We start from the raw sequence: 144,179 nt of genomic DNA, 5'->3' as shown, positions 1-144,179 counted from the left end.
TAGGATAAGTGGTACAGAAAATGGATGGATGGATGGATTATCCATCCATTTTCTATACCACTTATCCTACAGGGTCATGGGGAACCTGGAGCCTATCCCACGGATCATGGGGCACAAATCAAGGGACACACTGGACAGGGTGCCAATCCATCGCAGGGCACAATCACATACACATTCACACACCCATTCATACACTACGGACACTTTGGACATGCCAATCAGCCTACCATGCATGTCTTTGGACTGGGGGAGGAAACCGGAGTACCCGGAGGAAACCTCAGCAGCACAGGGAGAACATGCAAACTCCTCACACACAGGCAGTGGCGGGAATCGAACCCCAAACCCTGGAGGTGTGAGGAGAACATGTTAACCACTAAGCCCCCATAGTAGTAATAAGAAGAAGAAGAAGAAGAAGAAGAAGAAGAAGAATAGCAAGTGCAACCTCTAGATCATCTGTCCTCATCCTACTTGACCTCTCTGCTGCTTTCAACACTGTGAACCATCAGATCCTCCTGTCAACTCTCTCCAGCCTGGGCATCACTGGAACAATTCTGCGCTGGGTGGAATCCTATCTCTCTGACAGGTCCTTCAAGGTATCATGGAGGGGAAATATTTCTGAAACTCGGCAACTCACAACTGGCGTTCCACAGGGGTCAGTTCAGGGTCCCCTCCTCTTTTCTATCCACACTACATCTCTAGGGGAGGTGTTTGTCTCAGGGCTTCTCATATCATTTCTATGCTGACGACACCCAGCTCTATTTGTCCTTCCAGCCTGACAATCCATCTGTCTCTGCACGCATCTCTGCTTGCCTGTCAGACATCTCAGTCTGGATGAGGGAACACCATCTTAAGCTCAACCTGGAAAAATCTGACCTTCTCGTCATCCCAGCCTGTCACTCAATCAACCACAACCTCACTGTACAGCTCTGCTCAACCATACTCAAGCCAACCAGGACGGCCAGGAACCTTGGGGGTGATCCTTGATGACAGCTTGACCTTTACAGGCCACATCTCAACAACTGCACGGTCCTGTAGGTTCATCCTGTACAACATCAAGAAAATCAGACCCTACCTCACCGAACAGGCTACACAGATACTAGTCCAGGCTCTTGTTATCTCAAAACTGGACTAGTGCAATGCACTACTCTCGGGTCTCCCAGCCAGCTCCATCAAACCCCTTCAGATGATTCAGAATGCTGCAGCACGCCTTGTCTTCAACCAGCCCAAGCGAACCCATGTCACACCCCTCTTCATCTCCCTCCACTGGCTTCCTGTAGCTGCCCACATCAAATTCAAGGCCTTGTGCTCACCTACAAGACCTTGTCTGGATCAGCACCCTCCTACCTCAACTCTCTCCTGAAGGCTTACGTTCCCTCACGCAATCTGTGATCGATTAGCGACTGACGCTTAGTAGTTCCTACTCAGCATGGATCAAGGTCCCTTTCCAGAACCTTCAAACTAACTGTTCCTCAGAGGTGGAATGAACTTCCAACCTCAATCCGGACCGCAGAATCTCTCACCATGTTAAAAAAAACAGCTAAAGAACCACCTCTTCCGTGAACACCTAACCAACTCATAAAAAAAACCCTGAATAAATAAATAAAAATAAATAATAATAATAATAATAATAATAATAATAATAATAAAATTGCACTTACACCTCTACTCTGCACACTTTGCTTCTTCTGGAACTCAATTAATGGATCTTGTATGGTAGCACTATTTGTATTGTTCTCTGCTTGATATGTCGCTTTGCTTGTATTTTCTCATTTGTAAGTCTCTTTGGATAAAAGCGTCTGCTGAATGAATAAATGTAAATGTAAGAATAAGAATAAGAATTAGAATAAGAATACATAATTTAGGTCAAATTCTAACCATTTTAATTCACTATATATGTATGAGCATTACAGCAAAAACATTAAACATCTCTTTAATAAGTCATAAGAAACAAAAGAAGGCAAACTTATGCAATTTTGTTGTTAATCCGAACTGAAAACAGTTACTGAGCTGCTGTTTAGGAATCTTCTGAATTCACCAAGAAGGCACTATCAGATTGCCTTAACACAAACATTTCCAAAGACCTTTCACCTTTCTAGGCCTAGAATTTCTGCATTTTCAACACAACATGACATGCTGTGAATTGCATTAATCAAATCAAACAAAAAATGGTCATTTTTTGGAAATTGTATGGAGAGTTAAGGTCAGTGCACCGAACCACTGAAATAAGATCGGTGGGAATAAAGGTAGAAAGCCACATACACTCATTTAAATGCATGTATATGGTCCACAAAAAAAGGAATATACTCAGATTAGTTGGTGTATTGTTTTTTTGTGTGGTATGTGGTATCTTGCTACCTACATCTGTTAACATGTCCTCTGAATGAAGAACATCCGACAGACCACTTTTACACTCAGGTCAATGTTTTAACATTGTTGTACACACTGAAGACTTTTAACTGGTTTCCCCTACATACCACTTCATTTTGAGAGAACAAATATTTTGAGAGTAGTATCCAGGTTTACGTTTTTATGTCAAATAATACAAATGTTTTTTTTTAATACACTGTAAATTATAATTATTTCATATACAGCCATGTTTTTTCCTCTGAGAACCCAGAATAAACACACACAGATTTTAAACGATCTGTATACTTTAAGTCACATATAACAGATTTTTAAATAAGCATGGAAAACATGACCAATTCATAACAGCATTATTTAGATGCAAGGTTTGTTCCCACTCCAAATGTTTAGAGCTGCTAAACATGCTGAAACACTGAAACAGCTGAGCTCATGCCTGTGGTCCGCATTAAGAATCGTGATGTAGAAGAGAAAATATTTATATGCTCGTTTGTCTCTCATGTGAGTTAAAGCTTCCAGTGAGTGGGTGCAGACAGATGGTGTAGAAGCCTTGATAGAGCTGTGAAGTTAAAGCATGTGTCCCAACTGTTTCCACAATAGTGTTTCACAATATGATCTGCTGAAATTGTAGTGTTCTTGGACATGGGTATTTATGATAACGGATCATACTGAAGTTTGTGCTGGAAATCTTCATTTAATAACATTTAGTTTATGAGCTTAGTAGAACGTTATAGTTTGTTAGATTTATGTAATCATGATATATTATTATCAAGTACTGAAAGGTAAAATGAGATCTTGATCACTGTCTCATATTCTCGTCTGTCCACTAGCACAACTTGACTCAACCAGTCATCCCTCAAAACAGATGGAAGACGATAAACCCAAACTGTTTTTATAGCTCTTCTCACGTCCATACAAACTCAGCTTAATTGTATTAATCTGCATGGACTAGCACGTGGATATGTTTTTACAAAGTACTTCTATAAATCGCCCTGAGGCTGTGCTACATGCTGTAAATGTAAACGTGGCCTTTCTGTGTCAGAAAAGGTTGAACTGAGTGCTTTAACCCAACCCAGCTTTTCTACCTTTATCTTCTGCTTCACACGCCTTGGATGTGTTTGTACATATCTGATTTAATCTAGTGTCTTGACGCAAGTCCCAATCTGGTCCTGAATGTCCTGAGTTCAGCACTGTCTCAGACTAGTGAGAATGAAACAGCTAATAGCTTTTAAGCAAACAACGAAAGCTGTCTCACATATGAGTCTTTATTTTCTTTCTTGTAAATGTAGGCAGTATAGTTACTCTGGCTGTGTAATGAAATCAAAATACTTCCGTTAAAAAAACACTACATCTGAGCTGTTTGTTAGCATGAATGGTGAGACGTCTGTATGTGTATGTGACTCAGATGTGTGTATTAGATATACGCTGTGTGTAATCAAGTGTAATATAGAAGGAGATCAGTTGCAATTGTTTAGATATAGGCTATTTATAGAATGTAAAGAAAAGTAATGTTATATATATTTTTATTTTAACCATAAGAGAAGAACAACGTCACAGATTATCACACGTCAAAATATTGCAATCTTTGTCCAGTTTAGAAAAAAATACATCTGTGATCTTAAACAACTCTTTATTTCCTGTTTTTGTTAACATTTTTTCAACTTCAGCTGGCTGATGTTGTGTTCATGACAACTGGGAACTCAAGCTTTCCGGACGACAACGTACATGCGAACACAGCCATCTGTAGTTGGAAAAAACAAAACAAAAAACAAACGCTCACTGTAAGCTGTCTACAAAAACTGGAATTCAAGAGTTGCTTGTTTTGTGCTTAAAGTCCCCATGAAGTGTTTTAGCATTATTCAATGTGTTGTCGTAATTTTCACTTTAGCAGGAAGTCAGGGCAGAACAGATCGAATGGCTACTCGCCCTTTTGAAATAAATGGGCTAAGCCATACCTGACAGTTAGTGCCATGGATTTTTATGATGTCGGGGATGGGACACTTCAGATTCTAGAGAGCATTTGATTGGACAGAAAATCTGATGAGACTCTGAAGTGCAGAATGATGTCATGAAAAACGTTGATCCATGTCGGTGGTAGACTGTACATTTTTAATTACTATATCTTCTGAATGCAAATTTTGTCATCGTTTTGGAGCACTTTAGCTTATAGATAACCTTAAGGCTGCTATATTCATACTAAAAGACACAAAACTTGGATTTTGATTTCACGGGGACTTTAAAGTGGATTTTTGATAGTAAAGAAAATGACACGACAGACAAAAGAGCAGTTTGATAAAAATAAAATAAAAAAACTTTCAGAAAGCGAATTAACATTTCAATGATCGAAGTACCACCCAGCGATTTCAGACACAACAATAAACTCAAAAGTGCTTAAAAACAAATCACGCTGTTATTCCTTGTTTTCACGACGAGCACCGCCATATTGAAGTGACGTCACAAGGGACTCGCAACTCGGAGAAGTCGGAGCTAGCGGGAAAAAAAACTCCGACTTTCCGATCAGGAATTACGAGTTGGAAAAGTCGTTCTGGGAAGTCGGACATTTCCCATTTCCCACTTGATCATCACTATGAGCGCACATTGAGTTCGTGTGAACGCTCTACTGCGGGGAAAGAAGCTCACAAGCAGAAGATTCCGACTTCCTAGTTGTCGTGAACGCAGCAAGTGGTTCAGTGTGGATTTTCCCCTCCTGTCCAGTCGGTGCGCCCTCTGCAGGCAGAGCAGAAGAAGTGCAACCCAGAGAAGCGGAGCTGTCAACTTGCAACTTGACCCGGAGGAGAAGCAGCAGCTCGATCGGCCATTTTGGGAAAGAAGGGGCTTTTCTATCACCACGTGAGGGGTGGAGGGGTGTCCGAAAAGGGCAACAGAGCCGAGCAGAGCTGAGTAAGGGGGGGCAAAACTCGATCAGGGAGACGCGATTCGCTTCCGAGCCCGACACTCATTTCACATGTGCTAAACCTGAGGAAATACTGTTCAACGATGCCGAGTGTAACCTTACCGCCGAAAGAAAACGCTCTCTTCAAGAGAATTTTGGTGAGTAAAAGCGGGCATGCAGAGCCGATTTGTGCAGCTCTGTTCTGGAGGATGGACCCCGGCACAATGTGCTGTCAAATGGAGGTTAGCTGTGAAGCTAGCTCGATTAGTTTACATGCAAAGCTCGGTGTGTGCATGGCCTAGCCTGGTGCAAATGTAAACGTTTTAACAACAGAATCATCCACCTAGTTAAATATCATAAAACGATCCCCACATCTCTTTCTCTCAGCCATTTATCATGCACACGACTGAAGTTGCTTATCTATGCTAGCTTTCATAAGCAAGCCCAGTTTAGCATTAACAGGTTTAGCTAGCAAGCTGAGTTTTAATTCGCTAATCTAATCTAAACTAAAATAAATGCGAACTCCACATATTTCCTCAATATCTCACCACCTACAGACGTTTGCATGTCGCGTATTCTTATTTAGCAGTCGGTAAATAAGCTCGTGCGGTAGGGAACTATTAACTAGCTAGCTAGCAGTACTAAGTTAGCTAATACGCTAGTTAGCATAAGTCACTCACGTATTTTTGCTCATAATGTCGCGTAGTTTCACTTAAACAAATGTTCCCACTTGTAACTTCGGTTATTCGCGTGTGTTTCTCCTTACATTTGTGTTTGCGTGGGATTTTACTTAGTTTTATTGCCCCCCATGACGTATTATTATTATTAAACGAATTAGTTAGCTAGCATTAGGCTAGGCTACTGAAAGGCTACTGTGTCTGGGCCTGCTAGTCACAACATGATTACTGGAGTTAGTTAGCTAACCTTCTTACATGACGTGTGTGTTCATAAACAAGACTCTTTCCAAAAGAGTGTCTAGTAATTTAGTTTCTTTAACGAAATATGTTGCACGTTTAGCTTCCAGGCTATGTTTTGCATAAGTTTCTGCCCCCGTCTGACAGACACATGGACATTATAATGAAACTCAGGGATGTGAAAGTCTTATTGTGATTTAATTACTTGTTGCTTTTTAGATAAAGTTCTTCTTTGGGTGTTACTAGGCTTTAAAACATCTTGACAGTAGTTAGTGTGAGGGATAACAATAAGAACCGTGTAATTGCACTAATGAGCATGCATTATACTTCATATATAATGCATGTGTTTTAGTTCATTAGGAGTTCTAGGTTAGGGATGGGCGACATGGACTTAAAACGGTATCACGATATTTTCTGGTATTTATTGCGTTAACGTTATCAGTGACGATATAAATATAGTGCCATTTCACCACAGATTTGGCTACAAGTGACAGGTGTAGGCAGTATTGAGAGCCTCAGAAACACAAACATTGATCTGAAAATAAAATTGATTTTCTATAACCAAACCAGATCCAGATTGTAGAGGTACAGTAGCTCCTTGTTTAGCGATAAACTCCTCCTCGCAAACGATAAGATCTCGCCCATCCCTACAATAGATGTGCTTGATTGATTGCTGAGAAGTTTTTTAGAAAGGATTACTTATGCTTTTCCACCTGTAGATGCATCGGGGCTGATATTTAAACACAGAATTGATGTCGGATCATGTTTTACATTATTTTCAATCCGCTCCAATCCACTGATGTGTGTGTTATCGAGTGAATGTGTCTGATGTTGACGTGACAATTTTTTCACATGTACACAGGACGCAGCTTGTCTTAAGGCCTGTTACCATTGCGTCTCTGGTGTTTTATATAACACAGCGACAGAAGGTCTCGGAGAGTCTCCTCTGCTGTTGTCAGGATGTCAGTGTTGGCCTAGTGTTGGGTATCAGCTCATGCATGGATAGTGTTGGATCACATACCTGCTTTACAATTTTTCTCTAAACCACTTGGTTGAAGTGAGAGCGTTACGTTACATTTAGTTCCTGCCTTTTCACCTCACCAGCTACGTTTACATCCTTGTAGTTTTTATGAGAATTTTGGGATATCGCGTAGAAAAGAAAAAAAAATCACTAGATCTACAAAATGTGCATAAAAAAAACGTGCGTGCTCAATTAAGGTGGATAATTTATTTTTTATTTGATAAGATGTGCATAAACTGCGATGGAAAGATGTTTACTGAAGAAATTCCTCGATGTTTGTTAAAAACGTCATGTGACTTTGCCTCAGCAAATCAGAAAAATAAAAACGATGTAGTGGCAATGCGTTTTTGTTTTTTGTGGGAACTGGAGCGCGGTGGGTTGGCGTAATGACTAACCAGTGGACCACAGCGTCTTGTCGCACAGTTGAGCAAATATCAGGCATCCACCTCTGATCACAAGATAACATGAGGTTTTTGATGGCGTTTCATCCGCGTGCTCTGAAGTGCAGGTCATTTATTATATTGCAAAAAAAAAAAGTCACAGTGACTTCCATTTGTATTGATACGTTATGCCAGTTTCTCCAGAAGTGACGGTTTTGTTCTCTTGAACAGATGGGATGCAAACTGTGCATTATTTGCACTTTTATTATTATGCGATGTTCCAATTTTTCTGCATAAGTTAAATTCGCAACTTGGATGGAAACGTGTAGGGCTGGGTGATATGGCAACACGGGCTTATATACAACCTGAGGGGGTGCTCCGACCGATCGCTTGCTCACGGGAGAACCTCGAAATGTGGAGTCATGTGGGACGGGAATCGAACCACCAACCCTACGATTAGTGGACAACCCACTCTACCACCTGAGCCACAACCGCCCTAAAGGTACAATAAGGGCTAAATATAATAATGACTCAAAAAGCTTATCATCAATATCGTGAAGATTTTTTTTAATCACGATAAATATCGATATGGTTTTATCGCCCAGCCCTAGAAACATAGCTAGAGTTCTCCACTGCTAGGCTGTCCGATAAACGCTGCGCTATAACAGCAGACACAAAACGTAGCTGCTTTTTGTACATTCTTATCAGACCACATGATCAAAACGTTCGAAACAGCCCGTACAGGTACGTGAGAGATGATTCGCAATGTTTGGAGGAGCGTGCAAATTTTCAAAATGACCACAGATTTAGGCCGAGACGCTTCACGTGATGTCACAATGCACGTTCAGCCAAAAACCCTCTTCGATTCATGTACTTCGAACATGAGTACTGCTAAAAGGTATAATAAATGTGTTTGACAGCCTTCCTCAAACGAAAGTGACGTATAAAATCCGTTCTCAGGCAGTCACTGGAGACGTGTTCGTAATGCCGAGTGTAAACGGCTTTACGTTTTGGCTGTTCATTCGTGATCGAGACTGACGATAATACCAAGTGCGAACAGGGCCGGAGTAACCGAGCCGACTCCCTGTGCTCCTCAGAGGTGTGTGGCAGTGTGCTTTAAGGCAATTTTGTGTCCTGTGTTCAAGTCCAAAACCTGTATTGTCAGTCAACATCCTACACAGCGTTACATACATCAGCGTGTCAGATATGAACCTGTGTGGCGGTCTGGGAAAACCTGTCAGATGTCTTGATGAATGAATTCTGGCGAACAACCAAAATGCTAAAACAAAATGTTTTTTTCTGCCTAGAGCACACATTAACAACTGAAAATATATTCAACCGATTTTTTTTTTTAAAGGTTTCCCAAAAATCATGTTTGGTGAGGAGCTAGATTTTTCCTCGAACACTGAATATCACACTTTGATCAAGTTTGAGGAAGCTTGTTAGCAAACCTTTATATCATTGTTTATTTTTTGATGTATCATAGATATGTATTCATAGGTTCTAATGTATATCGGTCATCTCGCCCAAATGTGTACTATTGTTCCAAATTGTAAGCCCATATATGAAGTAAGAAATTGTAGTGTATTATTTTGAGCATATGTTTAGTACACTAGTGTGATTTGGGTCATCCTTGGCTTTAGTCTGTTTCGTAATTGGCGTTTGTCTGACTTAAGTGACGATTGCGGCTTCGAGCACCGTTATCACCGTTACACCTCTTGTAGCTGGTATCGTGTTGTATTAAAACGCTGGCATGTCCCTGATTTAAACATGCATTATGATCACTTAGAGTCTACCACCAAGGAACATGAAATTTTCTGGCTTTCAGCTTGAAAGTGGTTAGGAGGTAAAGTTCTCAACATACACTTAGCGGTTCATTACGCTTCATATTACTGTGGGAAATTCTCTGAACTCTTCGCTGCTATCTGGTTACTGTATGCTGAAAAAATGGACCTGACCTTCACTTAAGACTTATTTAACAAACACACACTTGCAGCACTTAAGTAGTTTGACCAGACAGAGGAACCTCGGCGAGGCTTCATGCTGCACCTTGAGGTTAACGCTCCATGAAAGCGTTTTTCGTTTTTCGTTCGAAGTAATACGATTATTTGTCGAGTTTGACCGTTTATTCAACCGATCGATTAAATTGTGTTAGTGGATTTCAAGAGGGCGCACGGTGGCTTAGTGGTTAGCACGTTCACCTCACACCTCCAGGGTCGGGGGTTCGATTCCCACCGGGGCCCGGTGTGGAGTTTGCATGTTCTCCTCCGGGTACTCCGGTTTCCTCCCCCAGTCCAAAGACATGCATGGTAGGCTGATTGGCGTGTCCATTGTGTCAATGGTGTATGAAAGGGTGTGTGAATGTATGTGATTGTGCCCACTGTCCAGGGTGTACCCCGCCTTTGTCCAGGGTGTACCCCGCCTTGTGCCCCATGCTCCCTGGGATAGGCTCCAGGTTTCCCCGTGACCCTGAAGGAAGGATAAGCGGTATAGGGGATGGATGGATAGATTTCAAGAAACGTGCTGAATTTGAACAGAATGATCGGGATCTATAGAGGCGTGTGTATTCTGCAACTGTACTTAATCTGGAGTAAATATATTTAAAACGAACCTATTTTGTTTATTTGCTTGCTGTACAGTTATTGTGTTAGTTACTTTGGAGTTATATATTTTGAACGCACTGTTTTGTGTACAGCCCCATTACTCCATATGAATTTTTCAGTTATCAGGTTTTATACCTCGAGACGTACTAAGTGTTTAGTTGCAGCACTAAGATGCATCCTTTATCTGGCGTGGACGCCAGTCGTGTTGTGGAACATTAACGACCGCACCATGTTTTTGGAGAGCAGTGGTTTCCTCTGTGGATGAGTTTGGAGAATGTGTTTGGTTGTTAACTTCAGTACATCCATCCATCCATGCACTCGTTCTCCGTCGAGTGTGAGAAACACACTCGTCTGCAGAAACGTCTGCAGGTCTTTAGTGGTCATGTTCTGGGTTACTCTGCCACTCAGTTCAGCATGAGTCACGCTCCAGACTGTAGGGAGAGTGTTAACAGGGCTGAATTTCCGGGGTGTGTTTTTTGAAGGACATCCTGAAGTGGTCTTTGGCTTGTTTAGAGGAAACGCTTAAAGGTTCGAGGGCCTTTCTTTCAGAGAGGGTTCCAGGCGTAACCATGTCACCATCTTAGGAGCTTCTGGGACTTTTCTTCGGTGCTTATCAGAGGTCTTTTTGTTTCAAGTTGTGTTGCTGTTGATCCAAGTGTGCTCCACAAGTCCTGATGAGTGAAGGAAGAAGGGGCGTTTCGATCGCCCCCAGGTGGCTGGATCATAAACCCCGCCCTATCCATGTGGGACAGGGCGTGAGACAAAATAAACAATCAAATTATGCTTCAAATATATTTTTTCCGAAGAAGGTTTCTGTCATTTTATTTTTCTGTCATTCATTGTTTTTAATCACGCTCATGGAAGTTCAAGTGTTTGTTATTGAAATAAGTTTGATTTCGATAAGTTTGATTTGATAAGTTTGAATAAGTTTGAGCGAAGGAGTCACTGAGGCACTAATAGACATTTTTCAGGATCTTCGGGATGAGATTGGAGCTTTAACTTTAATTTCTACGTGTGAACTGTTTATTTCACACTGACATAATGAGTTGAAAAAGTTCTGGGGCGTGTGCTTGCGCTTGATTCTGCGGGAGTGTGGGTGGGGCCTTGATACCGCGGCTCCACTTCACTTTCATTACTGTGTGGTTGCGAGCCCGGAGCCGCGCGGTAGTGAAAGTGAAGTGGAGCCCCGGGCTCCAAGATGTCAGCGCCATATTGGAACATTGGCGGTTTCAAAAGAACGTGAAGGTTCTTCGTCCTTTTTTTAATTTTTATTTTTAACAGTCTAGGTGTTGAATGGAATTCGGTAGTGAAAATAAATGGCAGAGCACAACGCCACCAGCCGTACTCTTTTGATTCACGATTTTTGTCTGTGACTGCAAAATCAGGCCCGAAAGTACAGTGTGAAGATTGCTTAGTCATTGCAGCCTTGCATTACATAGACAAAGTAAGAACTAACCAGAACTAGTGGTACTATTTGCAAAGGGTGCTTGGCCCCCACAGATCTCTGCTTGTGGCTGTACGATTTATCTATCTATTTATTTATTTATTTAAAAAAAAAATTTTCTTTCACAACGAAATAAAACCTGTCGTACTCGGCTGAAATGTCCTTTAAGTTCTCGTCATTCATAGAGGACGTTATGGTTGAAGTTTACACACTTTCCTTCGGTGACCTGGATTTGTTGAAACCATTTGATAAACAAAGATGTGGTCCTGTAAAACATGTCATGGTTTAGCATTTGACTCTGAAGAGTCACATTTAATAGTAGTAATAAATAATATTGATGATGACGACGTTGATGATGAGTTGTTAATAATTGTTACGTCTTTATTAAAATGCAGCTCAGAGTGCCTTATGGTGGGAGGTAAAGAAAGTGCAAACGTTATCGTAAAATAAATTAAAAAACGTAAGTGAAGAAAATTAGTCAAATAGGATGATCATCATCAGCATAATAATAATAGCAGTGACTGAAATAAGACAGCACACTATGTAAGATAGTATAAAAGTATAATAATTAAAATAATATAAAAGTAGTAAGCTGTTCCAGACCGTTAAAGCCTTCACAATATTTGCCCGTGATTTTCGTCACGTGTTCGTCTTTGACCGTCATTTTTCACTGGCTGTGTCATTACTTTCTCTGTTAAAGTCACAGTTTAAGGAGATGTGTGTGATGTGTTCACTTTTAGACTTCACGTATCGGTGTAGCAGTTAGACACTTGCCGTGTGGTGTGTGTGTGAGAGAGAGTGTTTCTGTTAGACACTTCATGGGTGTTCAGTGTCGATACGTGTAGCGTACACACATAGTTGGTCCTGATGAGTCAGTACATGAGTGCAACTTCCTGTACTAACCTCCTGTTCTTGACGGTAAACAAAGAACGGCACTTTTAAATAATGACTTAAGAACTTTGGACATTTATAGCGCTGGTTTTGAACTTTCCATGTCTTTGTCTACACAGTGTTAAATCAGTAGTCTACATGGAACCGTATCGTTCATCTGAACAAGCCAGACGAAATGATTACGAAGTCTTCCTGCTAGTATTTCATGTAGTTTAGCACTTTACTGCTACTAGGATCATAAAAATATCAATCTCTCCATGATTGTGATACAAACAACATTATTAGCTTAATATATGAAACTAGAGAAAACGAGGGAAGGTTTCCTCCGTTAGCGTGACAGATCATAACATCAGCAGTGTACAAAGCAGCACTTTTTCACTTTTAAATGTGCGTTATACTCTATAAATTAGTTTCGACTGTAGATCAATCAATGAACATAGAAGGGGAAGATGGTGGCTTAGTGGGTAGCACATTTGCCTCGTACCTCCGGTGTTGGGGCTTCGATGCCCGTCTCCGCGTCCTGTGTGTGCGGAGTTTGCATGTTCTCTCCGTGCTTTTTTGTGAGTTTCCTCCGGATACTCTGGTTTCCTCCCCAGTACAAAAACATGCGTTGTTGGCTGATTGAGTGTGCACTTGTGCCCTGCACCTTCTGGCACCCTGTCTACGGTGTCTCCCGCCTTGTGCCCCGAGTCCCTTGGGCTAGGCTCCAGGCTCCCTTTGACCCTGTGTTGGATAAAGCGCTACTGAAACTGGATGGATGGGATGAACTTACAGACGCTATCTTAGCTTCGTAGTAGCCATCACTTTCTGAGATTTTAATCAAAATTTAAAAAAATAAAGTTTTGTTATTTGCTGCTAGTGAGCATATCTTGTAATACCTTCTAAGACCACCAATTTTTGCAATTGCGGTTTTTATCTGTGACTGCAAAATCAGGCCAAAAATTATACAGTGTAAAGATTGCTTAGTCATTGCAGACTTGCATTACATAGACAAGTAAGAACTCGCCACTAGTGGTGCTATTTGCAAAGGATGCTTGGCCCCCACAGATTGCTGCTTGCAGCTGTATGAATGTTTTTCTTTGTTTTGTTTTGTCCCCCCGCCCCAGTTATTTAAAATCCCAGGGAACTAAACCGGTGATTGCTTTCTAATTATGTTGGTCTTGTCTACAATATATAGCCTCAATTGGAAACACTGTGACCTTCCAACTTGTATCTGTATTTCACCGGAGTGATTTCCCCTGTTGATATAAAATCGACAGGGGGTAAAGATTGTGTATATTGTTCTCTTGCAAATCACAAACCATGAATCATGAATCACAAACCATGGCAACCAAGCAAGCAAAAGGAAACGGTTCTCAAATCATCAGATCAGATCAGATCAGCAGATTCAGGTGATGTTCAATTCAGCTGATTTATGTTTTACAACATTAAATGTCTTGTTTTATTTAAATGGTACTTGATGTTTAATGTGGTGCTCAAGTTTCAGTTGCATCTCAAGATGAAAAATATACAAGATTTGCATTTATTTATTTATTTTTTAAAAGAAATAATTACTCTTTTTCCTTCTTTGTAGAGATGCTATGAGCACAAGCAGTACAGAAATGGGCTGAAGTTCTGCAAGCAGATTTTGTCCAACCCCAAGTTTTCTGAGCATGGAGGTAAGACACACACACACACACACACATACATACATACATAACCCACCTCCTCTATGTCAAGAGTTTATTCATGTGCATCGTGACCACACTGGAGACAGTAATAGTGGTTTGGCGATTCATTATACTTCCATTATTATATATTATTATCCCCGATCATCAGTGCGCTCATGTGCACACAGCTCACCTCCGTTATATAAGGAAGGGGAATTTCTTTTCGGGTTCAGTGCTGTTAGAGCTACGTTGTATTAGTCATGTACCAAGCCTGTTGAGCTGTATTGTAATATTTCTCATCTGTTTTGCTGAAGAAACGAGGCACCTTTTTCCTAACTGTTCATAACTAGCAAGAGAAAAAAAATTGTGAGGCTTGTAATGTCCACTACTGTAATCCTGCACTGAGTGAATTAGGAGATACTAGCTTCATACACTCACCGGAGGCACAAATGGTCTTCGCTACCTTTTTTTCTAAGCTTTCTTCCTAATGCCTCGATACACAATTAATGAGCGGGCGTATATGACGAGATACAACGAAGCCATGGTTATCGTTCTTTCGACTATATTTGCAAGTCAAGCAGTAAACGGGAACTAACCACAGGTTGGAAATAAAGTTGTGAACGGCAGCAGAAGAACTGCCGTGACACAGGATTGGTCCGATGAATCATTTGGATAGATATAAAATTTTTTTTTTTTTGCTATAGCATGTCGTACCTAATTTGCATAGAATCGAGAAAATCCCAATTTCGATGTCGCTTTTATTGCCGTAACTGAAATTGCAGCTCTTTGTCGTAGAAGTTCGTAAATGAATGGGTTCTGTTATTTTCTTGCATGCTAGTGTGAACATAGTGTTATTGTTGTGCAACCGGGAGCTTTAATCTTTCATGCATTTGGCAGATGCTTTTATTCAAAGTGATTTAGGCCTGAGGCAGAATTCAGAGCTGTTCAGCTGAGGGATCTGGGCCTAACAGTGGCTCCATGACACGGTCCTGGATTTGGACTCAGAAGCTAATCTTTACTATCTTTTTCTAGCACTGGTGGAAGTGCTCGAAGTGGGCATGTACCCACCGTTATGCCGTACCGGCACTTCTACATTTCACTCTTTGGAGTACTGTGACTTTTTCTTGCATAGTGGCACTTCTCACAAACCGCTGGTACTCTTTTACTCTTCTCCATATCAGGTTCTGCGAGATTCATAATTACCCTACATAAACTACATTACCCAGGGGACACTACGTGTTCCTGTTCCCATTCTTTTGACAAGTTTAAAGATTACAAAAAGTCTCAAGATAAATAAGGTTAATGCTAGTCTGTCTTTGCGTTACGTAACGTTAAGGCTAGTCTGTCTTTACGTAATGTTACGTTAATGCCATTAATGTTGGCCTGGCTCCAAAAGGGCACAAAGAGAATGCGTGAGTCAGACAAAGGTCTATATTCGGGTTGCAGACATATTCCGAATACGGTGTTTATATGCGTACAGGTATCGGAATATTCCTGTATACCTGTTTGTTGTGAGTATGCCTGAGTTGCCATTCCTAAATACCGGACCTACAGCTAAACATCTGTTCCCACACACAATTCCCTGCTAACTGCGAATGCGCATACATCTCCTTTCAGTGGATTTTCTGAATAAGGTATTTACATGCAACAAATTTCCGATTAACACACACGCGTACGTAATAATAAAACTAATAGTATGCAGTATTCTATTATCATACAGGTATTGCATTATTACATTATTATGGTAAAATAGCTATTACATTATTAAATTGTTTATTATTATTATTATTATTATTATTATTATATTCTAAAAATCGTAATTTGGCAAATGGTTGTCTCTTTGAGTAAATAAATGTGTGTTGTGAATATCGGCAATGTCTCCTAGTATCAGAAATTCAGAATGTAATTCTTAATGATACACATGCCAACGTGTGCATAAGGGGAGTACTGGCACTTTGTTTTCCCCACTTCGAGCACTGACTGGTGGTGTTTTAAATCATAAATTCTGCCGTGTGAAATTTGTTTGAACTTGGCCGTTTTTGCAGAGACGTTGGCGATGAAGGGGCTGACACTCAACTGCTTGGGGAAGAAAGAAGAGGCGTACGAACTTGTCCGCCGAGGACTACGAAACGACCTCAAGAGCCATGTCTGTATCCTTAACACAAGCAGAGGCACATTTTCAATCATGCACAGGTGATAAAATTGACAGTTGAGGTGTCGGAAGAGAGAAACCTGCCACGGGTGCTACTGCTGCTGAGAAGGGTGGACCTGGGCCAACATTCCTGCCCTGAGCCTGACCGCGGCCTGAACTGACTCTGCTAACTGATACACACACACACACACACATACAAAATGCAGACCACATTTTCCTCATTATATACGTCCCCTGTGTACAGCCTATGAAGTCACTACTAAGTGTTTCTAATTTTAGTGACGTTAAATATAGGCCTGTGTAGTTTGTTTTCTGGGGATAGTTGATCCAAGTGAGTATAAGTAGAGCCTCATTAAGGGTCAGGTTTATGAATAAAGAATCTTCTCAGCCGTGTTTAGTTTTGCCTTAACACCATTCTTTAGGCTGGCACGTGTACGGTTTGCTTCAGCGCTCTGATAAGAAATACGACGAGGCCATTAAGTGCTACAGGAACGCTCTGAAATGGGACAAAGACAACCTGCAGATCCTGAGAGACCTTTCCCTGCTGCAGATCCAAATGAGGGACCTAGAGGGCTACAGGGTAGGTGTGTGTGTGAGAGAGAAAGAGAGAGAGAGAGAGAGCGCGAGAGAGACTTATAATAGTATGCCAAGCCATTGAAGATGCCATGAATCAGGAAAAAGCACAAAATTACATTTAAAATATGCACAAAAATTAAATGTTCTGAATGGGTTTTCATTGAAGATGGGCTGCGAAAGGTCTTTTATGATGACACGGGTAAGTCATTTTAGAATAACCCCGAGAACTACAAAACCTTTATAGACCCATGAGATAAATAAAGGATACGCCTCTCTGCTGCAAATCCTCATTACACAGCTTTAGGCTGTAAAGCCGGACATGTTTATACAGAATTTATTTAAAGTATGGCGCTATGGATAAGCACCTAAATGGGCTAGATTTAATCCACGATCTGTGGGGGGGGGATACACCCTTTGCAAATAGCATTACTACTGGTTAGTTCTTATTTGTTAAAGAATGTCATACACTAACAGCACCCACCTTCAGGTTTCCAGTCATAACCTGAAATTAAAGGAATTAACCTAATCCAAGACTAGCATTTTTCCAAGTCCTGTTCCCTTTACGCTGAAACTCGCCAGCCACTTAAATATACTTTGATTAATGTTCACATCAAACAGCAGAATGGGGGGAGACCTTATCTCCGTCTTTGACTGTGGCATGTAAGAGAATGGGCAAATTGATAGGAAGGCTTCAGTAACGCAAATAACCACTTTGTGCACCTGTGGTGCGCAGAAAAGCATCTCAGAATGCACAACATTAGTTGTAGTCCCTGACTACATTTACATGGACAGCAGTAATCTAATTATGGACCTTATGCTGAGTAAGACAATTTTCTGATTAAGGTGTTTACATGAGTACCAAACCACGTACTTACCTACTATATAGTAGCTGAAATACATGTATCTCGCCTACTATACAGCAGGTAAGTACGTGGTTTCGGACGCAGCCGTGCTCTCTTGTTTGCCGTCAAACAGTTGAGCGCTGCCGTGTGTGATCGTGTCCTGTCGCAAAATGCGGTGAAAAATCCCACACACGTTAATAGTGTGATCAAGGCTTGTACATGTCTGTAATACACTTCCATAATGCGATTAGAACAGGAATACTCCACACGTCTTAATTTGATTTGTGTTTACTTCGAGTATGACTTCAGTCAGATTAAGGTCATCAATAATCACTGTTTACGTGGTAGTTTCTTAATCAGAGTCCCGTTTTAATCGGGTTAATATCAGATTATTGTTGTCCATGTAAACATACGGACTGACTACATTTCCCCGCCATCATCCCATTTCCATGCAACACTTTGCATTTTTTCCTCTCTTCTTATTAATAGTCTCCAATGGAAAAGGAAGAGCTTTTCTCAAATCTTTTTTTTGTGTGTGTGTAGGAGACCCGGTACCAGCTGCTGCAGTTACGACCAGCCCAGCGGGCATCATGGATTGGTTACGCCATTGCATACCACCTGCTGGAGGACTACGAGATGGCCGCCAAGATTATCGAAGAGTTCCGGAAAACACAGCAGGTAATGCTATAAAACAAACGAACACAAACAGCAAGGTGAAGTGAGTGGATACAGCAGGGGAGCTTTCAGCGGTGGCGGTGATTAAATGATTCTGAACACTGATTAGGTTTGAATGGACGCCTGAACAGTGGAATATCACTGACCGAGGTCAGGAGTGAGGTAGAATACATATCGTCTGCTTTATAACCTGTACGTCACTGTGGCGAGTTGCCTGGCAGCGCAACACTCTCAGGCACTCCTATTTCCTGACTTTGTCCCAGCATGCATCTCTATTTTCACAGGAAGCTGTGTGCTGGTAAATAAGAAAGTTTAAAAAAAAATGTGAATGTGGTGAAGGTTTTATTTTATTGATTTTTTTTTTTTTTTTTAATGCACACACTTTTTAAGAAATCAGTCAACTACTATAAAAGGAAAAGATGCATGTTGATGCTAAAAGTGCAGATTTTGAATTAGAAGTGTCATTTTGTCACAAGTGTTTTTCATTGCTTTAAATTTAGCTTGTGAATATGCATTATCCAGCATTACTCAAAGAATCCCAAGTTAGTTAGCAATTATTTTTTCTGCATTATGTTCCCCATCCTTTATCTAACCATGATGATGGTAGCCTTTGTACTACAGCCGCTTCATCTACAGCCATGAACTAGTATTACTGTTAAATAGAATTACATTCAACATGTATTAACATTACGACGGTATAGTGGTCAACGTGTTCGCATCACACCTACAGGTTTGGGGGTTCAAATCCCGCCTCTGCCCTGTGTGTGCCGAGTTTGCATATTCTCCCCGTGCTTTGGGAGTTTCCTCCGTGTACTCCAGTTTCCTCCGGCTATCTAAAGGCATGCGTTTTAGGTTGATTTGGCGGTTCTATATTGTCTGTAGCGTGTGAACGTGTGTGAGTGTGCCCTGCGATAGGTTGGCACCCTTGTCCAGGGTGTAGCTTGCCTTGTGCCCAAAGTCCCCTGGGATAGACTCCAGGCTCCCTGCGACCCTGTGTAGGATAAACGGTACAGAAAATGGATGGATGGATGTATTATCTATCATTACTCACAGAATCCCTTGCCAAGTTAGCTAGCAAATATTTTTCTGCATTCCCCCCCTCCCCCTCCTTTATCTAACCATGAGGGTGGTAGCCTTTGTATTACAGCCACTTCATCTACAGCCATGAAGTAGTATTATTGTTAAAAAAAATTAGAATTACATTCAACATGTGTTAACATTCTCTTTGTCTTTTTCTCTCCCTCGCTACCTGATTGTATGTGTACATAAGCAGACTTCTCCAGATAAAGTGGATTATGAGTACAGTGAGCTGCTGCTCTACCAGAATCAAGTGCTGAGGGAGGCTGGACTCCTCAAAGAGGCTCTGGAGCACCTCACTACCTACGAGAAACAGATCTGTGACAAACTGGCGGTGGAAGAGACCAGAGGTACACACACGTTCACATTTTGAGATTCAGTATCCATTCGCAGTTTTTCCTAATTGCCAAGCAAGGAGTTTGAGGCAGTGGTTTATCCCTCTTGCCCATACATGTCCGTAAATGCCGAGGGTGACCGTCAGAGTTGAGGGTGTGGGGTGTTTTTGTCGATGATTGATTAACGCTACACTTACAGGCTGCCAGATGATCTGCCAGAGGAGTGGAAAACTGGAAAACCGTAATCCTGCTTCTCTGTCCTAAGAGAAAATAAATAAAGGAAATATGTGTCTTATTGCATTTCAGTCGTGAGGACTTTGTCCGCTTTTTTGCTTCTGTGCATGAGTAATGCTGTGAATATTCAACTTTGTCAGAGATGTCCACCTTGACTGTCTCGGTTTGCTTACTGACTCTGTGAAATTATGCTGTTCGAAGACAAGCGAGAATTCGTATTTGCTCTCTGTAATGGTAGCATGTGTACATAGGGGAGCTGCTGCTGAGCCTGGGCCGCTTCGAGGAGGCAGCAGATGTGTATAGAAGACTACAGGAGAGAAACCCAGAGAACTGGTCTTATTACCTTGGCCTGGAAAAAGCCCTCAAACCTGGTACTTACATCTCATACAGTGATAAATGGGAGGCATGATGAAAACTGTAAACATACAACCTGTGTCTCAGTTTTTGTGTGTGTGTATTACAGCCACTACAGAGGAGAAGCTGAAGATCTATGAGGAGGCCTGGGTGAAGTTCCCGAAAGGCTTGGTGCCTCGCAGGCTACCGCTCAACTTCCTGTCTGGTAAGTAACGCCAGCTGTAAAACATCCGGCTGTTGTTGTGCCCGTTTTATTTTGTCGCCTTGGGTTCTCTGAAAAACAGGGACTCTGTTTGCTTCTGAGAACGTTTTTATTAAGAAGTATCTTTTCTTATTTAGGTGAGAAGTTGCGTGAGTGTCTGGATAAGTATTTAAGAATGAACTTTAGCAAAGGCTGCCCTCCGGTCTTCACTACACTCAAACCCCTTTACCAAGACAAAGACAAGGTGAGAAAATGTTTCACACATTCAAGAACCGCTTGTTCGTCGCTTTGTCTTCAGCCATTTGACACATGCCGTTATCCTGGGTAACTCGCGAAAAGTGCAAACGGACGAAGGTGCCGAAAATCTGTGAGGAAGTGTAACGTAAACAATTCCGAACTAAAAGTCTATTCACACTGAGCATGTTCTGTCCCCATGAGATTTTAGAATGTAATGTAAGTTATGGTAAGGTCACTAGGTCAGTGTATTAATATGTAAATAAATAAGATAAATTGCACATAAAAGATATTATTTGAGTCTGGCTATTGTCTTTATTTTTTATCAGTATGTTTAATTGCCAGGTGACTATGAAGAGAGTTATATGACAGCTTTGTGTCAAAATTTTGTTTAATTAACGTTTAATTACAATTCTGCATATCGGCATGTAAAGACCGTTTTATAATATCATGCGTTCAAATTAATCAAACCAGTAAAAACTGTTCCACCAACAACCGGATCACGCATCGACCGATGTCTGTAGTGCAGTAGGTGGCGGGATTCGTAATGCACCACCATGAAGTTTAAACATACCTATGAATTCAATTTTGAAAACGAAATAATATATTTTCCTAGTTGTTAAATCTACTTGGTTACCATGCAACTATGAATAAAAAACTGGAAGCCTGGACAGGAAATTTGCTTGCTTGTGTGATACATAACTTTATTTTATTAGTATATAACATTTTCTCTACATCTGAAAAACTAAAAGACTTGCGATCGATGGCTCACATGATGTTAACCAGTCAACATTTCAGCCAAGCAGCTGATTGATGTGTCTCAAAGCACAGCATCTATAGAAAAACAACATGGTGGCTACACAAACATGCATTACAGGGCCAAGCCTAACAGAGGCAAATAGTGGAGATAAGCAAGTATGGTTTTAGAATGCTCATGATTTTATGACAAACTGGTCAGAAGTTATAAGCAAAATATGATTTTTCATATCTCGTGAACACTAGGTGGTGCTGTTCCGAAAGTCTCAAGGGATGACTGTGAATTATACTAAGTTTGGTCTGAGTACACTAAAGTGTTATGGAGATATAGCCTCACATCCATTTTGGCATGCTCGCCATCAAATTCATCTGCGCGTTGTTCAAGAACAGTTTGACTAATCAAATTGTATTCCATAATTTTATGTCTGCATGATGTGAAGAAGATAATTTAGCTGAAAATTGTATCAAGTGTTCAGTCCCCAATAACAAATATAAATCTCAATTTTGATCTAAATCACACAGTGCAAACCTAAGATATGAGCTCTTCCTCTATCTAATTTTTACGCTGTAAGTTTATCGACTTGCCATGGCAACACCGTTCAATATATGTTCAATATATCAAAAATCTGTTTGTAATTTAGCAACTTCAGTGTCTTGGCGTGATGTTGGCCATGTTTGGGGTCACATAAATCCCCTAGGAGGAATAATTAAAAATCCAGGGCATGTGTTGTGTGTGTGTGTGTGTGGTTTTTTTTTTTTTTTTTTTTTTTTTTTTTTTTTTTTTTTTTTTTCTTTTCTTTTCCCCCCAAACAAACCAAAATGGCTGACTTCCTGTTGGGCGGAGCTAATTCAAGCCAGTGGGAAAAATGTCATGGTGAGATCAATGTCCCCAGCTTAATTTGTGATAATCGGGCAAACTGTGGCAACCACAGTGATAAACTTATTCAGAAATGTTACGGGGGCGCTCTGGAGTCCACTGGCCACACCCAGGACAAATGGCGAAAGAATTATAGAATATTGATGATCTTTGATGGGTGTGTCAAGTTTCAAGAGTCTTTGAGTATTCTAAAGGCATGCAATAATATGCATTTTGAACTTGGTGGTGCTGTAGAGCCGATGAGGCACGGCTATGCTGAATTGCGATAACAAATCAAAAGATATCCTAAGACAAACGTATGTGTAAAGCATAAGTTTTCAGCCATTGTAAGTCCCTCAAAACACTGTGGGGAAAATGTCAAAATCCTACATTCCATCCAACGTGGATGACATCCTGTTGGCTGGAGTCTGATAAAACCAAGTGAACTTTGTCTTGAGATCAATAACCATACCAAATCTTGTGCACCTCTGAGCAACTTCATTTCAACCATTGACTGTGTTTGGTTAAACCTCGACCACACCAAAGCCTAAACACTACATAACTTTTTGATTTTATGCAGGTCTGATGTGTGTGCCAAGTTTCATTTCATGCATGACAAATGCCTAAAAAAAACGGGTGAATGTGTTTAAAAATAATAAGAATTGTGAGAAAACATTCCAAAAACAATGGGGCTTTAGCACCTCTGGTACTCGGGCCCTAATAATAGGAACACAATACAATAGGAGCCATCGCCCATTCTGGGCTTGTCCCCTAATAATGATTTACTGAGCAGCCTAAAGGAGCAAATGGTACCTAGATGGCAAAACCCAATGCAGGGTAGGAATTAATTTGGTTTAGCTCTGGCTTTTGTTGACCGTTTAAAAATAGACATCAGACTAAATTTTGCTCTGGGTCAGTCAGCACTCAGGAGTGAGTTTGTTGTTTTTCAGGGATGGTACAGCACTTAGAGTAGCACTTCCAACTAGTTCAGTCATTCAGTTGGATGAACTGGTCACTAAACTCTTTGAGCTCCCGTATTTTTTTTTATTTTTTATTTTTTGAAGAACTGGAGGTTTTCTTTTGTTTGGGAGAAGTGACAACCTCCTTGCTATTGCTGTTGTGAACATTTTTCTGACTATGACATTATGCGTCAGACTCGATACAAAGGGCAATTGGGGGGGTGTGTGTGTGTGTGGGGGGGGGGGGGGGGGGGGGTAGTGGGGTTGGGTGTAAATAGGTTTTAATAGATAGTGTTATGTATTTTACTGATCCTAAGTGGAGGTCGACCGATAGTGGGTTTTACTGATACCAATATTTAAGTTGGACAGTACCTGCCAATAACCAATTTGAACAGTAATAAAAACTGATACCGAATGAAAACACCCAAAGTAAAATATTGCTGAACTTTATTACAAAAATAAACAGTACTGACTGTAGCATGGAAATGTACTGTACTTTTTAAAATGAATTTTATTTGTATGTGAATTAATTACTTAATTACTTTAATATTAAAGTAAATAAGATATACATCCAAACCGAACCGAAAAGTAACACTCACTCCAAATAATAAATAAAAATAAGAAAATACTTCAAATAACACAACAAAATTGTGTGTGAGTGGCCCATACTGTCTTTTTTTTATATATATATATATATATATATATATATATATATATATATATATATATATATATATGTATGTATGTATGTATATGTCTTTTATGTATGTATGTATATGTCTTTTATATATATATATATATATATATATATATATATATATATATATATATATATATATATATATATATATATACACATACTGTATAATGACAGTGGACCCTTCTTAGACCCTGGGAAAAACTCACTGTGGATTTTTGCTGATAACCAATTGCTGGAACTGTCTGTTATCAGTGCCGATTAATCAGTAAAACCGATCAATCAGTCGACCTCTAATCCCAAGGGTGCATTTACTGAAGAACACAGTAAAATGAGTTAAATGAATGAATGAAATCTGAACTGTCTCTTATTTCCTTTACTTTCAGGTGGCAATAATTGAAGAATTAGTAGTCGGTTTTGAAACGTCTTTAAATAGCTGCCGAATGTTTAATCAAAATGGTAAGTTTAACAAAACCTAAAACACAATATGTTACAGCTTATTGAATCAGTTTCCTTACTTGCTGCTGTGCATGTTTCCTGGTGTCTGATTTGGTTGATTGGTTATCCCTCAGATGATGGGAAAGAGGAGCCACCTACCACGTTACTCTGGGTGCAGTACTTCCTGGCACAGCACTACAATCAGATTGGGCAGCAGACGCTTGCACTAGAGTACATCAATGCCGCAATAGAGAGCACGCCAACACTCATTGAGCTCTTCCTAGTCAAAGCCAAGATATATAAGGTTTGCACAAATACATTTTCTGTGCTAATAGTGATTTGATTAATTCTGTAAAATTCTTAAGTTGTCGCTATGTACAAATTGTGAATACATTTCTGATATAGTTTAATCTGGGAGGTAAAAGGATGAAGACTTATGGAATTTAACATGGGTCTTTTCCACCCGTAGCATGCTGGGAACATCCGGGAAGCAGCTCGCTGGATGGATGAGGCTCAAGCTCTGGACACTGCTGACCGATTCATTAACTCCAAATGCGCCAAGTACTTGCTCAAAGCAGGCCTGGTCAAAGAAGCAGAGGAGATGTGCTCAAAGTTCACACGGGTAAAAAAAAACAAACAAAAAAACAACCAAAACAGAATTTTTCATTTAAAAAAACAAAAATCATATACAGTACTGTGCAAAAGTTTTAGGCACATGCAAAGAAATGCTGTAGAGCAAAGATGCCTTCAAAATACAGAAATGAAATGTTTTTACATTTAAAAAATGCCCTAAAAAGAGCAATAAACATTAGTAAATGATACAAAGTCAATATTTGGTGTGACAAAAAAAAATAATAATGCAGTTTTAAAGGAAATGAGCTGTAAGTTTTATTGAGCATCTTGCAGAACCAGACACGGTTCTTCTGGAGACTTTGACTGTCGCACTCGCTTCTTATTTTTGCAGCAATATCCAGCAGCCTTCATTGTGTGTTTTTTAAATATATTTATTTATTTATTTATTTATTTATTTATTTATTATTTTTTGTCTGAAAATTGGTCTCTTATGTAATATGCTGCTTTTATTACTGACTTAAAAACACATTTCTGTAACATTTTAATTGTGTGCTGGAAAACTAATGTTTGGGATTCTAAAATGTTTTTTGTACTGACTCCATACTGTAGAAATCATAAAATAAGTACAAAAAAAATCTATTACAAAATTTGTACTAAAATAAATCGGTTGCCTAAAACTTTTGCACAGTACTATGTGTGTATATATTTGATATAATTAAATATATAATATATATAAAATGTACACACACCCACACATTTAATACTGCAAATGTTTATTTGGAAATTTAACATTTCTCGTTCCTCTCTTCTCCAGGAGGGGGCGTCAGCAGTAGAGAACCTGAACGAGATGCAGTGTATGTGGTTTCAGACAGAGTGTGCGCTGGCGTATAAATCTATGAAGAAATATGGAGATGCACTCAAAAAATGCCACGAGATCGAGAGGGTGAGTTACTGTATTTCTTCATACTCCTTCAGGAGCCATGTGTTATTAATAGTCTGTTTTAATTGTACAGCCATTTTCATGCTTCAGCCATTTCATCTACACTAGCTGATTTGTAAACGGCATGCTAGCAAATAAAATATTGCTGATTTCTTGCAGACACATACCACTATTATTGTGAATTGCACTGTCCAACAAATTTAACAGGATGTGTTTTGTAATATTTTGAGCCCTCTTCTGCCTGCAAGATGAATTGCGATTCCAATGAAAAGCTTGACAAGCCTTCCTCTTCTCCTCCAACTGATCCCAGTCATTTAATTAGAATTATATATGCTTCCTGAGCTGCTTTTTAAAGAAAAGGGGCAGTGCTTTCTTCTTTCGTACCAGCTGAGTGCTCAGACTAATTTCCGGGCAGGATGTAAATGTGAACACAAGCCTGAATTGAAGAAACAAGTCAGACGCGTTACATGCGAATGCTTTGAAACATTATGAACTGCACCTTGAAGTTCTGTCTAATGTCATTATGTGCTGCCAGTTTGGATTTTACTGATATGACAAACTTGCCTAAAATTTAGAAAATGTTGGAGTGGCAGCTGTGTGCTGTGAAGTTGAAATGAAAAAAAGTGGTGGCCTGACACTTTTTTGATTGCCATGTGTAAACTCGGGGTCAGTCAGTGCAGGTACAGGAATCACATTGACAACTGCAAGGTTTGAGAGGTCTCACTATTTTAGCTTATTAATGCTGTTAAAGGATTTTTTTGCGTTCGTATTATTTCAAATTAATCACGTGCAGTAGGTAAAAATATCCTCGTTTTTTTTAAACACAATTTTCACATAGATTAACAATCTGAATTAGAGCTCGACCGATCGGTTTTGCCGATTAATCGATAACGAATTGTTCCAGCAAAAATCCACACCTCTAGCTTTTAATGGTTGTGTTCGTTGCCTGTATTGTCTGTGAAGGGTCAGCTGTCATTTACACAGCACAAGAGCAGCCTCTAGAGGGGAAATAAAAACTATCGCTGACTAATTCTGTTGTTGTTGTGTTATTTGAAGTGTTTTTTTTTTAAATTCATTTTGGATGTCAATAAAATGTCTAAAAGCAATATTTGGATGTCTAAAAGCAGTATTTTACTTTGAGTGTTCTGTTTTTCATTCTGGATCAGTTTTAAAAACTATCTGTTGATAAATCGGTTATCAGCAGGTACTGCCCAAATTGGTTATCGGTACCTGTAAAATCCACTATTGGTAGACCCATATGCAATTTTTGGAAAAAATGTAATGCCGTCCGCACCATACAGTATATTATATCAGCTGTTATAACTGCACCGATGTTGTTTTTTTGCCGGGGGGTTTGTGGCTAAGATGATCATATTAATGTTGTCTTTTTTTTTGCTGTAGCACTTTGTGGAGATAACGGACGATCAGTTTGACTTCCATACGTACTGTATGCGGAAGATGACGCTTCGCTCGTATGTGGACCTGTTAAAGCTGGAGGACGTGCTGCGCATGCACCCGTTCTACTACAAAGCTGCAAGCACCGCCATCCAAATCTACCTCAACCTGCATGATAACCCTCTCACCGACGATAGCAAGGAGCTACAGGCTGATACCGGTAACAAAACACATACACACAAACATTTTTGGAGATTTTTTGGCCACTCGAGTCATTCTCTTCAGTGCGTTGAGACGATATAGATACACGTCCAATTCCAGGTTGATTCATAACATTTCCAGTTGACTGGAACTTCTTAATTATTGCCCTGATGGTGGAAATGGGCATTTTCTATGCTTGTGCTATTTTCTTATAGCCACTTCCCATTTTGTGAAGCTCAACAACCTTTTGCTGCACATCACAGCTATATTCGTTGGTCTTACCCATTGTTATGAATGACTAAGGGAATTTGGCATGTGTGTTACCTCATAGTTATACCCCTGTGAAACAGGAAGTCATGGTTGAACAATTTCCTGTTCCTAGTCACCCAGGTGTAAATTAAAATTTAATTTTTTTTATTTATTATTATTTTTTTTAAATATCAATGGGAATATACTTCAAATATATTTTTCCCATTATGAAGTCATAGGGGTGCCAACAATTGTTGCACATATGTGATATGTGATTGCACATATATGATGATTTTTTTTTTTTTTTTTTTTTTTTGGCAGTTGTTTGATATCCATGAGAGGAGAGTATTTTTGTGAATTATTTTAACAAAAGATCAAAAGGTTGAACAGTAATGGCAATTTTTCACAGCCTTCTTTGCTCATATTTACCAAGGGTGCCAATATTAGTGGAGGGCACTGTAATTCCAACACACATTTCAACAAGAGCTAATACAGCGGATGCGCTCTGTGTTTTCTTGTAGGGAACCTTACGGACAAAGAGCTGAAGAAGCTGCGGAACAAGCAGCGGCGAGCGCAGAAGAAGGCTCAGCTGGAGGAAGAGAAGAAGAATGCTGAGAAAGAGAAGCAGCTCAAGAACCAGAAGAAGAAGAAAGAGGATGATGACGAGGAAATCGGAGGCCCCAAAGAGGAACTTATACCAGAAAAGCTGGCTAAGGTGTGTGTGTGTGTGTGTGTGTGTGTGTGTTGTGGTTTTAGTAGAGATCTGTGTGGAATTGGAAAAACTCTAGGGCCTGTGTGTGCATGCGGTTTAGGAAAAAAACAAAGAGGAACTCGGACTGGAATTTTTTTTTTTTTTTTTTATTTTTTTTTTTTTATAAATAAACTGAATACACATCTTTCTTCTGCTTTTTCTGTCTAGGTGGAAAACCCGTTAGATGAGGCTGTGAAGTTCCTGATACCTTTAAAAACCCTGGTGAAGAACAAGATTGAGACTCACCTCCTGGCCTTTGAGATCTACTTCAGAAAAGGTAGAGAAAATGCTTTTAGTAAAGCGATTTATGTCTATGTTAAACAGATTGCAGATAAAAGAGAACTCGCACTTCATTAGAATAGATTTTTTTTTTATAAAACGGAGCACCTCACACTTAGTGGGTTTTTTTTATTTTTTTTTTGTTGAAATTTTGTATTTGATAGACATTAGGTTAAATCACAAATCTCAAGGGAAACGGCTGTGCGTACTGCACCTTGTATTAGTTTGAGCCTTATAAGTACAACCAAGATGCAAAAATATAAACTGGATGGTTCTACAAACTCTCCCTCCTTCATTATTTTGGCATGCAGCGTATCTATATGGCTGTTTATTTATTCATTCACTAAGTCATGCAATCATTCTATCTCTCATTCTTTCATTCATTCACTTACACATTGATTTATCCATTCGTTAATTTGTACACATTCACTTACTCATACATTCACTCTTTTCCTCCCACATTCATTCACGTTTTCTCACTCGTACATTCATTCGCTCATTCAATCATTCATTTATTAATTCACTTATTTATTCCCTCAATCATTCACTCGCTCACACATTCATTCACTTACATTTATTCCCTCATTCACTTACTTTTACTTATCATTTACTCACTCAAGGCTTTTGGTTTGTGTATTGTATTGGATGACTGATAGTCATCAAGACTTTTCTGTTATTAAAAACCAATAACAATATAGCAGTCTTTGGATCAGTCTGAATTTAGATCAGAAGATTATGCGTTTAGCCTCTCTCACCACCAGATCATTTCCAGATCACCACCAACTCCTGATTTGGACAGTTTGTCCTTATTTGTGAATGTGGAATAGACAAAGCAGGGATAAAACTGGTCTGCACAGACTGTAGTCTGCTTTAAAACAAGTCATTTGTAGACTGGGATGTTTTTGCTTTCCCCAAATGTTCTTTGCTGGTTCATGACATCAACGGAGATGATTTTGATGTTTACATCTGCTGTTTGTTTTTCAGACAAGTTCTTGTTGATGCTGCAGTCAGTGAAGAGGGCTTATGCTATAGATCCAGATCACCCCTGGCTTCACCAGTGTCTAGTGCGCTTCTTCAAAAGAGGTAAAGCCATTAATGCTGGCACGCTTGAAGCCGCTTGTTTTAGTCTTCCTATGTTTTCTCCGATTGATTGTTTTTGATGTCATGTCATCGTCTCTTTTATTGACAGTATCGGAGGCAAAAGACGTGGCAGATCCAGTCCGCACAGTTCTCAAGCAAGAAATCTCTCGGTTGTTCGGTGACAGCAATGCCAAGAGCTTCAACCAGGCCTTCCTCAGCAAGCACTCGAACTCAATCCCTCACCGATTAGCAGGTGCATAAACGCTAACAACAATCAGGTTCAGATCACATACACACACTAAACGTAATGTGTAACGTGCAGGACTGACCTGTGTTTCTCTGTATGTGCCCTCGATCTTCATATGAAGCTGCCAAGGGCATGTTCTACTTAGACCCTTCGACACAGAAGAAGGCGGTGGAGCTTGCTGCAGCACTGGATGAATCACTTAATAACAGAAGCATTCAGGTAAAGCCAATTCAAGTCACGGGGGCTTCCTTCCAGCCCTAGTGCCGAATTTACAGAAAACATAGCTTAAATTCCAGGTGCTCATCCAAATATTAACTATCTCAAATATACACTTACTTTTTGTTTACAATTGTTAGATTGTTAGCTTTATTTAACGGTTTAATTTCTTACAAACATACACACATGTAGATATATACATACATACACACACTTCCAGTCCGAATATTGGACTGAAATGTTTCTCAAAAAACCAACATTTTATTTATAAATAAATAATTTTTTTTAATATATCAAGAAATCGGTTGAGAAAATGCCAAGAATACATTTCTGGAATGTAAAAGGGGGTCTACTTTGAAGATGCTAAAATACTTTAAAAAATCCAAAATAAATCAAAATAATTTATCACAACATAATTCCCATAGTTCCATTTGTGTTACTCCAGATTTTTGATTTTGATGACTTTATTATTATTCTGAAATGTGGAAAAAAAAAAAGTGTGTATGTGTGTATATATATATATATATATATATATATATATATATATATATATATATATATATATATATATATATATATATATATATATATATATGTATGTATATGTATATGTATATATGAATATGAAGAATGAGTGTCTAAACTTTTGACTGTGTTTGTGTGTGTAAAGTATATAATTATGACTAAATAATCATGAGCTGTAATAAGTACATCAGTAACACAGACAGCAATAAGTATATACCATATTTAGCTAATGTAAAAAACAACTACGCTGCAGATTACTTTAATATTCTACTAAAGTACTCAACTTCAGCATGTGCCTGGTTTACTACCTTTTTTTTTTTTTTGGACTACTTATTTATAAGTGTTGTTTTTAATGCCCATTTTATTCTGCCTTGAATGCACTACTTTCATGTTTCAGATTGCTTTAAAATACAAAATAGCCTGCTCCTTTCTCTCGGCTTTGAACACTATGACGTCATCTTTGAAATTTGATAGATGACGTCATAGAACTAATTTGCTTCTTAATTTATTCATCATGATCTTTGGAATATCAAATTATAAATTAGGGTACACAAAGAAAGATGGTTTTCACTTGGAACATAATAAATTTGAGTAGAGTTATTGTTTTCTCTTATAGAAAGAAATCATCTCTGGTCACGGCACCACAAACTACATTTTCCACATTTATAGAATAATATAGTTACTAAATAAAAAATGCAGACAAAAAGATGCAGTGACGTTGAGTAGTTGTGAAAGGTTAATAGTCATGAAGGAAATGGTTACTTGCTTTTATTGCTTGTAAATATCTCCAGGAAGAGAGTTTATATGAAGAAATTTGAAGGTGGGGCCAACAGTGGTGATCAGTGATTGGTCATTGGGAACAGCGGTGGTCAATGATTGGTTGCAAGTACAACGCAGTCAGGCTTTACACACAGCCTATGAATTTCTTAACAGGGCAGATAGCCAATGCTCTTTTAGCAGTACTGAATATGTGGACTTAGGATATGATTTTGCCAAAATGTGATCTTTTGTAGCTTGATCGATTGATTTGAGTTGAGTTGATTTTCAGCATCGAGAAACCTTTGCTTTTAACATCATGACAGCATCTTCTGGAACATTCTAGGATGATTAGTTATCATAATCATTGTATTGAATTAATACAAGAATACAGAAGTTTATTTTCCAATTTCCAACCAAAATGTTTATGGAATGAGGTTGTTTTTTTGGGTATTTTTCCCCCCAGGGGAAGTTCAGGGTTAGTTCACTTCATTCAAAAGTAAAAATCCCCATAGTTACTTGCAAAAACATACAAATTCAGTGTTTAAACTTGTGACTAAGTGCACTGTATGTGCCTTTTGCAATCCCAAAATTGCTCCAACATGAGGCGTTGCACAACATTATTTCCTGTAAATGTAGTCATGCACACAACACTACCGAGCATAGAAATTGAACTTCACAAATTATAAGGTCAGTAAGAAATTCAATTTATTTCATTTTATTTAATTAATGCCTGTTTGACATTACCTGATTTTTTTATTTTATAGGCAGCACTCAGGCAGTGGGAAAAAGTCCTAATATGATCACACAAAAGAAGCCTTATAATAATAATAATAATAATAATAATAATAATAACAATAATTATTATTATTATTATTAGTAGTAGTAGTAGTAGTAGTAGTAGTAGTAGACATTCATGCATCACTCAGACATTGATATTTAAAATTGCTGAGATGTGTTAAAGGATTCATGAGCCTCTTGCACTTAAGTGGAATTGATAGGAGTGTGACTGATAGTGAGCTCCAATTTTGACTGCGACTTGAATAATCATAACGGGCCCTGAGTAATCCCAGCATGCTTTTTCTCTTCCTCTGTAGACCTGTACAGATGTGTTGCAGAGCCTGCGTGATGGCAACCTTGGAGAAGCCACGGAGACTGCCGAGTCGTACCGGGCAGAGTGTCACAAGATCTACCCGTACACGCTGGCCTTCATGCCTCCCGGCTACGAGGAAAACACGAAGATTGCCGTGAACGGGGACCTCTCCACGGAAACCGAGGAGCTAGCCAATGACATGTGAACACCTGAAAGGGGGTGGGGCTAAGGGATGAGGGGGTCTGGGGCGGAGAAGAAGGAGGGGTGACTGCGCCATTTTTCAAACACCCAAGATGACATGTTGCTGAACTTCGCACGTCCTCTCCACCCCCTGAAATCGAGATCAGGACAGAGAGGCCACGAGGGCGTCTGTGGAGAGGAGGACGAGAGGGGAGGGAGGGGGGAGGAGAAAAGGAGGAGGAAGAATAAAATGGCCATTTTACTTTTTTTAACCTTGCTGATGACTACTCTCTAACTGAAAACTAGACGACACGCAAAACGCTCTGTTGTGAATCGTGTCTGAAGGCAGCGAGCTACAAAGTGTGGGTTAAATTAACTGCAAAAACAAAAGGTGAATCCCGTAGTCAACCAACCGAGCTCACTCAAACCCATCTTTCCCCCTCTGTTTTAAAGAGTAATTTATATGAAAAAATAAAAACAGCATAAAACGAGTTTTGGAGCGCGGAGTTGGTTTTGTGTTGGCGTGATGATGATGATGGCACTGAGAAGTCTGTTGTTGTAATGAGGAACGGGTTTGGCATGTGGGGGTGGGTTAGAACCAAGGGGGCGGAGTCTGAGAGTATGCTGCTTCTTTTTTTTTCCCTTTTTCTTTTTTTTTTTTAAATGCTGATGTGACTCATATGTCATCTTTTATACTTCGTTATCAGTGAGGTTTGGCTGAAGGGAGCTAATTTGAAGGTAGTTTCTATGACCTTAAAATCAGAATCTCAATCAGCAAGTGTTCCGTTATTCATTTAAAGTGATTAGAACAGCAGCGGTGATAGAGCATAATCAGCAACCTTGTGAAATCTTAAAGGTAAATCTGCTTTCTTCTCTCTTGCTTTGATTGCTCTCCTTAAAGGGATACTCCAGCATTTTCGACCCATCAGCCACATCAGTAGGGCATGTTCGATTGCCATGGACAAGAAGTTCAACGTTTATATGCAGAATGGAAAACCTGTTGACTCAAAACTCAAGCATTTGAGCAGTTGTTAAATTCACTCAGTAATTCAGAGGTGCCCGCGTTTGTGGTTTAGCCATAGATTTTTAACTCCTTGCTATGGTGATACTGGAGATTATTCACTGAAATCTGTGGGGGGGGGCAGTTAAAGCAGCAGTCAGACAAAAGCAGATAAAATTCATCCATCGATAAAGACAATTCACTGAGGGGAAAGGACTCAAAAAAATGCATGGTTGCGGTTAATTTGCGCCATCTCTGTCGGTGAACTTTGACCTGTGAATTCATGAGCCTCAGTCTTGAAGCCGACAGAAACGAGTACGCAGGACTGTAGTATCTTCATTCGGTTAAAATAAATAAATAAATAAATAAAGGAGGAGCTGCTTGTTATTAAGTAGCTAGCACACTATTTTGCCTTGCTGTTGTCTTCTGGTTGCTTTGTGTACATTTAAAAAAAAAAAAAAATATTAGCCCCCTCATCCCCTGACTGCTGTTTACCATGTGACCTGAGAAAAGTTCATTCAAAACAACAACCTTTACACTTGAGACAGACATGAGAATATATTTCCAACATTGGAGCAATACAATAAAATGTCATTTTGGTTATTTTATTATTTTTTTCCCCCTGAAGGTTTTGTGTGATCAGAACCACTAACGTGTGGCTGTGGTAACAACTATGACGTTTTTCTCTGACAGGACAATTCTACAACATTCTAGCTTTATTAACAAACTAATTTGAACTCATGATAGCACTCCACTCAAATTCTTAACTGAGTTCAGCAACTGCTTAGTCTTTCATTGCAAGTGAGTTTCAAGTAAATACGTTCAGAGAAACGTGCTGAAATTCTTGTTGGTGATAATCGCACATAGTACTGGAGTATTCCTTTAACACACTCTCTCTTGCCCCTACATCCTTTTCAATGTGGAATGATGAGTTTGTTGTATGATAATGATTTTTTGTAATAAAAAAAAAAAACAACTCAAAGAATGAATAACCATAAATTTGGTACTCGTCTATGTACATTTTAGTTTGTACACTTTTTGCCTTTTTCAGTGTATAGTCAGAGGGGTGAGGGCACATTTCTAGTATCGAGGTTCTTACATAGACACCATGAAAAATTGGCAATGTGAAACTCGTTAGGGACATAAGATGTACTACGTAAAACTTTGTATGAATTTATAAAAAGTTTACAGTTATGATGAATCCAGAATCACTGAATTGACTCTGCTTTCCATGAAACAAAGATGGGCTCTTTTTTTCTTTTCTTTTTTTTTTTTTGTGGATCTATCACAGTTTTATAAACCTTCTTAAGTTTGTAATCATGAAGTTTTAGGTAGTATTTCCCCCAAGACCATCCCATCCAAAAACAGACTACGTGTTTTTGATCTAGCATATCCTTAAGCATGTCTGTTTTTCCCAGCTGTCCATATCTGTCCTCTGGTCACAGAAGGGATACCAAAAAAAGCAATACAATAAATGGTCTCAAACTTGTGAGGTGTCTAAACTTTGTGCCTTTAAATCTTTGACATCCACAGTGCAGTGGTTTGGGAACAGCCTTGTGTCGTTGATGAGCCCATGTGTAAAGTGCGGTTTAACCGTAACGTCTCAGCAAATTCAGTACTTATTAAACTGAACATTATTGAAATGCAGCAAACATTTAATCAGTGCAAATGTCAACAAAGATACCACAGAGTATTTTGTTATTATATTAAATTCAGACCAAATCACTGTTTTTGGGGATAAAGTGAAGTCACAAGCCAGCTCGATGTATGATCTACAACCAACACACCTGATTCAGCTCATTAAAAGTGCTTCCTGAGTTGAAATGTGTGTTCCAGCGTCCCAGTGCACCATATAGGGTGTAGATACCATTGAAAACATATTTTTCAAAGAACGTCTTGCTGCAGCAACACAGACTGAGTCTTAGCTTGGCCAGAATCATGATCTAGACATTTATTTATTTATTTTTTTAAATACCACGGAGTTTGACCAATCCCGCAGGCATTCTTTTTGTTTCTAATCAGCTTAATTGTATCTATGTCTTAAATTCTATTCAAATGAGCTATTTAAACCACAGCGACCCTGACCATGATAAAGAAATTACAGATGATGAATGAGTTATTGCAGTAAATGTACCATGCATGCCTCTCAAGCAACCTCTTGAGTCCAGTATGCTCAAATGTGCTTTCTTTGTCCTGCAAGTTTTATAACCCACAGCCGGGTTCTGCCTGCATGAGAGTCTCCTGAGACTTTTTGGCTTTTCCTGCCACATCCCAGTTTCAGTGCCAACCTCCAGTCTAAGCTAACGTGTCAGTATCGATGCTAAACCACAGAATAATGGGAAAGGTTTCAGTGTTTATGTAAAAGATGTGGTGTAATCACTTCATTAGATTTTACATTCTAGACAATTACTGAAACATTAACTACATGTTGATGATTTGGTTAGTGTTGATTAGGAATCTAATGGTAGTTAAGTTAGTTAATTAAAATGGTGGTGAGGCAGCTGACAATGTTGGCTGAAAGTTTGTTAGGGAATATAAAGAGTTTTTTCATACAAGGTAACCTCAGTTTCTTTAGATTTCATACCAATTAAATTGCTGAAAATGAAGGGGGGGGGGGGGGGGGGGCTAACCATACCCTCAGTCCCTTTTAATCTTTTTGAAAGTACACTGTTACTGTTTTCAGATGAAAGCAATTAAAGATACAAAATACATACCTTTTCATTCATACCAGTCCAGTGTCAAGGAAAAGTACAATTTGATATATTAATTTCTGAGAGTGTGAATTTGATTAAGCTTAGGTACTTAGGCCAGTTTTAGCAATGGCAAGTGTATTATGGATCAAATGTGAGTTAAATATTAGCATGCACATTTAAATGTTTAGGGCTCACAGAGGCTTAGTGGTTATCACATTCACTTCACACCTCCAGTGTTGGAGGTTTGAATCCCACCACGGCCCTGTCTGTACGGAGTTTGCATGTTCTCCCCTAACTGTGGGGGTTTTCTCTGGGTACTCCGGTTTCCTCCCCGAGTCCAAAGACATGTATGGTAGGCTTATTGGCATGTCCAAAGTGTCCAGATTATGTGAATGTGTATATGATTGTGCCCTGCGATGGATTGGTGCCCTGTCCAGTGTGTCCCCTGCCTTGCTCCCCATGCTCCCTGGGATAGGCTCCAGGTTCCCTGTGACCCTGAAGGATAAGCGATATAGAAAATGGATTTAAATGTTTAATGGTATTTGGAATCTATGCCAAAAACAGTCCAAACTGCACATCAGATTCTGTTTAACAGTCTCTATTCGGGTTGCAGCCATATTCTGAATACAATGTTTATATACGTACAGGCATCGGAATATCGGTATATGTGGTTGTTGTAAGTATGCTGATCTACACATCCCTTTCCCGTTGTTATTTGCCAGGAGATTTCAAGATGATGCTATTGCTACCCACAATTCCCTGTGGACTGAGCATGTACATATATCTCCTTTCAGTGGATTTTCTGAATAAAGTGTTTGCATGCAACAAATTTCTGATTGAAACTGGCATCAGGCAATCAGATTGTGTCGTTTACATGACTCAAGCCAAATGTTTATTAATACCAGAATATTGATGTGCATGTAAACGTAGTCATGTGAAATCCATTTGAAATTTGCTTGGAGATGCCGTACACTGCAGTATATGGATCAGCATTATGTTATTCCTCATTTGCTACCTATGAAAAGTACCAGAAACTGTTTAAAGGCGTGGATAAAGCCCAACACCAAGAACTTCCTGTCGATGTCTCACAGTTCCAGGGTTCCCAGTTTGATTAGGAGCACCGGTTACTGTCTGTGTGGAGTTTCTGCCTATGTTCTCCCTGTGTCTCTGTGGGTTTCTCCAGGATTTCCAGTTTTCTCCTATAAAACATGCTGGTAGGTGTATTGGTTGTGTGTGTGATGAACTGGGCGTGTTCCTGCTTCACACACACTGTTCCCAGGATCGGCTCAGGATCCACCGCAATCTTAGTCCACAAAAATGAAGATGAATGAATAAGGAACTTTCCACATCAATGTTTATTATTCTTTATTTCTTTGTAGCACTAACAAAAATGCATAAAGAGCCATCTATAGAAAATACAGTGCTTTAGGGGACTACAGCTACTCTGTCTTGACCCAACATTCTCTAATATCTGTAGGTCAGTGGTTTTCCAAGTGGGGGCTGCCAGGGGGTGCCAGGGGGGCCTCAACAATTTGGTGTGTCCATCCCTCCCACTATTATGTTTTCTCTTTCTCACTCTCAGACACACACACACAATCAATTCCTAATGTGATGTAAAGATATAAGCTGTAATTATTAATAAAAAAAAAGGGGGGGATATATTCAGATGTCTGTATTTTTAATGTGTTTTAAAGACATCTTGCAAAAGGGGGGCCTCGGTCAAATGTTAATGCCATTTGGGGGGCCTTACTCTGGAAAAGTTTGGGAACCCCTGCTGTAGTCTATGGAAGTGTATCTAGTCTCGAACTCTCTCGCGAGAGTTCGTCAACTCGCTCCCTCTCGGGGCAGTTCCACCAACAGCGCGAGAAATAAAACCGTCACGGCACGCGCTGGTTAAAGAAGCAGGCGTAGATGCTCCGGATGAACGCTTTATAGATGTTTTGTTAGTAAAAGTTTAAAAGTCTGACTTGAGCAAAGCGAGATAAAGCTCTACCGATGGATTCGTGCGAGTTTTGGATCCCGGTTGTATGTCGCACCTGTAAAATAATCGTGCTCGGAGACGCCGGTGTGGGAAAGACGAGTCTGACTCAGCTCTACTGCACCGGACACTTCCCCGAAAAGACCGACTCCACCATCGGCGTGGACTTCCGAGAGAGAGTGCTGCACGTGGGGGGCGAGAAAATCAAGGTAAACAAGGGGGAGAGTGTGTTAGTGTTACATGGAAACTGGTCCTACTGGGGAAAAAACCCAACAATAGAATCCTTCATAGAATTTGTAATGGTTTTAATGGGAATTGTACTGATTCATGTGGGTCTCTACTGGTCATTTGTTGCCTTCTGTTGGTGGAATGTTATGTATGTCTAGTGGATAGCATTAAGGACTGATAGCATTAATGGTTTGTAATGGTATTTGTAGTGGTAACCATTAGAATTTCTGTGATGGTTTCTGTTGTTTTGGGGGGGGGGTTTCAGCAGGGGGATCAAACAGATTTCTCTAGGATGACATACAAAGTTGGAAGTGCAAGAAATGATACTGAAATGGAGATGCAAATTTAAATTAAAATAATAATAATAATAATAATAATGTGTGTGTGTGTATATATATATATATATATATATATATATATATATATATATATATATTTATTTATTTATTTATTTAAAAAAAAAACACTTGTTGCACTTGTACTGAAAAATAATTATGCAGAAATGTGGGGATTATTATATTTAATTTTACTTAGCTGTGTTATTTCATGCTTTATCATTTTATGTGAGTCAGTTCAAATAAAAAAGCCAAATAGAAATATAATACAGAAATAAAAATAAATGTAAAAGGAAAAAAAATGAAGTAATAATCATAATATTGATAGTGATACTATCTATAATTTACAAATAAATATAAGAAAAAATACAATGAAACGTGAAACGTTCATCACTTCACACATAAAAATTAGATTTTTTTTCAATGCATTTTTATTTCCATTTAATTTTTAAATATGGTATTATAATATTAAACAAATGGATTAGCATAAAATTAAATGGCTTGTAAAATATGAGGAGTAGAAAATGATACTGTGAAAAAAGAACTACAGCTAAAAAGTGAACATATTCTTTAGATTAATAGCAAAACTTGCAGATCCAACTACTTTCTTATTTTCCTAATATCTCTTTAACGTGACAGACAATAATCGGTTTGTGTTTTGGGGAGAATCCAGCATGTGGTCTGTTTTTCCCCAGTACTTTTTAAGCATGCCGTTACAGACAGAAGTTGACGTTAATAAAGGGGCTTTTGTGGCCTACAGAAAATAGGAAATGAAATTACTTTGTCCTAAAAAGCTGCCTGTTGCTACATACATGAATCATCTTCCCTAAACGTTAAAAAAGGCTTCACCTTAATTCAAACAATGTCTCTTTGTTTGACCCCTCCATCCCTCTGACCAACACACCCACACACCTTATGTGTTTAAGTGGAACTGAGAGTGTGTGTGGGGTTGATAAGATAGCAGTACGGTCTCTGTGACATTACAATTTAAATATTCACATGTAACCAAAAGAGTGGCAACCAAACACAGTGTTATGAAGCAACTGGGACACAAATGCTAGACTGAAAAACAACAACAAAAAAACCCCCACCTATTCTCATTATCAGTAACTGTGGCCATTTCTGGTCTTTTCATTTAAGGTTTTTTTTTATTTTTTTATTCTAAAGTTGCACAAGACTGGAAACTCCATGTCTGTTTTGCTTTTTCATCTCCGCCCAGGTGCAGCTGTGGGACACGGCGGGTCAGGAGCGTTTTCGCAAGTGCATGGTACAGCACTACTACCGCAATGTACACGCGGTCGTCTTTGTCTATGACGTCACTAATGTGGCTTCGTTCCGCAGTCTGCCCCTCTGGATGGAGGAATGTCAACAGCACTTGCTTGGACCAGATGTGCCCCGTGTCCTTGTGGCTAACAAAGCTGATTTGGTGACCTTGAACGTGGCGTCGACCATTGAGCAAGCACGACACTTAGCTGAGGTCCACTCGATGCCCTTCTACCTCTATTCAGCTAAAAGTGGCAACAGAGAGCAGGTGGACGCCATCTTCAGCAAACTGGTACTGCAGATAACTAGGCAACGAAGAAAAAAAACAGAGGTAGTCAGGAGTTTTAAACTGACTCCAAAGGTCAACGTCGAGGAAGAAAAAAAGGAGAAATGGACCTGCAACTGCTGATGGGAGGGATGCCGGGTGAAATGAGGACATACTGGAAGTCTGTGACAGTCTTATACTCCAGACTTCCCCTGCACTTTTTTTTCTTTACACATCCTTGTTGATTTCTCATCAAGACTCTGAAGTGCAAAACACCTGCATTCCATCAGAGGAAAGAGAATTGCACTAGCCCTGGGCAAAATGAACAGACTTCCTTTGCAATTTGCACAATAATATCAGATAAACAACCAGCATAATAGTTTAGCTGTAATGTGGAAATGAGTTGAGTTGGCTAAATAGAGCATTGCTGTTATTGGCTTTTGAGATTCTGATATCACTGAAGCCTCTTGTATGTTGTGTTTCTGTAAATCATGTCTCTTAACAGTATAAAATAACCTTTAACCTTGGCTCAAACAAGTGTTTAACAAGTGTTGTAGTTTGACCAAAGATGAAATCCTTTTTTTCCTTAACCCAAAGTCAATACAATGACTTCAGTCAATACATCTCTGAGGGTTTGAAGTTTGCTACAGAGTTTTTGAGATCACTCATCAGTATTTGGATCCTATTGTACCCAACAAAAAAATTTCATATGGGTGGGTGCGGGCGATGATGTCTGAAGCTTAGATCAGTGGTTTTCAAAGTGGGAGCCGCGGCTCCCTTGGGGGCCGCCAGGGGGCGCCTGGGGGGCCTCAACAATTTGGTGTGAAAAATAAATAAATACATGATTCTCTCTCTCTCAGGCAACCACACACACACACAGTCAATTCCTAATGTAATGTAATGTAAAGATGAAAGAGGTAATTATTAATAAAAAAGGGGGGGGGGGGGGGGTATATTCAGAAGTCTGTATTTTTAATGTGTTTTAAAGACATCTTGCAAAAGGGGGGCCTCGGTCAAATGTTAATGCCATTTGGGGGGCCTTGCTCTGAAAAATTTTGGGAACCCCTATCTTAGATGGCAAATAAAAACCACATTCATTAACACAGGAGGGTACTGGTTGCCAAACGTATTGATGTCAGATTAGATTCTAAATGTGCTTTCAGAAGGACACACTTTAAAAATGCACCACTGCTGCCATCTCTTCAAAATGTATGCCATATTTGTACTTTTGAAGGAATGTACACTGACATATTCAGCATTTATAGTCAGCATTTCCTCTTCAGTTAATTTGCCTTTTCAGCCCTAAAAATGTGTCTTGGATGATTGATTGATTGAAAATGGTATGGATTTAATTTTTGGCCAAATCATTGTTGTGATCTGCATTAATCAAAGAAATAAATGCCAGATATCTACAGATCATGCTGGTGTGGTGGACACATCATATAGTGTCAATGGCTACGTTTACACGCACATCAGATTCTGTTTAAGGTCTATATTCGGGTTGCAGCCATATTCTGAATACGATATTTATATGCGTACGGGCATCGGAATATTCCTGTATACATGGTTGTTGTAAGTATGCCTGAGTTGCTGTTCCTAAATACCGAGCCTACAGCTAAGCACCCACAATTCCATGTGAACTGAACATGAGCATATATCTCCTTTCAGTGGATTTTCTGAATAAGGTATTTACATGCAACAAATTTCTGATTAAAACAGGCATATTCCAGGGGAGGAATTAAACATTTGGGGGATCAGAATATTGTCTTAATCTGAATCACGACTCAGTACTATTTAGAATTTTGCCAAATTCAGATTAATATTGGAATATTGATGTGCGGGTAAAGAAGCCATTGATGTGTTAAACTCATTCAGATGGTTTCCTTGAAATTATTTAGTACCGCAGTATTGATGATGCTCCAGGTTGTTGCTCACCAATGTACTTGCATACTACTAATATATCAGATTTATAATTAATATATTAATGCATTTTATATATCAATGATGTATTCATGATATATTAATATACCTGTTTATTTTGCTGCACAGAATGTTTTGTCTCAGTCTCTAGCTAATTTATTCAGGCATTTCTCACTTAATCATTGCTTAAAAGTTGAGATTCTGGATCCCATTGTACCCATGTTCATTTCAAATCCAGCACCCACTATCACATTACAGCTTGAATAAACAGAAATAAACAAGTGTGTATTTCATTTCAACCTGCTGCATGATGTGTCTCTGTGTGTGGACATAGCATAAGTGTGTGTGTGTGTGTATCATTTGTTGTATGACGTGAGTTCCTATGAATGCTTCTCACCTTCTCTGAGTTCAAGAGTGTGAGAGTTTATTGGAAATTACACACACATATCAGCTTGATGTTACATTCAACACACTGCTGTGGCTAGAGACAGTCATGGTGAAAGAGCAAACTAAGCATTAAGCTGTGGTCACACTGGATGTTCGTATTTTTGGAGCAAAATCGTGTGATTATGAATGGTGTGATGTGTTTCTGGAGGGAAAGTCCTGGTTTAGTGAACAGTGAACCGTAGCTAGTTTATTGTTTGTGAGAGATATGAGACGTTGTCTAATGAGATGTTGTCTAATCTTTCCTCGCTGCTTTGTTCCACCAGCTTGTTTGTCTGATGATATATATATATATATATATATATATATATATATATATATATATATATTCCTGTTATGTAAAACAGGGTGTCCTGAAATGGTAATACTACGCAGCTCCTCTGTGTCTTCTTTGTGTCTTTTCATTGGCCCATGCTTCCAAGATTGGCAGATATTTTTATTTGATTCAAAAAAATTAAGAGGAAGTGGATGCAAATCCCCCTTTCACGCACCACTGCTTCTTCCTTTCCAGTGAATGGACTTTTTCTCCAGGTAGATTTTATTATTAGCATGTGGTGTTATTAGCAGGGCGGCTGTGGTTCAGGTGGTAGAGCGGGTTGTCCACTAATTGTAGGGTTGGCGGTTTGATTCCCGGCCCACATGACTCCACATGCCGAAGTGTCCTTGGGCAAGACGCTGAACCCCAAATTGCTCCAGATGGCAAGTTAGCGCCTTTCATGGCAGCTCTGCTACCATTGGTGTTTGAGTGTGTGTGTGAATGGGTGAATGAGAGGGAATTCAGTGAACAAATATATCATTTCACTATTTGCATGAGAGTAGCGCATGTGTGTTTGTGTATATTCTGCATATATCAGTCAAAATTTCACCATCCATCCCATTTTCTGTACTGCTTTTCCTACACATGGTTGCAGGGAGCCTGGAGCCTATCTCGGGATATGAGGTGGGGGACACCGTGGACGGGGTGCCAACCCATCGCAGGGCACAGTTGCACACACAAAAACACACACTATGGACAATTTGGAAATGCCAGTCAGCCTACAATGCATGTCTTTGGAAAGGGGGAGGAAACCCCTGAAGCAGGGGAGAACGTCCAACCTTATCACTAAGCAACTGTGCTCCCAGGATCAAACCAGAGGCACCATTTTTAATAAGTTGTTTCTTGGTATTAGAAACATACTACACATTATAAAATACTACTTCAGTATTCAGCATAGATTTTTTTAAACTCCTTTGCAATGACACATTTAGCGGTAAATTAAAACCATTCAGTGTATGAGTAATAGATACTAGATGGTGTAGCACAGTTTGTGTATGTGTGTGTGTGTGTGTGTGAGAGAGAGAGAGAGGGAGAGCGAGAGAGAGAGAGAGAGAGAGCGAGCGCTAGCTCACAACTTAAATATCTGAGCATTTGAAAAGGAGAGAAGAAACAGCTCAGCTTCTTTCACACAGTCTGCACATAGCATGAGCTCTGGTGTGTAACTGTGATTATGATTCAGCTTCAGTCATGACTCTCACTGACACCGTGTCTGTGCACGCGCTGATCTGGGGAAATGTGATTTATTCACGGACTTTTCACCGCATCATCTCAGTTCACTGCTCTAACCGCAGGATGCACATGTTGCTTTTCGCTGTGTCCGTGCTTTTCGCGCATGCCCTCGCAGGACCCGAGCCGCGCGCGCCTTGTTCATCCAAATGCGACATGACGAAGTGCCCGGCGCCGCGTGCTGCATGCCAGGGCCGGCGCGTGCTGGACCGGTGCGGCTGCTGCGCGGTGTGTGCTGCTGGGGAGCAGGGAGCAACCTGCGGGCGCAAGCGCGATCTTCCCTGCGCCGCTGGGCTGGAGTGTGTGCGTTCCGGGGGAAAGAGATCCTCAAAAGGGGTTTGCCGGTGTAAGAGCGGTCTCCCGGTGTGCGGCAGCGATGGTAAGACTTATGAAAACCCTTGCAGGCTGGAGGCGGCCAGTCGCAGAGCGCGGCAGCGTGGGAACGCTCCGGTTACGCACGTGCACAAAGATCGGTGCGCATCTGCAGCTCCAGGTAGGGCACAGCTGGCTAACATTACTATGCACCGTGCAAATCAACACACTTCTTAATGTTATTTATTAAATATATACAAACACAAATGCAGGTAATAAACAAATTAAAGTATTTTTTAAAATTGTAATGTTATACTTATTTGGGCTATATTAATTAATCTTCTGTATCCTATTACTTAAACTGTATATTGCACATTACTTATCTATATCTTATCTATACGTATTTATCCTCAATTTATCCCATGATGCTTGGGGTGAGACATTTCCAGCGAGATGTACACAAACATTATGTCGAATAATAATGTATTATCTAAAATGGGAGTAATTTTAGGACATACAAAAGCTGAAAATATGAACTGATCATCAAAATGCATACAGTCATTTTATGGAGAATGTTTCTCCATAAAAAGCCTATGTGTTAGTGCCAAGAAAGCCATTTCAAATTAATCCACAGAACAAACATGTCATGAAGAAACTTCAAGTCCCAGTTTGAAATGTTTCAAATTAAAATATTTAATTTGAAATATATTTTGATACACAAGTATATAATAGGTGAAAATAAAGAATTCTGCATTTCTTCAAAGCCATGATGTGCGTTTACTCATCTAAAAGTACAACATGGAATTGTAAACCTTTGAATGTGTATTTCTGTATTAAAGAAGTAAATAGGAATTGTGGATCTCTTTACATTGTAACATAGTGTCTTTCTTGATCGAGTTTTCTTTGTTTACAGCAATCTGTTCTCAGCCTCTTTTGTAGCTTTGCTCGGGTGTACTGGTTGCTGGAATCAGTGCATACCAGAACTCAGAAACATTTTACTGCAGACTAAACAACAGTTACAAACAAGCCAACTAACTGTCTCTGTCTGGGTTTAAAATCAACAGCTACACTTTTGTTTTCCATCCAGAGTTTCTTCATGTATCTTAAAATATACAGGAAAGGTAAAAACAATTTGGAACAGAATAAAATGTCACATTCGCATGAAAAGAGCAGAGGTTTACCTTGTATTTTCGGTTTCTTTACATTTAAATTACTTTGTCCAAGGATTAAAACTTCATACATCTTCATCAAATCAGCCAGAAGCATTCTAGCCACTGGACTTAATCAAAAAGGTACCATGTCTAAAATACCATCTGAGAAATCACATACAACATCTGGCAAATATGATGGAATCTCCACACTTAGAGGATGTTCATCTGGATTTTTTACTTCGTCGCCAATAAACAAATCACAGACATGACACAAAACAATTTTAGTTTAATAACTGTACATTCTGGCTTTGTGAAATATACCTCAAACAAGTTAAATGAAATTATTTTAATCAATGGTATATTTTTTCCTGATTAAGTAGAGGAAAAAAAATAGAATCACCTTGTAATTTACAGTTCTATAAATGCAAATTATTCCGCAGTTAAAAGAGTGCTTACAGACCATAAAGGAGAGCTTAAGGACCTTAACCTTAGACTTTTTGAAAGGAAACAAGTCCCCAACAAGAGAGTTGTCAACTGAAACAATGGAAAGGAAAAAAAAAGAAAGGATTATTAAACTCCTTCAAGAAGGGAATCCAACACGGATTGGATGTTGGTTGTTCCCAGTCAGCTGTGTCTAAAATTTGGTGCAAGTATAAACAAAATGGGAAGGTTATAAAAGGAAAGAATACAGGTAAACCAAGGAAGACAGCAAACATCAGGATAGAAAACGCGACGCAATATGCCTTGAATATAGAAACAACAAAACAAATGAAAAACAAATGGGTGGAAACAGGACTCAGTGTTTGTGACAGAACTGTAAGAAATTCCCTGAATGAAATGGAATTTCCATTTAGAAAAGCCAAATGAAAACCAGCACTAACACCTAAATAGAAGCAAACCTAGGTCCCGGGGAACCTGGAGCCTATCCCAGGGAGCATGGGGCACAAGGTGGGGTACACCCTGGACGGGGTGCTAGTCATTTGATACATATTTTATAAATGACCACTTCAGATTACTCTTATAATTTGCTGTTATATTTAGCTTTTTATTTTTACCATATGTTCTCCACATTTGCTTATTGCCACTAGCTAGTTCTTTGTTTATCACATGATAACTACTAAACTGAGAAGGTCAGGGATAGCACTTGCTTCCTGCGAGATGAATAAAGTCAGCCACTGCAGCTTTTCATACTGCTGCTCATGCTACAGTACATCATAGGGCAACTGAACACGATCAAAGGAAAGCATTGACTGCCCCCTTCCACATTCACACCGATGCCCATAATTCGTTAGCATCACCCTGATCGACAGGCAAGAGAGTATATCATCTCTCCCAATCAGAGAGCTGGGCCAGTTATGTTCTTGTGAAGTCACACATGACTGTAAGATCTTCATGATTAGATCTCATTCAGATGACATTCATCTTTTAGTATGTTTTTTAATATAGCGTGTAAATGTGAGACAGAAATCGCTATCTTTGGTGTCTGGTGTATATTATTAACATGCAAAATTCTTTCTGCTAGTATAGGTCCCACACATCACAACAGTCCTAGATACAAGTTTAACTTCATCGCTGATGTTGTGGAAAAAATCGCCCCTGCTGTGGTCCATATCGAGCTCTTCCTTAGGTAAATGCCCTGTTGTTTTGGTGATGTTGCAGTAAATGTTGCTTCATGTTTCATGGCTCACACAAGTACTACACGGTGTCCCAAAAGTCTCCTTTCATAGGGGACTACAGTATGTTTGCCAGCGCCATGTCGGTTGTGTCTTCGTCAGTGATCGTTCATGGACGTCCACTTCTCGGTTGGTCTGCAAAAGTCCATCGCAACCTTGCGACAGCTTCCTGATCCAGCCACGAGAATGATTTCAATACGTTCTTCCTTTGTCAAAGGCATTCTTAAAGCCTATCTGAAAAAAAAAACATATATAAACTAAGTATGAAAAATTTTTTCTAAGACATTTTTCTAAAAAGTGTTAATTTCCCCTATGTATGGAGACTTTTGGGATACCCTGTAGAATAAACCTAGGAAACAAGTTAGTTCCTGTGATGTCTTCCACTATAGGAGCTATAACAGTATAACACTTTCTCTTTCCCTCCTTTTTCTTTCTTTTGAAGTTAATCCTACAAAAAGAAATCACAGGTTAGGTTATTAAGAAACCAGAAAAAAAACTGTCCTAAAGCCTTTCCTGTAGTGGAAAACTTACTGGCCATTACAAAATACTAACGCTGGAGACTGAATAAATGTTAAATAGTTCCTGTGAATAGACTTCTTACTATAGAAACAATACTATGTTAGAATAAGTGCAATAATATAAACCTGTGATTTAAATTACAGTCAGCACTAATATCAGAGCTGCTTTTATAGAAAATTAATCAACACCTTCTGATCAATCAGAATTGAGAATTTAACAGGGCTGTGATATAAAATAAGTTAGTGCATCCACACAGACCTGTCTGTTCCCCTGCCCTAGTGTATATTACTAGTCTAAATGATGAATCCAGCCTGACTAGAAAATTGTTGAGGCATTGCTCAGTGAACATCTCGTGTGTAGTTCTTGGAAACAGCTGCTGATTTGGTTTCCAGTTTTGGTTCTAATTTGGTTTGATGGTTGAGCAAAGCAACTATTATAGGAATAAATGTGAAATATGTGAAAAATAGCCAAGCATGAAAAGTACAAAAAGTATAAATAGAACAAGATTGTTGTGATGATACAGTCATTGCCAAGTTTATGGTTGTGTGTTTAATTTCACATGATTGTTGCTCTGAGACTGTTTAGATTCTAAGCTAAAACAGAATCTAAATCATTTATTGTTTTAAAGCAGGTCAGTATTATTTATGTATCACAATGCCAACTTATTTTAATCCTCTTTTTTTCACTACATGTATACAATAGATAGAATAATTTCTCACTGACCTATTTTTTAATAACAATATGATTGTGACTTTCATTTTAAATACCCAATATGTCATATATTTACCTCAGGTGTTAGCAATATAAACATGTTTGTTAGCCTCAGATTAAAATAACCTGGATGTCATCTCTGGAGTATGACCATGATTGAAAAAAAAGAGCATGCCACACTTCATTTTATAAAAACATTTTTTTTTTTTTTAATTATTATTCCACTTTCAGTACAAATGAAAATTTAATTGGCCATTTTGCCCCAAACAGCATATTAGCTATTATGCAATGACTGGACATGCTGTTACAGGAAAATAATCAACAACTGGTTGGTGTGATCTATTACCCCAAAGTTGATTATTTTCCTCTAACAGCATGCTGCTGCCATGTTTTATTACTCTTATACCACAGCAGTTTAGCAATGATTAAAATTTTTATTCATTAAAAAAATGACACCTTTTGATCAGTTTTATGGTTACATTTAATGATGTACATCGATGAAACAAGTTAGTTTACATTACATGATAGCAGCTACAAGCTATATCCCCTCACATTTTCATGACGTTAATAAGACAGAGAAAGAAAAATGCAACTTGTCGTATTGCCCAGAAACTGTTAAGCACAAAATCCTAAAGACTAACTGTAATGAAAAGCTTAAATTTGACCACTTTACCTCAGTTACATTTACATAACACTAAAAGTAGCGACTCCTTCCAAAAATGCTGAAAATTTCCTTAAAGAAAACTTTACCATTTCAGCAAATATAAGATTTTTGTTGTTAAATATTAACACATTTTTAATCCCTTAAAATATTCTTAGATTATGTGGAGCGTCAATCCCTTTGAATGAGTTGTTACTATAGAAACAATAATGTATTAGAATGAGTGCATTAATGTGAACCTGTAATTTGAAATACAGCCAGCGCTGTTATAGAAAACTAATCAACATCTTCTGAACTATCAGATTTGGGAATTCAGCAGTGCTGTGGTACAAAGCATTTATCTAACATTCCTTACCTTTATGTTAAAATGTAATAAACTTATACTGTAATTTACATTGTACAATTCAGTCACTTCTTCAATGTTTGTGTCTAGCCATCCGCTGTTTGGCCACCATGTGCCGTTGTCCAGCGGTTCAGGGTTCATCGTGACAGAATCGGGTGTGATCGTGACCAACGCTCATGTGGTGAGCAGCAGCGCCACTACAGCAGGCCAACAGCAACTTCGGGTGCAGCTTCACGATGGCAAAACATATGAGGCCTCTATAACAGACATAGACAAGAAATCTGACATCGCCACCATCAAAGTCAACTCGCGGGTAAGAGAAAGCTGGATTTACAGTAGGGATCAAATGAACCTATGGATGGACGAAGCTTATTTGACTGACTAGCTGTCAAATCATCATACACAATCAAGTCAAACCTTTTAAATTGTGTCCAGCGAGGGGCATGTAAACAGGCATATAGAGTGGTGCTTGAATTTTGTGAATTTTCTGTACTTCTGCATAAATATGACCTAACATCATCAGATTTTCACAGAAGTCCTAAAAGTAAACAAAGAGAACCCAATTAAACAAATGAGACAAAAATATTGTACATGGTCATTTATTTATTGAGGAAAAGTATGTGAACTTTTGCTTTCAGTATCTGGTGTGACCTCCTTGTGCAGCAACTGTACATTTCAAGTAACTGTTGATCAGTCCTGCACATTGGCTTGGAGGAATTTTAGCCCATTCCTCAGTATAGAACAGCTTCAAGTCTGGGATGCTGGTGGGTTTCATCACATGAACTGCTTGCTTCAGGTCCTTCCACAACATTTCTATTGCATTAAGGTCAGGACTTTGACTTGGACATTCCAAAACATTAAGTTTAACCTTTCTTTGGTAGAATGACTCGTGTGCTTAGAGTCGTTGTCTTACTGCATGACCCACATTCTCTTGCGATTAGTTCACAGATGTCTTGACATTTTCCTTTAGAATTCACTGGTATAATTCAGAATTCATTATTCTATGAATGATGGCAAGCCGTTCTGGCCCAGATGCAGCAAAATAGGCCCAAACCATGATACTACCACCATCATGTTTCACAGATGGGATGCAGTGTTTTCCTTTCTCCAAACATAAGGCTTCATTTAAACCAAAAAGTTATTGTCTCATCTGTCCACAAAATATTTTTCCAATAACGTTCTGGCTTGTCCACATGATCTTTAGGAAAGTGAAGACCTGTGACCAGGTATTCAGACTGAAGACCAAACTGAAGACCACCAAACTGGTGGACCACTCCTGGGGAGGGTAACAATGGTCTTGAATTTCCTGCATTTGTACTTGGGTTCTTGTTGTCTACTTTAGGACTTGTGTGAAAATCTGATGATGTTTTAGGTCATATTTTTTTTGTGGAAATATAAAAAATTCTAAAGGGTTCACAAACTTTCAAGCATGACTGGGCTGTACTTTTCTGGAGTTAATTTGGCGGTACTGCTCTTTAAAAAAATATTAAGAAGAATATTTAGATGAATATTACGAACATTAAGAAAAATATTAAGAATATTAAGAAGAATTTAGTCTAGAATCTCATTGATCAAGTCTGTAGTTTAAGAGTCTTTCTCTTAGTTTGTTATTTAAAACTAGATTGTCCTATTTAAAAAAAAAAAATTTGTTTCATGTTTAAAAATTATTTTACATTAACATCTAAACAATACCATTACAGTATGCCAGATATGTCATGCTAGGACTGTACAGTCATACCGATATCTTCATGACCCTAATTCATACCTCATTATAACCATAGAATATCTGAACTTCACAATTTCACTACAGTCACACTACATAAATGCCAAGCTAAATGTGTGAACCAGAAATGCACACTTCCTAAAAAGGCTTTGCTTTATGAGGCTGTAAAGTTTCCTGGCACAGATGAGTCTTTTCCTTTGAGACATTTCTAGGTGTTAATGAACTTTCCACATGCACTGTATATTGCTTGTCTATTATCAGCACCTCTGATGGTAATTCTCATATATACACCACAGCTGGCTTTGTGAGGTCACCTCTCATGCTCGCTGAGCTGGTTTATATCTCACTCCCCAAATCATCTAGGCTACTTAGACATGTTAATGGTGGCCTGCTACAGTGCTAGTATTAGAATTCTAGAAATAAACACTTGAAAGTGACCAGTCTGACTGGGAAATGAACTGAATGTTTGGTTTATATTCTCGGAGATGGACAAGCGAGATTGTCTGAAAGTCTGGGATAAGAAAAGCAGTGGCGTCAGAGAGTGTTTTTGTTTAAGAGTGTTAGCAGACCTCACAGAGAGTTTGTTTCTGTTTTCATTTTTATTTCTCTGCATATCTTATATCTTCTATCTTTTTAGTCTAGCTCCTCCTTCTCTCAGTTTCTTTTTCTTACTCTGATTTCTCAGTTTTAACACTTACATTTTGTTTGGGTCAGAATGATCCATTTAATTTAATAATGTTTAAGAAATGCAGACTGAATAGCAGTTTTTATCGTTTTATTTAATTCAGATCTATTTTATTTGAAAAGACAGGTAAGCAAGAGTGGAATAATATGTTGTAACATTTATGCTTAATAAATTGATTGATAAATAAAGTGATTTGAAGTTCATGAGCTTTCTTTGGAAGTTGAAAAATCATGTCTCATCTTTGCTAGTATTGCTAAAACATAGGATAAATATAGTAAATGATTAGAAACATTTGCAGTTATATTGCTATAAATACAATGGCATGGTCTGGGTCAGCCATGTACAACCATATACAGAACATGTTGTTTTGTGTATCTCTTTTTATGTATCAGAAAAAGCTTCCAGTTCTTCCTCTGGGCCACTCAGCTGACCTGCGCCCAGGAGAGTTCGTGGTGGCCATCGGCAGCCCGTTCGCTCTGCAGAACACTGTGACTACAGGCATCGTGAGCACGGCACAGAGAGACGGCAAGGAGCTCGGCATCCGGGACTCGGACATGGACTACATTCAGACTGACGCCATCATCAATGTGAGACTTCAATCCAAATGCCATCTCTAATGACAGCACCTAAATATTTGATATTTTTAACATTCTCTTTCTCCTATACCACTCTCATGAGTAGTATGGAAACTCAGGTGGCCCTCTCGTTAACCTTGTAAGTATTGCATCAATTTTCCTTTCAACAGGAGCATAGTTCACAGTCACTACAGATGTGATGGTCAGTGACATTTCACTCTTTTTTTAACCTCAGGATGGCGAGGTTATTGGGATAAACACGCTGAAGGTGACAGCTGGGATCTCCTTCGCCATTCCATCAGACCGCATTAATAAATTTCTAGACGAATCTTATGACAAGCAATACAAAGGTAAGAGCTCTGCCATAACTGCAGCGTAAGTAATCAGAATTTTTATCCAGTCATTGAGATGAGGCAATGTAATCTGTCTCTGTTACAAACAAATCATGCAGTCCAGTAAGGTTTTCTATGAAGACTTTGAAATAAATCTCAGGTATCTGTTTCAGATAAACACAGACTAGTTAAACTGCAGTACATGCCATCTCAGCCTGTGGTGTCTGACTCAGGTGAGAATTTATACTATAAGATTTATTTCCTTTTAAATGTATTTCAGCAGGGAGTTCGTGTTTACAAAATGTGGATAATGTGGCTAAGACTGTTGCTAGTTGCTATCAGGGGCATTATCTGGGGAGTTAATCATCTGGGGCTGAGCCCAGATTCTTCTCCATCAAAAAACTTAAAAAAAAAAAAAAACAACCTCTATATAGACTGCATGTGAAGGCTAATTGCTTAAAAAGTGTGAAAATTGGACAAAAAGTTGGATTTAAGCATAAAACTTGAGTCAGGTACTATCACTGTTTACAGGACTACCAGACCGATAAAATATAAAACTTTTTTCCAATCTAACAAGAGAATAAGCTATTTTTGTATCGGGGAGGCACAACTAAGCTATCATTGTATGGGTGAACTCACAGACATTTACACACCTAGTTTTCCTGCTCAGTATCAGAGGATGTTAGTGTTTCAGTTTAAACCCCTTTACTTGTTACATTTTTTTCAGTCACTGAAGATAAAATACAACAAAATTACAGGCTGTCTTCTTTTACTGACATTCAGCTACGTAGTGACAAAACACTCCAAGTGGAGTATTATTTGGGGCAACATAAAAAAATCTTCAGGGCTACAGCCCCAAATACACAGGCCAGGTTACACCCTTGATTGCTATAATGTGATTACAGGAACTAACTTGTTTCATAAAAGTAAATAGAAAAAAAAAAAGCTGGTATCAAAAAGCTGGTATAAGAGTAACAACACGCTTGAGGCAGTGCTGTTATAGAAAAATAATCCACTTCAAGTCGGGGTGTATCCCACCACCCTGCTGTTGATTGCATTCCTATAACAGCACACCCTGTTGAGTGATACGACACTAACATAGTGTAACTAACAACTAATGGACATTTGCTGCATCCAAAACATTTTTGATTATCACTACATCTTTATATACTTGGTTCAGATGAGATTGTTAAACCTTTTAATGCCATTTTAAATAAAATATTTTGTAATTTAGGTTTGGGTTTGATTAGAAACGATATAATCCTTTTTGCTGGTTTTGTTTCTAACAGTGACCTTGATTTCGGATGTAAATGGCACAAAGAAAAGATTTCTTGGAATAAGAATGATCACCCTCACAAAGGAGTAAGTAAAACTACTAGTCATGATTGAGTTTGCTGTTGAATTCTTAAATCTGATTGGTTAGAAGGTGTATATCTTTAAACAGATTAAATGTACAAACTGTTCTTTAATTAATTATGTAATTGTTGGGAAATTACGAAAATAATCAACTTCAGAGTAGTATCAGTAACTCTGCATCATGTTGGGCTGCCTCATTATCCCATCATTATTTTCCAATAATAGCACTACATGGAGTGTTTTTTCATTACATAACACATACTGGATATGTACAGCTTATTTAATGCAACTGCTTACATTACAAAGGACAAGCTAAGATTGCAACCCCAATTTAGACATTTTAATAGCTACATGGTAATTTGTTGTAATTCATATGAATAAATGTAAATAATGTATAATTACTTCTTAGTCACTCTATATAAGGGCACCTGACAAATGCTGTTATTGTAAATTAAAGTTTTATTTTGTTATATTGGGAAATTCTGTGTATTGGTATTTTATATGTTTCTTTTCTTTCATTTAATTTTTTTTAGCCTGGTTGAAGAGATGAAACAACATAATCCAAATTTCCCAGATATCAGCAGTGGAATTCTCCTTCATGAGGTCATTCCAGATTCCCCTGCGCAAAAGTATGTCCCAGAAAAGATGCCAAGTAGGATTACTTTTTAAAATCACAAATAACCAAACTGTGAGAAAACGCTCATATATTTGTCATCGGTTTCTGTATTCAGGGGTGGACTTGAAGCAGGTGATGTGATTGTGAAACTAAATGGCCATCCGTTAGTCAGCACTGATGATATACAGTCTGCGCTTCATGGAGACATGGCCCTTCTTTTGGAAGTTCATCGTGGCAACAATAGTTTACTGTTCAACATTGAACCACGTGTCCTCGTGCAATAAAAATAAAAGTTTGCTGGAAAACTGGCATGGATTTAGATGACATTAGGTTTTAATGGAATTTGAAGTGCAATTATTTTGTTTATTTTTATTTTGTAAGGATGAGAAGATGGAGACTACATATGAACAACTGAACACTCAACACAATATTACAGTTAAGTGCAGTTAAGATATGCGATGTATAAATGACCAGAGAACATTGGTACATTGTAAATGATGACTAGGATTCTACAAGTGTCTCTGAATTCAACTGAAAACTCAGATGTGACATTATTTTATATTCACATTTTGACATGCAGTCACTGGAGCCAAATGTCCTAGTTCCCTCACTGTATTCACTACAAACTACCTGAAAATGTTCTTTGACATAACTCAAAATACACTAAATATTTTTAACTGACTGGCTGAGATATGTTCTTGGCTACATCCAGTAGTGTTTATCACACCAGTGCAAGCAGGTCTTCATATATACACTAGCGAGTATATTTATATATATATATTTTTACATGTTTTATATTACAAATAAAATGTTCTAGAATAAAGATTGCTTTGTATTGTATGTATTATTTAATCTTTATCACCTTCCTAAACAGAGCAAACAACTAAAACAACAAAAATTCTGCCTGGCATACAGTGCCTCCTGAAAGTATTAGAACAGCAAGGCCAATTCTATTGTTTTTCGCTATACATTGAAGACAATTGGGTTTGAAATCAAAAGATGAATATGAGACCATAGATCAGAATTTCAACTTTCATTTCCTGATATGTTAATCTAGATGTTAAATTAAAAATGAAATAAAAATAACACTTAATATTTGGTTGAATATCCCTTGCTTGCAATAATTGTATCAAGCTTGTGACCCATTGAGTTCACCAAATTGTTGTATTTTTCTTTTGTGTTGCTTTTAAAAGCTTGTCTTGCTGCATAATGATTAGATTGGATTAGATTGGATGCATTTCCTTGTAAACTGGAAGACAGATTGTGACTTCTGAATTCATTCTGCTGCTAACATTATGAGTTACATTACCAATAAAGATTAGTGAGCCCATTCCAGAAGCAGCCATGCAAGTCAAGCCATGACACGTCCTCCACCATGCTTGACTTACGAGCATCTATGTTTTAGATCATGAGCAGATCCACCCTTTCTCCACAGTTTGGCATTTCCACTACTTTGGTACTGGTTAATCTAGGTTGCAGAACATTTCTGGCTCTTCTCTGTATTCCTTTGCAAATTCCAATCTGACTTTCTTGTGGTATGGCCTCTATATTTCTGTAATTGAAGTCTTCTTTGAATGGTGGATTGTAATACCTTCACCCCTGCCCTGTGAAGGTTGTTGGTGATGTCACTAACTGTTGTTTTTGGGTTTTTCTTCACATCTCTCACAATGTTTCTGTCATGAACTGCTGTTGTTTTCCTTGGCTGACCTGTTCCATGTCTGGTTGTTAGTACACCAGTGAGGTTCTTTCTTTGTTGTATTGGCTATGCCCAATCCTTGTGCAATGGCTCTGACAGATTTTCTTTTTTTTCCTCAGCTTCAAAACAGCTTGCTTTTCTTTCAAAGACAGCTCTCTGGTCTTCATGTTGGTTTATCCTTTTTAACAACAAATGCAGTATTCACAGGTGAAACCTAGTGCTCAAACCAAGAGTAGACATTCAAAGCTATCAATTATCCAAACAATCAATTTAACAGGCACACCTGGGCAGCAGACAACATGTATCAGTCACATGTTCCAATATTTTTGATCACTTTAAACAGTGGGTGGGTTCAAACACAAGGTGTCATGTTCCAAGTTGTTTAACACATCTAGATGTAAATATTCATCTTTTGATCTGTTCCAGTACTTTCAGAAGGAACTGTATGTTTTTGTACAGCTTACTTTTTTTGTTTCGTAATGTTTAATTTTTATGGAGAAGACACACATTTTAAAATTTGTGATAAGTTGTGTTAAGGTACTTGGAGAGAAAGGAGTGTGGTCTGTAAGAGTCTGCTTAGACACACAACCTCAACCCAGCTGAGCTATGCTGGGAGTGGCTGAGTCAAAATGTTTCAGAGAAATTCCCAGTTTGCTCCACATACTGGGACATACCGCAAAAGGCAGATGCCCTGATTTAATAAAGGTTTGTGTGAGTAAAAATACATGCCAACTAAAACAAGCTGATCTACTATGCAGGTCTAAAGAGGATTGCTTCTTTTACACAAGTACAACATCATATTTAGTCTGTTTGCCATAATAAATATGAAATTCTGAGCGTTTCTATGTTATGCAGCAGACACATGGACAGACAAGTACTGGATTTATTAAAACCACTGAAGAAAAAACAAAACAAAAGTACTAGGCAATACTCAGAAACATGAGACAGGCAAATGATCAGGCGGTTGGCATAAACAAGGCAATACTAAATAAAAAAAATGTGCAGCAGGCAAGGGTCACACTAATCAAATAAGGCAGAAGCTAAAGCTTGGACTTGCAACAGACACAGTGCTGGAACAAGACATCACAAAGTAACACAAACAGTTTGATTGCAAACCAGTGAGTGTCATTAGCAATAACGAGACTGTGAGCAGGGATGTGAGGTCATGAGGTCCATCACAGGGCACCATTCATATTCATATTCACATCTAGGGGCAAATAATCTTAAATAATCAGCTTACCTGCATGTTTTTCACACACACACACACACACACACACACACACACACACACACACACACACACATATATATATATATATATATATATATATATATATATATATATATATATATATATTCTAAAGGATAATGCCCATAAGATATTACTTATCATAAGCTTTTCCTTTTAGCTTGAACTGCAAAGTCTAAAGTTAAACGAAGAGCGCATTAAATCAACACTACTATACATGACTGCGTGGTGTATGGCGCCCCTAAGTGACACTGGTCTGGTGGTGGTGGAGGTCTGTGGCAATGGTGTGTGCACAGGTACATACAATACATATTTAAGGTAATTCTGGCTTTATGAGAGTTTTCCACTGAATTGTACAGCAGATTACACTCAGGTTAAGAGTGTAATGTCAATACCCAAAACAATTAAAGATATCTTTTCTGATTTATTGGATTAAAGCAAACAAAAAGACACAAAAGACAAAAGCACAATTTCTCTCTTTCACATACAAACATCACATATCAGCATATAACTTTTTTTTCTTCTTTAATTTACTTCAATTTACACTAAATCTCAGGCATCTAATGATGCTCATCAAGCCTTAGGTCTGAAGCAATGATAGTTTGACTGGTTCATATCTTAGGGTGATCATACGTCCCCTTTTTCCTGGACGTGTCCTCTTTTTCAGACCTTAAAAAAGCGTCTGGATATGACTGGGTATTTAAAAACTTGTAATTGAACAAGTTTTGAATGAAAATCATTCATTTTGACATGGACAAAACGATCCATTCATATAAAGTGTGGGACTAAAATGTGAATAAGCACACTGTGTGATGGGATCATCTGGGTATTAAATTTGCTCATGAGACTTGGCAGTGATAGTGCTTGTGTAACCGAGGAACAGAAAAGTGACAAAGAAGTTTTAAATTATTTTCATTGAGAAATAAGAGCTGTTTGACAGTGTTGGGCCTGAGTTTATTTCTCCTCTTTGACAGTACTTCCCCTGCCTTAGAGAACACTCTTTCACATGGTACAGAGGAGGCCGGTGTACAAAGAAGCTGCAGTGCCAAAGTGTATTCATTACCAAACCAAGAAGTGCAAAAATTCAGCAAGAAAAAAACAAAACAACACATAATTTGTGACAAATAATTAGTAATGTTTTAAATTTAATGTATTTATTATCCAACTTTCAAAATACTGTAGGCCTACTCCTCACAAACCAACCAACCAGACTGAGCCAATGAGGACTAGTTAAGTCAGATCTGGGGTTCGAACATTCTGACATGCAAATCTGACAGAGCTTGAGAGAATCTGTTAGGCAGAATCGGATAAACTGCCCAAATCCAAGTGTGCAAAACTGGTAATGACATATCCAAAAACATTTGTAGCTGTAGCCATCCCCGACTACACATTATCATACTCCATTCCCACAAACTCCAGCTTCCACTACCCTTCAATAAATCCTGTTAACCTTCAGTCCTCGAGTCTGTGTTCTGCATTTGGGTCCCCTCGTCTCTGTGCTCATAACAATAAGAGATTTAAGTTTTTGATTTTTCATTAATTTTTGAAAATCTTTAAAAACATGTTTTCTCTTTATCATTATGGGTGATAATCAAATCCACAACAAAATAAACATACCGTACAGCATTTCACAGAATTTTTTTCTGGGATTGTTGTGGCCAAAAATACTTGATTTTGCTGCTGCTTTTTTTTCAAAATTTGTGATGCAAGTTTTTTCTTTGTTGCAGAGTGCTTTTCTTTTCTTTTTTTTTTTTTTTGCAGAAAGCTACTTGAATTGGCGAAGTTGCAATTGCAAGTAATTGTATTTGCACAGTCTCTCACAGTGATGTTTGATGGTAAATGAGACCTTTTAGCTGTACTCTTGAATCGAAGAGGACTTGTTGTGGAAGTTGTGATGACGTCACATGACATGTCTTGGGCCAAATTTGTGGAAAATCTGCTGTAATTATGAAAAATGGCCAGATCCTCTGAATATTGCGGAGTTTGCTTGATTTTGCATTAACTTCTGCGATCACAAAAGCGCGAAATCCTGGACTGAATAAAGTGTGCAACAAATAGTGGGGTCTGAATACTTTCTGAATCCACTGTTTATCTGTGTTTTGTGGACACGTGACACGTGAATGTCAATTAACTACAGAGATAATCAAAGGCTGGCAGGCTACAGTAATGGATGCTCCAGGCTGGGACTGCACTGCACTCACTGAACATGAAATCACATCCCAAATAAAACAGGGTCTACAGTGCCTTAAAGGGCCTTACTCATTTCTCCTGGTCATACGTGTTGGCTCTATGGAAACTGAAGAAGAAATGACTAAAATCTATCAACTTAAAAGCATGCTTGGTTCCTCGTTTCTGGATCGTACCACAATCCTGTTTTCACGCAGTGATGACCTCGAGGGGAAAGCTTTTAAGGACTTTATTAAGGAAGGAGGTAAAGAGTTCCGTGATCTGTTAAAGCAATGTGGTGACAGATGCCACTGCCGGAACAATAGAGATAGCAGACCTGATAAGAAAGTAGAAGAGCTGTTAAAGGATTTGAAAAAGACAGAGACAAGAAATCCAAATTCAGTGAAGAATTCCAACGACAAAATAAACAACAAGGAAGAAAACCTATCTTCTTGTATCTCTCAGCAAGATAATGCAATGACTAATAGAAAATGCTCAAGAGAAACACACGTGTTTGAAAATCAAATCAGGGTTTTATTCCTTGGAAGGAACAAAGTTGGAAAAACCTCAAGCATCAAAACTCTTCGTGACAAATGTGAACAAAGTGAAATCGGAGGAGATGAAGTTTATATTCACCCTAGCTTTGAACTGAGTCCGAAGCTGATAGGAGCTCCTGGCTTTGATGATAATCTGGAACAAATCCGGATGGCCATCTCAAAATCTGTGTCTGACTGCTTACCTGGACCTCATGTCATTATTATAGTGCTGAGGGTGGAACGTTTCACTCCAGACAGCCATGAAACATGTACAAGATTGTCTTGGACAAAATGCCAGAAAACACACAATGATTCTATTCACTGGAGGGGATAATTTGGAGGGCAAACCTGTTGAAATCTTCATTCAAGAGAACCAGGATCTCAGTAAATTTGTGGAAATACTTAAAAACAGATACCATGCACTCAATAACAGAGACACCAGCAATAAGACCCAAGTGGATGAACTGCTGAAGAAGATTAATCACATGTACAAACAAAATAATAAAGAATTTTGCACAAAATAGCAAGGAGATTTCGATCAAGGTAAAAATATAAAAATGGAATTACACATTATTTTTTGTTTACATTACTCTTAATATGAGTACATTTAACATTTTTCTGATTACTTTCAGACATGCAAGTAGCTTGGATCCAACATGTACATAATAATTAGAGGAGCAGTTACACCATAATATTGCAATTAGTCCCTCAAGACCATCATGAGATGCAACATGTGAAATGACCATCAGCTCACTCCCTGTGTCTGTGTGTGTGTGTGTGTGTGTGTGTGTGTGCGTGTGTGTGTGTGTGTGTGTGTGTGTGTGTGTAATGTACTATACTGTGTATTGCTATCCAGACCTGTTCTTTGTTGTTGTATGATTGCATTTTTAATGTAAACCAATGTATACATTACAGTAGCTTTAGCCTAGCACTTAATCCAGGTCTTATAGTTAGTTGGGGCTTGCAGTGTTCACCCAACAGCTATTTTGTAGTTGTTTGTTTTTATGTAGGATAGTTTGTTGTGCAGCAATTTTTGATGTCAGCTCCTCAAACATAAACAAAAATGAAAGCATATATTTTTTACTTTCTATTGCCATTACAGTGCCATTAGAAAGTTTGTGAACACTTTACAATTTTCCGTGTTTCTGCATAAATTTGACCTGAAATCAGATCAGGTCTTAAAATTAATGAATCCAGTCCTAAAAGTAGATAAAGAGAACCCAGTTAAACAATTGACACAAACATAGTTTTTTGTTTGTTTTTGTTTTACATCTATTTATTGAGCGAAATTATCCAACATTAAATATCTTTGTTGGAAAAAGTATGTGAACCTCTAGGAGTATGAGTTAATTTAAAGGGTTTAGTGAAGTCAAGTTTTTACAGAAAAACAGAAAATATGCAAAAGGTTTACAAACTTTCTAGTGGCACTACATATGTTAAAATGTGTCTGGGACATATGATCCAATGATTCCTTTCTACAATTAGAGATGTCTTTGATTTTATGATGCTTGTATTTTTGTTATTAATCATCAAAATATTTTTTTTGAAAGATTAAACTTTTAATTTTTTGTGCTGTGTCTTATGGCAATACACACACAACTGTATCATAATTCAACAGATAAGCTGTAAAAGAAAACAGTTCTTCTTTTTGCTTCCATATTGTGTATATCATTAAATGCATATCATTAAATGTGGATATATATTTTTTAATCTTTGCTTCTGAAGTTCATCACTAAATGGAGTCCTCAAATTTGGCTCCTGGTGTTGCTCCTCTGAGAGCAGAGACATTACATTGATTGATTAGTCTGTCCTCAATATTTCTCACTTTAAAGTTATGTCTTATTTTTTTCCTGAAACAGCTGACATTTGAAAATATACTGCAATGATGGTAGATCAGTAAGTATGCAGTATGCAGAAGAATGTAACTCAAAGAGAAAAAAGTAAATAAAATGTTCACAGTGTGACCAATAATTATTTAAAAAAACAATTGCTATCAATTTTAGCATATTTTAGAATAACCAATGCTAAGTACAGTTTCATTATACATAACATATTTCTAGATATATTGTGCTCTATGTCTATCTAAGATCATTTTTGTCAAGTTATTTGTCAATTCTATTAGATGTCGACACTGAAGTGCATGTGTTTTGTTGTTCATCTGTGTCTCACAGCTGTGTGGGGAGTGTGTGTACAGTCTGAAATGAGGAGACAACAGATTTTCTTGTTCATTTATTTGCTAGGATCTGTCACACATGCACGTTTATCTAAAAAGTACACCATGTGAACAACTATGTTGTCAGCTTTTGTTTAACTGTTTTTATTTGATTATAAGAATATAAGATCTTAGGCATGAACCATTAGAAATGAGTTAATTCCAAAGGCTGACTCCATGTTAAATTAGTTCCAATCCTCAATAAAATCACAGACATTGATATGATGAGTCCCTTTGAGATAGGATCTACTAGCTGCAGATATGCTATTATGTTAGTGGACCATTTGCACTTCAAGTGACTGCAACTACTGTCACCAGTTTTCTGAAAACACCCTTCAGCCAGAAAGGTAATCCATTAGAGTTTGCAACCGACAATAGTCCTCAATTTCTATCCAACATTTCATTGAAATAGTGAGATGTCAAAAACATCTGCACTTCCATATACCACTCTGAAGGAACTGGAGCTGTGGAGAGTTGGAATAAGGTACTCAAGGACACCATTCTTAACTGCCTTCAAAGAGAGGGTTGCTTGGGCATCATTCATTGTGGATGTCCTGCATACGTACAGAGCTACACCTCATGCAACAATGAGGATGTCTCCGTTTGAACTCCTCTTTGGCAGGAAAATGAGAACACAGTTGACAGTTCTTCCTAAACGGAATGTGAACCCTGCCATGAGAAAACATGAGAAAAAAATAACGAAAGATGAAAGCATACCTGGATACAAAACGCAAAGCAAAAATTCCAGTGTTCAAAGAAGGTGACTTATTAAGAGTGAGGAAATCTGTGCATGTCCTAAAAGGAAGATCAAAGTTTAGTGATCCTATGCAGATAACTAAGAAGAAAGGACCACAAAGCTATGAACTAATGATGGACATACTTGGCATGTTTCTTGTCTTGCACCCCAACATAGAGAGTTCACTCCTGCAGAACAGTCAAATTTTGCTCCATCACTGCACAGCGTTGTCAACAGTAAGGTAGACAGACACCGCGATAGGAAAAAGCCAGTGTGTTTGAAGGACTATGTAACTTAGGTCATTAGAGAAAGACTGGAGAAGAGAACGTTGAAGATAATAGAACAGAAACAAAACATCTATTAGACAGAACTGAAGTAAAGCACACTTATAAGTTGCGTTGCACTTTTGTTAAAAATGCAAAGTTCTATTTAGTGGTGGAATGTGGCCAAGTAAGTCAAGGGGTCCCGTAACAGTAAACCCTTAACTGATGTTTATTACAGTTTTGTCCTTTGTTACCTTACAGTCTAGTTACAGTAGGGATATAACTAAGTCTGGGGGAGATGTTGTGTTTTCTAAATGTACTGTAAATTGGGAAATATCCTCTAGGGGGAATTGTTCAACAGATGTTGATATAGACCTGCAAGGAGCATGGAGAGGGAGAGAATGTTTTAAGTAAAGAGATATGTGTGTTCACATCCATGTGGTTTTGCCTGATTAATATGTGCTAGACGACACCTGATCACGTTCTGTAGGGTCAGACGGCGATCCAATCATAGCCGGAAGTGTGGCAAGGTGCATATATTATGACTAAGACACATTTTAAATGAGATGAAATAATGATCTGAGATAGCTTCAGACTGTGAAAATGGGACTATATGTTTCTATATTTAATATGAATATTAGTATTAGATAAAGAGTGGGACCACCATTATAAGTAGATCCTATTGTGATCTGATTGACCCCTTGTAAATCTTGAATGGACACAGCCACTGTTTTCAGAGGGGCTTCTGAGTTATCAAAATGAATATCAAAGTCTCTGACAATTAATGCTTTGTCTAAAGACACAACCAGGTTTAAGATAAAATCCACAAAGGAATTCAAAATATGGCCCTGGGGGTCTGTAAAGAATAATTGACCTTATTTATATTTAATTTAAAACTTATTTTTTGTGGACATATATGTTAGTATAAAGAACTTCAAATGTGTTGAGTTTATGACTAGGTTTTTGTGTGACACCTATTGTCATTATAAATAACTGTGACAACTGCTCCTCTGCCCTGCCCCCAGGCTTTCAAAATAAAATTGACAATATAGTAGGAATTCATCTGGTGGGAATTCACAACCCTCATACGGAGCTGGGTGTCAATAAGCATACATTGTTGGAAATGGATAGAGTCGAGTGCTGGCATGGTGAACCTGGTGTGATGGCACTCCCGAGCACCTGCTGCATCCATTTGTAGGTGAAGTATTCTGACACGATGCAGGTATGGATGCAAGTGTTCAATGATTTATTTAAATGTAGCAAACAAAACAGAAAAGTTATCCAACAGCAGAGTTAAGGTTCAGGCAAGGGTCAGATGATGACCAAACAACATTTACTAGGGCAGACAAGAGCAAATAAGAAAAGCAGAAAGACAATTCATGCATCAAAGGCTTGGTATTGACTGACTATACTTCACCACGGACAAAGAAACACAAGGACTTACATACACAAAATAATCAAAGGGCAAACTGAAAACAGGTGAGACTAATCATGACACGAGAGAGACAAGTTAGGGCTTAGTTAATTGTTCATGGAAGATGTGCTTCTTTAGCCATTTTTTGAAGATAGTAACAGAATCTGTTCATTCCACCACTGAGGGACAGTCAGTCTGAAGGTTCTGGAACAGGACCTCGTGCCTCCCTGAGTAGGCACTACCAGGCGTCTGTCGTTAACCGATCGCTGATTGCATGAGGGAACGTAAACCTCAAGGAGAGTGTTGAGGTAGGGGGTGCTGTTCCAGATAAGGTCTTGTACATGAGCATCAAGGCCTTGAATTTGATGCAGGCAACTACAGGAAGCCAGTGGAGGGAGATGAAGAAGGGTATGACATAGGTTCTTTTGGGCTGGTTGAAGACAAGGCGTGCTGCTGCATTTTGAATCATCTGAAGGGGTTTGATGGAGCTGGCTGGAAGACCTCATAGTAGTGCGTTTGAATAGTTCAGAGATAACAAGTGCCTGGATTAGTAACTGTGTGGCCTGATCAGTGATATAGGGTCTGATTTTCTTGATGTTGTATACAATGAACCTACAAGATCATGCAGTTGTTGAAATGTTGTTTGTAAAGGTCAAGTTGTCATTGAAAGTCACCCCAAGGTTTCTGGCTGTCCTGGTTGGCTTAAGTGTAGTTGGGCCAAGCTGTACGGTGATGTTATGTTTGATTGAGGGGCAGGTTTGACGAGAAGCTCTGTTTGTGCCAAGATGAGCTTAAGGTAGTGTTCCCTCATCCAGTTTGATATATATATTATTCCCTCAATATGTTACTTAATAAAAACACCCAAAAGACAAGCTATTTTTGAGAATAGCTAAACATTATTGCAAAATCAAGTCCATCAGCTCACTCCCTCTTGGTATGCTTATGTGTAAGGTACTTGCAACTCATGCTTGTTTTTTTTGTTGTATCATTACTTTTATGCATGTGTGTGTGTGTGTGTGTGTATAGCAGTGCACAGCCTGGTGCACGAGCCCGTAGCGCATGTATGCTTTTCGGTCTTCAATGACATTGACTGTGTTTACGTTGGACACGTGCTTTTGTTATGATTATGTTCTGTCTCCGCCCCTGTTTGGTCACTGGTTGTTTTCCGACTGTGTCTCATCATTGGTTTCAGCTGTCCTGTGTTTAACCCATGATTACGTTTGTCATTTAAACCCCTCGTGTCTCATAGCACCCTGCGTAATATTTAGTTTATCTCTTTACCAAACAGTTGTTCTTTGTTTCTTGTTTCCCGTTTCTCGTTTTGATTCTAGTCTTGCCCTGTTTATGCCTGTGTGTATACCACCTGAACTTTTGCATGTTATTAGACCACGCTTTGGATTACCATTTTGGTTTTGTCTGCCTATCTCTCTAATAAACTCTTTTACTGCACTTGTATCCATCCTAAACCTCCCTTAGGTAGATATGTGACATAGTGGAGGGCACTGTGTGTATATATGGCCCAACATGTCTAAAAAAAAGTTGGGACGGTGCAACAAAAGGTTGGAAAAGTAAGTGTTACTAAAAAGAAACAGCTGGTTGTTAATTGGCAACAGGTCAATAACATGACTTGGTATAGAATTAGTATCTTAGAGAGATACACACTTACTCTTCCAGCCTTTTGTTGCCCCCATCCCAACTCTATTTAGATGTGTTGCAGCCATCAAATACAAAATATTTTTTTTTCCTTAAAATGGTACATTTTCCACAATTTAAACATTTGATGTGTTTTCTATGTTCTATTGTGAATAACATGGGTTTATGAGATTGACAAATCTTTGCATTCTGTTTTTATTTACATTTATTTATTTATTTATTTACATTTTATTTACAATTAGCATCCCAACTTTTTTGGAATTGGGGTTGTATAAATAAACAGAGACCAGTTGTTATTTTAAACATTTGGCTTTATGCTGTTGCATGAGCTCCACCATCTGTATATACACTAAAATCTTTGCTTCTGAAGTTCATCACTAGATGGAGTCCTTGAATTATGCTCCTGGCATTGCTGCTTCTCTCAGAGACGTGGCATTGTTCGTTAAACCTGTTCTCAGTATGTCTCAACTTAAAGTCCATGAGAGTATTCTTTTTTTCCCCTTAAAATGCTACCATTTGAAGACAGCTATGAGGGTGGATCGGTAAGTATACAGTATGTACAATAATAAAACATAAAAAGAAAAAGTTAAATATGTAAAAAGTAAAAAATTATTAATATCAAAAGGTTGAGTTTTTAAAAAAAAATATCATTATACATTACATATTATATACACACTGTGCTATATTACTGTTGTAAATTATTGATCCATTCTATTAGATGTCTTGACACACTATAGTGTATTTTATTGTGCTTCCAATGTCTATGTCTCACAGCTGTGTGGGGACAGTGTATACAGTCTGTAATTTAGTGAACAGCGGGTTCTCTTGTTCATTTATTTGTTAGGATCTGTCATATGTGCATATTTGCCTAAAAAGTCCTCTCTGTGAACATCTATGCTGCCAGACTCTATTTATCAGATTTTTATGAGATTGCACATTATCCTAGTTATGAATCAGACTGCATTACATGAACCATTAGGAATCATTAAAACCCACAATGTACATTTTCAGGAGAGGAATGTTTCACAGACTTTTATTCCAGACAAAACTTCATGTTAGCACTCTCTGAAAATAATTAAGTGTTGTTTATTTCAAACCCTATATTCACTCCAAACATTGTGCAATCCTCCAAAAGCAACATAATTCTCCCCTGCTCTTCTCTCTCTCTCTCGCTCGCTCCTGCCTCCTACTCTGATATAAACCATCTGGGGATATTAATCAGTGTCTACAATATGCAGAGCAAATAGGGAGCAATAAATTCATTAGCTGCACATTATATCAGTTCCAAACTTCAAAAGAATCACTTGGAGGACATACAGTTGAACGCAAATGTTTGTAACCTATTGGTTTTATTGTAGAAAACTAAAATGTACCTCTATTTTACAATCTCATGAATAGTAAATTCTTTGTGTTGCTTTGTGGTGAAGAGAACTTTTGAAATTGCTTGTGATGTTGGGCAGCATTTTTAAACAGACAGGCTCAGAGGAACATTCTAAACTTAAAGCAGAAGAACTTGTTTCAGGGGAAAATGTTTAATATTCATAATTTACTTATGATATGCAGTACCCTGCAGTTACCCTCTTTAAGCATGGATTGGGAAACTGGTCGGGGATGAGGGCAAAATGGATTAAATCCCATTCCAGTTTGCAAGAGACTTCAGACTGGGGCAGAGTTACACCTTGCAGCAAACTTAACAATCCTAAAAATATTGACAAGCTAAACTGGAGTGGTTCAAATCCAAAAACCTGAATGTTTTAGAATGGCCCAGTCAAAACTCGTCTTCATCCAATCTGTCTATTTGAGCAATCTTTCCAAGAATAATGGGCAAATATATCAGGATCCAAATGTGCAAAGCTGATCAAGAGACCTATGATTAAATATCTTAAGACTTAAACCATGACCCCACCACCTTTGGGATGAATTGGAATGCTGACTGTGTGCAAGGCCTTCTCATTGCCTGACCTCACTAATGCTCCTGTGGCTGAATGGGCACCTCCCCATAGCCATGCTCCAAAATCAAGAGGACAGCCTTCCCAGAGTAGTGAAAGCTATTATAACAGCAAAGGGGAACTAAATCTCAAATGAGATTTTCAAAAAGGGTGTGATTAGTCAGGTGCCCACATACTTTTGGCCAAATAGTATATATGATGCACAGTACACAAGAGATAAATATTAGAGAAAAGGCTGTGAAATGTAGGCTGATGGAAGCAAGCCGCTGGGATACTGTATAACATGGAATAAAATACATGTAGCCAACGTGAAAGGTTTCACATCGCAAGTCTGTAGATTTGCTTTGGTTTATTGACTGTTTATTTAGTGACTACAGTGGACTATCCAATAAAAAATATTACACAATGGTCTAGTACAAACACTACTTAGGTGTAGGCATAGTGTGTAAGTGAGCATTAATTGTACTTTCCCTGAGAAATCTGATAAACTTTTGCTCAATTTTCTTAAACGAATATCATTCTGAAAGACATTATAATAGTTGGCGAGTATTTTGAAACCTGGCGAGGGTTAGAAAAATACATTATCCGCATACTTCTAATAGTTTCTCAGCAGTAGATAAATGGCCTACTGAACTCCTCCAGAGTGTGTCAGTCTTTTATCCTCTTTATCATATCACACTTGTCCAACCCTGCTTCAGATTAAGGAGATCTAAACAGGTTCCTTCCAAAACAAATGTAATGCACATAACTTGAACAGTCAATTGCTCCTGAGACATTTGTATTTTAGCTTAGCTTTGTTAAATTACGACTGAAACTAAACTGTCAGAGGTAGTAAGTTTAAAGGAGCATCCATACTTTTAACAATTAGTGACTGAAATATGCATAATAAGTGTACAAATAATAGAATTTAATTGGACATATTGATTTAGATACAATATCTGGCTTGTATCTGCATAGTGTGGGAGTTTGTTTGTTTATGATTAAAAATACATGTCCAGATAGCACTATACATATTCTATTTTAATACTCACTTTATGCCAAGAGTAGAACACTTCCTATTTAGCCACTTGTCAACATGATGTGTCTTTCAGGTAACATTTTTTAATGTCTTGGATGGAAGGATTTGTTGTTTCTCAGAAACATGACAAGCTGCCGCTTTTCTTATTCATTTCAAGAGAGAGAAAAAAGTTGCCTGAAATGTTAATTAAAAAAAGAAAGCACAAATAGAGAAGATGATATACAACATGCAGTAAAAACAGCTAACAGGTGCTCAGCATGTGTGGAAAACATTTTTAAGACTGATGGAAAACCTTCTAGGCTCATCACCACAAACTCATAAAGCTGGTCCAGTGAATTCCAAGTGTGCAAGGTTATCATCAGGACTACTTTGAAGAATCAGAAATATAAGATTTGTTCAACACTGCATGATTCAAAACCGATTATATAATAATACAATTGCTTTCATTATTAATCTTGTGGATAATAGTTAAAAATAAATAAAGTCTTTTAAGAATAAACAAAGTGCTCCCCAATTTTTGACATAAATATATTTGGTATTTCTGCTTGCCAAAAACAAACAAACAAAAAGAATCATCTGACTGACACGAGGCTGACTGGTGTAAAAATCTATTTGCCCCAATTTGTGCCGTCTAATTACTCATTGCTAAGACTTGTTATCATTATCTTTATTAGTCCTGTTTTCTGCTCATTTAATTTTTCAGTGTAAGATCTTTGCCTTTTTTTCCTCACAGTTTTTCCCTTATCACTTATTGCTTAATTGTAACCCTTAGCTCTGGTTTTCTAACACAGATGTTGACAGGATGCTAAACACCTTTAGCTATTGTTTGGTGCTATTTGTCTTTAAATAAAACCAGCCATTGGAGTGTTGGCCTGCATGCATCTCTGCTAAGTCCATCTCACTCTGGCAGCAGTTTTAATTGCACATTGGAGACAGCAGGATCTCAAACTGTTTTGGATACAATAGTATTTCAGAGTAGACTTCTAAATCAATGACAAGAGTTTTCCACCTCCAGAGCCTTGAGGAGTGCAACTAAAACTACCTTTTTTTTTGTCTCAGGACTCACATTCTGCCATAAGTATGCTTTGGACTTTTGTACACTGGCTAGTAGTAGTGGCTGGAATGAAAGATCGCTTTTGCTAGCATTCAGAAAGGATCAGATCTCACCACCAAGTTGGCTTGTCATGATGAGGCAACAAAATTGACCTCTTTTCTTGATCTAGCAGGACATTTCAGAATAATGATGAAGGAAAAGATCCACTCTAGCATCATGCCCAGACAATGTGCCACCTCCAGGCTCTTGCACTTTCTGTTGGTTTGTATTTGCAGTAGCATTCTCGTATCGATTATGGAGCTGCAGGAAATTTCAACAACCATGATCTGGTGCAAATGTTGACCATTCCTTTACACTAGTCTCACCTTCCCTAAAAAATCAAGTCCTTGGTCAAAGAACAGTTGGTTCTGGTTCCTGGAGCCCCTTTGTCCGGACTTCAGTCAAGATTCCATCCAATATGGTGACCTCTTGGCAGGGTACAGTAACAGCAAGACCACCATCCTTCCCCAGTCACCCTGTGACAGTGCAATTGAGTTGATACATGATGCTGACCTTATAGAGAGAGGTAGAGACACAGGCCATAAGGATTATCCTTCCAAATCCCTCACCCAAGGCTCCAACTAGTACACTACACCTGTGAACAACTTGTGGAAGCCTGCTATTATCAGACTTGGTGTCCATAATGCCTACAACATTGTAAGAATTAAGGAGGTGGACAAGTGGACAGTGTTACAAACACTGGACACTATAAATACTTGGTTATGCCATATGGTTTGGTAGGTACCCCATCTTCCCAACTGCCTACACTTATGAAATTTTCATCTACTTGCCTCAACAGTGCTCCAGAGACTCCTGAATCATGGTTTGTTTGTAAAAGCTGGGAAATGTGAGTTTCACAATCAGAGAATGACTTTCCTTGATTACATCACTCCTGGTTGTTTCACCATCACTGTAGTGAGGTGCTGGACTAATCCCAATAATGTAAAGAGCCTACAACACTTTATAGGTTTGCTGTGTTTTAGCAACCTAGTAGTGCCTCTAACCACCCTCCTCCAGGGGCATCCCTGTCATTTACTATGGAACAAAAAAAGCTGAGAAGTCATTTACAGCACTCAAAAGCAACTTTTACAACCTCTCCTAAAGCACCCTGAGCACCCTTTATAGTCAAAGTGGATGCTTCTGATGTGAGTTGGTGCCTTTTTAAATCACAATACCAGGGAAATCCACTGAAATATTCCCAGTAGCATATTTACCTTGTAAACTGTCCAAGGGAGTTACTCTTGATAATGCCATGGCTTGAAGAATGGTTCAACTAGCTGGAGGGAGCCACTCACCGTTTTGTCATGCTCACTCACCATAAAAATAATATTTGAATAAAGCAACTCCATTGTGGGGCGCACGGTGGCTTAATTAGCATGTTCGCCTCACGCCTCCAGGGTTGGGGGCTCGATTCCCACTGCTGCCCTGTGTGTGCGGCGTTTGCACGTTCTCCCTGTGCTGCAGGGGTTTCCTCCGGGTAATCCGGTTTCCTCCCCAGTCCAAAGAAGAGTCTGTAGTGTGTGAATGTGTATGTAATTGTGCCCTGCGATGGATTGGCACCCTGTCCAGGGCGTACCCTGCCTTGTGCCCCATGCTCCCTGGGATAGGCTCCAGGTTCCCTGTGATCCTGTAGGATAAGTGGTATAGAAAATGCATGGATGGATGGAACTCCATTGTACACAGCCTACTTCTAGACTCTAGTAGACAAGGAGGTCAACTGTAATTGGTATGAGCTAAAGGAAAGAAGCTAGATATCATCCAAATAGTACTACTGTTACTAATGCTTTATCCATCCAGAACCATAGCAACTGATATTACAAATAGGTCAGGGTCTTAGAATACTATCAGACCAATCATCTGTATGAGAGGAGTTGGTACAGCAACAAAACAGTACAAGTCAAAGTTTTTTTTCCCCTTCCCTTGGTTCCCACCAGCCATTCTTGCTCATCACACACACACACACACACACACACACACACACACACACACACACACACACACACACGCAAACACACACACACACACACACACACACACACACGCAAACACACACGCAAACACACACGCAAACACACACACACACACACACACACACCTGCTGCCAATCAACCATAATCAGTCTTTGTATATATTCTTCTGTCTTTCTCTCATTGCTAAGTCTTGTTGAACAATTCTGCCTTCAATACTATGTCTGTTTTTGTCTCCACATTTGTTTTTTTCCACATTTCATGTTGCCATTTTTTGCTCTATCACCTAGTTTGTATTTTGTCCCTTTGTTTTGACCCATTGCTCTGATTTTGGATTACACTTTAGTCCATCATTGTGGACTAATTGCTTGTGGTGACATAAAACCTGCCATTTGGATTTTTAAGTCTGTCTCAGTCCGACGGGGGAAGTTGGCACCCAGACATTTCTAATGATGAGTGACAAATGTTTCGTCCTCAGAAACAAAAAGTCTTTAAATATGTATGTCCATTAAATGTGCACCATTCACATACCAGCACTGAACACAGGTTTAATAAAGTGTTTAAAAGTGAATATAATGCATTATATTTAATCTTAAGTATGCTGCATAGGTGTGGCTTAAAGCTAAAGGTGCTGTGTGTGTGTGTGTGTGTGTGTGTGTGTGTGTGTGTGTGTGTGTGTGTGTGTGTGTGTGTGTGTGTGTGTGTGTGTGTGTGTGTGTGTGTGTGTGTGGTATAGCTGTGTGCAGTAGTGTGGGAAAGCTAGATGGTCAGCCTGTCTCATCTTATTAATGCAAACACTGCAACAACAGAGCTCCCAACACTCCCAACCCCCAACCCTCCCCACTCCTAACCTTCCTGCTCCTGTTCTCACTGCTGTCTGATTGTACGGGTGGATCGATTTTCACACTTTCACAGCAAACGGTTGTTTTATTGTCTTGTAAAAAACGTTATAGACTATAATTCACATGCAGGTAGAAGTCAGTGGTCATTACTTTCAAGCTTGTATAAGTCTGTTTACAAAGCTTGGCTTTTGATTTCACCTAAATGAATCTTGGATAATGTTTAACCAGAGGGCTGCTTTCAGCCAGATTTACCTTTCAGAGTGTCAAGGAGTTTCCCTGCAATACTACTACTACTACTACTACTACTAATAATAATTATAATAATAATAATAAAGCAACTTAAGTGTTGTGATGAGACATTTTGTGTGTAAATGTTTTATTTAATTAATTTTAAACATTTCTTTTTTATGAGGTTTAAGTTAAGCAAGTAGGGCAATTTAGTCATATTGAAAAACAAATAAATAGAGTACTACAGGTCACAGCATATTTATGACTAATGAGATTAATGACAAGTTTTTTTTTTTCCATATATCTTTAAAGAGATGAGGGACAAAGGTATCTGAATATGATGCTTATTGTGACACCCTGATGTGTGTTTTAATGCACTCAGTCACCACAGGCAGAGCAGTGTACTCCAGGCTAATGTCTATATGGTTATGTAATACATACACTAACCATTCATTTATTAATGTCTTAAGTGCCTGTGCCTCTAGCATGTTGCTACATAACATCCTCTGGGGATCCCTTCCTTCATTGCTACAGAACACTTTTCCTACACTCTGAAGAGGTTTTCGATGCTTAACCCTCAAATAACCATACAGTCAATGTACATGGTTGCATAGCTGAATGTCCAGCAAGGAAGCTGGAATGAATGGAGAGCTGTTTTACAACATATGTAGCCTAAAAATAGATGTCATAGAAATGGAAATAGATGTATTAAAAGGCAAAATGTATATATATATATATATATATATATATATATATATATATATATATATATATATATATATATATATATATATATATATATATATATATATAACATACACAAGTGTAAGAAAACAATATATTGTACTCTTAAGAAGTTCCATGAATGTTTTTTCCGCTGTATATCACTATGGTATAAGTGTGTGTTTATGTGTATGTGTATGACATTTTATTTCAGAACAATACCAAAACCATACAGACATCTATATTTACATGCAGAGAAAGTTATACATGTAGGGTTTTTAATGACAGGTTATATACTGTACAAACACCCATCCACACACTGGACTCCCATCATTCTGGGTCAACAATGTTCTTTATCAGCTATGTAAATTATCTCAACCACTGAAAAATAATGTGCTATGGAAAAAACACATAGAAAGAAGGCAACTGATTAAATTTATAAATCAATGTCAAAGTAAAATGCAGGCCAAAGAGCTCTAGATAACCATGATGATGAAATTCCTTTTTTATTTATTTATTTATTTATTTATTTTTTATGTGAGACCCATGTTTGAAACTTGGCCAATTATTTTAATTTTTTTAGAATGACCATTTCTTCTCTTTAACCATACGAACATTCTTTTTTTTATATGCTAAAAACCAAATGGCTAATCTTCTATGCTTTGGAAAAGATGATAGTCATGTCAACTAGGTCATCGTAAATTGTGGAGAGAGAGAGAGAGAGAGAGAGAGAGAGAGAGAGAGAGAGAGAGAGAGAGAGAGAGATATTTAGAGGTCCTATGAATAATATATTAATAGTTAACACTCACTGTAATCTTTTTTTTTTTTTTTTTTTTGCAAAGAGACAGACCATTAAAAAGAGGTGATTAAATCTGTAAACAGTATATGTACTATCCTTTGTTGGGACTGTTAAGCAAAGCCAATAAATACTACAAAAGTACCGAACTTAAGTTTTTCTTGTCACTGGGGTGGTACCAAGGCTACACCATTTGTACCACTGCTGTTACTTTAATGAGCTTTCAGAGTAAAGCTTTAAGGGTACACTAGTGGTCATAAAGTTCAATTTTGTATTATTATTATTATTATTATTATTATTATTATTATTATTATTATTATTTTAAAGATATACAATATTCACGTTCCTGGGTGCAAGATGCATATTAAAGATACACTGATGCACACTGAATACAATTGATGTACAACTTCGTTTGTCCACTTTGTAAACACTATGTCTAGATTACGCATTCAAACGTCACATGTCACAAATCGGGCTATAAGGATAATCTGTAAAACTCTGTACTGTGATAGTGTAGCCTAAAATGAATTTCAGGAGATTAATGACCTGGGATCAGCACACTGGACAGCGCTCCTTGACTGTTCCCGCACTCATATTTTTCATAACGCAAAATGCACGCTGATGGAAAGAGACGACGCGTCCACCGGACACCCACGAGCGCGTAAAGAACCGCCGTTAAGCACGAGCTAAATCATGGGTTTATGGCACGCGCTGCTGCTTGAATGCCTGCTTGCCTCGGTAGCCGTCGTTTCTCTCTCATCCAACTCGCTCTTGCAGCAGTGTTTCTCCCGAAGCTCCCGGACTTTTCATCCTCAACCTGTCCATGTGCAACATCCTGTCCACCGTGCGCAATGTGCCCTCAACGCGGCTCGAGCTCTCCAAGAACCAGAGACCTTTCGGGGACTCGCTTTGCCGTGTAGCGAGCTTTACGGACACTTTTTGGACTACAAACCCTATGCTGAGCACGGCTGCCCTTGGTGTGGACCGGTGGGCGGCCGTTGCATTTCCGCTTACCGACTCAAGCAGTATGAGATACAAGCACGCGGCCGTGACGCTGGCATATGCGTGGGTGCACTCTCTAGCGTTGTCCACGGTGCCCGCGCTTTTCTCGTGGACAGACGCGTGCACCTGCAGCGGATGGAAACCGGGTTCGCCGTCTTCTCCATGGTGTTTCACTGCGCGAGTCTCGCGCTCACGCTGCTCGTCCTCTGCGTCACTTTCAGCCAAAGCAACTCCAAAGGCGGAATCAAATCTAATTACGCATCTCTCGCTCTTAGGACTTATACTGCCTTGAGGCCCTCTTTGGAAGTTCCTACTTGATGAGTTTGAAGTCATACCTAGATCAAATGTGCAGAAGTGGCTTCAGCCAGAAATAAAAGAGCACCCTGAGATTTTTTCCTTTTTGTTTACTTTTATTTGGCTGGGTATTTACGCTTGATGAACTCAGCCTGGGTTTCTCAAACCAGCAGTAAAAAAACAAAACAAAAAGAAAGAAAGAAACAAACAAAAAACGCTGCTGTGATCTAACCAAGCTACACTCACATCAGCACCAGTTGTTATTACTCTCACACAAATGATTCAGCACACAAATGTTATTGCCAGTGGCGGTGCTGTGGCTCTGATAAATTGTACATTGTATCAGAACCATTGTATAATTAACTGTATAATCACAAAATGCTCCTATACAGTACAGTATATGTTAAAATAGACAATATAGGAACAATAACTCATGCCATTTAGATTTCCTATTTTTGCTTCCCTCAAGCATTATTTTGAGATTTTTCACATAAGAACCATTTTCTATAGAAACAGATTTGATGTTCTGATCATTATGCTGCTTGTAACTATGTGGTTTATGATGTGAACTTTTTAACCCAACATAGTTAAACAAAGCTGCTTAATGGAGCAGAAAAGAAGGAGACGGAGGGCTACCCAGAAAGTCTGCATATTTATTGGCTCTTTTGTGTTCTGCTTCATTCCCTATGTCATAACAAGGTATAAAATAACTTCTGTAGTTTTTTTTCTTTTCTTTATTTTTTTCTCTAGTTTAGTAGCCTGTTGAGTGTGCATTTACACTGGATATTAAAAGAGGTGGCTGTTATGGGATCCTGAAAGAAACCAATTGAATGATGTAACCTGATTATCGTTTGTAGCTGCCAGATCATGGGTTCAAATCACCACCTGGTGTACTAACATAAAGGATTAAATAGTGGATAGATCAGCTGCTTCTAATATCCCTGCATGTGTGCTGTTCTGTGCCATTGGAGCATTGCGTAACGCAGTAATCCCTGTGATTAACTGTGTCATATTAATATAGAACTTTAGCACTGGGTTGTAACATTACTTTATGGGAACTGTGCCTTAGCTTGTTCTGAAGAGATACAGAGCATATTTACATGGAAAATGATTGGCAGTGATGAGAAATGCCCAGCAACTACAATTATTTGTAATAATTTATTCATCAAAGTTCAAATGTGCATTAGTAAAGTCATGTTGGTGTCACCTGGGCAATAATAAGACATATAATTACAGATTAGAACATACAGTGATTTTCCTAATAATGATGGTTTATTGACCTAGTTGTAACGAAAAAAGTACAAGTAGCCATAAAACATTTGAAATGATTTGTAGTTAAACTTTTGCAGATGAAAGTAAGGATACATCTGCAAAAGAATATTTTTACACACAATGAATCACAATATTGTTGCTCCTTTTGTTTTATTTAATTTGTATTAGGGAACAAAATATCATAGTTCTATGTTTTATTGTCTGCATTGTGCCCTGTGATCCTGGAGGATCTATAATTGTGTCCCACTATACAGTATACTGTACATTTACTGTACATGGCTAGAATAGAAATAAGTACTTAGATGTGTAATAAGTAATCTGTAATATGTAATTGTGTAATAAGTAGATTGTGTGTATGTGTGTGTGTTGGGGGGAGGGGCACGGGGGAATTAAAAATCCATTGGCAGTTTTCAGTATTGGTTTACCTGCGAACAATATACCACAGAAAAAAATTAACTGGCACCTGCAATAAATTGTTAAACTTGCGGCTTATATACAGAATAAAAGAGCTGGGGATGTACTGTTATAGGACAATTCTCAAAGATAGGATGGTGAGTTGACTATTGTTCTATAACTGCACATCCTGAAGTGTTTTATCCCATTTATACCACAGCAATCTGCCAAATCCTTGGATTTTTGTAATTTTTAATTTTTTTTTTTTAAATTAAAGAATATCATACTTTTTATCCATTTATAGTTACATTTAATGTTGTGGGACGTCTGTGAAACAGATTTAATGCAGCCTTCCATCCCAGTGTCAGAAAACTGATTATAAATTATAGCTCTGACTGTTACAAAGTGCTGACACTGAAGACTCCCTTACAAAAAGCGTATCAGGAATGAAAAAATAAAAAATAAAATTTATGTGGAGTGTCCACTATACAAGTCCATGTGAATGAGTTGTTAGAAATTATGTTAAAAATGAATGTATTTGTTTATATTAGTTTTTAAAAAATCTCAAAAGTTCTGTGGTACAAATTGCAAATAAAATGCATCAGTGTCAGTACTAAAGTATATAATTCATAGGACCTCTAAAGTAAGATTCATCTCTCTCTCTCTCTCTCTCTCTCTCTCTCTCTCTCTCTCTCTCTCTCTCGCTCTCTGTCTCTCGCTCTCGCTCTCTCCTCCAGACTGCCAGAACTGATTCCCTCACTGCAGACCAACCCACTCTGGGGGGTCATCACTAAATGCCTGGTGTACAGAAAGGCTGCAGTGGACCCTTTTGTCTATTCCTTGCTACAACAAGAATACAGAAAGGCAATCACTGGAATGACTAAAATGCTTACGGGATGCAAACAGTCCTCCTCCTCTGACCACAACAGTACCTCATATACAGAAAACGACAGCAGTGTACAGAGGGCAAACTGAATGCTCACACTTGGCAGAGAAAGAAAAAAACTGGACTGACACACTTTACCCTTTAACCTGCATGTAAACATCAAATATAAACACATAAACAATGCCCCATCAAAAACCTAAGTGGTTACTTATGCTTGTCAAAAGGTTTTGTGGTATTCATGAGCGATCCGGATGAAAGCAAGGCACTGTGTTTATGTGTTGGTAATTCAAAGGAAAATTCAGAAGGAAACTGAAAGGAAAGAATGCATAAATTCTTTCCTTTGAAAAAGTAGTCCGATCTCTGAAACAACAAATGATACAAATTAAAAAACTTTACCAACAGAACAAATGTTCTGCACTAATATTTACCAAATACCTTATACCCCATCCCTGTTGAATTCTCAAATCTGATAATATCTAATATAAACCTGTGACTTTGTAGTTTCTCTGTAACATGAAAAGCTGCATTTTTTTACAATCTTATTAACTTTAAGAGAGAAAAAAGAGAGGCTGATGAGGGAATATTGGTAGTTGCTATAACATAACTGATAACAGGAAGTTGTTTCTATAAAAAGCACAACATGTTGTTCAGTAATAGATTAAAATGATAATCGCTAGCATCTTGCTGTGGTATAAGAAAAAGAAAACACTTCACATCATGCTGGTTTAGGAAAATAATTAACTGTGAGGCGGTAGCAATAACTTACATCGGGCCGCATCACACCACCACATCATTGATTATTTTCCTAGAAAAGCCTGCCCCAAAGTGTTTTACTCTTTACATAACACCTGCTCTTACATTTCTATTATAGGTGTGTTTTAAGCTGAGTTTCCATGTCAGCATGGGAAATGTGAAAATCATTATTTGTGGTTATGGCACATACATTAACGTCTCTATAGATAGATAAAAGAGAATTCCTTTAATTGTTAACACAAACATTGTCTCTTTCTACAAAATGAATTTTGATGAAGATGTGTTTTATTTTATTAGGTGCTCCATACATGAGGAGAGCATAACTGTAATATACTAGGTACGATTTAACAGGCTGAAACACATGTAAGAATCAATCATCGGTATTAATATGAACCAGTGAGGCCATTTTGTGCTAGTGGCCAGCATTTGTTCTTCTTGCACAGACACATGACTGTAATCTTAGCCATAATGACCACAATCTCTGCAAGTTGTATTAATGGTGCTGCTAACATTACCACCATCACCATGATCATCATCATCACCATCATCCCACTTCTTCTTCTTCTTCTTCCTATCTGTACATGGGGAAAAGACTTCCTAGCTCCTGCTTTCAATCACAAACCAAAGCTCCATTTTGTGTGTGTTCAAACTATGATTTAGATTGGATTATGAAGTTATTAGAGAAGAGTTTTATTTATTGAGCCTTTACATTTCACTCAATTCAGTACACAAATTGGCTATTACTTACCTCTGACACAAACATGCTGCTATAGAGGACTTCACTCAATCATCAGACTGGCCATACTTCCTGAATGTTATAGAGTATGTGCTGAAAAATAAAACACTGCCATATGGTGTATGCGTGTATATAGTAATACAAATAATTTCAATATGCCAATAAAGTGTAAAGAGGACTATGCATACTGCAAATATTATGTAGATACTTATCTTGTTCATCTGGACTCCAGCCTGAAATGTATTTTTATTTGGCAGACACTTTTATCCAAAGTGATTAACAAGTATCCAATCCAAGCACAGAACTAAGCATGTGAGGGTTAAGAGCTTTACCCAATAGCCCAACAGTCACTCTCTGAGAACCCTGAGATTTAAACTCATAACCTTTCAGTAATCATATCCATACAGTCACCAACCACTTTAATAGAAACACCTATGGCAGCAGCACATAACTTAACAAAAACATGCACAAAAACATACAGATACAAAGCAAGAGCTTCAGTTAACCTTTATATCAAACATCAGAATGGGGAAAAAATGTTGTCTCTGTGACTTTGACCATGGTGTGGTTGTTGGACTAGTTTGAGCGTTTCAGAAATTGCTGATTTCCTGGGATGTTCATGCACAACCATCTCTATGGTTTACAAAGAATGAGCCAGACTGGTTTGAGCTGACAGGAAGTCTATAGTAACTCAAATAACCACGCTTTACAACTGTAATGAGCAGAAAAGCCTCTCAGAATCCGAAACTGCAGTGAACACAGAGTCACCTGGACAGTTGAAGATTGGAAAAACATCACCTGGTCTTTCCAATGCTATAATTTAACCAGGATCTAATATGTTTGTATAATGCATTAATTAGAAATCACTTTGAGAAAAATACTAGTGACGGATGTGATGTAAGTGGTGTAAAAAGAGTTGTCATGGAAAAATGATGTTTACTAATGAGGACAAGAACTGATAAGTATTAAAGGCACTAAAGTGTACAAAACGCAGTGTAAAACATTGTCCATCTAACAAACACTAGATGCTTGAACTTAATTAAAGTAGTTTATGCACAACCTGATCATGAAATGTAATTAGACAAATGATTCCATTGATCTTTTCCTAAGAGAAAGACATACTGACTATACACCTATGTTTTATACTATGCTATATACTGTATATCTTTGTGGAATAGTTATTTTAATAATAAATGATAGGTATAGGCCAGTGGTTCTCAAGATGGGAAGCATAGGGTCTGTGATTATATTTATTTAAGTCAATAGATTTATTATTTACTTCTTATAATTATTAGCCTGTTTGACTTGCCAAATGAAGTGAACAGGGTTAATCTCAACCTCAGTAACTCATGGACTTGTAGTTGGACTTACCTACTGTGCTCTCTCAAGAGCAGAAAGGTTTATGATTCCAATAAACATCCAAATTATGATTGTACACATTTAAATAATGAGCCAAATATTTGCATGATTGGATTATTACACTTTATGTAAAAACAATGTTTTACTGAGGAGGTGAGTGGAAGTTATTATTCTTGCAGTTAAAGAAGTCCCTCTCTGCAAAAAGTTTGACAAGCCCATGTGTAGTCTACAAAAATAAGCTTAAATTTTTTATAATTCGTACCTTTTTTTTATTTATTTATTTTTTTTATATATAATAGTCTTCCTTCTCTCAAGTCATGCCCCGTGTATAAACACGACCTTCCAGCTGCTGTGCAATTAGTCTGCATAAATGTGCAGCTGAAAGCATTGAGTAGAGCAGAGCAGCGTGGGAGGCCGGGGAAGGAGGAGAATCTGGAGGCTGTAATTTGATCGGATGGGTTTCTGTGGCTGTGCGGGGATGAGGACGCGCCCCTAAAACCAAGGGCCTTGAGAGAAAGACAAGTCTCCACACAGACAGCCACATCACTGCGGGTCCAGCATGCTGCGCGTCACCGTGTTCCTCTGCGTCCTCGCCGCGTCCTCGTGCGCGCCGCCGCGCTCCTGCGAACCTGGAGATCAAGCTTTAGGTGATGTATAAGACGCGAATAATAGTACTAAACACTTCCGTCGTTCTACCTTCTACCTTAAATAGCGGTGTGTGCCTTTAAATGATGTGTGTGGTCAGGCTGGAGCTTAAGCTTGCCCTTTGCTTCGGGTGCCTTTATTCCAAAATTACTTGACGACTGACTTTACAGGCCAGTTCTTGTTTCATCCAGTTTTACACAGCGCATGGCATGTTTCTACTCTCAGCAATGGTAAAATTATAGGGTGCACATAAAATTTAGTGTGTCCTAAACCATAGCAGTCATCAAGTAGTAAACGGAAAGTACCCGGATGGCGTAAAGTCGGTTCAAAAGCTACAGTGTGAAAACAATGCAAAGAGTTCAATCCAGTAATTCGTAGGGGCGTGGCTTCTAAAAATATTTTCAAAGTCTGGAAAGCTCGTGCATGTCTCATTTTTGCTGCCCCTTTACCTGGTTTAGTATAACGAACAGAATGATTCGGATTGTAAAATACATTTATAGCCTACCACAGCGCTGTTGAATTCTCAACTCTGTTCAGGTGTTGATTCATTTTCTATAACAGCAGCTCGGACAATAATTCTGGGCGCAAGGCAAATAACAGGATTATAAGAATGCATTACTTTTAATACATTTTCATTATCATAACTTACATAGCAACTTGTATGGCAGACAGTCCACATAAACAGATATATATATATATATATATATATATATATATATATATATATATATATATATATATATATATATATATATACATATAAAACATGCACGTTTTCTTCAGTGAGATATTTATTTAGAATTTTAACTGTATTTTTAAGTTTTGCAACACAGGAAAGTCTTCTGTGTACAGCGTCTCAGCTCCTCAATAAACTGCACTCTTTTGTCTTAGTAACTTAAGCACAAAATGAAGCGAGACTGGTGAGGGAATAAACAGTTTATAGCCGCTATAGCATAAGTGATAACAGAAATGTATGTGTTTGAGTGGACATTCCATAACATTAAACATAACTATGAATGAATAATTAAATTCTGTGTTGTTCTCAAATAATAAAAACATTATGTTGTATAAGAAATGATATGGTAACCTGACATTGTATAAGATTAATAAAACACTTCAGGATGTGCTGTCATTGGAAAATAATAAATAATTGTTGATAAATACCCAGGTGTTTTATTCTTTACTTAACAGATAGCCTTCAGGAAGTTTTTTCCTGTAAATTACCTACTTGCACAGTAAACCACCACTTTAATTAGTTATTCTGTTTGAAAAAAAACTTTTATTATCTCAAGTAAATAATGATAAAAATAATGATAAAGTCTTTATTGGTCACATATACAGCACAGTGAAATTCTTTTTCTTTGCATATCCCAGCATGTTAGGAGGTTGGGGTCAGAGCACAGGGTCAGCCAGGATATGGTACCCCTGGAGCAAAGAGAGTTAAGGGTCTTGCTCAAGGGCCCAACAGTGGAAGTTTGGCAGTGCTTGAACCCCTGACCTTCCGATCAGTAACCCAGAACCTTAACTGCCAAGCCACCATTGCCATGAAGTTGTGATCTCACATCATGGGAAAAATAAAAATGCATGCACTTTGTCCATTCTGCTGTAAATAAAGTACTTTACACTGTGTCTCATTCACCCATCCACACACCAGTGGTAGCAGAGCTGCCATACAAGGTACTAACTTGCCATTGGGAGCAACTTGGGGTTCAGCATCTTGCCCAAGGACACTCTCGCCATGTGGAGTCACATGGGACGGGAATCAAACCACCAACCCTATGATTAGTGGACCACCCGCTCTACCACCTGAGCCACTGAATGCACCGTAGAAGCTGTAACTGTGTATTAGGATGAACTCGATTTTTTTGCAGAGTAATTGTACAAACCTGGCTGTTCTGCAGTAAATTTTAAACTTTAAAAACATTATTGGAGACACAACCACTGTTGGCATATCTGAAAAACAGTGCTCAACACAACATTCATAACAGTGTACATGTGAGCTTTCCAAAGTTCACTTTCCCTAACATTGATTTTCTCTGTGTTTTACAGGAAGATGCAAGGAAGCAGTAAAAGAGAAAAGTAAGCAATATACCCCGATTGACAATATCAAATATAGTTTGTTAGTTCTGTGAAAACTGAATTTACTTTATTATAAATGTCCAGTTGTGATTATTTGGAACACATGATTTCTGTACAGGGTTAAATGGAGGTCATGGCTTTTTACCTGGAAGCTATAAGGCAGAAGACATTAGAAAATGTCTAATGAGAAAGTGTGAGTGAGTGAGTGTGAGTGTGTGTGTGAGAGAGATTAGAGATAACTGTGGGCCTAAGGGTGATTTCGGTTTGCCAGGTTAATGGTAAGACAAGCCAGGGAGGGGGCTCAGGGTTGCTCAAACCTCCCAGTTCTAGCAAGAGCTGATCCATTTAAATTTGTGTTATGAATTACATGATATATTGAAATACCTTTCACATTAGAAAGTCATATCCATTTGTCTGAAACAGTAATTTGTTTATGTGCTCAGGAGTTTTCATATACACTAGCATCATTCTTGGCTACAATGGGGTAGATAAATAGAAACAAAGACAGACAGATATACAGACAGGTAGATGGATAGAACACAAGTACCATCAAGTGAAGGAAAACACTCCAGGAACTTCTTCCCTAAGGCAGTCAGACTCTCAACACAGATACAGTAGGTCCACCATACAGAGCCCTTAGGACCCTGTGTGACAAATAAAAATCTTGAATTTTGAATCTTTTGAAGTAAAGTAAGCAAGTGGTGCAGTGGGTAGCACTGCTGCCTCATGTCTGAAGGGTCCAAGGTTTGATCCTGAGCTCAGGTTTGTGTAGAATTTTGCTTGTTCTCCCCGTGTTTGCATGGGTTTCCTAGCAGTTTTCCAGTTTCCTCCCACTGTCCACCTTGCTACCAGGGTAGGCTGTGGATCCACCACAACCTTGACCAGTATAAAATAATAACTGAAGATGAATGAATGAATAATAGTCATAATAGTTGAAAAAAAGGCAAGTGAACGTAATAATTTTTACAATTATAACTAAACACATTTGGGCTGTTTACAAAAGCTGAAAATGTCAAACATTTACATATGATATATTATTAAATCTCACACCGCCAGGGTTGGGGGTTCGATTCCCGCCTCAGATATGTGTGTGCAGAGTTTGTATGTTCTCCCCATGCTGCGGGGGTTTCCTTCAGGTACTCTGGTTTCCTCCCCCAGTCCAAAGACATGCATGGTAGGCTGATTGGCATGTCCAAAGTGTCCATATTGTCTGAATGGGTGTGTGATTGTGCCCTGCGATGGATTGGCACCCTGTCCATGGTGTACCCCGCCTTGTGCCCGATGCTCCCTGGGAAAGGCTCCAAGTTCCCCACGACCCTGTAGGATAAGTGGTATAAAAAAGGATGAATATAGTATTAAATCTTATATAGTACCCTCATCAAAATGACTGTGATTGGCATAATGACAGGTATAGTATCAAGTCAATTTATGGCCCAATAATAACCTCTTGTGTGACCCCTGGGAGTTTTCAGATGAATCAAGCAATAAACAGATAAGCTACTAGTTTCAGTGGAATTATTAAACAGCCTGATGCATTTCATGAGTTTCAGGAAAAGGCACAATTAAACCTAATGTTAAACATTTCATTTAAAATAAATAATAAAATTTACCCCCCCATTTTCTCACCAATTTGGTCACCTGCCAATTCCTACCCACAAGTCATCTCTCCCCTGAACTACCAACTGTACTGGGTGAGGGCTAACACATGATTCCCCCAAGACACGCGAAGCCAGCCAACTACAATGTTTCAAACTGTTGTTCATGCTGCATTACAGAACAGTGTAACACACTTGGAGGGTGCTGTTTGCCCTCTTCTGCATACATTATCTCACAGACATGTGCATGCAATCCCTCCCTCCCAGACAGCACAGCCAATTTTGCTTCCTTGGCTCCCGGCCACGGATGGCTGTGGCTTCGTCAAGATTCAAACTCACAATCCCTTGATGATAGGGCAAATGCTTTTCTGCTGCACCACTCAGGAGCTAAAACAACTGTTGCATTACTATCGATGCATTTGATTTTATGTTACCTTGTTTTAATTGTACTACATAAAAAAATTAAATACCTAAGACATTATCAATGCCCGTATAGCTTTACCAATTTAGATCTTCAAACAAAATACAACATAAAACAAAGGCAACCTGAGTTAACACACAATATAGTTTTTTTTATTGAAACAAAACAAAACAAAAAAGATCCAACACCTATCACCCATGTGGAAAACCAATTGCCCCCTTAAACCTAAAATCTGGTTGTGCCACCTTTACTGGCAATAACTGCAACCAAATGCTTCTGATAACTGGAGATCAGTCTTTCACTTACTTCTAGGACTAGGATTTACTCCTACGCTTTGGCTCATTGTCTTGCTGCATAATCCAGTTGTGCCAGAGTTTCAACTTACGGACTGAAGACCGGACATTCTCCTTTAGGATTTTCTGGCAGAGAGCAGAATTCATGTTTCCCTCAATTATTGCAAGTTGTCCAGGTCCTGAAGCAGCAAAGCATCCCCACACCATCACACTTCCACCACCATGCTTCACTGTAGGTATGATGTTCTTTTTGTGGAATTCTGTGTTTGGTTTATGCCAGATGTAACGGGACTCTTGTCTTCCAAACAGTTCCACTTTCGATTCATCAATCCACAGAACATTCTCCCAAAAGGTTTGAGGATCATCAAGGTGTGTTTTGGCAAAATTCAGATGAGCCTTAATGTTCTTCTGGGTTAGCAGTGGTTTTCACCTCACCACTCCTCCATGGATGCCATTTTTGCCCAGTGTCTGTCTGATAATGGAGTCATGAACAGTGACCTTTATTGATGCAAGAGAGGCCTGTAGGTCCTTTGATGTTGTCCGTGGCTCTTTTGTGACTTCCTGGATGAACAGTTGCTGTGCTCTTCGAGGAATTTTGGAAGGTTGGCTACTTCTGGGAAGGTCACTAATATGCCGGGTTTTTCCATTTGGAGATAATGGCTCTCACAGTTGAAGTCCCAGAGCCTTTGAAATAGCTTTGTAACCCTTCCCAGACTGATATTTCAATCACCTTCTTTCTCATAACTTCTGTAATTTCTTTAAATTTTGGTACTGTGTATTACTGGGTAAGACCTTTTAACCAACTTCATGCAGTTGAAAAAGTTCCCTGTAAGTGTAGATTTGATTGAACAGGGTTTGCAGTAATCAGGCCTGGTTGTGTCTAGTCCAGCTGAACCCCATTATGAATGCAGTTTCATAGATTTGGGGAATTAGTAACCTCAGAGGCAAAAACATTTTCACACAGGCCCAGTTGGTATTGGGTAAAGTTTTTGCTTCAGTAATCATTATCATTTAGAAACTGCATTTTGTGTTTACTCAGGTTGGCTTTGTTTTATGTTAGATTTAGTTTTAATTTCTGAAACAATTTAGTATGAGATGTACACAAAAACAGAATCAGGATGGGGCAAATAGTTTTTCAAAGCACTGTAACTCATTCCAAGTCCATATTTCACTGTGTGTCTTGTCCTTAGTGCAGTGCACAGACATGGTGCTTAGCTACTGCCAGGACGTGCCATATAGGCATGTTGTCTTCCCCAACCTCATTGGGCAGCAGTCGCGACAGGAGGCCGAGCAGAGCACTGAGTATCTGCTGCTTAATGTGCTGCACGGCCTGCTGGGGGGCGAGTGCTTGTCCGAGCTACGCCTACTTGGATGCTCTGTGCTGGCTCCACGATGTCGGAATAATGCCAGAGTCAAGCCTTGCCGCAGCTCATGTGAGGCAGTGAAGAAGAACTGCGTGCATGCCTTCGATGCCATCCGCATGGCCTGGCCCTACTTCTTGGACTGTGATCGTTTCTTTGCAGCTGAGGAAGAGGGCTGCCACGACCCGCTACTTGAGCTCAGAGGTAATGATTAGGAAACTGGAGAAAATACACTGATATGGTGATATGATAAGTCATACCGTTAATGTTAGGAATAAAATCAAATGTGCTTTTATGGGAAACTAATCAAAAAAAGTCTGGTGTGCTGAGTATATCACCCCGAAATGGATTCTTTTCCAATAACGGCACATCCCGAAGTGTTTAATTCCTTTTATCCCACAGCAATTTGGCAAAAATTACATTTTTGATCAGTCATTTTTTTATTTTTAATGTTGTGTAACATCAACAAAACAAGTTCCTCTTATCACTTGCATTATTACAGCTATAAACAGTTCTCTCACTCACGTGCGTTTATTCAGAGGTCAACCAGATATACAGATTTTGTCACATTTTAAAGATGTCACAAAACAAGCAAACATTTTTTACAGCAAACCCATGATATGAGAGCTGAATAATTATGTAATTTGACCTGAGGGGTTTCCTAATGCATGATGTAAAAATAGTAACAACTCTGGAGAAGTTTCCAAGTTGTATTTGCACTTGTGGCTTTGAGAATGCTTATTTTGGTGAGAACCAGCTCTTTTGCAGTGGAAAAGCCTAGATAAACACAGCTATGTTTAATGAAAGAAACCTCAGAATATGAATGGAACTGCTATAGCACAAGCTTGTGACCTCATGCAGGGACTGCAAGGCCTGTGTGAGCCTTATGTCAGACATTTTATCTTATTTTCTTTGTCACTTGCTTAGACTTTCTCTCTTCTCCCAGCCAGGCAAGATGTTGCCCTCTCTGGCATCTCAGATGGGGGTCAGGCTACCGTTCTTCAGTTCACATACCACACTAATGCACAAATGTTCAGCATCTTGAAGAAAACGGCAGCCAAATGTCCTCAGATTTCCCGAACCTACAGCATCGGCCGTAGTGTGGAAGGCAAGGACCTGCTGGTCATTGAGTTCTCCAGTAATCCTGGACAACATGAGCTATGTGAGCACAACCAACCTTTTCCTCTTCTCAGTACAAGCTGAAAGCTTTGCATTGCTTTGAGGAAGCAGGGATAAGTTTCATGTTCGGGCCTGCCCCCTTCTGGCCTTAAAGGCAAAGCACCACACACGCACAAAATGTTTCTCTCATGCATCCACCGTCCTTTGTTATATAGTACCCTACTATGTCTCGCCAAAATGACTCTGCTTAGCTATTAAACGATTTATTTATCCTACAAAAGCCTAACACAAATTAACCCCAATTTGTGCGTGCTATTAACAGTGAATCTCTCACTGATCCAATATCCATTTCTTATTTTTTACAACTTTACAGTTATTTCTAATACCAATATACTATATCTTCTCTTTATCTCAGTTACTAGCAATATAAACAATATTTAGGTAAATGAACATACAGATGGCCATGCTTGAAATTGTAGAAAGAAAGAGAACATGACAACTGAAAGTCAAATAATAATAATATTTAAAAAAAACTATCATTTTAAACACTTTTCATTGTTAGTCTGAATCACCTCTGTAATTCAGATGATGTTAAAATGTATTTTAAAATGTTTATTAGAGAAGCAGAATTGAGCACATATTAGAAAATCATTTTTACTTTATTGTTTTTTTACTTTACTGTCTTGTAGTATGCATTTTAGAAATCAATCATATGTAATTAATATATTAATATTTTTCATGTTCATTTCATGTACAGGAGCATGTTTTAAATGACAAATTACAAACAGTCTGAATAGAATATTTACTGGCTTCTTCTTGTTATCTGCATTATCCTGTAGTGGAGCCGGAGATTAAGTTGATCGGGAACATGCATGGGAACGAAGTTTTGGGCCGGCAGCTGCTCATCTACCTGGCTCAGTACCTGTGCTCTGAGTACCTGCTGGGAAATGAGCGCGTCCAGAACCTTATCAACAACACACGCATCCACCTGCTGCCCTCCATGAACCCAGACGGCTATGAGATTGCCGCCTCTGAGGTAGCCGATAGCAACGACCCTGAAAACGCCAACCCAGAAGTAAATATCCGTCTGTGTAAGCCGCGACCCAGCTAGTGCCTGCCTGTCATTTTTTTGGGCATACTGTCCACAATCTCTACACTCCCTGCACCAGACGAGGTCCTCAGAAGCGCAGGGGCCTGATTTGACTATTTTGTAAACTGTAGACAGTCTGAAGCTAAATTTCTGACTAGGCTGGCCAAATACAATATTTATCATTGTGTTTCCATCAACCTGTTTATATTTTGAAGCGCTCAACGAGGTAATGCACCAACCAAAAGCACAATACTGCTTTCAATAATTATTTTAACCATGACATTTGCCTTTTGGGGAATCCCATCTTTTAGGGGCTCTACCAGTACTTAATTCGCTCAAGTAAAGTTAGTTTGTGGACTTGTAGACCTGAAGCATTGAATAAACATGCTTATAGTGTTTATAGTGTTTCAGAGCAGACGAATGCAAAACAAATAGATGGATACCCCTCTACAGGGGGTGAAATAGTGCAGGAGAGTGGACCACTGGTAAAGGGAGCCTTTGACTAACTAATGGATATTTCTACTTTATTTCCATTGCTATATAACACTCAGATTAGTCCTCAGCATGAGTTTCTCAGTCACTGAAATGATCAGCACGGCTTTTGGTTAAGAGCCATAAGGATATGCAAAACATAATAATACAGTAAATTAATGTACTGTGTAATCTGCAAGCTAGTACATGCATGTTAAATATTGGATTTTCACTAATTTGTCTGACCTTACAATGCTTAGTTAAAATTTGGACATACAGGAGTAACTTTGCTTTATTTATATTTACCAGCCAGAAGTAACAAAGTCTGCTTCATTTCTTATTAATGATGTTTTTAGATTAGCTTGCATTGTGATAAGACTTAAGCAGACATTACACCAATGGCTTGGAATTAAATCAAATCACGGCCCAAAATTCTTGGGTAATGAAAAAGCTGTTGCATGGGTAATGAAAACAGTTGTCATTGGCACAAGGAAATGGCTAAACCGTGTTGATCTGTTCGCATTTTCTGTCTTTTTCATGTTTTATCTTGTGTCTGCTTCTCAGAAGCCCAATTTCGTGAGCATGTTCAAGTCTGTTTTATGAGCATGTTAATGTTCGGTCTGATTTTGCCTCTCTTTTTTCCTCATTCACTCACTACGAGCCTTGTATCCTGCTTGCTCTGGCAGAAATTCTTCTTGCATGTTACAGAGTTTGTGACACATAAAAATGCAGTTAGCCCTATTACCAATATCCAAATTACTGTCAGCTAGTCAAATGAATAAAAACACATTATGAATATCAAACACATTCTCTGCTAAAATGTGCAAGGACTTTCTCTGAAATCTTTAATAGAGTTATGAAATTTGGGAGAAAGACCATACGTGAAGCCTCACCTTCATCCTAGTTAACTTCCTATAAATTCCCTTCTCTCTCTCCACTAGAGATGAATATTCTTCACCCCAAACCTCCCCTTCTCCTTCCTAAAACTCAACTGTTGCTATCCAAGAATCTTTAGTGGTGGGCGTGGCTATCTAAAACAAATCAGAAACCGCCAGAGTTCTCCCCACTTTTTACAGTTGCACAATTACTCTTCATGTCATTGAGTTGAGGGCGCTGTCTGCATTCAGTAATAAAATATTGTCCTAATCTTTTTGTCTGGATTGTGTGTGGAATGGTTTAGGGTCACTTGTATAATGGTTGGGTCAGTGGCAGAGCCAATGCTCAGAACATCGACCTGAATCGCAACTTCCCTGACCTGACCTCCATTTACTACAACCGACGACGCTTCATCCGATTCCGCACCGACCACCTCCCCATCCCCGACTCCTACTGGTTGAATAAGGTGCTTATGGAGTAGTAATTACTTGATGTCTCATTGATTTTTACACTGATTTCAAAACAATGCCAGAGTAAAGCTGTTTTGAAATTGAGTAAAGCACACTGAACATTATGCTAATTCTCATTAACATATTAGACATAAGATTTAACTGCCTTATCTGCCCTCTTAGCCCTAAAGTGAAGTGCTACTGTTAAACACCAGTTCAGTATTTTACCTGCTCTAACACACTTTACCTAACTCATGTAGACTTTGCTTATTGTTTGTGAGCTAGTAGATTGAATAATTGACAAGTATATCCTGATTTAACTAAGCACTTTCTTTCTTTGCCAGGTAGCTCCAGAAACCTATGCTGTGATGAAATGGATCAGGTCCATTCCATTTGTTATCTCTGCCAGTCTACACGGGGGGGAGCTCGTCATCTCATATCCCTTTGACTTCTCCAGACACCCCCAGGAGGAAAAAATTTTCTCACCCACACCTGATGAGCAGGTTTGGGTTGTTTATTATTATTATTATTTAACCCCCCCCCCCCCTCCCCCAAACAACACTTATTTATGGTGCATTTCCCACAGTTTCATTAATTTTGAAGATCACAATGAGTTTTTTTTGTGTGTGTAGATATTTAAGCAATTGGCCAGGACCTATGCAGATGCTCATGAGACAATGGCCAGCAATGAGACACAGAGATGTGGAGGCTCATTTGCCAGCAGAGGAGGCATCATCAATGGAGCTCTGTGGTACAGCTTTGCTGGAGGTAAAACAAAGCAAAGAATGTAGGATGCAGATCAGTGGCAACTCATCCATAGGGGCATTTATAACAACCAACAAATATTAATCTTCACTCATCGATCTTCATTAGTCCTCATTCATAACTCCATCCGTTTTAAATTCCTTTGAAATACTGCTTATCTGTTTTAAGTAACCAACAATTAAAAAAAATGCTTTTTTGACAGATAATAAACTGATGTTCTGTCAATTTGCTTACCTTTCCAGATGTTGTGTAATCATGGAAACAACTTGCTAGTCAAAAATGGGAACTCTAACAAGCGCTAATAGAGGCCTACTGGGTCAGGAATCACTTTGCTCCATGCCTGCTCTATGAATGTTTTCAGTAGTGGAGGAGAAGCAGAGGGACAGTTAATGGTCATGGTTTTTACACCAGGGTTTATGGAGTGAGATCTGTTTTTAGATCAAGTAATCAGAATAAAATCTAATACATTTCTGCAAAAAAAAAAAAAAAAGGCAAAGTGTAAGTGCAGGCAGTGTTTCTCTGATTTCTGTTGTAAGATACACTGCAAAGATTAGAAAATGGAAAGGGTTTTTGGAGTGGACAACCTTAAAGCCTGGTTAATCATATGTAGATCTTGTGTATGCACCTCTCATACTGTAACTTTGGGGTGGTAAGAGGCCGCATCACAACACCCTGTCATTGATTATTTTCCTATAACAGCATGTCCCCAAGTGTTCTATTCCTTAAGTACAATCTGTGTATGTGTGTTAGGCATGTCAGACTTTAACTACCTGCACAGTAATTGTTTGGAACTGACGGTGGAACTCGGCTGTGATAAGTTCCCTGCAGAGGAAGAACTTTACCCAGAGTGGCGCAGGAACAAGGAGGCTCTGCTCAGTTTCATGGAGTCTGTGAGTTTACCCTCTGCTTCTTTATTGATATATTAATGGTGTTGATACAGATTAATAAATTAATGAGGCAATGCCTTGAAATTGTTAGTGTCACACAACTAGCCAGGCCTAATTAATGCTATCTGAATTAACAGTGTGCATTTTTGTGTCATAAAAATTGATATTGATAGAAAAGGAATAAAGAAAGGTGCCTATAGTATATTAGATCAATAAACATTTTACCAGGCCCAGCTAAAGGCTGAGAACATGTCTGTTAAGGAAACAAGCAGGGAAACTCTAAGGAACTATGTACTGTATTTCTGGGTCCGAGAACAAATCATCTCTTTGGCAGTGTAGACTGTAAATACCTGCAGATCACCATGGACTCCTGCCTATTGACACTCGTATTGTTTTAATTCATCATAAATTTTTGCAGGGCGAATTATTACAAATTCATGTAGAGTGCAAATAAAACCACAAGATGGCAACATAAGCAAACCATTACTTTCATTACACAAAGACAGACTTTTTTTTATTTTATTTATTTATTTTTTTTAATAAAATTACGTTTCTCTCATTTTATGCTGATATTTTAATAATATCATCATTATAAAAACATTCTTGTATCTGAACAATATGTAGGCTTTTATGGGATTATTATCTAACACTAAAACTTTTTTGATGTGGTAATGCAGGTCCACAGAGGAATAAAGGGTATTGTGAAAGACAGAGATGGGAATGGAATTAAAGGTGCCATCATATCAGTTAGAGGGATACGGCATGACATCACTACAGGTAATGACAACAGAAGGAAAATGAAGGGTGAATTAAAGAGAGATATTCAAAGCTAAGCTCATATCACAATAACACTTTTGTATATCACATTTTGTCATATTTATCATATTTGTCATATTGTTTCATATATTTTGTTGTATCACCACAATGACAGAGTTATATACTTGAGACTGATCTGACCACAAAAAGTATACAACTCTGCAGTGACAAATGTCATTACAGAATTGTATATTTTTGTAGCTCTTAACTAAACTATTAACTAAATACAGTTTCACTTGGACTTTGACTTTGATTTTTACTATTTATAAGAATTTTATAACTTAAACTTATGGCAATGACATGGCACCATAATGACAGAGTTACATTGTCACTGCACATCACAAACATAAGTCAGCTTGGAAAGTGTCATAGCACAATCTTATGTCAACAATAATGTCGCTTGACTCAACATGACATGAAGTTGTCTTTTTAATGACATCTGATAGCCTTTACTAATGTATATGTAGATTATATCAGTTGTCATGAAGTGTTTATGTAGGGGTCATGTAGCATTAAAAAACACTGCCCTTAAGTGACTTTGGGTCAAGCCATATTTATTTATATAGCACATTTAGAGATAACATATGTTGGTAAAAGTGCTGTCATTTCAAAAAGCACTGAAATGTACAAATAAATTAAAACACATCCATGAATAAGTAAAGAAATTAAAAGCAGTAAAAATAAAAATACCCGGTTGAATAAGAATATGTACCCCATTTATCCTTTGCTTGATCGGTTCTTCTCCGTAGCTGAAGATGGTGACTATTGGAGACTGCTGATTCCGGGTGTCCACATTGTAAGTGCCACAGCTCCTGGCTACTCTAAAGTGGTGAAGCGCGTCAAGCTGCCTCACACCATGCAGAAGATGGGCCGTGTGGACTTTGTGCTTAGAAAGGAGCCAGTAGAACCTGACCACGACTACTTATCCATCCCTGAGCTGGATAATTATGAGCGCTTCGACCCTTTTAACGCATTTGAGCAGCACAATGAGCCAGACCATGGAGAGAATGGAGAGGAGAGAAGTGAGAAGCCTTGGTGGTGGGCTTACTTTAGTCAACTAGGGATGTCTCCTCCCACCTGGCTTCTCAGGAACTATTAGCAACTTCACAATGCCCCTTATTCCCATAACTGCCTCCTGTATTCAAATTAATGCACCTTAGGTTTCAATTATTGTCAGGAAGATTTGAAATATATAGTTTTCATCCCATTCTTAAGATAAAGTGGGGCTATAATGTATTGTTTATTAAAGTCTAACACTTTAGTTTAGCTAACACTTTAGCTAGACCATTGCTTGGCTGGGGTAAAATATATATATTTGTTTTGTCATGCAGACTTTTTATGTGCAGGCACATCATGCCAAAACCTATTTAATGGAACCTTGGATTTTCATTCGACTCAAACCAGTGGTTCTGGGAATCTGTTTTTCATCAAAACACATGACCTACAATTGCAAATGGACTGGAATAATTAAGTTACGGTGTGAAAATCTGTTTCCTCTGATTCAGTGTACAACTTATGTACAATACATTTTTCCATTTGAGGAGTTAACAATTCCATTTATTAACCAAAAGTCTTTAAGCACTAAAAACTTTAGGTTTACTCTTTACAATTCTACTCAACATTGGGTCTAACTTCTGTCAGCTGAGGTCTACTTTTGTCTGATCTCTGTGACAAAGCCCTATTTTGGATATAATCTCTGGAACAGAGCTCTACATTAGGTTTCAAATCTGTAACCAATTTGGGTCTACTTTGGGTCTGATCTGAAAATTAGATCTAATACAACAATACATTGGGTCTAATACAGTAATAATATAAATAAACATGCATTGCTATGATCTTTCTCAACCAATTCTTAAGACATGTTAAATTGTAAAAATGTTATTCTGAACCCTACAACTCAGTATTTCTCTGCTTTAGGAAGCTTGACTAACCAAATTTTTTTCTTTTTTTTCTTTTCTGCAGCAAACAGTATTGCAGTAAATGTTTGAGAGGTTATGTGACTTTACAGTGTGTAAAATGGGGGCTTTCAGTGTCATATTTAGCAAAATATGTAACTGTAGCATTGTATGCAGTTATCTGAATACATTTAGCCCATATCTGTTTCTCAGACCTGCATAGGGTCTAATCTGTATCTGAGTTTATATTGAGTATAATCTATATCTCAGCTATCTCTATGACGGGCCAAATCTAAACTGTATCTGAATTCTATGATGGGTCTAACCTGCTGTTGAGCTCTGTTGGGTCTAATTTGTCTTTGAGCACTGCATTGGGTCTAATTTGTACTTCTCTATCTGAGATCTACATTGGGTCTAATATGTACCTGAGCTCTATATTGGGTCTAATCTGTTGCTGAGTTTTACATTGGGTCTAATATGTATTTGACCTCTATCTGTCTTTGAGCTCTACAATGGGTCTTAGCTGTACCTGGGCTCTATGTTGGGTCAAATTTCCATATCTGAGGTCTATGTTGGGTCCTAAATCTGTAACTAGGGTCTACATTGGATCTAATTTTTAATCAAATTTTCCATTGGTTCTAATCACAGTCACTGGGGATTATGTTTGGTCTAATCTCTCAAGATAAGGTCTATTTAAGCTCTGTTAAGTTTTACATCGAATCTAATCCCTGTATCTGAGGTCTCAGGCATTTAGGATCACTTTGTGTTTAACCTCTATAGCTGAGGTCTGCTTTGCATCTAATTACAATAATTGAGGTTAGGTCTTTTTGGTCTAGTCTCTGAGACTTATGTGAAAATGCAAATGTACTGCCATGAGAATTATTTTGTTAGTCCAATTGTTACAACTTCTATGCCCTGCATTGAGTATATGCAAATATATACGTATATGTTTGTTAGTTGTTTTAGATATTTGCACAGTGTTTATTAAAATGTTGCTGTATAGCTTGTGTGTTTCATTTATCATACTTCTAGTCACATACAGTGGTGCTTGAAAGTTTGTGAAACCTTTAGAATTTTCTATATTTCTGCCTAATTATAACCTAAAACATCATCAGATTTTCAAGAAGTCTTAAAAGTAGATAAAGAGAACCCAATTAAACAAATCAGACAAAAATATTATACATGGTCATTTATTTATTGAGGAAAATGATCCAATATTACATATCTGTGAGTGGCAAAAGTATGTGAACCTTTGCTTTCAGTATCTGGTGTGACCCCCTTGTGCAGCAATAACTGCAACTAAACATATCCAGTAACTGTTGATCAGTCCTGCACATCGGCTTGGAGAAATTTTTGCCAATTCCTCAGTACAGAACAGCTTCAACTCTGGGATGTTGGTGAGTTTCTTCACATGAACTGCTTGCTTCAGGTCCTTCCACAACATTTCTATTGAATTAAGGTCAGGACTTTGACTTGGCCATTCCAAAACATTAACTTTATTCTTCTTTAACCATTCTTTTGTAGAACAACTTGTGTGCTTAGGGTCATTGTCTTGCTGCATGACCTACTTTCTCTTGAGATTCAGTTCATGGACAGATGTCCTGACATTTCCCATAAGAATTCACTGGTGTAATTCAGAATTCATTGTTCCATCAGTGATGACAAGCCGTCCTGCCCCAACGCAGCAAAACAGGCCCAAACCATGATACTACCACCATCACATTTCACAGATTGGATAAGGTTCTTATGCTGGAATGCAGTGTTTTCCTTTCTTCAAACATAGCCCTTCTCATTAAAACAAAAAATTCTATTTTGTTCTCATTTATCCCAAAATATTTTCCCAATAGCCTTCTGGCTTGTCCACATGATCTGAACAAACTTCAGACAGGCAGCAATGTTCTTTTTCTAAATCAGTGGCTTGCTCCTTGCAACCCTGCCATGCACACCATTGTTGTTCAGTGTTCGCCTGATGGTGGACTCATGAACATTAACATTCGCCAATGTGACAGAGGCCTTTTTAGTTGCTTTGAAGTTACACTGAGTTCCTTTTTGACCTCGTGGATTATTACACATCTTGCTCTTAGAGTGATCGTTGGTTGATCACTCCATGGGAAGGTAATAATTTCTACACAATCTGTCTGACTGTGGATTGGTGGAGTCAAAACTCTTTAGAGATGGTTTTGTAACCTTTTCCAGCCTGAAAAGCCTGAGGTCCTCAGAAATCTCCTAAGTTCATGTCATGATACACTTCCACAAACATGTGAAGATCAGACTTTGATATCTCCCTGTTCTTTAAATAAAACAAGGTGCTAACTCACACCTGATTGTCGTCACATCGATTGAAAACACCTGACTCTAATTTCACCTTCAAATTAAACTGCTAATCCAAGAGGTTAACATACTTTTGCCATTCACAGATATGTAAAATTGGATCATTTTCCTCAATAAATAAATGACCAAGTATAAGATTTTTGTCTCGTTTGTTTAAATGGCTTCTCTTTATGATCTTGTAGGACATTTGTGAAAATCTAATGTTTTAGGTCATATTTATGAAGATATATAGAAAATTCTAAAGGTTTCACAAATTTTCGAGCACCATTGGTGGTCATAATATCACCACAAGGTGTCAGCAAAGGTCTAGGTTTTTTTTTTTTTGGTATAAAATCTGGCACCCAGGGGATATCGGTCCTTGTTTTCTAGATTTCCTCCACTGCATATTACCACACGTCCTGTGTTCCTGTGTCCATCGTAATCTAATATGTATGACTCCATAAATTATAATTATAGTACTGCACGATAAACTATTAAGGAACAATCAACCAAATGTAACCCAAAAATGTGTAGCCTCTGGTGTTTTCATATGAATGCTTTGTTTTTAGAAGATAAACAACAAAAATCTGCTTTCTTTCTGTTTACAGCTGTTGGGGAAATTTTTCAAACACAATGTGTTTGGATTGTCCCAAGTGCTGGTGAAGCCACATGCTGCAAAATCCAAATAATAATGAGCTATTTCTTTAAAGGTGTAACATAATTATATTCCCTAAATGACTAAAATGCACAAGCAGACATTCATTCTTTATCTACTGAGTCATTTTGACCAAAAAAAAAATTTGGTTTGATGTCACTGTTGTTGCCTTTAACTGTAATGACTTGCCAACATTGTCCTTTCATCATATAAGCATTTACCAATTGCACATGAGTCCCTGTTTGAATCTCAACCTATATTTGTGAGAAAAAAAAGTGATTGAGCACATCCATGAATGACTGGATTCATGGCAATATCACAAAGGATTTTGATTCAAGAAGTAGTTGAAACAAGAAGAAGCCAGAACTAGACACATTAATTTGATATAAAAGAGAGAACAATATGTGAAAATCACCTGAACGGTATTCAAAGTAGCCAGCATACCTAATACTAAACCTGGACTAGGTTTTCATTTTAATTTTTTTGTTTGGCTCTACACCATTTTCAGTAAATAATAATAATAATACCGTACAGACAAAATAGACATGTTCATTCGGAAAGCAAATACTAATCATTATGACTGAGAAAATAAAACTTAATTTTGCTAAACTTTACTATTACACACTGTTGGAAAACTTCAGGGGGTGTTCCATGTCCAATTCCTTTAGGAAGCTTAGAACCCTTTACTAACCAAAGAACTATCAAAGAACCCTTTTTCTATGAGTGTAACAGAAAATAAAGACCTTAGGCCTAACCTTTTTTTTTTTTTTCATTGAACTCTACATTAGGTCTAAAGTCTATAACCCAGGTCTAACCCCCCCCCCCCCCCCCAAAATAAATAAATAAATAAATAAATAAATAAATAAATAAATAAAATAAAAAAATTAATTCTGTGACTGAGCCATACATTGGACCTGATATCTGTAACTATGCTCCATACTGGGTTTCAAATCTCTAACCAATGTTTACTTTGGGTTCGATCTGTAATGAGGTCTACATACAGTAATAATTCAAAATGCACATGTACTGCTATGAGAATAATCCTACTAGCCTGGTTAACAAATAAAAAATTTATGTATATCCCTATAACCAAGGAGTTCACTCGCTTAGGAAACTTTGAACCCTTCAGTAGCCCAAGAAGCCCCCCTCCCATGTCTACATCAGACAGTTTTGTAATAAACACTTGACAGGGTTTGTGCCTTTTTAGTCTATAAAATGAGGCCTATCAGTGTCATATATAGCATTTCACTTCAAATAAAATATGTAACTGTAGCACTACATGTGGTCATCTGGCAAACATTTACGCCAAAACGCTATTTTAAAAACTCTGAATAAATGATATATTTAGGTTGACCGCACTGCATTCAGTGCTCTGCGATTGATTTGCTGAGAGAAAGCTTTTTAAGATTCCTGTATTTCAGTAGTCATTTTCAATATGCGGAGTTGTGCATTTTGAATGATGTCTAAATGTATCATGAATAAGACAATGTGGCTGACTTTTCTGTTGGCATTACTCATAAATGCTAATTTTCAGTGACAGCTGGTTGTGATATTATTTGGGAAGGCTATAAGCTAATGAAACTATCAAGGTTAAGCAATGCATTATATGATATCATCAAAGGCATAATAAGGTTGATACGTGACAAACTATCATTCGTACTTAAAGGCAGATAGACACCTGCTTTGCTTATTTCTAATTAAAAAAAAGTGCTTCATGTCTGTAATGCTCTACTGAGGTCATGATGTGTTTTCTCTAAAAGGGAAAAGTTAGAACCCTTTTCATTCAAACTAAAAAACACTAAACTGGCACGTTTCTCATATGCCATTTTGTGAAATTTGTACTTTGATTGGACAATGTGTGCTCAGCAATCCTACCTTTAGTTTCGTCCTTTAAAGTCATTTTGGTGGAAGAGTAAATAATACACCTCATTCATGTTCATTCCACCTATGACTGTATTCACATGCACCTTCTCGATCACTACTGATTATGTGTTATGGATGTATCAGTGAAGTGGACTGAAAATATCAGCCTAAATGGAGATTAAATATAGGGGGCATGTCACTCTGTGTAATCCCCTTACATGACTGTCAATGATAGGCTAAACTTTACGGTATCGTTTAAACCCTGGAACCATTTGTTATAGGATTATAACACAACACAACTATCTCTATCTGTGTATCTGTATTTGTGTATCTGTATCTGTGCTCCAGATTTTGGTATCTGTATATAGATTTAAACCCAAAGTGGATGTGGCCAAGAATGCTTGTGTGGGTTTTTTCCCCTCAGATTCCCAGAAAACAATGTGCTAAACTGTACCATTCAGGGTATTAATGCTTGTACCAGGTGGAACCAAGGATAAAAAAAAACAACAACTTTTGATTATAATAAGTAGAAAGTGTAGTGCACCATTAAAACTTAGTTAATAATAGGACCATAAAAACTACTGTACAATACTTTTTTCTCACATTGTATGAAGCATTGTATGGATTTCATATAGCTAGTAGCAAGTCTCTCTTAAACAGCAGCCTGTTTCTGAAATATTTGTATTTGTATTGATATGTTAGGTAATGAACTGCCATAATAAGTGTAGCCAGATTTACTTTAAAAGCTCTTGAGTGGTGTTCAACTTACCCTTAAATGTATTTAGGTCTTAATTATACTGCTTGTCTATCAGCGTGGCTTTGAACCAATGCATGCCCAAAGGGAATGAATTTTTGATCGTATGCATGTGTAAGTGTATGGGAGGGGGCATGCATAGGATTTGTGTAAGTGATGTCTCCATACGTCAAAGTAATCACAAATGCACATTAGCAAAAGGATGCCAAATACATATATGAATTTCTCAGCATGCATTAGTAGCTATGTCGAGCCGTCTGCATGCCTCTTAATCCTGTTCTCAACTCCACTATGTGTATTTATGAATGAATGTCATGCGTCATAAGATGATTTGGTATTTTTCTCTGACCCATTCTTTATTTTTAGCATGACTGATTAAAAATGTACTGTATGATGTTACTTTGGAAATTGTATGAAAATGCTGGTAGATTAATATTTGTTGTATGTTTTTTTTTGGTATTAGTTAAAACGTGGTTATATTTTGGGTTTTTGATTATTTGAAGCAAAAATAGCCCTTGGTAAAGCTCTTAGTCTGTAGTGTATATACTGGGAACACTGGAATTATTTATCATGAGGTGTACTAGATACTGTGTAGGGTTTTCACTGTATCTACTCAGAGTTGTGGGTTCAAAGGGCTCTGCTTTGAGCGGTAGATTCCTGAAGTGAACGTGATGCCTAATTCCCCAGTCTTGCTGTGCAGTCACATGTAATCTGAGTGCATCTGTTCGCTCCACATAAGGTTTGTATGTGTGTTTGTATGTTATAGTATGTGAATATACTATAATATAAATGTTGCTCTTATCTCTCTAGCACTTCCTCTAGGTCGTCCTTGATAGTTTTTTGTTTTCTACTTTGCTTAGTCTTCCCACGCCATATCCTTTTCTATATACCCTTCTTTAAGATTCAGGAGCCAGAAGCAATCTTATATGACTAAGGATTTTATGAACTATGCTTTGTCGTCAAACCTCTCTCTCTTTCTCTCTCTCATCTGCTCGCTCTCGACAGTGAGGTGTGCTCAATGTGCCATGGATAATTTGTTTGCTTTGCAATTATTTTCTGTGAGTGGAGACAAATTGATTCATACAGCAGAAAACAACAGTGCCTGAATAGTGCTCTGCGAGCAACTCGAAGCAGACAGAGCAGAGCTAATATGCTTATGTTGAGGGCTGACAGACAGAGACATGGTTCCCGTCATACGCACTCCATTCAGCGCCACACTTAGTGCAGTGTATCCACCTGAATATGAACAGTGCAGCCAGTGTACAGATGGAAAATCAGTCAGACACCCTGCTATGAATACAAGAGATGAAAAACAAGCTATTGCATGTGTAGGTGAAGAGGTTTGAGTAATCTGTGTGTAAAGTTAATAAATATTGCTCAATCTTTATCTGTAAACTCATTTGAGTAATGAAGTGCTTCATACACAAATACTGTAGCTAAAGGTAGTAGGAAAGGAGGATTACTTGGCATGACTTTGTCTAGTGTATTATCAAAGCCCTTGATAGGCAATTATTCTTACCAATGCTGGCAATTTTTTGTTGACAGAAGTACTTCTTTCTGCCAGTAAAACAGATTTAAAATGGCACTAGATCATGCGTTTCTGAAATATTCACTTTAATCTAATGTGAAAATCATTAGTTCCTGCCCTGCCCCAAACGTAAAGTTTTTTAATCCTGTATGATGGATTTGGAAATGTGAGACCATGTTTAAAATTCTAATAGAATCCAATATTTACCTTGTTTTTGGGTGTCTGCATAACACATTTAAACATTTCTTAATGGTTCTCAGAAATCTTTGCGGTATTGAGTTTAGTACGTGCCTTTGAATATTCTATAATGACAATTTAGGGATAATGTGCTGTAATCTTTATGCAATTATACTGTATATTTACATTCAGCTATAGAGATGGTAGTGAATCAACACCACCTTCTCTCTCTCTCTCCATCTCTCTCTTGCTCGCTCAGTTCCCCCATGTGAGCTAAAGTTCAGAGGTCACCAATTACTCGTGGAGGCTGAGAAAGTCTCCTCTGCTGGTCCCCTGGCTGCCAGACTGAATTAGCATTTGCAAGCTCACAGGTAGCAGCCATGAATCCTGCAGATTCATGAACTGTAGAGAGATTCTACTTACACTATAAACGTTTTCATTATAAAAAGTTAATTATTAATTGAGTAAAATTTTGATGATCCAAATGTTGTACAACTTAATTTTGTAATTAAGGTTCAGTGTCATCTTTAATTGATTCCTACTGTACACTAACAGCAATTACAGGGTTACAGGGACTGTCTGTCTGTCTGTCTGTCTCTCTCTCTCTCTCTCTCTCTCTCTCTCTCTCTCTCTCTCTCTCTCTCTCGCTCTCTCTCTCTCTCTCTCTCTTTTATGCAGTGTCAGTGAAGTTCCAACAGAGCAGACTTAACACAGTCTGTTCATTAGTATCCAAACACGTGCACACACACACACACACACACACACACACACACACACACACACACACACACACAAAACTTGGTTCCTTCAGTCTAGATCTCCCTCAGTCTGCTTGATAAATTCACTTTCTTTAAAACACACAAGCAGTCACGCATCCTTGCACACAATGACAGGGTTTAGTAAAATGGCTTTGTTATTTGTGTCCTTTCTCTTCTATTGTTCTGTTTGATTTTGGTTCCAGAGGTGTGACGATCCCTGGTCACACAGCACAAAGCAGCCTGGACAGGACTCTGACCCTGAAACTAATTTGACAGCTTAATGCTCTTCACAGCTGACAGTTTGTTTCCTTTTTTTTTTCTTTTCTTTCTCTATCTCCATTTGTTAATTTGTTAAAATTTCTCTTTAAGTGCTTCATTCTCTTCTCTGGTAGTGGATGCAGAAAAAAAAATGAAAAGGAGACACTGAAGCAGCATTTTTCACACTAGAGCAGAACAAGATTATCATCTTCAGAATAAGCATGCACATGATCTTTTATTTTGTTTTTTTCAAAACTCATACTCAAAAACAATTCAAGTCCTTCAGGTCTTTTCACATCATTTTCTATGTTGGCCAAAAAAGGTTAACGGTCACCTGCAATACTCATGTGGAATGTGACACACTGTGTCAGCATTATCTGTGATTACTTCCTGTTATGCCTTTATTAGTTGCAGATTTACTGTATTGTTCATTAGAATACCCAGGACTGTTTAATGGCTGAAAAATATGCAAAACCACTAACAAGAGAAAACAGTTAGTCATTGAAACTGTTAATGTTATTGAAACTGGTTTTTAAGAGAGTGTTTTATTAGCTTAGCAAATCTTCTGTGTGGACATGAGGGATCATAGTAATAATTATTATTACATTTCTCTTATTATTTAATCAGATTATTAATGCATGTCTTTCGAAAGGGGGAGGAAACCAGAGTACCTGGAGGAAACCCCTGAAGCACGGGGAGAACATGCAAGCTCCGTGCACACAGGACTAAGACCCTGGAGTTTTGATTCAATTCAATTCAATTCAATTTTATTTGTATAGCACTTTTTACAATAGACATTGTCTCAAAGCAGCTTTACAGAAATATCAACACGGTATACACATATTAAAGGTGCGAATTTATCCCAAATGAGCAAGCCACTGAGTGACGACGGTGGCAAGGAAAAACTCCCTACGATGTTTTTAGAGGAAGAAAACTTGAGAGGAACCAGACTCAGATGGGAACCCATCCTCATCTGGGTAACAGATAGTGTGAAAATTATGGATTTATATGATGTCTGTTTGGCCTTAGAAGCAGCCGTAGTCCCAGCAAGCTGGAATTGGAGTAGATGAGAGCTCCATCCAGAGGTAGGACATCCGAAACGGATCAGGCAGGTCCGGAGAGCAGAGAGGATCAGGATCTCTAGTATCTCCATAAAATTGTGTGTGGCTCGGCAGAAGGAGAGAGTGAGGAAGAGACTGTTAGGACTGTACTTAGCATAATAGAAAGTCTAGTCAGGGTAGGCTTGAGTAAACAAATACGTTTTAAGCCTAGACTTAAACACTGTGTCTGAGTCCTGAACACTAATTGGAAGACTGTTCCATAACTGTGGGGCTCTATAAGAGAAAGCTCTTTTCCTTGCTGTAGCCTCCACTATTCGAGGTATCATCAGATAGCCTGCATCTTTTGATCTAAGTAGGCGTGGCATATCATAGAAAACCAAAAGGTCGCTTAGATACTGTGGCATGAGACTGTTTAGTGCTTTATAGGTTAATAATAGTATTTTAGTGAGGCAAGTATGCTAACCACTAAGCCACTGCACCACTGTCCCAACCCGGTTTCACATATAAAATAATATTGAATGAAACAAATATGAGATCAGAATGAAAACTTGCTTTGATCAAGTTTTCCAAACTTATAAAAAATATTAGTATAGTAGATACCTGCAGTTACACTTAAAATGTGAAAAGATCCAATATACAGAAAGCAGGGACTTATTTAACAGTTGTTACATTTACATTACATTTTAGTAGCCGATTAGTAGCAAACAATTTTACGTAAGAACATAATTTAAAAATATTTGAACGAAAGTCAATTTAAAAATATTTGCATGAAAGTAGATTATCTTTTTTATGATGAAACCCTAATATGGTGGAGATTCACCAAACACTCAGTCATGAATAAACTAGGCAGTCTTGTATGTAAAGCTGTTGTTAGATGTTGGCATTGCTAGGATTGTGTAGTTAAAGTCCAGAGTACCTTAAATCCTTGTAATGATTTATTTAGCCTACAGCCACAGCCAGATGCTTGTGCATACTTTTATTTAGAAGCTTATTTTAAGAGGCTTCTGAATAAACAATGTGATCGAATAACCATCTGACACCAAACAAAGCACTGATGTAATGTGATAACATGCTTAGATTACCATTTTTTAATTTCTAATTCACAGACTCATAGATGAGTTTATTTATTAAAGCAATTATACAACCCAAATAGAAATGTTCCGTATTCTGTCCAGCATGTAGTCATGTCTGTGACACCTGGACATGGTGCTGCATACTGTATATTTGTGCACTGTGGTTCAAGCCATGAGCTTTCAGCATCATCCGTCATCTGGCTTCAGTTCATAATGTTTGAAGTGTTGGTTGCTTTGAGAGGTCACTAGGGCAGAGTCCTCTATGTCTGTTTGAGTGAGCCTCAAATGCTGCAATATTTGGAGAAAACAGTTTTTTATGTTTTTATTTCCATTTCTCAATCTTTAACTCATGCTCACATGCTTTCGTTTTGCGTAACACAGCACCATTTGGATAAACCCATCTTTCTCTCGCTCTCTCTCGCTCTCTCTCTCTCTCTCTCTCTCTCTCTCTCTCTCTCTCTTGCTCTCTCGCTCTCTCTGCCCTGAGGCACAGAGTGTTCCTGCATCTCTCCATCCTTCGTATTTTTTTTACACGTCTCTGAGAAGCCACTCCATCCATTATTACACACTCACTCTTTTAAGTGCTTTGGCTGGAGAAGAAAAAAAGAGGTGGATGAGTATGTGAGTCTCTAAAACAGTCCCAGTGCTTACTTTATAATGCTATGTTCATTTAATAGTGTTTTCTTATTTATGGTGTTTTCTACATGACCTAAATATTACAGCAAATTGAGGTTAAGTAAGCAGTTGTCTTTATTAATTCAATTCCATTTTAGTGTGACAAAGGAGCGGCACAAAAATACAGATGTATGTTATTTTCAAGCTCAAAAGTTTGTATCCCCATTTGACATTCACTCATCCTCAATAAGAGCTTTATCCTGGTCAGGGTCATGGTGGATCCAGAGAGTATACCGGGAACACTTGTTATGAGTAGATAATACAGCCTGAATGGGATGCTAGTCAATTGCTGGGCACCACACAAACACACTTACACGTTCACACCAGCATGTTGTTAGTAGATTAAGGAATGATAGATACAGTGATGCTTGCAGTGATGCTAGTTTGTGAACCTAAATGTAGATAAAGTGAACCCAGTTAAACAAATGAGCCAAAAATATTATACGTGGTCATTTATTTATTGAGGAAAATGATCCAATATTACATATCTGTGAGTGGCAAAAGTATGTGAACCTTCGTTTCAGTATCTGGTATGACCCCCTTGTGCAGCAATAACTGCAACTAAACATATCCAGTAACTGTTGATCAGTCCTGCACATCAGCTTGGAGGAATTTTAGCCCATTCCTCAGTACAGAACAGCTTCAACTCTGGGATGTTGGTGGGTTTCTTCACATGAATTGCTTGCTTCAGGTTCTTCCACAACATTTCTATTGGATTAAGGTCAGGACTTTGACTTGGATATTCCAAAACATTAACTTTATTCTTCTTTAACCATTCTTTAGTACAACGACTTGTGTGCTTATGGCCGTTGTCTTGCTGCATGACCCACTTTCTCTTGAGATTCAGTTCATTGACAGATGTCCTGACATTTTCCTTTAGAATTTGCGGGTATACTTCAAAATTCATTGTTCAATCAATAATGGCAAGTAGTCCAGGCCCAGATGCATCAAAACAGGCCCAAACCATGATACAACCACTACCATGTTTCACAGATGGGATAAGGTTCTTATGCTGGAATGCAGTGTTTTCCTTTCTCCAAACATAATGCTTTTCATTTAAACCAAAAATTCTATTTTGGTCTCATCCACAAAACATTTTCCCAATAGCCTTCTGGCTTGTCCATGTGATCTTTAGCAAACTGCAGATGGGCAGCAATGTTCTGTTTGGCATTCTCCTTACAACCCTGCCATGCTCAACATTGTTGTTCAGTGTTCTCCTGATTTTGGATTCATGAACATTAACATTAGCCAATGTGAGAGAGGCTTTAGATGTTTAGAAGTTACCCTGGGTTCCTTTTGGATCTCAATGACTATTACACGTTTTGCTCTTGCAGTGATCTTTGTTGGTTGATCACTCCTGGGGAGGGTAATAATGGTTTTGAATTTCCTCCATTTGTATACAATCTGTCTGACTGTGGATTGGTGGAGTCCAAACTCTTTAGAGATAAGAACAGCCTGATGAGCATCAACAACTCTTTTTCTGAGGTCCTCACTAATCTCCTTTGTTCATGCCATGATGCACTTCCACAAACATGTGTTGTGAAGATCAGATTTTGATAGATACCTGTTATTTAAATAGAAAATAGGGTGCTCACTCACACCTGATTGTCATCTCATTGATTGAAAACAACTGACTCTAATTTGACCTTCAAATTAAGCTGCGAATCCTAGAGGTTCACATAGTTTTACCACTCACAAATATGTAATATTGGATCATATTTATTTATTATTATTTATTATTTAAACAAGTATACAATTTTTCTCTCATTTGTTTAATTTGGTTCTCTTTGTCTACTTTTATGGCTTGTGTGAAAATCTGTTAATGTTTAAGTCATATTTATGCATATTTATAGAAAATTCGAAAGGGTTCATGTTGCTATGGGCACATTTTGTGAAATTGTGAATTATGGGTGAATTTTGGAAATTCTTCTTCAGGCTTGGCGATCAAATCAGTTTTGTCCGATAATAATTTTGTCCCAACCTTCTTCCTTTTTCATCTGGGTATTGGACCAGCAAATGTAAAAAGGTGGATATACTGTAAAATCAAAGATATCAGAGTGATGCCAACAATGAAATCTGCCATCAAGAATTCAAAGAAATATAGGGTGTGTCTCGATCAGCTCCCTAGCTCCGTAGGTCGTGAATCAGTATATCATGTACGGATAACTCACGTACATGAGTTCAGGCACTGGTGCTCACTACACATTGGGACACTGATAACTCTATTTCCGGCGACATGACTACGTACTTGCTGACGCTGTAAAACATCACCAAAAATTAAAAACGTAAAAACATATCATGTTTTATATGTCATATAAATTTGTTAGCTTAATCACTCGCATTTCTGTCATGCTACGTCAAGCAGGATTGTAGGCTAGCTAGTGGATTTTTGAAAAAAAAAAAAATCATTAAGCACTTAAACGCTGTTGGACTCAAACAAACAGTATATAGAACATCAGATGAAGTTAAAAATCGTTAACGTAAATAATCATTTGAGAGCTGAAACAACTATAACAAGCTACTTACATTTGTAGACAGAAGGTGACTGAGAGTTTGTCCGCGATTTCTTTCAAGCTGAGAGGCTTCAGAAACTATGACGTCATTTCCAGCAAGGGAACATAGTGAGCATGTGAGCATCGATGCTCCCTGGTTTTTGCAGTGCACTGTGGGATTTTTTAGAGAGTGAACATTCCAGTGTACTGGAAGGATTTTGCGATTGAGACAGCACTTAAAATGGCCGACTTCCTGATCACTGCCCTGACTACTGCACTAGGGAGCTGATTGAGACGCACCCATAGAAAAACAGGTCACAACTAAAGAGTAGAATAAAAAGAATGGTAAAAACAAAGAGAGCTAAAAAATCATTATAAGACAATTAATAATAATACTGTTGCCTAATAATGTCCTAAATCTTTTTGGTGGTGGTGGTGGTGTGTGTGTGTGTGTGTGTGTGTGTGTGTGCGTGTGTGTGTGTGTGTGTGTGTGTGTGTGTGTGTGTGTGTGTGTGTGTGTGTGTGTGTGTGTATTCTCTTGTCATCAAAGATTAGAGCAAGGATTTAGTTGTCATCACAAACCTAATGCACAAATCCCACCAAGTCAAAAGAACTGCTGACAGAATGCTCTACTAGCTATTTAGTGATTAAACTGAATTATTATTTACTTTTCAACAAATAAATGGTTTTAGGATATTAGGCAGAGTCTGTGCACAGCTGCTTACCGGACTGTTGTCTACACATTGCTAAATCTGTTCTCGGATTGTTTCTTTCAGGTGTCACACAATGGCGTCCTTTTAGCTGAAGACACAAAATCCCTCCATCTCAGCTACATCTCTGTGTCCAGCAGTATTCTGTTACATCCAGTACACATTACTCTTAGCAGGCTTAGTATAAAGATATGTTCAGAGTGTGCAGATTTATTCCACTTTGCTGGAAAGCCGTGTTCTACTTTAGTAAAACCATCATAACTGATTAGTTTATTGTACATTATACCATAGTGCTGTTGAAGATTCTCTAAACTTATTGGTCAGAAGGTGTTGATTATCTTTTTATCAAAGCAACTCTGACAAGAGTACTGGCCATATTTCAAATCACAGGTGTATATCAACGTTCTAATACGTTATGATTTCTGTAGTACCAGCTTGTTTACGTGGACCTGTATGGTAGATCCACATAAACTAACAGATTAAAAACATGTTATTTAAAATATAATCATTGACATGGTGACGTTTTCTGTAAGGTATATATATATATATATATATATATATATATATATATATATATATATATATATATATATATATATATATATAAAAAACATTTATTGAAGGAGTCTCCAACGTCAGAGGTAAAGCTGTAACTTTTAAGTTTTCTGCCATGAGAAAGTCTTCAGGACTTTACGCCTTCCAGTTTCTCTGTAAAGCTGCTTTTTTTGTCTCATTAACTTAAAGAGAGAGGAAAAAGGGAGGCTTGGTGAGGAAACAACTGTTTATAGCAGCTATAATATAAGTAATAACAGGAACTAACTTGTCTCACAGACGTTCTACACCATTAAATGTAACGATAGGGTTTCCGAAAAGTTAGGAACCAACGAGAGTAAAACTACATATATACTTAAATTAAAAAATATATATTTATTATTTATTATCTCAGCCGCTGTATCATGCTTTGTTTTCATATTTGTGATTTGTTTTGCACTTCTTGGCCACGGTAACATGGTGATGTTATCCATTATCTGAGTTCGGGCAGAACACACACATTTATAGTGTACACTCTTTTATAATGGTGTTTCTTACACTTTTGGACCATTTTTAATGGGTCGTTTTGAACTAAGCAGAATATAATGGTTGAAGTTAGATTCAGACTCACTGTCTCTTTGAGTTGGGTTTTCTGTGTCTCAGCTCATTACTGCAACTTATTTGCTTTTTCACTGCAGCTACAGAGACAGAACCATGGCACACACCAAGTGCTCTCCCACGCCAAAATGTCACTTCACGCACCATTCGATTGGCTTCCCCCGATGTGTCTGTACTGAAAATGTTTTCAAATGCTGCTCATTGTATTGATGGAAAGAATTACTCACTGATGATCTTGCAGTGGATAACAAGCAGTGCATTTGTCATGAACTCTGAGTCATTAGTGACAGTTTCACTTTACTGACACATCCATGATTCTGTAGACTGGAGAAAACATCAGATGTTAATATAGTTGAGTGGGCAGATAAGATACACAGAAAGATATAAAATTATGATCTGATATTTCATCTTCCACACATAAATGAGAGTGAGTCCACTACAGGAAAGTTCTCAGATTCTAGATGCTACAATAATTTTTTCCAAATCACCAACACTAAAAATGGGTAAGAAGTGTTCCTCTACCGCTCAGCCTTCATCCTCTCTCCAATCCCCTGCATGTGATCCATAAGCCTGCAGCAAAGCTTGGCATGATCCTCCTTTAACACACACTGAGTTAATTGCACAACACTAAAGCTCAGCTACGAGAACATCCCCATGCTCAACTTTGAAATGGAGAAAGAGACTCAAAATTTATTTTGTAGAATATTGCCCATGTGTGTGTTTTGTTAATGGGAAATAAGAAACAGATTCAGGGATTATGTAGCCCTGTCGAACAGATGTGCTAATTTCTTTCTCTTTCCCACCCACTAGCAACATGTTAGCAAATTATATTGTTGGCTTAATCTATGATTTCCCCTAATATCAACTGTGTAAATAGGCTATTTTTGGTAGTGAAGCAACTGAAAGTTAGTTTTGTCCTGTTATTGTTGTACAGTCACCAGATAAGCAGCAGCTCTGTGATAGATGACTGAAACATTCACTGTTTTAGTAAAGACACATGGAATTTAAATTTAGTAAAGACGTGCAAAATTACATGCCAAAATAAACACAGCAGAAAGGGAATCTCATGCTGACCCAATCTGTTTCCAAGACTCTGGTCATTTAACACACAGCATTCGCTCATACCTACTGAACCTAGTGCATTCCTAAATGCGACAGTACCCTTTAACGGGCCTTGTTAGTTTCCACTAAGAAGGGAATTTTTAAACCTTTAAGTGCAGTTTCACAATTTACCTTTTGTTTGCAGAGTTTGTCACAAAAGTTGTGTTATATACATTATATATATATATATATATATATATATATATATATATATATATATATATATATATATATATATATATATATATATATATATATAATGATGTCTGGTTTCACATTGAACATCATTAAAAAAAAAAAAAGAAAATGGCATGTAAAGCTGAAAATGTGTTTGCAAAACTTTTTCATTCATTAATCAGAACTACAGCAACAAAAAAAGTAAATAAAACTTTGCCGACTGACCACAAAAAACACAAAATCAAGCAAAATAAATTATTAGATAACTATTAATAACTAGTTAAAAACATTTTGTGTATCACATCCAACATTTATTTTATTTTTGTTTATTTGTCCAAATCTCCAGGACATATGGCATTTATGCAGTGCTACAGCTCTGTTCTTTGGTTCAGTTTATGCCTTGCAGGTTAGTTTTATTCAGGATTGAATCACTTTCTAACAGCAATTCAATCGTGTTAGAGTTCACTGGACCACCTTGTTCTTGGACTGGTTGTTTTGTCTGGACCTGAGTGTGGTTGCTTTGTTCACATCTACACAAATGAACCACACAGAGGGGTAAAACACACCAGGGTTCCAATTAACTGGATTAAACACTACATATGTGAAAGCACCCTATATTAATTAATTAATTAATTAATTACATTTCATTAAATCAACACCTTTTAAATGATATTTTCTCCAGGGTCATGTTATTACATTTTCCATGCAAGTCCAACTACACTGCATGTAACATATGTACAGTGGATTTACTGAAATGTACATTTAATACACTTTGGTCTATTTGCTATGATGAATGTGAAATATTTTTTTCCATAAGGAAGCTTTATTTTAAGCTCAGTGTCTCTCATCAATGTGAAAAACAATGTTTATGATCACACGTATGTTACAGGCATGTTTGTTTGTTTGTTTGTTTGTTTGTTTGTTTGTTTGTTTTTTAACCAGAGAGTAACATATGTGAACCAAAAAGTTGATTTTAGGTTTTGGGATATTTAATACAGAGTGTTTATCAGAAGAGACATACTTGATCAATGGAAAATCCTTGCCTAAAAGTTAGAAGAACAGCAGGGTTAAGAGGGGCAGAGAGGCTTTTTTAGGCTCAGTGTCAAAACAGGATGAGTCACTGGCTCACTCAGCCATAAGAGAATGAGAGGAAGAGGAGCACTGAAACACTATGGAAAACACGTTACTATATACTAACAGCTCTACATGGGTTATACATACTGTACCTTAGGAAAAGCAAAGAGACCTTACTATAGACATACTTATAGCAATCCAGTATCACGCATACTTTCCGTCCAGTATCACGCTCACATCAGCACAAACACTTTGAGCATGTCTGTGAAGATTTTCTTCATACAATCATTTAGTAATACCTTAAGACAATTGACTGTTTCACTCGTTCAAAGGTTTCATCAGTGACTAGTAGGAAATTCCCCAACATCCTGTGTGATTCACACCAATGAAAATAGTTATGTTCTCAAGACGGTTGTTGAAGTCTAGAGGTGTGAATTGGCGTGAAAACACTGGTATAGAGATGGATGGGGGGTCTGTGACATCACTTATCAGCCACGTATCATCAGACAACTTTATCATGGCAGTTTAACAGCAATTCACACCTGTCATGAGACCCTAACAAGTTTCCTGGTGTGAATCTAACAGAGTTTTGAATGCCAAGGAATCTCCCAGCATGCAGTAATACTGATGAAACCCCTGGTTTTGCAAACATCGTCCATGCTACTGTTAGATGATTTAATGACCTGCATGACTAAAGATTTTGACAGCATGTGCTAGTATGCTGTCTGTGTGTTTATGAATTAGTGTTTTTATAGCAGGGAGTGGTGTTGCCTCACAGCTCCATGGTAAGCAAGTGTGAGATGTGTTTTCTTTGTGTGATGTTTTACACAATAGTCATTATCACTAGAGAGTGGTGGAAATGCAAAACAGGAACTCTGCAGTTCTTATTAATGATAGTTGCATTACTTTATAGTGCACTATAAAGTATAGTTCTATAGAAACTATAGTTCCAGGACCTTGGTGGAAACATACCATGCTATCAACCTCGGAAGACGTTTAAAGCAAATGGTACCTTTGTAAGACCACCAACATTTCTGCAGTCACCTGCTTCCCGTCCAGCAGGTGCAACATATCTACTTCTATATGCATCCACATCTTTACAACTAGAAGAAGAAAGAGTCTTGTCAAATTTTGCCCCTGGAAATCCTGTTTATTGAATAAACAGTGGGCATAATTAGGAATGTCCAATCACTGTTGGAACTGTTTTTACCTTCAAAATGTTATGTTTACCCTTAAGCCTGATCAATTGTAATGGGTTTTAAGTTAGCAGTTAACAATTAATGCTAAAAAAAGAAAGGCTTTGTAATATAGAACCTCCACACTGTGATTTAAAGTAGCTTTATTAGCAACATGGACTGTACTGAAGGTCTGGACTTCAGGTTTCATCAATGACTCTCTCATAGTATGAATTTGACTATGAATTTAGCTGGAGAAATAAAATTTGCATTCACCAAAATTCAGGCCAGACATGTGTACTTCAGCCAGCATGTGGATATGTGCAAAGACAAAATAATCTGTAGGAGAGCTCCTTCAAAGGAATGATACAGTGTGTCCTTGTTATTCTTTCTGATTATTCCGTTATTCTAAGCATCAGACTGAGAGGATTGAAAAATAAATTTACTTGTAAATTTAAATATTTATGTGTATATATGTTTCTCTTTTGTGTGTATCTTTACCAGAAATAAAGCTTTAGCTTTTTAAAATCTGGTTACCCCTAAAAGTGAAAAGGGAGAAAATCATCCACATCAGTCTCTGTCTCATCAACTGAAGCACCAACTGAGGCACATGTTACTCAAGACATTTAACCACAAGCCTCTTCACTTGATTGATCTCTGTTCACACAAACACTGGTGGGGAAATGACTCTGTTCTGTTGACTAAATTTCTTGTTAAAAATTTCTTCTTATTAGTCTATTTAAACGTTTTAAAACATTATCTCTTCTCTTTGATGACGAGGTGAAGGTGCAAGAACATTGCCGACATTTTGATATCCAGTGTCTGAATATAAACTGAATCGATAAGCTTATGTCTGTTTCTCTAGGGCTTATGATGTCTTTTTCTCTAAAAACAACTCTCAAAAATTTGATAAAAATCTGAGAAAAGCAGATTTTACAATGCCAGCAATGTTTTAGACATCTTTAAATAGATTTTACCACCGAGGTTGTTAAACTGGTTCCATCTGAAACATGATCTTTGCAGGCAGACGCCAAGACAAGGTTAAAAAGTATTCTAAATAAAATCATTTTGGTGAAGCATATTTGTTTTTATGAAAGTAGAGATGTGAAAGTATATTACTGACAACCCGTCCTCCCTCAATTTTGCTTATAAACCCCAACTTTTCATTATTTTTGGCTCATTCCCAGAATTTAGCTGCAGACAGATTTGTTTTTTCAGCTCGCCTAACACCATGGTACCGTACCATGTACCCAGCCAACATTATTACTCAGCAAAGCTGACTTTAGTTCTAATATTTACACACCTACTATTTGTATAACACAGCTGATATACAGTATGAGTGTGCCAAAACAGCTTGTGTGGATTTATGAATATATAAATATGAAGATAAACATAATGCAGGCAGCAACTCCGACCACAGGTGTAGGAGAAAAACGAACACTACTGTATATTACCTCAGTGTGAACCACCCAGGCTTCTGTCGATGAGAACAGACCTGCCTTTCCTTCCACCTCACTACACACATCCCATTTCTTCCAAACTCACTTTACCCTAATCACACTAACCGTGCATGAACGTGGGGGATGGTGTGTCATTTTACCAAAAAGTAAGTGGTGGAAAAAAAAAGTTAGAGAAAAGTCAGACTGCCTTTTTTTTTCCCTGGGAGAGTTTGTGATTTGAATTGGTAATTAATGTATAGTTTTTGGGCTGATGGTCTGATTTAGCTCAATATTATAACAATTTAAATGCAATGGATGCAAAATATATGTTTACAAATGTGCTGTGGAAATAAGGATGGACGGAAAAAAGGTCTCTCCCTCTGTGATCCCCTTTCTTTGGCTCTTATATGTAAAGGTCTGTCTGACATGTAAAATTAGTGTTTTAAGTGGAATGCATTGCTATGCTGTGCTCCAAGCGCAGCCTGGTTCAGGCATGCATACAATATGCAATTGGGCATTGCCATGGCAACGTGGCCTGGATGAGGAGGTTTAGTGAGTGAAAATGCATGAGACCGGCATGAATCTTTTTTTTAGTGGGTTTATTCAGGGTATAAATTATACCAGGTGGCATGGATAAAGTACTGATGGTAAGAGAGTAAGACTCTTTAAATACACAGATGACGTTTGTTCGTGGAATTTAGTCTAAGAATACGCTTGATCTGAAACTATACAACTGACATTTTTTTCCGCATTTTTTTTATTTTTTATTTATAAACGAATGTAATCTAAAAATTACCCTTTTAACAAGTCTGTTTAAAATATTCTAGCTGTTTCCCTAACCAAAAAAAAAAGGCACTTCACTGCACTGTTAAATGTGATTTAAATAAGGATTAAGGCATTGTAGAGGAAAATATTTTTCAAAAACAGCACGTACTGAAAAGTTTTATTCTGCTTTTAAATAATGTGTGACATTATTCACCATTAAAGCCCTTCTTTTACAATATCTATATAAATGCTAAGGTATAATTCACTCTTTCTACTTCATTACTATTACATTAACTGACTGAAAGGTGAATGCACTTGAGAGGCAACAGAAACAGCGTCTGCGTTTTAATCGATGTGTGAGTCTCTTAAGTGAACTAAATAGCTGTTCCACTGGCGAAATTCTCTCACTAAAGCACACAGGAGACTAAGCATTATCATGCATCAAATGAAATATTCAAAACCTTATTATGGTGCATTTTGTGGAGACTCATCATCACTTATTGAAATAACTCACAGCTTGTAAATTATATTCATGAATTTGTATTGTTTTTGTAAATGAATGTACATTTAATTTGCATTGCAAACATTATTACAAATAACACTGGGTGACCTCAGTTACGCTTCAGGTGTATAACTGTACTATAATTTATGTATTACTTATAGCACAGCACTGTTCAATACTAAATTCTAACTAGTCAGAGAGCATTGATTAAAAGCGTTGAAAAAAGTTTATATAACAGCAGACCGGACAGTGGTTCTCACTGCAGAGCACATTATAGGTTTACATATGTACATTATCATTTCTGTTACCATTTTACCCTAGACTGGGTGCCAACCCATCACAGGCCACATTCGCACACAACAGACAATTTGGAAATGAATGTCAGCCTAAAATACACATCTTTGGACTGGTGGAGGAAACTGGGGTACCCAGAGGAAACCTCGAAGCACATGGGGAACATGTAAGCTCCACGTACACAGGACAGAGGCGGGATTTGAACCCCCAAACCCCGGATGTGCGAGTTGCTAACCACTAGGCCCCTCCAAAAGAGAGACAAATGTGAGAAACATAACTATAAATTAAAAAAAAAAGTATGAGATGCCATTATTTAATGACTAAAACCTCTAAGTGTTTGGCAAATAGATTTTGAACTGTATAAGAGGAATAAATGTGGAATAAAAGAGGAATAGATGTATTGTTATATGAAAATAACAAATTTTCCTATAGCATTATGTGCCATAATATTTTATTCTTTAAATATATGTCAATACTTTATACCGTTTGTTGTACATTAAATGGGTGCTTTTTCTTTTCATTTATTTATGTTTTCATACTTTAATTTCTTTCAAATACATGATTTATACCAAATAAAATATTAAGATGTTCTTTTGGCAATCGTTATTTTTATTTAGGCAAAATTGTTGCATGGATGCAAACTGACTAATGTTTATTTGTCTGGTTTTAGTGGTTGTATTAGTAATTTTTTATTTATTTATGTTTCAACTAATCATGTTTTTGATGCATACATTTATTTTACAGTCATTAATTATATTAAAGAAGCTATGATTAATTTGGCAAACACTTTTATCCAACACAACATACAGTTGAGCAAAACAGTAGAGGGTTAAAGGACGTGCTCAGCGGTGACTGGACACCATCAAGATTTGAACTCTCAATCTTTCAATCAGTAGCCAACATGTATAACCTCTGAACCATTATATCCAGAGCCCACCTATTCAAATTTCAGATAATCATCATAACAACAGCAACATGCATTTGTAGACTTGCCTGGCATTTATACAGTCTGCTTTGAAAAGAAATATTTTGTATTAATACTTATTATTAATAATAAGTACTTATAATAATAATAATTACTTATTACTTATTTTGTATTAATACTTACTTATTTGTACTTATTTGTTATAAGTACAGTGTGTGAGAAAATGAACCCCAACCCCTTGCGGGCCATTGCACCCAACCCTCCATACTATTGCCAACCCTTACCACTTAGACAATCGTTTATCACATACTTCCGTTTTCAGCTGTCAGATTAACACGATGCCCTTTAATGAGCTAATTTTCAAATCTCCTACATCATTTGTCTTCCTATGATCATAACACTGGACATTGATGGAACTGATGGAAAAATCACATTTCGGACATTAAATGCTTTTATCCCAAAGTGCTGCTGAATTCTCAATTGTGATTGGTCAGAAGGTATTGATTAATTTTCTATAACTTTGACAATATGTTATTGTTACTATTGTAGCAGCTAATTAACTGAACACTCTATATAATCTAAAGGCTAATAATAAACACATTACAAACATGCTGTTAACAAAAAAATATAATATGGTGATGCTTTCAAATAAGGAAACATTTATTTAATGTTTATGGAAGGAGTCTCCAGTGTCAGAGCATTGTAACAGCCAGAGATAAAAGAGCAGCTTTTATGTTTACATGACTTTCTTTGTAACATGACATGCTTTTTTTGTCTTATTAACTTCAAGAGAGAGACAAAAAGAGGCTGCTTTGAGGAAATGACTGTGTTAGCTGCTTTAACAAAAGTGATAACAGGAACTAAACTCTTCTGTGGAGCATCCTAATCATTAAATATAACTTTTAATTAGTTAAAGGTAGAGATGGTGCTCATCTAATACCAATAATAGGATTGAACTGATACCAACAAAAGATGGTGGATCAGCTATCAGAAAAAAATAAAAATAAATAATAATAAAAAAAATCTATAAAAAAAATTAAATATATATAATTGATTCAATCCTTTGATAATTACAAAAGATTGGAGTTGGATTTTGAAAAGATCTTTTGGAATTGGCAGCGTTTACATATACATTTTTTGTTAGGATTGATTTTTATTATCATTATACTTATTTAAAAAAATATATTTGCATTATAAATGATTTTTCTGTAAAAACTGCATTTTTTGTGTGTTTTTAGCTATGTATTTTTTCCTGCATTTTGTATTTTTTCTGTATTTTCCTGTATAGAAATATTTTTAATTTCCAGTTAACAAAACATTTTAAGCTTAGGAGTGTTTAAATAATAACATATTAGTTGGGGATTGATATTGGGCAATACTCAAGGTTACACTACTGAAAAAGAAAAAGTGGAATCATGCCTCCTCTAGTTAAGTGATTATGTAAAAATTGAATAATTGGAAAATTACTGTGGTGTTGTAGGGATATCACACTTAGCTTGTGCTGTTATTGGAAAATAATCAACCAAATGATCGAAAATAGTAAAATTCATTACCCTGTTATTTTGTTGGTTATTTTCATATAACTGCATGCACCATCATATTTTATTCCTTACCTCACCTGCAGTTTTCCGCTCTTAATTAATATCACAACCTCTTATTGAAAATATTGCCATGATTTGTTCTATATATTGTTGCCAAAATACATGAGGAGGCTCGACTTACTGAGCAGCTCATCTTACCTCGTTCACCTCTACACCTGTGTCTGTGTATAATGGCAACGAAGTGGAATTAATGGAACTGAATTAGTGCTTCAAACATACAATCAATGTTTTTAACTTCACTAAATCATTGTTAACAAAAATGCATCATGTTGTTTATATAGTCCATAACATTGAAGATTGATTTGGATTTAAATACACTTTCAAACAAGGATGAGAAATAATCGAATGCTCGGCTGCATCACACTGACTAATCGTGTCAGTGGATTCCTTATGAGTTAGATTTACTCTTTGTGGTATAGCTTCAGGCACAATGATTAAGCCTATCCATAGTCTCTGCACAAACCCAAGGGAGTCACTTGCAACATGTTTATGATTTAGCCCAACGTCTACCTTAAAACTGTGAGAGCTGAGACGTGTCAGTGATACAGCCGAGCCTTTGAAACTTTAACATTAGACCACATGTTTCTGGTTTTTGACTGGGCAAGTGCTGGGAACCTCTCCCGGTCATTATGCTTGTTCACTACCTTAATCATCTCTTGCAGTATCTGCCCTTTGTCCCCACCCCGCAACGTATTGCCTCCAGCGACTGGCGGCCATGTTGAATCCAACTCTACCTCCACATCGGCTTTGAACCAAGACTTAATGAAGAGGCATCTGTTTCGATGGACGTTAAACATCACTTCTCTTTTTCGTCCCGGTTCTCCTTCCTTTGGGGAAAAAGGGATGATAATAGATGGACGAGGGGTGCCTGTTTTCCTGTGAAAGTGAATTTGACGCCAGCCCTTTCTCTTCCGGGACACGGCCTAATCAATCATAACCGATAACAAATTCATCAGCTTGGATCAATTTTGGGCTGTTAAGATCAAAAAGGGGGCAGTTTGTGGGAGGCTTTCCCCCCTTGGCCTAATTTATATAATGTGGTGCAAATTTACTTAACCCCCCTTCCCCCCTTACACTCACACACTCCAAGACTATTAGAAATCCATTTGTCTACTCATAGCAATGTCGAAATTGGTGGTTAGGTCCTGATTTTAGACATAAAACCAAAAACGTTCTTAAGAAAAGAATTTAGTAATTTGATTACTCGTCTCTGGATTATTGCAAACATAACCTAATCTAACCACACAGCTCTTAGATCTGCATTCAACTTTCATTTATTTTCATCCCCTAGCTTACAATAAATCATCCATATCTCAGCTAAGATGGAAAAAAAAAAAAAAAAAAAAAAAAAGGAGGGAAAAAAAGCTTAATAGCATCATAGCAAAGAGTCACATGTTTTTCTGTGCACATATTTAAACACTTCAGTGCTGGGCCTCATGTCCGGAATAGTGTATCTGTTTTTTAAATATTAATCCTGCCTCAATTGCCAATGACAAGTCAAAGAAACCCTTGCATTTGTCAGTGTTAAAGGCCCTGGGACAAACACTGGCCCATCAAAGGCCTTCACCCTGTCCAACAATTACCACTAATAGTTACTGCGGGCCAAAGTCTGCCCCCCTCCAGAGCATTTCAATGTTCTCTTCCTCCTTCTGCCCCCTCCTGCCCCCCTGCCAGTGGTGGCTCATACCAGGGGCTTAAAACAGGAAGTCAGGAAGCTTTGAAGATCACAAATCAGATACCAAGGAGCACTTACAAAGGTGAGCAATGGTCAATTTGCCATTTCAAATTAATTTCGCGGAAAGGAACAGGAAGCCATCATGGCAATGTCACTGCAGTCACCTCTTTATGAGAAAAGGATAAAAAAAAAAGAAAAGAAATAAAATCCAAGGAGTATTTTCATTGGAATATTTCATTGGAATATTCATTATAGTTGTCCCCTTCAGAAGAAATAAAAAAGTCTTGAGGTCAAAAGTTTCTAATTTATTTTTAAAATAAAAAGAAAATTGCTAATATGGAAAGGGACTTTATTTATAATTACATCTGTGTTTTAGTAGGCATTGCCTATTGAAATAGTTGTAGGGATTAAGTATAAAGAGGAATTTATGCCCATTACACTAACCAAAATTATTCCTAGGTGTAACTTAAGCAGGCTTTAGCTGGTGCACATCCATGTGAAAACATGTGTAATAATATTGGTTGCAACGTGGCTTGAACTTACAAGCGAAGGTAAATGAATCATGTGGAAATATCACGTGTAGAATAAACGAATCATGAAAAAAATGACAAATTAAAAGAATTGTGTTTAAAAATCACATGCGAAAAAGGAATTGTGGAAAAAAAAACATTAGTGTGAAAATAAAACAAATGTGAAAAATGTGTGAAACAAAATGTGAAGTATCTAAAATCACATGTAAAACTTTCATGTGAATCATGTAATTATTCAGAAGTTCAAGTGACTCTTCTGTAAGGGCATAAGCACATGCGGAAGCTCTGGTCATGCAACTGGATACTGAATCATAGATTTTTATCCCACTGTAAATGTAAAAAAAAATTGGTGAAGATAAACCAAGTTGACTTGCTGTAATCAAAATTTTTGCAACCATAGTTTTACATCAGCATGACATTTTTTTAGCAAGGAGAAATAATATGTGGTGTGAAAACACAGTGGACTGTGCAGCATGAAGTCACACACAGATTACTCATGCTGGGCTCGGCAGTGGAGTCTGATTTCGAGCTGCCTCCACTGAGGTGAGTGCAAGTGTCATTGTAAAGGGAAGTGACTCTTTCTCGCTTTCTCTCTGCTCCGGGCTCTCCAAGCGCCTCTCTGTCTTTACAGGATCCCATTTCCCCCAGTGAGCTGCTCCACCAGACGCTCAAATCAGTCACAGATTGGCAGAAGAAGAGCAGAGCGAGGGAAAGCAAGAAAGGGGTGAGACAGAGAGAAGGAATGGTGAAGAAAAAAAAGGCAATCTTAATGAATAGCATTTGGCCATCCACACCTTGCTTGACTCGGCCCCCGCTCCCTTCATCCGCACGGCCTCTTGAGCTTTGATCACGGCTTCAATTTGTAAATGTTACCAATGACCTTTATCCCTTTTTATTTCCCTTGTTCTCGCCATCTTTCTTTTCTCCTGCCCCTGTTTGCCCACACTCTGGCCTCGGGCCGTCGAATCGTTTTCAAAGTGCTGATTCTCATCTGAAGTCTACTGCTGTTATTAAGTAAAGGAGTCAGCATATGTCCCTGCCAATGTCGTTTATAATCCATGATTGCCTTGCTTTGGGAATACGATAGTGTTGGGTTTTAGTCAAATGGCACGTCAGACGTGCCAACTTTTCCGAACATTATTTTTTGTTTTTCATATTATTTTTTTTTAAGAAGAAACTTGTGCTCAAGTTATGAATGGCCCCCAAACCTTAGATGTAAAAATGACCCTCATTATAACCAAAGCAGCTCAGTGGATCTGTCTGTCAACTGGTCTGTCATTATTTTCTTCTTCTATTCCACTTTTATGATCAAATGTGATTTAGTAATGGAGAAAATGGTCTTGTCTTCTTCGGGGACTGGTTTTATCTGTCACCCGTGTGTGTGTGGTGATGGAGCTTATTGATATTAGTGTAATTTGGACTTGAGAAGAACACTGGGCATGTTGAGGATCTTCTTTGCTGGTTTTCCTGTGTCCCACATCACAAAAGGTCGATAACAGGAATATTACCATCATCCCTCGACACTTCCAATAGAGAAATTCCTGAGTAATTGTCCGAATGACCGCAGTGATTTGACTTGATTACCCCTTCCTGCTTATCCCCATTTCTATATTCTTTCATGAATTTATTTCCAAGTGCTGACACGTTACCCAGATGTTGTCAGTTTGATCCTGAGTTTAGCTCATAGTGTAGTTTTGCATAATTTTTTGTTGCAGTAGGTTGACTTCTACTACAATTTCCAACACTGAAATTTACAAAAAAAAAAAAAAAAAAAAAAAGGATTTAAATTTTACAAGCCTCAAATCTTTTGGTGTTTACGTCATGCTTTTAGTCTATAAGTACTATTTCTAGAAATGCTAGTATAAATGTTATTTTGCCTAACACACTCACAAAATCAGTTCATAAAAGCTTACAGATTGTTTGAGCAGGGAATTTAACCTGGTATTCTCTTGCTCAGGAGTCTTACATCACTGAGTGCTGAAAGAGAAGCAGAGACACGGGTTTGTACAGGCCCTTATCGCCATCTGACCTCCGACCTCGGCCATATTCCAGCCCTGAGAGCAGGGCACACATTTCAACAACAGAGCCGCCTGTGAAATTCACTGCTGCCTTTGACGAGGAAAGAATGCGACACTTCAGGACTTTTATAGCATTTGAAATCAGTGTTCTAGAAATTTTTGTTATTTCTATGGTTTTATAGTTGATTCTTTTAAATTGAAAAGGAGCAAGAATTAGTTCACAATGTTGCCATTTTAAAATGACCATATTATTTCAGTATTTTGGTTTGTTTTTAAAGATCTTTGAAGTTCCATCTACCCTTATTATTCTGATCTTGGTAAACAAGATTTCTCTTGTGAATATAAAAGATAATTAGTTTTAAAGTTATATTAGCTGTCTAGATAAACATCCCTATGATTTTACAGGAAGATGTTGCCTCTTGCATTACAAAATTGCATTTAAAGATCTTGCCAAAAATCTTGTGTTAAATTTGCCAAAAGAGCAAGAATTCTGCAAAGTTTATTCTATTGGCTAAATTTCTTGTTCAGCATTTAAATATTACAACATTGTCTGCTGCCATAATTACTGCACAAAACATGCTGGTAACACTTAACTTGATCAAAGCATTACATACTGCATATTCATTGAGTGAGGAAAGAACTGTTAAACTGGATCATTATTTACCTAAATAGTATTTGCAGAAAGCGTAGGCAAGTGTAGGCAAGGTTGCACAAGTGCAAACAAGTGCTCTCAAAGCCCTGGTTAAGTTTCGACTCAAGCCCAGGCATGTCAGATGCTAGTAGAGTTCCACTTGACAAGAATGACAATGAGACTGATTTCATGATTGACGTAGAAATAGCGTGGCACCTGCTACTCCAGGAACGAAGATGAACAACCACACCCGTGGCCATATTTGCAAGAAATGCTCTTTGTTTCGTCCGATAGCTTCAGCTTGAAGACCTTGTTTTTCTTCAAGTGTTATGTAGGCTCCATTTTTAAGCTGGTGTACATAATTAAAAAGAATACACTTTTTTTAAATTAACATTTACATGTACTTTCCCTTACAATACTTAAGTACATTTAATATATATAAAAAACAATTTTCATACTTAAGTACAATAAACATCAGATACTTTAAAACTTTCACTCAAGTAATATTCTAAAAGGTGACTTTAACGTCTAAGGAAGTCATTTTCTGGTGAGATATCTGTACTTTTACTCAAATGTGGCTTTCAGGTACTTCATCCACCACTTTGCAGTAGTTTAATGGGGTGGCACAGTGGCACAGTGGGTAGCATTGCTGGCTCACAGCTCTAGAGTCTGGGGTTTGCTCCTGAGTTTGGGTTACTGTGCAGAGTTTTGGATATTCTCCCTGTTTCTCTTTGTATTGCAGTTTTCTCTCACCTCCTAAAAACATGCTGGGGTATGTTGTGTAGATTGTATGTTAATTTCCCCTAGGTTCAGGTGTGTGTGTGCCCTACGATGGACTGGCATCCCAGTTAGGGTGACCCTGACCAGTATAAAGCCATAACTGTAAATGGAGGAATAGTTTGATCACAGAGGATACATGCAAATATTTTATTATAGAATTGTTTATCAAACAGGGCATGTTTGTATGAGATCAAATTTTCAACAGGACACAACAATCAGTTTAAAAGTTCCACTTGTGCGTCAGATCCAAGGTGTTAGAGATAAAAAAGAATCTCAGATTCTTCAGTCCTCCGTCAGCCTTTTCAGCCTTTTTACTTCTCTTAACTCTTAGTTCTGTGCTGCTATGAGCTAGAAAGTGTGATTGACCGCAGAGTGTTCAGGTGCCTGGAGAGTCTAAATGAACACACACACTGACACATGCTGTTCACAGAGACTTCCAGTTTATTTCGTCTAGAACAGGAGTATTTATACACATAGCTAAGCATAAGCATCAGTGCGTGGGTGGGTTTCTACTTGTGCAGGTGCTAGACAGATTCATACAAAGCACATAGCACACAAAAATAAGTATTTTCAAGGTATAGAAAATGCATGTGTCAGCTATAATAAAGGATGGCAGTTGATCAGCTTATTCAAAGAGGTAATTAAGTGAATACATTCATAGGTATTTGATAGCAATTCATAATATAAGAGACTACATGATATAAGAGAATTCCCTATACAAGGCCAATATTTTCTTTGAAGCAATTAGAAGTGCGTTTGTTTTTGCATCTTTGTATGAGGGAGTCAGTTGCTTATTTTAAATTTTGATAAAACACGGACTAATCACAATTTTACACTAGCTTTTAGATTATTAATACATAATGCCACTGGCATTGTGATTTACTCTAAACCTAACATTTATCTCATGTCAGAAAATATCCAAGAAGATTCTTATTTTTCCTTCTACGACACACACTTCAGACTAAACTATATAGTTGACTGATGAGAGACTGGAGTAATACGCACATTAAGATATGTGCTTCTCTGCAATATTGATCATGTCTCACAGTAGGGTTGGCTGCTTGAAAGCTTTTACAGCATTAAAAACACCACATGGGCTCCTTAAGGTGAAATGCATCATCTCCCTCTTTCTTTCTTTTCTCTCTCTTTTCCCCAAAGCCGCCGGAGCCACACATTTAACACTGCATCAACCACTCAATTAAAGGAGGACATCTTATATTTATCTAGTAAATTTCTTACTAATAGCTCAAATTACCAGACAATAGATTCGACAAGCTGCGTCCTCTGGCTGCCATCATTACTGAGCATTTGTAAGAAAATCTACTAAAAGATGCACTAGAATAGCACATCTACCAATGAGTGTTTGTTTTTGCTGTTAAATATGATGGATGTCTGCAAGAGTCACATTCCACCAAGGGCTCACTGTGGAAATGGAATGAATAGTTTAGGGCATTCTTTATTGACACCCCACTTTTTCTCTCTTTATGTTTCTGCTTTCCTCCTTTTTAATTCATCTGCCATGTTATCTTTAGCCTGAAATCCCACCTTTGTCCAATAAATGTTGCAGAGAGAGGAGGAGAGTAATTCATTGCTTTAATGAGCAATAATTCATATCTCACTCTGCACCCTGTCAGACAGGGAGATGGGCCTTGTCGCTATTCTGCCTCAGGCAGCAAAGCCAGTCTCATTAAAAGTGCATTAAGTTCACACACACACACACACACACACACACACACACACACACACACACACACACACACACACACACTTGAGTAACATGAATATGGTGCAGTTGTTCTAAAAGAACGTTCCCCGCAGAATAAGGACTTTTGACTAGGTCTAACTGAGAGAATGTGTTTGATTAGTCCAATTTTTACTTCACAATATTTTTCATTCTTATATGAGTGTGTTTTAGTCTGATTTGTGCTACACAATATTATTACTTCCTGTAGGAGTGTCTTTTAGTCTGATTTTTGTTACACAACATTATTACTTCCTATAGGAGTATGTTTTAGTCCAATTTTTGCTACACAATATTCTTCATTCCTATTGGTGCATGCTTTAGTCTGATTAATACTATACAATATTTGTACTTCCCATGGGAGCATGTCCGAATTATACTACACAATGTCCTTACTTCCTGTTTGAGTGTGTGTTAGTCCAATTAGCACCACACAATATTCTTACTTCCTGTAGAAGCATGTTTTTACCTCTATAGTATAAGCCTTTCTACCTTTATAGTTGCTTTGCAATCTGCTAATTTGGCATAGAATTGGCATGTTCATTTAAATTAAAACCTGTCAGTTTCCTGCTTGCTTGAATTCATTTTGTGGGTGTAATAAAGTATTCAATTAGGTCTGTAGTATAAAATGCATTTCTCTATGTATGTGTATGGGGGAAAATACTTATTTTATGGTATAAATGCCATGAGTAACCTTTTTTAAAACCAAGATCCAGGTGGGCTTATTATTTTTGAAAAATGACAACATTTGGGGTGCATGGTGGCTTTGTGGTTAGCATGTTCGCCTCACACCTCCAGGGTTGGAGGTTCAATTTCTGCTGTGCCCCTGTGTGTGCGGAGTTTGCATGTTCTCTCCGTGCTGGGTACTCTGGTTTCCTCCTCCAGTCCAAAGACATGCAAGGTAGGCTGACTAAGTGTCCATAGTGTCCATAGTGTATGAATGGCTGTGTGAATGTGTATGTGATTGTGCTCTGCGATGGATTGGCACCGTGTCCAGGGTGTACACCCCCCCCCATACTCCTTGGGATAGGGTCCTGGTTCCCTGCGAAGCTGTAGGATAAGTGGTATAAAAAATGGATGGATGGATGACAATATTTGTTTTTGATATTTGTTTATGTGGCCACCTGATATCAGACAAATATCAGATTATTAGTGTGGGTTTAAATTTATATTCTCTCTCTCTACACACACACACACACACACACACACACACACACATTCTCTCTCTCTCTCTCTCTCTCTCTCTCTCTCTCTCTCTCTCTCTCTCTCTCTCTCTTTCCCTCGCTCTCTCTCTTTTTCTCAGAGATGATGCAGTGGTGCATGCAGTGGGCAGGCTGATGATGTGAGAGGAAAAGACAGGCCCAAGCAGTAAAGCTCTTGAGTCATGCAAAATGCAACATACATGCTGCTCTGTGAAAGTCTTCTAAAGCCATACAAGGCACACTAGCCTCTTACTCAATCTCTCTTACTCTTTTAATCTTTCTTTCTCCTCTCTCACTCTTTTCTCTCTCTCCATATTGTGCTTTCACTCTCAATAACATATAATAAGGTCTAATTAGGTCAATTGGGCAATTCAATGTCATTACAAAAAATTCCTGTTCATATGTCCATTATTCCTCCTCAATTTCCAAATTGTTTTTTTTTTTTTTTTTTTTTAATGTGTGAACGGTATCTTCTAGTTAACCCATAACCTCATGTTAGTTGTTGAACAAGTACATTATTCGTCACAGTAAAGCCAGCTGTGAACAAAGGTTGTTTGCAGTATATTGCTATAAAATCTACAAGGATGTCCATGACACATGGTTTCTCAATGTGGTTTCTCAATGTGGGGTTCCAAGACCCAAAGAAGTCTGTCTAGCATAACCAGGGTGTGTGTTTCATTTTTTAAAATTTATTTTGTTACAGTGGTCGAAATCGTAAACATTATTACCATTGCCGTTGAGTTTTTATAGTTAATAGCCTGTGGTCACTTGAATCAAATGAGTTTAATCCAAACCTCAATAACTCAAAAACAGGTATTCCTTTAAATAATTTAAACCTGGATTTAGAATGAAGTGGGTGGAAAGAAAAAGGTTCATGGCTTTCATAAATACATAAAAATATTATTGCACACAGTTAAAGAATGTTCATGGAATAAATTGGCACTTAGTGGGTGTTAAAAAGTCAAAAGGTTTGAAATCCTCTAACATAGACACACAATTTGCTTAGAGAAAAATTACTCCAGTATACACCAACTCAGACTAATCAACTATTGTAGAAGATCCAAAACAATGTGGCACTCACACTCACACAAGTCCATCGCACTTGGCTATAGAGTAAAGCTTGACCTGCCTATATGGAGTCATAATGGCCAAGCTGATCACCACAGTCTGAGTGAACAGCACTAGTTCACACTAAAACTGAAAAGTCTGAGTGAATAGTTTTAGTTCACACTAAAACTATTAAAGACATACGAAAGCAGCTCAACGTAATTTGTGCCTACATCACATGTGCTTACATCTCTCTCTCTCTCTCTCTCTCTCTCTCTCTCTCTCTCACTCTGACACCCCCTCCCTGTACCCTCTAACACTCTCCCACTTGGTAGTTCTCAGAAGTATCCGGTGGAGTGTATTTGTGCCTCTGAAGGTGTTTAAGGATATGCCCACAGTGTGTGGTAATGGATCACATTATTAATTCAGGAAGAGTGAGAAAAAGAGATTGGGGTGTTGTGGCTCTATAGTTAGGACTGCACATTGGACACACATTGGGATATCCATGATCTCTATTGTATATTTTGGTCAACTGATTGCACTGAATAATGCATGGCTAAAAGCCTTGTGTTTCTTCAATAATGCTCCCCTCTTTCTGTTGTTGTTCTTGTTAAAAGACTCTACTTGCTAGAATAATTCCCTAGAAGTCTCTGAATACCAAAACATGATGACTGTTGCTTTACACTCAGTCGTTCCTGTATTTTTTTAGAATTTGTTCATTTATATAAATGCAGACTCCATAGAATCACGACATAAGTGATCATTGTAAAGTTTTAGAGGTGTGTCAATGACTACATACTTAGCAGGCTGCATTTTTATATTTTATTTCTATTCTTAGTCATTTACATTCATTCATCGATAAGCTTGCCTCTGCTATGAAAAATACTGGGGATGGATTTTACTGCTTCAGGGGAGCAGCAATTGTCATATGCTGCACATTGTAATATAGAACTTAATAGGCAGCCAATGTAGCCTGAATTGAACAAGAGTGATGTGCTTGTTTTCCTGGTAAGGGCATGGGCCAGCTGCTGATTAATCAAGAAGTCTTCTGTTTCCAAATCTATTATTTCTGTACATTAACAAAGTTATTATAACAATACAAACAGGTAGGTACTTAGAATAGAATGATATTTCTTTTAAAAGGATTAACTTACTGATACATTCAGCTTGGCCTGATGGAGCTCATGTTGGGCTTCACAGAAGATCCTGAACAATAACAATACAATCACAACTCTGCTTGTTGACAACTCTGTCACTTATATCTGGGTGATATAAGTGGCTGATCATTTTATCCCTCATGTAAAACCAAATCTCACATTTATTAGTACCTTTATTTTAATCCTATTTGCATGAATTAAACCCTTTTACTTTAATCAACAATTGTTCGGTCTGTAGGTGTTTAAAATGAAGTACTGTACACTAAATATGAAATGCAGATTTGTTTGAAACAGCTGAATGAATGCATGGAATAGAAATTAAATCCATCTATTAATTAAAGTTTTACTTAAAAGAGAACGTTTTTAAAGCATTCTACACTGTTTACCTTTTCAAAAGCAAAAATCTTATGAAGGTTGCTTTTATTCACTGGCAAACTTTCAAGCCTGACATAATTCTTATTTGCCATAGCAAGGTGAGTTTCACCTCACATGCGTTTCTGTCCATATTTGGTACAGCACATTCAGTCCTGAGTCTGAAGTACTTTGATGACATCACAGCTGGGTTGGAGTGTCTTATGTGCCATGGGGGAGCAGATTAGTCTTAACTCTCCACTCCGGACAGAACCATTTAACAGACCACTTCTCCTCACACCTCATCAATATTTCAGCTGTTCAATCTATATTCATCACAGAACATGCTTCGTCTGACCGGCTGTGCCCTTGTGCTTTTATTTATTCATCTTATTTCTTTATTTCCTTCCACCATCATGGCATACCGACAAGCTGCAATTATTCCCCACCATTAGAGGAACCTTAAAGCAGTGCTGAATGAAAGATGCCTTTGGGCCACAACAGGCTGCTGTGATACAAAGTGACAGGCAGAAGTGGAGCGGCCATTGGAGTGAAGTGGGATGCTCTAAATCTGTCACTATACTTACTGACAGATACATTTAAAAAGCTGGTGCTATAGGTTGGATGGGGATAATCGTCAGGATTTGCTGTTTTTGCCTTTTCTTGGGGAGTCTGAACCACTTTAGACATGTTATTTTATATAACTATTAACCATTAAAAGCCAACAAATCCATTTTCTTATATGCATTTATGCAATCAGCTAAAAACTAAGAAAAAATCAGTGCTTATGTTAGACTTTTAAAAATTGTGTATTCTCCGACTGCACACACTTTACTATAACTAGTAACTGCTGTGCCATCATACCATGCTGTCTTCCTTACATTTACATTACATTTATTCATTTAGCAGATGCTTTTTCCAAACTGACTTACAAATGAAGAAATAGAAGCAAAGCGGTATATCAAGCGGAGAACAATACAAGTAGTGCTACCATGTCAGAGTAAGATTTTTATTTAATTAATTAATTTTTTAAAGATAATGTGGGGGTTGGCATTTTAGGGGTTAGTTAAGAGCTCATGGTAGAGGTGGGTCTTTATCTGTTTTTTGAAAATAGTGACAGATTCTGCGGTCTGGATTGAGGTTGGAAGTTCATTCCACCACTGAGGGACCGTTAGTTTGAAAGTTCTGGAAAGGGACCATGAGCCATGCTAAGTAGGCACTACTAAGTGTCGGTCGTTAACTGATCGCAGATTGCGTGAGGGAACATAAGCCTTAAGGAGAGTGTTGGCTACAGGAAGCCAGTGGAGGTAGATTAAGAGGGATGTGATATGGGTTCTTTTGGGCTGGTTGAAGACTAGGCATGCTGCTGCATTCTGAATCATCTGAAGAGGTTTGATGGAGCTGGCTGGGAGGTCCAAGAGTAGTGCATTGTAGTAGTCCAGTTTTGAGATGACAAGGGCCTGGACTGGTAGCTGTGTAGCCTGTTCAGTGAGAGTGAGAGTAGCTGTGTAGCCTGTTCACAGAGTGAATCTTCATCAGCACGTCCATATCTGCTTTTTCAAACAATTACAGATCTAAATATGACAGTAGTTTATGGCACGTTATAGAAAAAAATTGTCCAATTGTGAGCAGCTGCATGTAGTGTTTGGCCCAGCAGTTGAAATCTGGGCCCAAAATAGCCCAACCATATATAATGCTTGAGCCAAAAATATATTTATTGTAATTTCGTATGCTTCAGAGACTGATGGACTTGTGATGATGTTCTACTAGATAGATTTAGATGAGTTAATTAGCTTACAATCATAGTAGCTTGGCTGAAATCAGTTCTGTGTATTCCTTGAAGAAAAGATTAAAACCAGAACCATGAACCAGACCTCTGATCTGTAAAGGGCCAGAATATTGTAATATTATGGAATAATGTGTAGTAGCACTATTTGTACATTTTAAGCCCTTTTATTTTAAATCACTAATTGGTCTGTCTGTAGGTGCTTAAAATGAAGTCCTGTACACTAAATATGAAATGCAGATTTGTTTGAAACTGCTGAATGAATGCATGGGATAGGAAATAATACCACCTATTAATTAAAGTTTTACATAAAAAAAGAGAAAGTTTTTATATTTAGTTTTTAAAATAAAAATCTGCAGTGTGGCTGCAGGTGCCAACAAAGCTGAAGCCATGCCTGATTTCACTTGTTTAATTGGTTCAACTTGGTCTTCAATCAACTATCAAGTGTGCCTATACAGCTACACTGGTCCTTTCTGGATAAGATTGAAGACCCTTGCCCTAAATTTGAATTTGCATTTATGGTTTGGATGTAGATTTAGATTCTCTAGATTAATCCGGCTCTACAGGAACACGCTAAATTAAATTAGATCTGAGCAGTTGAGCTTATTCTTGGATAGTATTAATGTACAGTAGATGGTGACAATCTGAAGAGGGCTGAACGCTACCTGAGGTAAACTGATTCTACTACTCCTGGCAAAAATTATGGAATCACCACACTTAGAGGATGTTCACTCATATTTTACTTTGTAGAAAATAAACATCTCACAGATATGACACATAAACTATTTTTATTTTATAGCTGAACATTCTGGCTTTGTGAAACATACCACAAACAAGTTAAATGAAATTAGATTAATTAATGGATTTTTTTTCTAGATCAAGTAGAAGAAAAAGTTCTGGAATCACCTTGTAATTTGCATTTCTAAAACAAATACCAGCACAAGTCTAAAAATGCAAATTAGTATGCTGTTAAAAGAGACTGCTTACAACCTTAACCTTGGACTTTTGAAAGGAAACATGGCCCCAATAAGAGAGTTGTCAACTGAAACAATGGAAAGGATTATACAATAAAAGAAAATCCAACACAGAGTGTGGCAAAAGATACTGGTTGTTTCCAGCTGTCACTAAAATTTTTTGCAAGTAGAAACAAAATGGGAAGGCTATAAAAGGAAAACATGAGGAAGACAGCAAACATCAGTATACATATATAAAAAAACCTCAAAGCAATATGCCTTAAAATAGAAAATGTGCAAGAAAACAAACAACAAACATGCAGAAGCAGGAGTCAGTGTTTGTGACAGAACTGTAAGAAATCGACTGAATGAAATGGAATTTGTGTATAAAAAAAACAAATGAAAACCAGCACTAACATAAGAAAACCAGGTTACATTGGGCTAAAGAGAAGCAATCATGGAGTGTGGATGATTGGATGAAAGTGATATTCAGTCATGAATTATGAATCTGCGTTGGTCAAGGAGATGATGCTGGAACTTTTGTCTGGTGCCGTGCTAATAAAAGACATAAAGATGGCTTCCTGAAGAAAACAAGACGTTGCGTTTAGCATAACACTATGGGAGCGCCTCTCGCGCGTCACCGGCATCTGAAGCTTGTGTAAAATCATGTCTATTTATAGGCCTGCCATGATCAGGTGACATGGCAATTAAGCGCGTTGCGTGATATAAATATGGCACCTGTGAATCGCGCCATCAGCCTTATTATCTTCAGTGAAAGAGTGCATGTCGGTTGTTTGAGTAAACAAACAAAAGACACTTCATTTCATCTCTATCTTTCTCAAAATCTCAGAACTTTTCTAGCCCTTTAAAAAAAGAGAAGAAAAAAATAGAATGAGCGAGATAGAAAAATATGATTGAGAGAATTCAGGAAGTGTGTTACGGCTTGCTCCCGTTTCATCAATAGTGCACACTTTCTGGGTGAAGTGTCTAGGGATGTAGCATGCGATGTAGGGATGCAGCATGTGCATGGTAATGCCTACATTAAGCAGCTCTGCTCGCGACTCGCACTCGTCCTGGAAACAGAAGCGAGTTGGGTTTCAGAGCCTCGCGGATCTGGGCTGGCCGCTGCCGAGGCAGCAAGCCGTCTCAGGTCCGGGGGATCTCTTATAGATCCGGAAGAGGAGCCGGAGACGAGCACTGCTCTATCTCTTGCTCTGTCTTCCGGGTCCGGCTCTCCTGGATTTTGGAACTCACGTTGCGGCGACTCCTTCCGCTATGGAAAGCCAAAAGGGGAAAAAAGAGGGGGAAAAAAACACAAAAATAAAAGTAATAATTCCTCTCTGACTCCGAGGAGCCAGAAGGATGTACTAAAAACTGAGAGCAGCAAATAAAGAGCTACTTGAAGTGATTACTAAGGATGGATGAGCCTTTTTCTCCCCAGTGAAAATAAATCCCTCACACTGCAGAAAACTCCCCTTACTTCCAGAAGTGCATGACAAAATATCAGGCTTCTGGGGGAAAACCATGCATAAGCCGTATTTATAACCCCGCGATGTTGGATTATTTGGCCATTGTGGGGAATGAACAGCATGGCTATTTAGCTATGCTGAAGGTGGAGGAGGCACTTGCGAGCTACCTCTCTAGATCGACAGCAGGTAAATAGGGGGGCCGGCTTTGCCATCCAAGCCACCATGTAAGGTCACCGTGGCATTGGTGGGCAAGGCCTATGCAGTAGTAGTCTTGCTTGTGGGTCACTGCAGACAATGACAGTGTTGCAGGCCTACCAAGCAGACCTGCTGAGTGAGCTCGACATATGGCGTCATTCAGCCAGTTCCTTCTCTGTTGTGTCGAGTTCACCCGGCCATCCACGAGTGGAGCCTGGGCCAGCACTAGTGTGAGGGAGACACAACCCCCACTGACAGCCAGGGGAACTGGGTGGCCACAGTAGTGGCCTGCTACTAGGCCTGATCTGAGAATGGTCATAAAGGCCAAGCAGGCAAAGAAGAGTGGTCCTGAGGGGCTGTGGAGAGACATATCAGAAGACATGAGGTTGTTAGGGCCGTTAGCCCCCAGTGCTACTGTAGGGCCTCCCCTAGCCAAGGCTGTCCCAAGTTTTCAGTGTTCTCTGGTCAGCGAGCTGCCACAGGTCAATAAAAATCTGATGCTTTCCCTCCAATAGAATGTGGAATAGTTAACATCACTAAAAGACCATCTGGCAGCGTGGAAGCTACTGCCAAACGTGTCTCCATGGGTTCTGTCTACCGTAGAAAAGGTCCCCCCCCCCCGGATGAGAGGTGTGCTCACCAGAGTAGTCAGCACAGACCAGAGCCCGACGTTAACGCATAGAAGTAAGATCCCTCTTGGACAAAGGGGCCATAGAACATGTACCCCATTCCCTGAGGCAGGGAGGTTTTTACAGCCGTTATTTCCCGGTCCACAAAAAATAGGAGTATGCGGCCAATTTTAGATCTGCGTCATCTGAACTGTACTCTTCGGACATACAGGTTCAACATGCTGACGCCCAAACTTATCGTTCCACAGATTCAGTTTGAGGACTGGTTTGTGACGATAAATCTAAAAGGTGCATATTTTCACATAGAAATATCGCTGGCTTTATCCCCTCAAACCTTCACAAAGTGCATGGATATCACTCTGGCTCCATTGTGACTCCAGGGCATCCGTGTACTAAACTACCTGGATGACTGGTTAATTCTAGCACGATCCAGGGAACTGGAGGTTCAACATCAAGAGGTTGTTCTCGCCCACATGAAGAGCTTGGGGCTCAGGTTGAACCTCAGAAAATTATGCTTTCCCCAGTGCAGTGGACAACTTTTCTAGGGGTTATAAGGATTCTACTACGATGAGGGTGTTTCTATCCCCAACATGTGTAAGGTCAATCCTATCAACACTGAGCAAGATAAAGCTGGATTTTGGGAGAGTATTGGAGCTCATGGGCCTATTGCACAGGAGACCATTCAGTGGTGGCTGAGAAGCTGGGGATTCGTCCTTGGACGAAACCTCGGAGAGTAATCAGTGTCACGCGGCTATGCCTATGTGCTCTGAGAATTTAAGTGTCCCTGGTTTCTAGCCTTGGGTCACAACCTAGGGGTGCCTCCTTAGCGCAAGACGGTAATGACACGCCTCCCTCACGGGCTAGAGCATGGTCTTAGACAGCTGTCCAGCACACGGTCTCTGGAGCAGCATATAAATTGCCTAGAAATGTGGGCCATATTTCTAGCACTGAAATTCCTTCTTCCTCAATTGAGAGGTCACCATGTGTTTACAGACAACACACCGGTGGTCTCCTATATTGACCACCAGGAAGGATTATATCCACGCCCCCTGTTCAGGCAGGGGCAACTAATTCTTCTCTGGGCAGAAGGAAACTTTGTCAGTGAGTGCAATGTACAGTCTGGGAATATGGGGGCAGACATCCTGTTGAGGCAGGGGCTGAGGCCCAGGAATTGGTGGCTCCATCCACAAGTGGTGGAGTTCATATGGCGAGGTTTGGCCAAGCGGGACTGCATGTATTCGCCTCCGAGGAGACAACACATGGCCCGCTGTGGTTCGCCCTCACTCCTCCCGCACAATTAGGGCTGGACGCCATGGTGCACATGTGGCCAAGGTGACATTTGTATGCTTTTCCCCAATCGCTCTGCTCCCACAAGTTCTAGTGAGAGTTCGCCAAAACAGTCTATGTCTGCTGCTAGTAGCACTTATTGGCCAGCTCGAATATGGTTCTCAGAAATAATATCCCTGCTAGATGGCTCTCCTTGGGAGATTCCCATCTGCAGGGATCCACTGTAGACCCAGTGAACTGCGCAATAGCTACTGTCCTGGAGTTCTTACAAGAACGTTTCTCAGCGGGGTGGGCTCCTTCTACAATCAGGGTCTATGTGGCTGCCATTTCGGCCAGCCACACCCCTGTTGATGGAGCCTCTGTGGGGCAACATCCTCTAACTTTGAGGTTCATCCATGGTGTCAGGCGGCTGAGGCCCATCTGCAGGCTGCGCATACCTTCCTGGGACCTTTCTGTGGTCCTGGAAGGTCTGTCAGGTGCCCCATTTGTGCCCTTAGAGTCAGCCTCTGAGAAGCATCTGACTCTAAAGGTAGCTCTTCTGCTGGCCCTGACATCTCTCAAGCGAGTAGGAGATCTACAAGCTCTCTCTGTTGCCCCTTCCTGCCTTGACTTTGCCCCTGGATTAGCCAAGGGCTTCCTGTATCCTATGCCAGATTATGTTTCTAAGGTGCCTACATCAGCTTCCCACCCTGTGGTGTTGCAGGCTTTCTGCCCTCCTCCATTCCCCACACCAGAACAAGAGAGAATGCACTTGCTGTGTCCAGTAAGGGCTCTCTGTACTTAAGTCCACCACTCCAGCCAGTGGCGTAAGTCGGAGCAGCTGCTGGTCTGCTTTGACTGCGATGGTAGAGGTGATGCTGTGTCAAAGCAGTGCATCTCTAATTGGACAGTGGAAGCAATCTCTATTGCTTATGAGGCACACGGTCTCGCTATGCCTCTGCGCATAAGGGCTCATTCCACTAGGGTGGTCGCCTCTGCGAAGGCTTTGTCCAAAGGGGTATCCTTACAGGATGTGTGTGCTGCTGCAGGATGGTCTACGCCACACACATTCATTCGTTATTACATCCTGGATATCCATTCCACCCCGGTCTCGAGTGTCTTGCAGTGACCCTCGGGCTTGGGTCTTTTTGAAAAGTCTGTACCCTCGGTATGAGAGTGGGTATTCTCATTCCCATAGTGTTATGCTAAACGCAACGTCGAAGTTCTCTTTGAAAGGGAATGTCTCGGTTACGCATGTAACCCTGATCCCTGAGAAGGGAACGAGACGTTGCGTTTAGCATAACACTTTTAAAATGAAAATTTATGGTGGAAATTTACAAAAAATTGGTCCATGACAAGGCTCCATCTTGCAAAGCTGATCTGTCAACCGTTATAAGAGAAAGTTGGAACCAGCTCGATTGACAATATTGTTTTTCATTAGTGAAGAATTCAGGCCGTCATAAAAAACCTGAGAAGAAGCAACAAAGTACTAATTGTGATTTTTTAATTATTATTTTTGTTGATGATTCCATATTTTTTTCCTCTACTTGATCTGGAAAAAAATCATGACATTAAGTAAAACAATTTCATTTAATTTGTTTGAGGTATGTTTAATCAAGCAAGAATGTTCAGCTATTAAACAAAAATTGTCTTGTGTCATCTGTGATTTGTTTATTTGCTACAAAGTAAAAAAGCTGAGTGAAAATCTTCTAAGTGTGGTGATTCCATAATTTTTGGCAGAGGTTGTAGGTCACAATGAGTGTGCAGTGGATGGTGAATCTGTGGTTGTTGTGTCTAAAGCGTTTCTGCTGCTTGTCATACATGTAGGTCACCTTTGCTACACACACACATGTTTGCTTTAGACATTATTTCTGCATCAGCACTCACTAAAGTGAAGCCAGTGAAATGAATGTGGTGCAGTACACACAGGCTTATTACTCTGTGTGTATGTATGTAGTTATTTGTTGGTGTATGTTCACATATCAGTATGAAATGAAAACATTATGGAATCATAAACAAAGAAAATCACAATGAATACTTTGTTGCTCCTCCTCTGGCTTTTTTTTTTTTATTTGAGGCATGTACTTTATTAATGAAAAACATTATTTACCATCAAGCTGGTTCCAACTTTCATGAATAGCATTTGACAGATGAGCTTCAAAGGATGGAGCCTTGCCATGGACCAATTTTTTAATTTCCACCATAAATTGCCAGTCAGATTGAGATCCGGACTGTTTGCTGGCCATGTCATTGAGTTGATATGCCTTTCCTGAAGAAAAGCTTTAACACTTTTTGCTCTGTGACAAGGTGCATTATCATCCTGAAAAAATGACTTCATCATCACCAAATCTATTTTCTATTGATGGGTTCAGAAAAGTGTCCAAAACTTCACCTATTCATTCACTGTTGAGGTTTCCCCTGGTCCTTTACCTGACATGCAACCCTATATCATAAATGAGTTGCGAAATCTGATTGTTTCTTCAGTTCTTTTCTTATGTTTCATTAGAATGGCACCAGACAAATTTCCAGCATCATCTCCTTGGCCAATGCAGATTCATAATTCATCACTGAATAGCACTTTCATCCAATAATCCACACTCCATGATTGCTTCTCTTTAGCCCAATGTAACCTGGTTTTCTTCTGTTTAGGTGTTAATGCTGGTTTTTGTTAGGCTTTTCTATATGTCCCTATAATCCCATTTCATTCGGCAAATTTCTTACAGTTCTGTCACAAACACTGACTCCTGTTTTCCGCCCATTTGTTTTTCATTTGTTTTGTTGTGCATTTTGTATTTTCAAGGCATATCACTTTGAGTTTTCTATCCTGACTTTTGCCATCTTCCTTGGTCTACGCATATGCTTTCCTTTTTATAACCTTCCCATTTTGTTTAAACTTGCACCAAATTTTAGACACAACTCCCTTGTTGGGGCCATGTTTCGCTTCAATTAGCCAAATCCAACAGTTTGTTAAGTTCTGTAAGCATTCTCTTAACTGCATACTAATTAGAATTTTAAGATTTGTGCTGGTATTTGATTTAGAAATGCAAATTGAAAGGTGATTGCATAATTTTTTTCCTCAACGTTGAGTGATTTCATAATTTTTTCATCTACTTGATTTAGAAAAAAAATGCCATTAATTAAAATAATTTAATTAAATTTGTTTTTAGATATATTTTACAAAGCCAGAATGTTCAGCTATTAAACAAATATTGTTTTGTCATATCTGTGATTTGTTTATTTGCTACGAAGTAAAACATCTAGGTGATTATCCTCTAGGTGTGGTGATTCCATAATTTTTGCCAAGGGTAGTATGCTCAGTTATGTCTTTGTGCTCCTGACTATATCAAGCCTGTTTTTATTGATAATATTTCTGGTTGGACCTGGTTCAGTTTCTTGACTCGGGTCTCCTGCCATTGCATAGTTAAGTCTGTTTGTTCATCACCTGCCCACTGCCTGTTTTTGACCTTGATCCTGCCTTATGTTTTGGACTTGTTGATCTGTGTTCCATTAAAGCTGTTTTACCTGCATCTACATCCACACACCAAGACAAATTATGATACATCAGAGCATGCTTTCAATTTTACGGAAAAAATAAGCTAATTTTAAATTTGATGGTCGCAACACGTCTCAAAAAAAGTTGGGACTGGGCAACAAAAGGCTGGAAAAGTACAGTGGGGGAAATAAGTATTGAACGAATCAATATTTTTTTCAGTGAATATATTTCCAATAAGGTTATTCACATGAAATTTTCACTAGACGTCAGTATAAACTCAAGAAATCCGCAAATATAAAGAATTCACAACGTTAAAGTCCATAAATAAATTTGTGTCATAAAGGGGAGTTTGTGAGACCACCTATGACCTACTTACAATATTGTCTTGTCACTTTTACTCCACACCAATTAAGACCCCGGTATCACATTTCGTAATACGAAATGTGTAAATCACATAAGTGTTTAAATTGTTTGCACCACTCAGTTGAACTAGTGAAGTCTCACAGATGAGTTGAAGTGTAACATAAAGACTTACTGCTCTGGGATATTTGACCTGGATAAACTTCACAGATAGGTTTATTTACTGTTTACTGGGCATTTCATTTCACTATGAGAGACTATGTTAAATGCCTCTTTAATGTAAGAGGTTATAAACTTTTATATGATTGCAGTTTGTATCAACTAATATAAACCACTTCATAGGCTTGCTTATTGTTTATCAATTACAAGGCCTCAGATCCATGGTTAGATTCATAACGAGTAGCCAGCCACACACACACACACACACACACACACATACACATACAGCATCTGAGCACTCCCACTGTGTTAATGTAAGTGATAACGAGCTACTAAAAGCAGATTATTGATCAATTAACAGAGAGGAGAAAGGGAGATGGAGGAAAGAGCAAGAAGGATAAGAGGACATGGATTGAAAGGTCAGAGGATAAAGAGTATAAAGAGTATAAAGGGAAAGTAAAAAGAGAGAGAGAGAGAGAGAGAGAGAGAGAGAGAGAGAGAGAGAGAGAAACTAAAACACAAACATCTCTGCAGAGTACACACAAAACACATACCAGATGTTTCTCAGCTACCTGTGGTGGTGTTATTATATATGTAAGGAATAAAACACTATGGGTGTGCTGTTATTGGAAAATAATCAACCAAGGGGTTATGTGATGTGGTCCGATGCAAAGCGGAGTCCTTTTTACCACCCAAAGGTAATTATTTTCTTATAACAGCACAAAGTGAAGAGATTTATTGTTCTTATAATACAGCAATTTGCCAAAAAACCTTACTAATGAAGGTTTTTTGCTTTCTTTTTTCTTAAAAAACAACAACAACAACTTTTTAGTAATGAACAGCACATTGTATGTTTGATCTATTTTTAG

The 144,179-nt window shown here is 38.2% G+C and overlaps 6 protein-coding genes and 1 long non-coding RNA gene across 10 annotated transcripts in view; 6 read left to right on the top strand and 1 right to left on the bottom strand.

The window, feature by feature from the left end:
• Positions 1-1,793, bottom strand: part of clgn (calmegin) — a 19,817-nt gene extending 18,024 nt beyond the window's left edge. Inside the window, exon 1 of the mRNA XM_017464425.2 lies at positions 1,659-1,793. The gene's annotated coding sequence lies outside the window, so the exon portion shown is untranslated. The remainder of the gene's footprint in view (positions 1-1,658) is intronic.
• Positions 1,794-5,153: 3,360 nt separating this feature from the next.
• Positions 5,154-35,027, top strand: naa15b (N-alpha-acetyltransferase 15, NatA auxiliary subunit b). Of its 3 annotated transcripts, none has more exons than XM_017464430.3 (20): positions 5,154-5,412; positions 14,081-14,165; positions 16,202-16,306; positions 16,731-16,888; positions 18,270-18,404; positions 19,672-19,828; positions 20,299-20,418; positions 20,511-20,606; positions 20,741-20,847; positions 24,492-24,564; positions 24,678-24,847; positions 25,013-25,165; positions 25,931-26,059; positions 27,458-27,671; positions 28,423-28,616; positions 28,821-28,929; positions 29,916-30,014; positions 30,121-30,264; positions 30,380-30,477; positions 32,853-35,027. In XM_017464430.3, exons 1-20 carry the CDS (start codon positions 5,359-5,361, stop codon positions 33,051-33,053), a joined length of 2,601 nt encoding a protein of 866 aa, XP_017319919.1. In that variant the 5' UTR covers positions 5,154-5,358; the 3' UTR covers positions 33,054-35,027. The 3 variants fall into 3 exon arrangements, with proteins under 3 accessions (XP_017319919.1, XP_017319921.1, XP_017319922.1); XM_017464432.3 differs by having other exon boundaries at positions 5,155-5,412; positions 19,675-19,828; XM_017464433.3 differs by lacking the exon at positions 5,154-5,412 and adding an exon at positions 10,541-13,898.
• A 3,529-nt stretch (positions 35,028-38,556) lies between these two features.
• On the top strand, positions 38,557-43,009 carry LOC108262750 (ras-related protein Rab-33B). Its single transcript, XM_017463048.3, has 2 exons — positions 38,557-38,908; positions 40,482-43,009. Exons 1-2 carry the CDS (start codon positions 38,717-38,719, stop codon positions 40,932-40,934), a joined length of 645 nt encoding a protein of 214 aa, XP_017318537.1. The 5' UTR covers positions 38,557-38,716; the 3' UTR covers positions 40,935-43,009.
• Positions 43,010-44,551: 1,542 nt separating this feature from the next.
• On the top strand, positions 44,552-56,179 carry htra3a (HtrA serine peptidase 3a). Its single transcript, XM_017465045.3, has 10 exons — positions 44,552-45,190; positions 47,688-47,787; positions 50,158-50,380; positions 52,868-53,062; positions 53,157-53,189; positions 53,286-53,400; positions 53,556-53,615; positions 54,672-54,744; positions 55,272-55,367; positions 55,470-56,179. The coding sequence occupies exons 1-10, from the start codon at positions 44,659-44,661 to the stop codon at positions 55,636-55,638; spliced, it is 1,596 nt and encodes a 531-aa protein (XP_017320534.1). The 5' UTR covers positions 44,552-44,658; the 3' UTR covers positions 55,639-56,179.
• Positions 56,180-61,259: 5,080 nt separating this feature from the next.
• On the top strand, positions 61,260-62,697 carry LOC124627110 (uncharacterized). The gene is made up of 2 exons (XR_006981628.2): positions 61,260-61,544; positions 61,634-62,697. It is a non-coding gene; the product is annotated as an uncharacterized LOC124627110 (long non-coding RNA).
• Positions 62,698-76,141: 13,444 nt separating this feature from the next.
• Positions 76,142-77,878, top strand: gpr78a (G protein-coupled receptor 78a). The gene is given in 3 exon segments (XM_053679857.1): positions 76,142-76,689; positions 76,691-77,040; positions 77,043-77,878. Coding segments are annotated over 3 exon segments (624 nt in total). The 5' UTR covers positions 76,142-76,588; the 3' UTR covers positions 77,216-77,878.
• Positions 77,879-83,001: 5,123 nt separating this feature from the next.
• On the top strand, positions 83,002-98,354 carry cpz (carboxypeptidase Z). Of its 2 annotated transcripts, none has more exons than XM_017465028.3 (11): positions 83,002-83,237; positions 85,285-85,314; positions 88,814-89,188; positions 89,931-90,146; positions 90,943-91,139; positions 92,845-93,006; positions 93,334-93,492; positions 93,622-93,757; positions 94,505-94,644; positions 95,319-95,418; positions 96,207-98,354. In XM_017465028.3, exons 1-11 carry the CDS (start codon positions 83,150-83,152, stop codon positions 96,554-96,556), a joined length of 1,953 nt encoding a protein of 650 aa, XP_017320517.1. In that variant the 5' UTR covers positions 83,002-83,149; the 3' UTR covers positions 96,557-98,354. The 2 variants fall into 2 exon arrangements, with proteins under 2 accessions (XP_017320517.1, XP_017320516.1); XM_017465027.3 differs by having other exon boundaries at positions 83,005-83,237; positions 90,943-91,178.
• The last annotated feature ends 45,825 nt before the right edge of the window (positions 98,355-144,179 follow it).

Source organism: Ictalurus punctatus, chromosome 3, assembly GCF_001660625.3.
Source record: "Ictalurus punctatus breed USDA103 chromosome 3, Coco_2.0, whole genome shotgun sequence".
In the NCBI taxonomy this organism is placed as follows: domain Eukaryota; kingdom Metazoa; phylum Chordata; class Actinopteri; order Siluriformes; family Ictaluridae; genus Ictalurus; species Ictalurus punctatus.
Note: the sequence above shows the minus strand (reverse complement) of the source record. Positions and strands in the feature narration are given on the sequence as shown.

Bases quoted from the DNA above. Each gene is read 5' to 3' on its own strand.
- naa15b (XM_017464430.3), top strand. From the start codon at position 5,359: ATGCCGAGTGTAACCTTACCGCCGAAAGAAAACGCTCTCTTCAAGAGA. The intron at 16,889-18,269 runs GTAGGTGTGTGT...GTGTGTGTGTAG, and splicing joins GGGACCTAGAGGGCTACAGG to GAGACCCGGTACCAGCTGCT. The intron at 18,405-19,671 runs GTAATGCTATAA...TGTGTACATAAG, and splicing joins AGTTCCGGAAAACACAGCAG to CAGACTTCTCCAGATAAAGT.
- LOC108262750 (XM_017463048.3), top strand. From the start codon at position 38,717: ATGGATTCGTGCGAGTTTTGGATCCCGGTTGTATGTCGCACCTGTAAA. The intron at 38,909-40,481 runs GTAAACAAGGGG...ATCTCCGCCCAG, and splicing joins TGGGGGGCGAGAAAATCAAG to GTGCAGCTGTGGGACACGGC.
- htra3a (XM_017465045.3), top strand. From the start codon at position 44,659: ATGACTCTCACTGACACCGTGTCTGTGCACGCGCTGATCTGGGGAAAT. The intron at 45,191-47,687 runs GTAGGGCACAGC...CTGCTAGTATAG, and splicing joins GTGCGCATCTGCAGCTCCAG to GTCCCACACATCACAACAGT. The intron at 55,368-55,469 runs GTATGTCCCAGA...TTCTGTATTCAG, and splicing joins CCAGATTCCCCTGCGCAAAA to GGGTGGACTTGAAGCAGGTG.
- cpz (XM_017465027.3), top strand. From the start codon at position 83,150: ATGCTGCGCGTCACCGTGTTCCTCTGCGTCCTCGCCGCGTCCTCGTGC. The intron at 91,179-92,844 runs GTAAATATCCGT...GGAATGGTTTAG, and splicing joins CTGAAAACGCCAACCCAGAA to GGTCACTTGTATAATGGTTG. The intron at 93,007-93,333 runs GTGCTTATGGAG...TTTCTTTGCCAG, and splicing joins ACTCCTACTGGTTGAATAAG to GTAGCTCCAGAAACCTATGC.